At 43.2% G+C, this 127,216-nt stretch overlaps 4 protein-coding genes across 5 annotated transcripts; 3 read left to right on the forward strand and 1 right to left on the reverse strand.

The window, feature by feature from the left end:
• The first annotated feature begins 6,870 nt into the window (after positions 1-6,870).
• LOC115151865 (sphingomyelin phosphodiesterase 3) lies at positions 6,871-59,247 on the forward strand. The gene is made up of 8 exons (XM_029696172.1): positions 6,871-7,064; positions 45,633-47,350; positions 52,939-53,014; positions 54,132-54,290; positions 54,453-54,542; positions 58,171-58,234; positions 58,434-58,593; positions 59,057-59,247. Exons 2-8 carry the CDS (start codon positions 45,974-45,976, stop codon positions 59,156-59,158), a joined length of 2,028 nt encoding a protein of 675 aa, XP_029552032.1. The 5' UTR covers positions 6,871-7,064; positions 45,633-45,973; the 3' UTR covers positions 59,159-59,247.
• Positions 59,248-67,221: 7,974 nt separating this feature from the next.
• Positions 67,222-68,729, forward strand: LOC115151866 (C-C motif chemokine 4-like). Its single transcript, XM_029696173.1, has 3 exons — positions 67,222-67,375; positions 67,475-67,595; positions 68,162-68,729. Exons 1-3 carry the CDS (start codon positions 67,306-67,308, stop codon positions 68,274-68,276), a joined length of 306 nt encoding a protein of 101 aa, XP_029552033.1. The 5' UTR covers positions 67,222-67,305; the 3' UTR covers positions 68,277-68,729.
• A 1,394-nt stretch (positions 68,730-70,123) lies between these two features.
• Positions 70,124-107,515, forward strand: LOC115151867 (septin-7). Of its 2 annotated transcripts, none has more exons than XM_029696174.1 (13): positions 70,124-70,473; positions 79,225-79,324; positions 96,216-96,322; positions 99,449-99,549; positions 99,705-99,839; positions 101,669-101,786; positions 101,903-101,995; positions 102,156-102,252; positions 105,571-105,622; positions 105,744-105,872; positions 106,156-106,291; positions 106,429-106,574; positions 106,711-107,515. In XM_029696174.1, exons 1-13 carry the CDS (start codon positions 70,435-70,437, stop codon positions 106,748-106,750), a joined length of 1,293 nt encoding a protein of 430 aa, XP_029552034.1. In that variant the 5' UTR covers positions 70,124-70,434; the 3' UTR covers positions 106,751-107,515. The 2 variants fall into 2 exon arrangements, with proteins under 2 accessions (XP_029552034.1, XP_029552035.1); XM_029696175.1 differs by having other exon boundaries at positions 79,228-79,324.
• Positions 107,516-110,596: 3,081 nt separating this feature from the next.
• Positions 110,597-111,783, reverse strand: LOC115151869 (C-C motif chemokine 4). The gene is made up of 3 exons (XM_029696176.1): positions 111,456-111,783; positions 111,122-111,242; positions 110,597-110,944 (listed from the first exon to the last, which is right to left on the reverse strand). The coding sequence occupies exons 1-3, from the start codon at positions 111,517-111,519 to the stop codon at positions 110,812-110,814; spliced, it is 318 nt and encodes a 105-aa protein (XP_029552036.1). The 5' UTR covers positions 111,520-111,783; the 3' UTR covers positions 110,597-110,811.
• Positions 111,784-127,216: the final 15,433 nt, after the last annotated feature.

The following is a 127,216-nucleotide window of genomic DNA, read 5'->3' on the forward strand; positions in this document are numbered from 1 at the left end:
GTAGGCTTTGAGGGGACTCCTATGGTAGGTACACCTATAGCTCATCTCTTGGCAGTAGTACTGTAGACTACTTTATCACTGACCTCAACGCAGGGTCTCCCAGAGCATTCACAGTCAGCCCACTGACACCCATTTACATTACATTTACATTTAAGTCATTTAGCAGACGCTCTTATCCAGAGCGACTTACAAATTGGTGCATTCACCTTATGATATCCAGTGGAACAACCACTTTACAATAGTGCATCTAAATATTTTAAGGGGGGGGGTGTTAGAAGGATTACTTTATCCTATCGAAAGGAATTCATTAAAGAGGTGGGGTTTCAGGTGTCTCCGGAAGGTGGTGATTGACTCCCCTATCAGATCACAGCAAAATCACAGTCTACTTGAACAGAGCAATATTCAACCATGAGGCATCAACTCCAAAGGAACTGAGTAATATGAAGAAACGCTATAGATGGAAGGAATGTACCAAAAAACAATTAGGCAACAACAAATTCAATCCCTTTTAGACATCTTCCTGGACAAAACGTTCCACTGTAATAGTGAAGGTGTAAACTTGGCAGTAGAAAATCTCAACAGTATATTTGACCTCTCAGCTTCCCTATCAAATCAAAAAATTCAAACAGAAAACCGAAGAAAATTAACAACAATGACAAATGGTTTAATGAACAATGCAAAAACCTAAGAAAGAAATTGAGAAACCTGTCCAACCAAAAACAGAGACCCAGAAAACCTGAGTCTATGCCTTCACTATGGTGAATTACAAAAACAATACAGAAATACACTATGGAAAAAGAAGGAACAGCACGTAAGAAATCAGCTCAATGTAATTGACGAATCCATAGACTCTAACGACTTTGGGAAAATTGGAAAACACTAAACAAACAACAACACGAAGAGTTATCAATCCAAAATGGAGATGTATGCACTTCTCCAATCTTTTTAGCTCTATAACAAAGAACAAGCAGCAAAACATATACATGATCAAATGCAAATCTTAGAATCACCTATTAAAGACTATCAGAATGCACTGGATTCTCCAATTACCTTGAATGAACTACAGGACAAAATAAAATCCCTCCAACCCAAAAAGGCCTGTGGTGTTGATGGTATCCTCAATGAAATGATAAAATATACAGAGAACAAAATTCAATTGGCTATACTTAAACTCTTTAACAGCATCCTTAGCTCTGGCATCTTCCCCAATATTTGGAACCAAGGACTGATCACCCCAATCCACAAAAGTGGAGATAAATTTGACCCCAATAACTAACGTGGGATATGCGTCAACAGCAACCTTGGGAAAATCCTCTGTATTATTATTATTAAAACCTGTTAGGGCTAGGGGGCAGTATTTACACGGCCGGATAAAAAATGTACCCGATTTAATCTGGTTACTACTCCTGCCCAGTAACTAGAATATGCATATAATTATTGGCTTTGGATAGAAAACACCCTAAAGTTTCTAAAACTGTTTGAATGGTGTCTGTGAGTATAACAGAACTCATATGGCAGGCAAAAACCTGAGAAGATTCTGAACAGGAAGTGGCCTGTCTGACAAGTTCTTGTTAATCTTGGCTCTTTTTATTGAAGACTGAGGATCTTTGCTGTAACGTGACACTTCCTACGGCTCCCATAGGCTCTCAGAACCCGGGAAAAAGCTGAATGATATCGAGGCAGCCCCAGGCTGAAACACATTATCTCGTTTGGAAAGTGGCCGATCAAAGGGCCGTCAGACTAAGGCTCGTGCACGAGGGGATCCCATGCTTTTACTTTCTCTCTCGTTGAATGTAAACAGGCTTTGCCGGTCGGAATATTATCGCTTTTTTACGAGAAAAGTGGCATAAAAATTGATTTTAAACAGCGGTTGACATGCTTCGAAGTACGGTAATGGAATATTTCGAATTTTTTTGTCATGAAATGCGCCATGCTCGTAACCCTTATTTACCCTTTCGGATAGTGTCTTGAACGCACGAACAAAACGCCGCTATTTGGATATAACAATGGATTATTTGGGACCAAACCAACATTTGTTATTGAAGTAGAAGTCCTGGGAGTGCATTCTGACGAAGACAGCAAAGGTAATAACATTTTTCTTATAGTAAATCTGACTTTGGTGAATGCTAAACTTGCTGGGTGTCTAAATAGCTAGCCCTGTGATGCCGGGCTATCTACTTAGAATATTGCAAAATGTGCTTTCACCGAAAAGCTATTTTAAAATCGGACATATCGAGTGCATAGAGGAGTTCTGTATCTATAATTCTTAAAATAATTGTTATGTTTTTTGTGAACGTTTATCGTGAGTAATTTAGTAAATTCACCGGAAGTGTTCAGTGGGAATGCTAGTCACATGCTAGTCACCTGCTAATGTAAAAAGCTGGTTTTTGATATAAATATGAACTTGATTGAACAGACATGCATGTATTGTATAACATAATGTCCTAAGATTGTCATCTGATGAAGATCAAAGATTAGTGCTGCATTTAGCTGTGGTTTGGGTTTATGTGACATTATATGCTAGCTTGAAAAATGGGTGTCTGATTATTTCTGGCTGGGTACTCTGCTGACATAATCTAATGTTTTGCTTTCATTGTAAAGCCTTTTTGAAATCGGACAGTGTGGTTAGATTAACGAGAGTCTTGTCTTTAAAATGCTGTAAAATAGTCATATGTTTGAGAAATTGAAGTAATAGCATTTCTAAGGTATTTGAATAACGCGCCACGGGATTCAACTGGCTGTTGAGTAGGTGGGACGCAAGAGTAGGTGGGACGCAATCCTATTGATGTATAATTTAGGTCACCTGATAAAATCATAGTCCCTGTCTGGATTTGTTCTAAAATAGATTTAATTCTATCTGAAAACATCAGATTTTCCCCTGGTGGGATATACAAGGAAATCAATGTGTATTTTTCACCGTGTAAGGTACAATTCAACATTACAAAATGGCCTTGTTGGTCCATGTGCTGGGATATAAGGGAAAATTGGGTTTTGTTATTTATCAGGATGCCTACACCTCTGCTGCTTCTACATTAGGTGGCAGCAAAGGCCTCAACAACCCAGCTCGTCTTTAAATGTTCAATTTCTCTCTTTTTTTAAATGTAACTCTTGCAAGAAAACCACATCTGCTGACAATCTCTTTAAGTGTTCGAGAACCATATACTTTTTCTCCCATCATGGAGCCAGTGCACATTCCATGTGATAAGTTGGATTTTTGTCTATCATTGAAGAACCAAGTAAAACATTTTAGCAGACATTACATGTTTGGGCGGTGGGCATTCCATAAAATGGGAGGATCATAGTATTAATACATAGTTATTGTATACATTACATATATAGAGTGTGTGTGCATTTGAGCAGACATTTAACAAAAAACACAACAAAAAAACGAAGAAAAGTAAGTCTTTGTACTTGAGGAGCTACGCCTTTTTAGGGCCAACTCCTCTCCTAATGTACCAAACCTGTGGATACATACACCAATTGTACATACATTTGAAGAAAAAAACTGCCACTTAAGTACTGTTTGTTTGTTTTACCTTATAAATTAAAGTATAGTGGCTGGTGGGGGTCTACTTGGGTTTAGTGGGTCCTCCGATAGACTGAAATGGGATGAGTGGAGGACCCACGCACACCTCAGAGAAGTGTCTGATGCTTTCCCAGTCACCCCATCTGTAACGGTTGTCGTCGGGAATGGAGGACCAAAACGCAGCAGGAATGTGGATGCTCATCTTGTATTTATTTTAAATCAAGGGAACACCAAAATAACAACACAGGAACAACAAAACAGTCTTGTCATGCTCACACAGGCAAAACAAGAAACAATCTCCCACAACACTACACCAAACAATTACCCATATATAGGACTCTCAATCAGAGGCAACGAGAAAGCACCTGCCTCCAATTGAGAGTCCAACCCCCCATTAACCTACACATAGAAATACCACAAACCAGAAAGAACATAGAAATACAAAACATAGACCAAAACCCGGAAATAATAAATCAAACACCCTACTACATAAAATCACCACCCCGAACCACATAAACAAAATACCCTCTGCCACGTCCTGACCAAACTACAATAACAAATAACCCCTATACTGGTCAGGACGTGACACCATCCCAATCCCCCGGACATAGACCCTCTCCATTCTTACCAATAACCACCATTAAAATACATATTTTCCAGATGTTGAAATCAGGTTAATTTTCGGTTCTGATTGGACGTTGAAAATACGTAATTTCTGGATGTTTTAAATCAGGTTCATTTTCAGTTCTGAATGAAAGTTGAAAATATGTAATTTATAGACATCTATGTTTGGATCAAATCAAGGCCGGTCCGGACCGCAACATATCTGAACCAAACACAGACGTCTAATATTTGGGCCAAATCAAGACCGGGCCAAATCAAGACTGGTCCAGACCGGACCAAATCTGAAGTAAACATAGACATCTATGACTGGTTCAGATTTGGTCCGGAACAGTCCAGAGAGGACCAAAAAAACTGGGGTGTAGCCTACAGTGTCGACCGAAATGTAATTTTCTGAATGTCCATCTATGTGGTAGGCCTAACGTTTGTAAAACACCAACAACAAAAAAGACAGCCGAAAAGACATTGGCGTCGGTCCGTGCTTACTGGGGTATAGCCTACAGTGTCAGCCACAATGGAATCTTATGAATGCTTTGTAAAACAGGCACTTGCATTGGCTTTTTTAGTCCTGATTCCTGTGATCAATTACTTGGGCTATTTAATCTCTGAATATCAGCTACCCAACTTTACAGGAGTTATCCTGAGCCTATTTGCAATGACAATCAATGTGTTTACACAGTGGGAAATGTAGAAGTATTTTATTTTGGGCTATGATCAGCTCGTTAAAAATGAATGGATACAAACTTCATACCACTGATCATTACATTTTAGCCCATGGGGTGAAACAGCTCCATTCCATATTGTCCATTTTACTTTGACCTGTCTTGTTTTTAGGATGTGTTTGTTAACATGTCAACACATGTTTTATTTGATTGGGCGCCAGGTTAGGCTATTTGGTTGGAGAAATGTGCAGGATGTAAACAGTGTCTGTCTCATTACATTGTCATACATTTAGGCCACAGAAAAGGCCACATACTCTTTTTACCGTAGACATGTTTCATGTTAGATTCTTTTTTTACGGAACATTGGTGGATCGCCGCACCAAGGACAGTTGCACCGGAAAAGCAAAATATTTTGTGCCCCTGCCTTTACAGCGGAAGATAAATTCAGTATGTCTATGAATAGGATGAGTGCAAAACAAAAACAGTAACACATGCACTCGACCCACACACATATGCATAAGAATGCAGACTTGGCTACACAACCATACAGTATCTTCTGATGTGAGAAGGGCAGGTTTTCTATATGTTGCATCTTGGTTGCTCAGCAACACATTCACAGAGCCAGGCATTACTGTCCTGTTTAGTTGTCCCAGAAGAGTAGATGCATTTGGACTATCAATCTATAATGCATCTGATTGCCTGTGACAGGAATTAATCATAGAGTCTGTGGGTATGATGAGACTTCTGTTGTTTCCAGCAGAAGTGGAGTGCTATGGAGGGGAGGGGATGGGTAGAGATACACACAATATCTTCAATGTGATTGAGGTATATGTCTAGAAGGTCGAAGGGTGCAGGGAGTGGATGGGGTTGCTAGTACCTGTGGAACGAGCTCAGGGGCATCACTGGAACCCAGCAGCTCGTGGAAGTCAACTTTGATGGGTTGGGCAGTGAAATCACCCCTGCTGTCATCTATTTGGGCTTGAATTTCACTGTGTGGAGACGGACCACACAACCATCCATATTCACAGGCTCTTCATTTACCCTGCAGGAATACCTGCCATGTTATCATTCAAGTAGAAGCTTAGCTAACAGCTTGCCTGGTCTCCCAGATCTGTTTGTGCTACCTTTCCACTTCTGCCAATGACCATGTGAATTAGCAACTCGTCACAACACAGATCTGTGACCACTGGCTATCATTGTTTCCTACACTGTGTGCTACGAGCTATGTCACTTACCTGCTTGTTGCTGGTAGCCTACAAAAACGTCTCTGTTATGTTATGGTAACTATGGAAACACTGTATTGACCTGTGCCTTCTGGGAATTGAAGTCTTATACATTTTACACAGCAAAAAATATGGTAAAGAATCGTACTAGAATCTCACTGAGACATTACATTTACATTTTAGTCATTTAGTAGACACTCTTATCCAGAGCGACTTACAGTAGTGAATGCATACATTTCATTAAAAAAAAATTCTCCGTACTGGCCCCCCGTGGGAATCGAACCCACAACCCTGGTGTTGCAAACACCATGCTCTACCAACTGAGCCACCCGGGTGACACGTGTCATGCTAGGTTGAAGATGTGATTTTTGAACTTTACATTTTTTACCAGGTTGTCATGGGATCAGATAGTAATAATAGTGTAGTCATGCAACCTCACGTTTGCATTTTTTCTTAATTAAAATAGCAAATGTATAAAAGTATAAATGCAATATATATTGCCTAATTCAAAACAACTGGGAACTGGGCGCTCAGAAATCTCCAACTTCCGACATCAGTGCGTTCACGTCAACTGGGAGAAAATGTTTGGACGGTCATCCAACTCGGAATTCTATGTCGGAAACTCGGGCATCTTTCTAGAGCGCCGACTTTCCGACCAGAAGATCACTGACCTATTTTTTTGGAGTTCGTAGTTTTCTTGAAAGCACCATACCACAAAACCAAATTTCCCCAACAAGCACCAAAGTGATCGTCATGAGAAGTAACAAGGTTTGTCTCTTTGCCTTGCGATTGGCTGTGGTCGTTATGAAAAGGGTGTGGCATCGAGCCTGTGAGCGATGACGTCAATGGAGCTGTTCATGGAGTGGTGGTGCTGGAAGGAATCTCACGTAGTCCAACAGCTTCTGCGGGCAAGAAGTGGACTGTACTGTGGATTTCGGAGCATCAGAGGTTATTACCACGGTTCACATGGGAAGAATACCGAAGAGAAATAGGGTTCCACCTGTTTGAATAAATCTGCGGGATCTGAAAGAAGTGAGTAGCAATGCTAGATCGCATGGTTTGCAAGGGAGCATTAAAGGGTTGGGTTTAATGAAGATATTGCGTTTTTTTAACATCTTGAGAACGTTGCTCATATGAATTATCAACCGTTCACAAACGGTCCTGATTGGTTAGGTTACCTCCAGCCTGTAATAGCTTTATGAGTGCTTTTTGTAGCATATTTATTATGCCGCGTCTTTCACCTCAATGCCTACAACATGGGATGATTTGACTGGTATTTGCATGAGACCCAAAGATCCAATGTTCACACCAGATTGTGTGTGTGTGTGTGTGTGTGTGTGTGTGTGTGTGTGTGTGTGTGTGTGTGTTAGTGAGTAAGTGAGGTTGTTCTTTTACATAGGCTAGTCTAGTAAATCAAACCCATGGAAACAAATCTTTTTTATGCGCGCACCGTTTCGTATAGCCTAGCTTACATCTCTTTCTTCTACATGGTTGAGGGGAGGGCTGCCTCAACATGGCAAAATACGCTATCAGACGCGTTTTGTTTCAGGCGACTAGGAAAAGTCACTTGGACTGAGTTTGAAAAATGTACCCTTTAATAAGACGTCATAATAACAGCTTGCAAGGAATTATTAGGCTGTTTGCACAGAATTGCAGCCTATTGAAATAGGCTAGTTTTGTTGACTGGACATGACTACTGATTTAGCCCCTATGTTGCAGATTCAGTGGAAACACAATCTTTGATTTCGGGATGGTGATTTTATTCCAATGATAGGCGTGGCACAGCTGCTATGCACAGGCTGCTCTCTTGGTCAGCGGCTGACCTGATGAAAAAGCAACGTGGTCTCAGGGCAATTCATAATTTTCTGTAAATGTTTTTACATTTACAATTTTAGTCATTTAGCAGATGCTCTTTTCCAGAGTGACTTACATTTTCATACTTTTTTGTCATACATAAAGCTGTGACACGCCATTTAGTGTGATATATTACGTTCGGTTACATACAATATCAAACGAATTATAGCATGTATACTATCATAGTATCAGCATGGTCGTACAATAGCATTCTTGTTGCACAAAACAACAAAGGGGAATTCTGGGGAGAATTTATGTTGGCGGTTAGAATAACTAATAACAAAGGTTAGGATAATTTATGTAAAAGGTTAGGGGAACTAAAATGACAAAGGTTACGATAATTTATGTAGTTAGGTAAAATGGGTTAATTTTAGAATAAGGGTTAGGGGAAGGGTTAGCTAAAATGCAACAGTTGTCCCCGATGCAACTTAAACACACAACCTTTGGATTCCTAGACGCTACGGAAAGTAACTAGACCATCAGTAGTTATCATACGTCTTGGAGGTGTTCAGAAATACGTAAAGTATGTTTCGTATGGCTCTGAGGGCAGGTTGGAAAAAGAGTCGGGCAATAAAACTCTTGCTCTCTCGCTCTTTCTTTCTCTGCCTCCCTTCTTGAGGATAGACGCTCAAAGCTGAGTCAAAGCTGACGGGACAAGGGAGGGAGCATGATGATGCTGGTAGCTGACAAGTGTGTCCTGTTATTAAAAGACAACCTGCAACTCCTAAATGCTTGGCTACAATAGGAAGGGGTTGTGTGCTGACTGTCATAAGTGTGTGTTTAGCGTAGCCTATTCTCCTTGTGCAAGGTGGAAGTGCCTCAGAAATAGGCTTACATAAGCACCTAACCCCAGAAAGGTAGTCATACTGTACCCAGCCAACATGTGCTCTTAGCCACAAGGGCCCCAAGTTTAAAGCCTACATGGGTTAAAGAATGGTTTTAAGATGTGGGCCCCAAATAGGACCCACAAAGTTTTACCTTCAGTGTCATTGTTGGCTCCACATGTGGTTGCCATGTTGAGCTTTATGTGGGTTCATGTTGGGCTTATTAAGGGACCTCAGTGGGCAAATGTGTAATAACTAGGGTTGCAAAGGTTCGGAAACTTTCCGGTAAATTTTCAGAATTTTTCCAGGAATTTTCCATGGGAAGTTAAGCTCTGGAATATGGGGAATTTAACTTAAATTCATCAAAAAAGTTAGCTTATAACAGAGAACCTTTTTTTGTGGGATACACATAAGGCAATTCTAGGTCTTGTGGCATATTTTGGTTAAACTATCCCCAATTCCATCACATGTGCAGTGCACTCTTCCATCACATGTACAGCTGATTCTCAAGATCTTGCACACTAATGAGATGCTATCGAGCCCACACTACTACACTGTCTGAGCCAAGTACTACATACTTTCTGGTAAGTTTTGATTACAATACCGGGTGGGGTGAATATATTTTATATGACATACATGATTTTTTGTTAACTAGTAAATAGTAGCCTACAGCAAAGTGTATTTTAATCATTTCTAACTTGTTAACAATTTCTGGTCGTTAGTTTTTGCTACCATGTTGGTTAGAGCTTGATTGAGCCTGCTAACTGAGGAGTGTTAATTCACCTGTTTCCATACATGTTTCATTTTAAAACATTTATCTTACAAAGGAGTTGTTTAGTCTAACTGTTTAACTATTTATCTATACATGGTATTGTATTTGTGTTTTTTTTACATTTTCTTTCTAATCTTTAAAAGGAAAATGCCATGGGCACTCTCTGATGTGTGGAGACATTTCACTGCAGCTAATGTAGAAGGAAAAGCTGTGTACATTTGCAAATACTATGCCAAATCATAGGTAAAGAATGCAACAAAGAAGCAGAATCATCTGGCCAAGTGCATAAAGTTCCGTCAGCGCTCACAACAAGTAACCTCTGACAAAAGTCCCTCTACTTCTATTCAAGGTGAAAATGATGAATCAGACACCTTATCGATAGCAACAGCTCATCGTCCTCCTGGAATCAGAAGTTTTTTTGACTCAATGGAGGAACGTAGTCAGAGAAATGCTGATGAATGTCTTGCCCGAGCTGTGTATGCAACTGGTTCACCTTTGATGCTCACAGGCAATGTGTATTGGAAGAGATTTCTGAATGTTCTTCGCCCAGCATACACCCCTCCAGCCATACATGCTTCATCTACTCATTTGCTGGATGCAAAGTTCAACAGAGTTCAAGTGAAGGTCAAGCAAATCATAGAGAAAGCAGACTGTATTGCAATCATCTCTGATGGGTGGTCGAATGTTTGTGGGCAAGGAGTAATTAACTACATCATCTCCACCCCTCAACCAGTATTCTACAAGAGCACAGACACAAGGGACAACAGACACACCGGTATCTACATTGCAGATGAGCTGAAGGCAGTCATCAATGACCTTGGACCACAGAAGGTACTTGCACTGGTGACAGTCAATGCTGTGAACATGAAGGCTGCTTGATATAAAGTGGAGGAGTCCTACCCTCACATCACACCCATTGGCTGTGCTGCTCATGCATTGAATCTGCTCCTCAAGGACATCATGGAACTGAAAACAATGGATACGCTCTACAAGAGAGCCAAGGAAATGATTAGATATGAGAAGGGTCATCAATTTATAGCAGTAATCTACCTCACCAAGCAAAGTGACAAGAGTAAGAGCACCACATTGAAGCTGCCCAGCAACACCCATTGGGATGGTGTTGTCATCATGTTTGACAGTCTCCTGGAGGAGAAGGAGTCTCTCCAAGAAATGGCCATATCATGGTCTGCTGATATGGACAGCCCCATCAAGAGGATCCTCCTGGATGAAGTATTTTGGGAGAGAGTGGTTAGCAGCCTGAAACTCCTGAAACCTACACCAGTAGCCATTGCACATGTAACAGTGTAGGTTCCGTCCAGTGGGGATCATTCAATATTCTCTTTTTTTTTTGTTCAGTGAAATCATCCCATGAGTCAACTCATTTAATTAAAGTTCAATTCATAACTAAATATTTTTATTTATTTAATCATTTGCAATTATGTCTATGATAAGGTAAAATGTTTATGTTTCTGTCTCCATATGATATGGTAAATATATCCAATGCAAATAACATCTATATTTAAATGGTATTAATATTCATTTGCATATATTTATGTTAGTTCCCATATATTCCTGTTAATTCCCACAGAAAGATTCCACCTCTGAATATTCCACAAAATGTGCAACCCTAGTTATAACCCATATGGGCCCTAGGTTTTAGCCCAGGTGTGTTAACGAATGATTAACTCTTAGCCCCACATGTAGGATAACCACAAGGGGCAAACAAGGTTTTGCTCTCAGCATCCACATTTGCCCCACATGTTGTTTTCATGTTGGGCTTGATGTGGTTTAAGGTTGGGCTTCATACGTTGCCCTAGTGGTTTACCTAAAGGGGTTACATCTGGGTAAAGGATGGGTGTATAGTGAGATCTATAAGGACAATAAGTGATTCTCAGTTGGGCTGACCACCTGAAACAAACCTGAGTTTGTTCTCAGTCTCCATGCAGGCCCTAGATGCTGCTGCCAAAGCAAGCTTTCTTAAGAGATTTAAGAGATGACAAAAATGGTTTTCTTTATACAATAAATACATGTTTATTTATAGCACATGGTCAGATCAAATGCAATGCAGGAACTCTGATTAAAGGGATAGTTCACTCAAATTACAAATGTAGACATGGTTTCCACACACTGTAAACAATTTTTTAAAAATGTGCATGCCAGCAGTGAAGTTCTCAAGATAGAGGACTTTCAGTACAGCAGTGTTCTCCAATCCTGGTCCCAAAGGGGTGCATATTTTTGTTTTTGCCCTAGCACTCACATACCTTATTCAATTCAAAGGCTTGATGATGAGTTGCTTAGTGGAATCAAGTGTATGAGCATTAGGAAAAAACAAAACAAGTGGACCACTTTGAATCCCCAGGACCATTATTGGGAAACACTGCAGTGCAGAGAAAAAAATAGTGATGATGATGCAAATTATATGCAATTATCATTTTGCTCATTTGCATATAATTTGCATCATCATCATCATCATCACACGTTTTGCTCTGTACTGAAAGTGCTCTATCTTGAAAACGTGATTGCTAAAAAGCAACATTTTGGGGATTGCATTAACAGTGGACTAATGAAGAAAATTCTACAATACTTTGTTTTTGTAAAACATCCCTTTCAGAGCACCTACCACTCCATTCAGGAAAGCTGTGTTGGTTTACTTTTACTACATCGCCTCCACATCCTGGACAGTATTCATAGGAAAATCAGCCCCATCGGACAGTGCTGCTGTCACTGTGTTTCCACTGTCAGGTCCTGGCTCTTCTTCATCCATTTCTGAGTCCATCTGCACATCAGAAATCTCCTCTGCCCTTTTAAGTTTGATTCGGGCCTGTTCATAGGTAGCTGTGGAAAGAAAACATCATTAAGCATTTAGGCTACTGATCTAGTGCAACATTTCAGTCTTTATCCAAGGACTCTAAATGTTAATCTTCACTTCCCCTGTTGGATTAACCTTTTGGGCCAGACATGGACAAACCCATGTGATCTACAACATGGGTCCATATGTCTGCATTTACCAAGGCAACCCAAGTCTGATTCTTTTTTCCACTAATTGGTCTTTTGAAAAAGCCATATATCAGCCTGGTCAATAAAAATAAAATATTAAGATGGTCCAAAGAACACAGACACTGGATAGAGATATGGCTTTTTCTTTGCAATTCTGCCTAGAAGGCCAGCATTCCGGGGTGGCCTCTTCACTGTAGACGTTGAGACTGGTGTTTTGCCGGTACTATTTAATGAAGCTGCCAGTTGAGGACTTGTGAGGCGTCTGTTTCTCAAACTAGACTATCTAATGTACTTGTCCTCTTGCTCAGTTGTGCGCCGGGGCCTACCCACTCCTCTTTCTATTCTCGTTAGAGCCAGTTTGCACTGCTCTGTGAAGGGAGTAGTACACAGCATTGTACGAGATCTTCAGTTTCTTGGCAATTTCTCACATGGAATAGCCTTCATTTCTCAGAACAAGAATAGACTGATGAGTTTTAGAAGAAAGTGCTTTGTTTCTGGCCATTTTGAGCCTGTAATCGAACCCACAAATGCTGATGCTCCAGATACTCAACTAGCCTAAAGGCCAATTTTATTGCTTCTTCAATCAGGACACAGTTTTCAGCTGTGCTAACATAATTGCAAAGGGGTTTTCTAATGATCAATTAGCCTTTTAAAATGATAAACTTGGATTAGCTAACACAACGTGCCATTGGAACGCAGGAGTGATGGTTGCTGATAATGGGCCTCTGTACGCCTGTGTAGATATTCCATAAAAAATCAGCCGTTTCCAGCTACAATAGTCATTTACAACATTAACAATGTCTACACTGTATTTTGGATCAATTTTATGTTATTTTAATGGACAAAAAATGTGCTTTTCTTTCAAAAACAGGGACATTTCTAAGTAACCCCAAACTTTTGAATGGTAGTGTATTTTATTTCAGTTAGTGTAGGAGGCAACTTTTCTCATTTCAATTTTGTTTTATGTTAGTTTCAGCAAAGACAGTACATTGTGACGATAGGCATTATGAAGATACGCTAACCACTTTAGCGTCTATTGACGATATTATCTTCTGACCGGGGGAGTTTTGTTAAGAGCCCCGATGCATGCTCTAAAAATGAACTCTCATTCCTTGAGGTTCTGCTTTGGAAACATAAAGAATGTATCTTTCATACCAACGAGAAATAAAAAAAATCCAAAACGTAAATTGCTACACACATTTATATGGTTAGTGTCCCCACACGGCCATATCTCCATGTTACAGCACTTGTTTACAGAAGACAGACGGAAGACAAAAACAAGGTTGGAATGTTGTTATACAAATTCAACAAAATACAATTATTAATTAATTTGACCAACAAAAAAAAAACCACTGTGGATATATTTGAATTGAGAATTGCATTGGGGGCATACCTATAAACTCAGCAAAAAAAGAAACGTATCTCTTTCAGGACCTTGTCTTTCAAAGATAATTCGTAAAAATCCAAATAGCTTCACAGATCTTAATTGTAAAGGGTTTAAACCCCTGTTTCCCCCATTTAATGAACATGCACCTGTGGAACGGTCATAAGACACTAACAGCTTACAGACGGTAGGCAATTAAGGTCACAGTTATGAAAACTTAAGACACTGAAGAGGTCTTTCTATTGACTCTGGAAAACACCAATGAAAGATGCCCAGGGTCCCTGCTCATCTGTATGAACGTGCCTTAGGCATGCTGCAAGGAGGCATGAGGACTGCAGATGTGGCCAGGGCAATAAATTGCAATGTCCGTACTGTGAGACGCCTAAGACAGCGCTACAGGGAGACAGGATGGACAGCTGATCGTCCTCGCAGTGGCAGACCACGTGTAACAACACCTGCACAGGATTGGTACATCCGAACCTCACACCTGCGGGACAGGTACAGGATGGCAACAACAACAGCCCGAGTTACACCAGGAACGCACAATTCCTCTATCAGTGCTCAGACTGTCCGCAATAGGCTGAGGGAGGCTGGACTGAGGGCTTGTAGGCCTGTTGTAAGGCAGGTCCTCACCAGACATCACCAGCAACAACGTCGCCTATGTGCACAAACCCACCGTCACTGGACCAGACAGGACTGGCAAAAAGGGCTCTTCACTGACAAGTCGCGGTTTTGTCTCAGCAAGGGTGATGGTCAGATTCGCGTTTATTGTCGAAGGAATGAGCCTTTACTCTGGAGCGGGATTGATTTGGAGGTGGAGGGTCCGTCATGGTCTGGGGCGGTGTGTCACAGCATCATCGGACTGAGCTTGTTGTCATTGCAGGCAATCTCAATGCTGTGCGTTACAGGGAAGACATCCTCCTCCCTCATGTGATACCCTTCCTGCAGGCTCATCCTGACATGACCCTCCAGCATGACAATGCCACTAGTCATACTGCTCGTTCTGTGCGTGAGTTCCTGGAAGACAGGAATGTCAGTGTTCTGCCATGGCCAGCGAAGAGCCCGGATCTCAATCCGATTGAGCATGTCTGAGACCTGTTGGATCGGAGGGTGAGGGCTAGGGCTAGGGTCGTTCCCCCCAGAAATGTCCGGGAATTTGCAGTTGCCTTGGTGGAAGAATGGGGTAACATCTCACAGCAAGAACTGGTAAATCTGGTGCAGTCCATGAGGAGGAGATGCACTGCAGTACTTAATGCAGCTGGTGGCCACACCAGATACTGACTGTTACTTTTGATTTTGACCCCCCCCCCTTTGTTCAGGGACACATTATTCAATTTCTGTTAGTCACATGTCTGTGGAACTTGTTCAGTTTATGTCTCAGTTGTTGAATCTTGTTATGCTCATACAGATATTTACACATGTTAAGCTGAAAATAAACGCAGTTGACAGTGAGAGGACGTTTCTTTTTTTGCTGAGTTTATATGACACCCACACAACCACACAACACAACTATGTAGAGTTTTCTTATTGCAGGACTTTGTCAGTCTAGCTAGCTAGTTAACATTAGCTATAATCACTCTGCAGCCAGACAGCAACATAAAATACCAAAACCAATTAGCTAACAACACAAGCAAATATTAACTTTAGTCAGTACCACTTACCGGTCAAATCACTCTGTAGATTTCCAGCTCGATTTCCAGCTCCTGTTGTCTTGCCTGGACATATAGTTCCTTCAGTAAGTATTCATACCCCTTGACTTATTCAATATTTTGTTGTGTTACAGCCTGAATTCAAAATGGATTAAATATATGTATTTCTCATTCATCTACACACAATACCCCATAATGACAAAGTGAAAATGTGTTTTTAGAAATTTTTACACATTTATTGAAAATGAAATACAGAAATATCTAATTTACATAAGTATTCACACCCCTGATTCAATACTTTGTAGAAGCACCTTTAGCATCGATTACAGCTGTGAGTCTTTCTGGGTAAGTCTCTAACAGCTTTCCACACCTGGATTGTGCAACATTTGCACATTATTCTTTTCAAAATTCTTCAAGCTCTGTCAAATTGGTTGTTGATTATTGCTTGACAACTATTTCAGGTGTTGCTATAGATTTTAAAGTAGATTTAAGTCAAAACTGTAACTCAGCCACTCAAGAACATTCACAGTCTTCTTGGTAAGCGGCAGTGTAGATTTGTCCTTGTGTTTTAGGTTATTGTCCTGCTGAAAGGTGAATTCATCTCCCAGTGTCTGGTGGAAAGCAGACTGAACCTAGTCTTTAATAATTACAAGCATACCCATAACATGATGCAGCCACCACTATGCTTGAAAATATGCAGAGTGATATTCAGTAATGTGTTGTATTGGATTTGCCACAAACCTAACACTTTGTATTCAGGACAAAAAGTTAACTGCTTTTCCACATTGTTTGCAATATTACTTTAGTGCCTTGTAACCACCCTGGTCTTTGTGGTTGAATCTGTTTGAAATTCACTACTCGACTGAGGGACCTTAAAAATAATTGTATGTGTGGGATAGTCATTCAAAATTCATGTTAAACACTATTATTGCACACAGAGTGAGTCCATGCAACTTATTATGTGACTTGTTAAGCACATTTTTACTCCTGAACTTATTTAGGCTTGCCATAACGAAGGTTGACTAATTATTGACTGAATTATTTTGAAAAACATAATTCCACTTCCACAAAAATCTCAATTTAATCAATTTTAATTTCAGGCTGTAACACAACAGAATGGGGGGAAGTCAAGGGGTGTGAATACTTTCTATAGGCACTGTATACAATTCCAACGTTTAGTGCCTGAATTTGAAATTCCGTCATGTGCCCTTCCCTCCTCAAAATATTGAATGCGCATGCGCACGACAAAAGATGTGTGACAGCACCCACTAGCTAGTCTGAGTACCAGTCTCTTTAGCTAACATTCCACTCCTTGCCACTCCTTGTAATGGTCACATTTCTTTGGCACATGACATTGAGATCAGGGAGTGGATTAACTAAAAGACTAGTACCCAGGCTACCCACTGGTTGCTGTTTAGGCAAAAATGATGTTGAATGGATTTGAATCTGCTAGTTCACTCAGCATATTGGCTGTTTAGGTAAAAACGATGTTGAATGGATTTGAATCTGCTAGTTCACTCAGCATATTGGCTGTTTAGGTAAAAACGATGTTGAATGGATTTGAATCTGCTAGTTCACTCAGCATATTGGCTGTTTAGGTAAAAACGATGTTGAATGGATTTGAATCTGCTAGTTCACTCAGCATATTGGCTGTTTAGGTAAAAAAAATTGGTTCTTGAATGGATTTGAATATTCCAGGTCATTCAGCATATTTGCTGAGGAATTTCACAAGCATAATATAATATGGTTTTCTCATGCCTGCCCCAGTTGGTATGCCCAACTGTATCCCATAGACAGTCCCTGACAATATTTACACCAGAAAGCCCACTTACTACCCATTTCAAATAGATTCAGTGCCCATTTTGTACCTACGGGTTTGCCTGTTTGTGACCCAAATGGTTTACCCGATTGAGTCCCAGTCATTATTCCTGAACAAATAACACCAGATTGCTCACTTTCAACCCATAAAACATATTCAGGGCCCATTTAGGGCCCACACTATAACCCCTTATGGGTACCACCTAAGATGACCATTTCGCCCTTGCTCAGTTGAAACCCATGAAGTCCATATAAAACCCAGTTGGGGCCCACCTGGATATGTTGGCTGGGTATAGGACAGGATTTGTCTATTATGTGCTTATGTATTAGTCCTACAGAGGCATTACTACAGCACAGATGGCCAAATGTGATATATGTGTAAAAGAAAATACAGGCCCATATCTATTCAATATTAAAAGTATAAATTGATCAAGCTGAGTGGGTCCGGTGATGACAGAAAAACATGACTATTCAATGTCACTGTCATATTTCTATACAATAGTCTTCAATACATAGGTCTTTTACCTGTTTTTTTTGTCTGTGCTGCTCCGGGTGGGGTGCATGGAGCCCTTAAGCGCTATCAAGTGTGAGGCTGAATACATTGTCCCAATTCGGTACAACTAAATGCTCTATCGTTGGGAGTGAGAAATAAGGTTTGTAGAGAATTGTGTATGCTGCCAAGCAGTTGATTTTCTCAGCAAGAGGCTGCACTCAGTAATCAAAGGCATTGTCTAACGAATGCTTTTAGCAAAAGAGCAGCGATACGACATTGGTCCAAGTGTGAACCTCTACAGTCGTGGCACCAAAGGTTGTGACTGAACACAATGAGAGGGTGGGGCTCTCTGCCATTCTAGACCTACACAGCTTTCACTTTTTATGACACTGAGCAAGTTGACAAGATTCTCTCTCCCTTTTTCTATCTTTCTATCTGTAGGCCTACTTTCTACCTTCTCTCTTTCATCTAGTCCATTCTGAAAATCTGTCTATTTTTTAACATCATCTCTCCCTCCCTTCTCCTCTCTCATACAACCCTGTCCCTCTCTGTCTGCCTCTACCATCTCCCTTTCCTTGCCATCTGTCTGTTTCCATTCATAGTGCCTGGGTTAGGTCATCTGCCAGCATGGCCAGTGGTGTGTAGCCTGGTGGTCCTGTGGGTGTGTTATTATACAAAGTGTGGTGGTCCAAAACACAGCAAAGCTGGCCCAAATTAATCTAACCCATGTCACAGTATTGACATAGCAAACTAAATCACATAAATAGATCATGTAAAAATGCCTGGAAGAAATACTCCTCTCATTGCCTCCACTTTTCAGCAGAAGACATGTTAGCTCGGACAAGCTAATGCAAAAAATATTTTTCAGTTAGATTTGATTGAATACTGAGGTAGAATTCTTCATTGATCCAAGTAGTTACACAATCTCCAAACCTCACTTTAAACACTTACACGGAACCCAAACCGGCTGCGCGCGTGCGCCTTCGTGCGCCATCGTGCATACATTTATTTTGTCCCCCTACACCAAACGTGATCACGACACGCAGGTTAAAATATCAAACAAACTCTGAACCAATTACATTAATTTGGGAACAGGTCAAAAAGCATTAAACATGTATGGCAATTTAGCTAGTTAGCTTTCACTTGCTAGCTAATTTGTCCTATTTAGCTAGCTTGCTATTGCTAGCTAATTTGTCCTGGGATATAAACATTGAGTTGTTATTTTACCTGAAATACACAAGGTCCTCTACTCTGACAATTAATCCACACATAAAACGGTCAACTGAATTGTTTCTAGTCATCTCTCCACCTTCCAGGCTTTTTCATCTTTGAACTTATATGGTGATTGGCATCTAAACTTTCATAGTATTACTACACCGACTGGCAACACAGTTTGTCTTTCAATCACCCACGTGGGTATAACCAATGAGGAGATGTCACATGGGTACCTGCTTCTATAAACCAATGAGGAGATGGGAGAGGCAGGACTTGCAGTGCGATCTGCGTCATAAATAGAAAGGAGTTCTATTTTAGCCCTTGGCAACGCAGACGCTCGATGGCGCGCACGAGCAGTATGGGTGCAATAATTTAATAACATAGATTTCTACATTTATTTTGCAACGCTCGCGCACATGACGCGAGCAGTGTGGTCAGCCTATTAGGCCTAACAAAAGACATAAGATTTACTGAAGTTCTTCTATTAGCTGCACATGACCCCTCTGATTCTATGGCATTTAGAAAAGACTACAGACATCTCAGACGTCATTCAGAGTGAGCGCTCAAAGCACACACAGGGAAGGAACAACAGCTTACACATTGGAGTTCAATTGATGATCACAGACAGTATATAAGATGTGTGCTCTAAAATTCTATTTCTCCAGATTAAGTCAAAAACAATTGTTCATAGCTAAAGGCTTATAGGGATTTGAAATGTAAGGCCTGAGCTCAGAGAGTTGGAACATTGGGCAGAAGTGTAGTGTATGTGTGGAAAATATCCTGTCATGTCGGTAAGGAAGAAGCCATCCATTCAGAAACATTTAGGGGTTTTGGACTTGGGGACGTTAGAGGTCAGTTTCTGTATAACTTGGTTCTTACTGTATTCAGAAGGATTCTTTTTTTTTAATGGTTTTGCTGGAGGATTTTCATTTGCTAAAACTATCACTCAAACTATTCTAGTAGAGTGGCATGGTGGGATTTACTCAGCAGTGATATACTCAGGTTTACTTATACGAATTGACCTCTAGCACTGACGTGTTTAATCCAGTTCAAAGAATGTGTGTTCATAGTATGTGGGAGGGAGGGGCGAGACTTGTCTGGTGTTGGCAGTGTTGTGGGAACAGACTGTGTGAACATGGATAGATTATGTGTCCTCCGCCAGTAGAGGGGAAAATATGACTGACACAATAGGGGGAGGATTTTAGTTTTGTTCACTTCATCTTTTGTGTGTGTGTTTTAGCTATGTGCACATGTGCATGTGTGTGTGACCACCAGCCTTCAACTAGTCCTGTCTGACTTAGCCGTCCACTCGTCCATGCACTCAGCCACCCACACTGCCAGGCTTGACCCATGCCATCCTCCTGCCATCCTCATACCATCCTCTCTTCTACAAAGCCAGAGCAGAGCTGTGTCATTTGGTGCAGTATGCTGCCAGCTGCTGGTCTGTGTGCGTGTGTAGTTATGGTGCTGTATGGTTTCTCTGGGTGGTGCTGTGGGATTGGGAGGCCCCCAGATGTTCTGGTGGGCCAGCTCTGGTGCGGAGAGGTTTCCTCCTCAAGGTCCTGGCTACAGCCTGATCACAGGGGGAGAAGTCAGTGTGGGACCTGGGTCTGGGTGGGGCTCCGTCCATCCCAACACACCTCCACCCTGCCTAACCTATCAGATTGTCTTTCATTACATAGAGGCCACGCTCTGACCTCAAAAAGCAGGGTGGGCATGTCTTCTGTGTTCTGTACATGCGTGTGTGTGGAGCGGTGGGTGTCGGTTTAATTAGCCTACTACACTCTGCTGGCATGTACTGTGATTAGAGATGGGGTTTGCTGGGGTGGTGGGACACGTAGCAGACTGCCTGCTGTCTCAGATACAGAGAGCGGCTGTATGAGGGCTGCTGTATTGCATGTAGGACATAGTAGTGCTCTCTTTGGAGTGTGTTTACGTGGTCCTTGAATGTTTATACATGCTGCTTGATGTACCATAGTGGCAAAGGTACAGACACTAAATGTCTCTCTCTCCATCTATGTCGCTCTTCTATCCTGTCTCTCTCTCCTCTCCTAGGGGGTCTACTCACCTGTGTTTACTGTTGCCTGAACTTTAGGCAGTTTACGTGGCAACCTTCACTTCACACTTCAGTGATTAAGTGAACCTGTGATCTATCTCTGTCTGTTCTTTCTCTTTCTGTGTTTTTCACCTTTTGTCACTCCTCTCTATGTCACTGTAACTGAGTAACTTGTTACCATTTTATCATTTGATGTGCTTATATGGCTATATCCCACTGCTAATGGGATCTTTCATAAAATGGTAGTTCCTTCGAGTGGCAGTTGGTTTAGTTTGGAAAGACCAAAATGGAAAGACGGTCTCTGTGTGCAGCTTTTTTTGTGAAAGTTCTTTACAATGACTTACAGTACATCTACAATGCACTGGTTGAACAACGCCAGAAAATATCACACTCTCTCTCAAGTTCCACACCTACTGTATCTGACATGGGGCATTTTAACTGTATTGCCTTCAAACCTGCAGGAATGGTGCAAACGCCACAACATTTTTATTGGCTGGCTTTCTTTTCGAGGCGTGGCTGGCTGGCTTTTAGTCCAACACTGGCTTGCTTTCCACACAAATACATATTTGCCCTATCGGTATTATGAATAGAAATGTATTTGTTTCACTGTATGCAAGTTCTCAGACAGAAACAAATAGTTTTGACATTTCAGATCAGCTGTTTCTTTGTACATGACAAATATGGAACAAATCAATGCGACAACCAATCGATATATGTTTGTAGAAAACCAGGGCAGGGTTTGAACTAGTGATGGGATCACTCTCTATTTGTTTGTGTGTGTGTGTTGCGTGCAGATTTGCTATGCTACTGTAATGAATGTGAGAATGCATGATGTCTGCCCATATGTCTGCCTGTGAAAGTATTTCAAGGGCAGGGGAGTAGGCTGCATGTTTACAGAAAGAGGAAGCTGGAGTATTTTTCGCGGTACAGTTTTGGCGTGGGGGTTAAAGAATGAGAATGATCAAATCAAATGTTAATTGTCACATGCTTCGTAAACAGCAGGTGTAGACTAACAGTGAAATGCTTACTTACGGGTCCTTCCCAACAATGCAGAATACAATAAAAAATGTAATAATAATCTTATAAAAAAATATGGTAACACAAGGAATCAATACACATTGAGCAATGATAACTTGGCTATATACACGCATTACCAAGTCAATGTGCAGGTGTGTGACGAAATTGAGGTAGATTTAAGCAATAAGGCCCAAGGGGTGTGGTAAATGGCCAATATACCACGGGCTGTTCTTATGCACAACGCAACACGGAGTGCCTGAATACAGCCATTAGCCGTGGTATATTGGTCATACACCACAACCCCCGAGGTGCCTTATTGCTATTATAGACTGGTTACCAACATAAGCAGTAAAAATACATGTTTTGTCACACCCGTGGTATACGGTCTGATGTACCATAGTGTCAGCCAATCAGCATTTATGGCTCGAACCACCTCGTTTGTACATATACGTAGGGGTAAAGTGACTAGGCAACAGGATAGATACTAGACAATAGCAGCAGTGTGTGTGTGTGGTGACAGTGTGCCTGTGTCTATTATGTGTGTTATGTGTGAGTGAGTGTGTGTGTAGGCTCGGGGGTGGGTCCAGCTGTGTGGCTGGGGGAGGGGTCAAAGGTCATGAGTCGGGACAGGGAGAGAGGGGAGGTCAGTGTGCAGTAGAGGCACAGCAGAAGGGCTACGTAGCATGTAGTGTAGTGTATGATGGCACATCAGCTCCTTCTTATTGATCCAGTATGATCTAGATTTGAAAGGATATTTAGGGCAGCTGCCCTATGGCAGTATGAGCCCATATGGGCCACAGCCCAGAGGCATGCTGTGTAATTCTGAATCATCATTGTAATCCCCCATGTGAGTACATGCCAAGCCAAAGAGGCCTCTTTATACATAGGCCAGCTGTAATATTCCACAGACCTACTGTATGATATTCCAGGATTCACTCTCTCTTTTCCTCTCTTTCTCTCAAGCATCACTTTTCTTCTTTGTAACCCTTTGTATGGTACATTTCTACTGTATACCTACTCAGTAACACTAACATTAGTTAACCAATTGTTGCATACTAATTTAGTCATTCTGGTTTATTTTGGATTGGTTGTCTTTCTCACTTGCTAACACAAACATACACAAACATAGACCAAGGAAAACGTGAGGAATGATTGTTCCTTACTAAAAAGCAGGTGGCAGGACGGGCTGATTGAGTTATAGTGATGATTTCATTGTGGTAATAGTGATGGCATTATCCATTTCCTCTAACAGTATTAGATACCAAATTACACCCAGCCCAGAGCACACAGTCCTGTCTGTAATAGAAAGGGGGATGAATGAAAGAAGGGGAGAGAGGGTGGAGAAACTGAAAAAATTAAACAAATGACCCATTCTGACCCAGTCTTCTACCAGCATAAAGCAACAACTAGTGCTGCTGGGTAAAACCCTTGAGACTATTTGTCCAGACACACCTTAATCTGCCAATGGAAAATCCAGCAGTAACAAAACACTAATAGACTGACCCTCATATAATACAATATTCAGAGCATTTGGCAAAATATTCTTATCTGGCCAATACGCTTTCTGGCTTTGGAAAGGCATAATGATGGGTTGTCTAATGAGGCTTTCAAATAACTGGGAGTTATTGTTTTCAGTCCGCTTTTCACATAGGGACTTAGTCAATAGTAGTAGCCAATCTTATGACATTTAAGAATAAGAAATGCTTATTTATACCACACATGAGGACAGACTAGACAAGGGTCTGTTACAGACAGCTGAGTAACTGCATCAGAGTGTACAGTATGTCTGTCTGTTGGTGTGTGGATTTGAATTATACTTGCATGCTCTACAGCTGTGCCTCAGGCTCAGGGTTATTAGATTGTTTGTTTGTTCTCATTTTTAAAGGTAGCTGTATCTGTGACCAGGTGTGTGTGTTTGCCAGTGTGTGTACAATATTTATTGAGCTTTATGTATATTTACAGCAGTGTGTGTGTGTGTGTGTGCGTGCGTGCGTGTGTGTGTGTGTTTGATCCACAGTGCAGTTGTGTTGTGTAAAGATTTAACACAAACGTGTGTGGTAGGAGAATTGGAGGTGGGCAACATTCACCACCAGACGCCGACAGGCAACGCTAGTACAGTTCCTAGGTGCATGTGACTAAGTCACCATGACAACCGAAATCCCTTGAACATGCTCAGAGTGGCGTCACTGGCTGGCTCTGGCAGACACTCCTGGTTTGGCTCAGCAGTGGAGGAAGAACGGGGGGCAACTTTCAAAGCTTGCAGGACAGAGAAAGAGATCCAGAGAAGTTCCTTCGCTCTGAGAAGAGGGAAACAGCAACTCTCTCAGATCCTACTGGTCTATTTTAGTTCTATGCCCTGAACACAGACATTTGTTCAGCATATACAGTGCTGCCGGTGTCTCTGGTCATTACTCACAATGTAGCAGCAGCATACACTCATACACTTTCCACTATTCAGCACCATTAATAATGAAACAGAAGGAATCCACCACAGCCAGCTGGATAGGCTACATTGATCTCTGTGGTCACTGGATACTTAGCAGTACATCACTCATTTGTCCACTCTATCACGTATGGACACAGACAGCCATGCATACACACATGCACACACACACACAGACACATGCACAGACACACACACAGACACACACAAACAAACACATTCAGCCACTCATGGTAGCAGGTGTTTTGACGTTATCAGTATTGATCCAATGGAGAGGGACATTTGGTAAACAGATCCATGGGGAGTGGTTGAGGCAGGCACCCCAGTCGTTTGTCATGTTCATCCCCATTGTCTGGGAAGCAAACTGGTGAATCTCTCTGAGATTGGTTTTGCTTCAGTTGAGTGTGTATTTTTCAGGCAGGAAGGCCCCTTGGGTCCTTTATGAAAGATGGCAAAGATGATTATCAGAGTCATGTTTAACTCCAAAACAAACACATGGTTGGCTACATCTTACACAACATCGCCTCCTGCAAAACGGAAAGATACAGTATATTCCTAGATTCCCTCCAGTAAACAACAGATAAGAGTTGTTAGTCATGTAAAAAGTGAAGAGCAGAGCTGACTGCTGAGCTGGCTACTGGCAATCAGACAGGAGGGCTCTCTCAGTGTCACTACCTAACAGAGGTCAGGGCACTGCTGTGTGTGTGTGTGTGTGTGTGTGTGTGTGTGTGTGTGTGTGTGTGTGTGTGTGTGTGTGTGTGTATTTATTATGGATCCCCATTAGCTGCTGCCAAAGCAGCAGCTACTCTTCCTGGGGTCCAGCAAAATTAAGGCTGTTTATACAATTTTAAAACATTACAATACATTCACAGATTTCACAACACACTGTATGCCCTCAGGCCCCTACCCCACCACATATCTACAGTACTAAATCCATGTGTATGTATAGTGAGTATGTTATCGTGTGTGTGTGTGTGTGTGTGTGTGTGTGTGTGTGTGTGTGTGTGTGTGTGTGTCTGTTGATAGTGCCATGTAGGACCTGCCATGTTGATAGTGTTGTTAAGAAGGCAGAGCATTGCTTTATTATAGACAGACTTCTTCCCATCTTAGCTACTAGTGCATCAATGTTTTGACCATGACAGTTTACAATCTAGTGTTACTCCAAGCAGTTTAGTCATCTCAACATGCTCAATTTCCACATTATTTATTACAAGATTTAGTTGAGGTTTAGGGTTTAGTGAGTGTTTTGTTCCAAATACAATGCTTTTAGTTTTAGAAATTTTTAGGGCTAACTTATTTCTTGCCACCCACTCTGAAACTAACTGCAGCTCTTTGTTGAGTGTGGCAGTCATTTCAGTTGCTGTAGTAGCTGACGTGTATAGTGTTGAGTCATCCACATACATAGAAACTCTGGCTTTACTCAAAGTCAGTGGCATGTTGTTAGTAAAAATTTAAAAAATCAAGGGGCCTAAAGAGCTACCCTGGGGAATTCCTGATTCTAACTGGATTATATTTGATAGGCTTCCATTAAAGAACACCCTCTGTGTTCTGTTAGACAAGGAACTTGTTGTCCACATTATAGCAGGGGGTGTAAAGCCATAACACATACATTTTTCCAGCACTAGACTATGATCGATAATGTCAAAAGCTGCACTGAAGTCTAACAAGACAGCCCCCACAATCATTTTATCATCAATTTCTCTCAGCCAATCATCATTTGTGTCATTTGTGTAAGTGATGTGCTTGCTGAGTGTCCTTCCCTATAAGCATGCTGAAATTCTGTTGTCAATTTGTTTTCTGTAAAATAGCATTGTATCTGGTCAAACACATTTTTTTCCAGAAGTATACTAAGGGTTGGTAACAGGCTGATTGGTCGGCTATTTGAGCCAGTAAAGAGGGCTTTACTATTCTTGGGTAGCGGAATGACTTTAGCTTCCCTCCAGGCTTGAGGGCACACACTTTCTAGTAGGCTTATATTGAAGATGTGGCAAACAGGAGTGGCAATATCGTCTGCTATTATCCTCAGTAGTTTTCCATCTAGATTGTCAGACCCTGGTGGCTTGTCATTGTTGTCATTGTGTGTGTGTGTGTGTGTGTGTGTGTGTGTGTGTGTGTGTGTGTGTGTGTGTGTGTGTGTGTGTGTGTGTGTGTGTGTGTGCACATGCGTATCTCTGTCTGTGTTTGTACGTGTGTGCATGCATGTGCGTTTGCCCACATGAAAAAGTACTCCAGTTTACTATATAATACTAGGGCACTTACTATAGAATTCTATAGAATTATGTAGTAAACTGTAGTATATTGTAGAATATTATACTCCACACTGTAGTATTCCTCAATCATGTTTTGTTCTTACTATAAATTGTGTAGTGTAGAATACTATAGTAAATAGTACAGCATTATCCACCAAAACACTGTGCAGTAAATACTACAGTAATGTCAGCAAAAACACTACAGCTTTTTAACTAAAGTAATACTACAGTATTTAATTTGCATATACCATGCCTATTCCCCTCCTCCTTATCCCAGCTTGTGCCACCCATAAGTGACAAACCTACATGCCAAGTGTTCAGACTCCAGATTTGTTCAGACTCCAGTCCGATCTACCTACAGGTTATGGATAATTTGCTCTTTTAGTATTTGTTCAATAGGTTTCCTCAAGGACAAATACCCTACTTTTATGTCAAAGATAATAAAACAAAAACACTATAGTGAAGTACTACAGTATACTACAGTCATGTCCGCAAAAATACTACAGTAAAGTCTGCAAAACACTACAGTGAATACTATACTATATAAATATTGTAATACTACAGTATTTTTTCATGTGGGTGTGTCTTGGTGTGTGGTCTTAGTGGCTGCAGAAGCATTACTGGCTTGAGAAGTATTACTGTAAGCATTACTGTAAACTGCAGGGTCAGGTAAAGATGTCCATCTCGTACTGTGCTCAATCTCTCTGACTATAGCATACTTCACATTGTGTTCTGCCAAGCACAAGTAGTGTGTTCAGGCAGAGGTCATCACATTCAGTCCTGGTCTGGTCATACTGTAGGTACTGTAGGTGCAGCATCGTGCCATGTAGCACCAGGGATGGGCACAGCGGGCTACAGTGGTGCCCTGTCTTCCCTGTCATCAGCAGCAGTAGACCCAGCAGAGCAAACACATCAATAAAAGACAAGATTGTTTCTGACTGCAAAACTCCTCTCTGTGAGTGTTCTTCTGTGTTTGGTTGTGTCACTGGGAATTTATATCTCTGAGAAAACTACAGATGTAGGATCTTAATTTGAGCCAGTTTGCTACAGCAGGAAAATAATCCAGCAGCAACAGGAAATGTGAATTGTTTATGCGGATTATAATAAATTGACATTTTTCCTTAAGGCAAATCAAGTCTCAAATTTCAATGTGGAAATTACAAACTTTAGAAGCCTTTTTAAAACTCAAATACAGATTTCCTACATCTGTAGTGTATGTATGCTTTATGTTTGTGTATGTGCAAATGTGTCTATTAAACTAAAGGTATGCATAGGATAGGATATTATACCGTTCATACCAGTGGCTGTTGGTGCTGTTTAAGATTAGGGAGGGACAATTTGTTATGAGCATGGCCTTTTTTCTATTACAACAAATTGGATCACTGTCATTCATATTCCATTCACCCAGCTCAACATCAATAGGTTCAGTACCGCCTTGCACACTCTTGCCTGCATCTAGCTGATCTGGGATGTAATCATTAGTCCAAACAGTTGCAAAATGTTCTGTTCTAAAACAAAGGTTTCTATTAGACAAATTTAGGTAGGTCCATCCCTGTTTCATTCCGTTTGCTTCCATTTAAGGAAAATAGAACCAGCGGAATGAATTCACCCATGATCACCCGCACACACAGTTCACTTTCATAGCAGCCACATACAGCATTGTCACTTTGCTCGTTGTATAATTTATTCTCGTATCAACTTTTGTAATGTTTCCCTATTTGAATTGTTATAAAATTCACTGAGTAGGATGGTCCTCCCCTTCCTCCTCTGGTTCATACAGTTTATGCGATGTGGCACTGTGGTTTGCATGTCTGTGTGCCACGTGTATTTGTGAGATAGAGAGGATGATGGTATGTGTCAGCTCTTGCACAATGCAGTGATATTTTTTCTATCATCCACACTGTTGAGGATTATGTTTAGTTGAGTCTGGATAAGACACAGGGTTACTATTTGATAAAACAACTGGTGTTTTACTCTCCACTTGATCCTGCCATCTGTCACCCACCCCTCCGATGCAGAGGTCAGGAGTCAATCTGCTGCTGTGGGGAATGGGCTCTAGGTTGAAGATGACAAGGTTAAGACAACGTAATACTGTAATTCCATGTGGCAGCGTTAGAAAATAAACAAATCCATTGGACCAGTGCTGTAGATAACTACTAGCGCCATTGCTAACTTGCAACTCTGGTCCCATTTTCGCAAAACGTTATGGGATATTAGAATTCCGTTGTCTTAACCTTTGTCATCATCAACCTAGAATGGGCTGGGGAGATGGATGATGATGAGGACTGGAACCGGTTCTGCACTTTCTCTTCCTCTCCATCTTCCTCTGCTTTCTCTCCTTTGCGTTCTCTCCATCTCTATCTCTCCTCTCCTCTGCTCTCTATCTCTCCTCTGCTCTTCTCTCTATTTCTCCTCTGCACATCTCTCTACCTCTCCTGCTTCTGCTTGTGCGTGCAGATTTGCTTTGTCTTATTTCAAAAAAAGGTCCAGTGTTGTTGTACTCTGTTTTGATCATCATGACACAGCATTAACACATCACCCTAAACAGTGAGATGGATTAAGCATATTAGATAAAATATATTACGCTAGCTGATTCAAAGCTGGTAGCCAAAGCACAATCAAAATGATCATTGCTAAAACAGTGCCTATAGAAAGTATTCATGCTTATTCAAAATGTTGTCATGTTACAGACTGAATTCAAAATTGATTAAATATATTTTTCTCACCCATCTACACATAATACCCCAAAATGACAAAGTGAAAACATGTTCTTAGACATTTTGCAAAATTATTGAAAATGAAATACAGAAATATCTCATTTACTGAAGGATTCACACCCCTGAGTCAATACTTTGTAGAAATACCTTAGGCAGCGATTACAGATGTAAGTCTTACAGGGTAAGTCTCTAAGAGCTTTCCACACCTGGATTGTGCAACATTTGTCCACTATTCTTTTCAGAATTCTTCAAGTTCTATCAAATTGGTTATTGATCATTGCTAGACAACCATTTTCAGGTCTTGTCATAGATTTTTAAGTAGATTTAAATCAAAACTGTAACTCAGCCACTCAGGAACATTCACTGTCTTAGTGGTAAGCGACTCCAGTGTAGATTTGGCCTTGTGATTTAGGTTATTGTGCTGCTGAAAGATTAAATAATCTCTCAGTGTCTGGTGGTAAACAGACTGAATCTGCTTTTCTTCTAGGATTTTGCCTGTGCTTAGCTCCATTCCTTTTATTTTTTATCCTGAAAAACTCCCAGTCCTTAACGATTACAAGCATACCCATAACATGATGCAGCCACCACTATGCTTGAAAATATGAAGAGTGTATTCAATCATTTTTATTGGATTTGGCCCAAACATAAAACTTTGTATTCAGGACAAAAATTATATTGCTTTGCCAAGTTTTTTTGCAGTATTACTTTAGTGCCTTGTTGCAAATAGGATGCATGTTTTGGAATATTTGTATTCTGTACAGGTTTCCTTCTTTTCACTCTGTCAAGTAGGTTAGTATTGTGGAGTAACTACAGTGTTGTTGATCCATCCTTAGTTTTCTCCTATCACAGCCAATAAACTCTGTAACTGTTTTAATGTCATCATTGGCCTCATGGTGAAATCTCTGAGTGGTTTCCTTAATCTCCAGCAACTGAGTTAGGAAGGACGCCTGTATCTTTGTAGTGACTGGGTGTATTGATAAACCATCCATGTGTAATTCATAACGTCACCAGGCTCAAAGGGATATTCAATGTCTGCTTTTTGTTTGTTTTACCCATCTACCAATAGGTGCCCTTCTTTGTGAGGCATTGGAAAACCTTCCTTGTCTTTGTGGTTGAATCTTTGTTTGAAATTCACTGCTCGACTGAGGGATCCTACAGATACTATGTGGGGTACAGAGATGAGGTAGTCTTTCAAAAATTGTGTTAAACACTATTATTGCACACATAGTCCATGCAACTTAGTATGTGACCTAAGCATATTTTTACTCCTGAACTTATTTAGGATTGCCATAACAAATGGGTTGAATACATAGACTCAAGACATTTCAGATTTTCATTTTTAATTAATTTGTAAAAGTTTTTGGGAAAAAAAAAACATTTTCACATTACGGGTAGTGGGCACAGGGGCACATGCCCCCTCAGATTTGTCATTTTTTTGTATTATTACTACAATATAAATAAAAGTGTCATTTTTTTTTTACATTTTCGTTTCTCTGTAATATTACTAGACACCTAGCAATTTTATGAATTTGACTTTAGCTAGCCCAGATAGGTTCCCAATTTCACAAACTCATAACTAGCTACCAAGAAGTCATTTCAGGCTATCAATCAAGTTCGAGTAGTTAGCTTGTCTAACTATCTGAGCTGGCATGCCTGCTCGTAAGGTTGTTAGACTTTAGAAAATCAAGCAATAATGAAATGTACTGAATAAGAATCAAATTGCTTTCAGTATTTTACCCAGATTTTACCATCAATGCAGCATTTATAATTTAAAAAAAAAAGAACCACTAGTCAGGAGGATACAGACAACTCAAGAGTTATGCTTAGATTTGCAGACACCTTTTTACATAGAATTAAGCATAATGATTATCTCCAACCCCCTGTCATGATGCCCATGTCAAGACAGCTAAGAAGAGTTCACATTGAAATGATTTGTCATCAGACCAAAACATATTCCCAGTCGTCCCCACTGCCATTTCAGCCCAGAGGAGAAGGTCACAAACAGCCCCTGGTGGGAGCTGCTGCTGCTGCTGCCTGCACTTCACTCCAACATGGTCATGGTCATAGGTCCAGAGACAGATGCAGTTAGTGTTCAGCCAGCCTCATCCTAGGGCATACTCCTTGTCTAGCAGACAGACACAGGGTCTGCATCCAAAATTGAATGCTATTCCCTGTATAGTGCACTATTTTTGACCAGAGCCCTATGGGCCATTTGAGATGCAGACAGGGGCTGCAGTCCAAACACGTTATTTTTACCCCCTCAGCCCCTGAGGTAGCCACTTTCCCTCGGGGGAATCCCCATCGTAACCGGATGCAGTTTGATTGCCATCTTCAGTGGAGGTTCAATTCACTAACGTTGCCCCTTCTGCTCTTGTTTTAGCTCGAGGGAGCGAGTGAACAACTTTGGTCACTTGCGGGGTTGATATGACCCACAATTCAATGCAAACTGTAGTCACAAGTCAAAATCTGGTGGCTGCGAAGTGTAAATTTAATCAACAAGGCTGAATTTTTGGCATGTCAGAAAAAAGTATGAAGCTAGCTTGCTAAAATACAAAAAAATAAAGGGAACACTTAAACAACACAATGTAACTCCAAGTCAATCACACTTCTGTGAAATCAAACTGTCCACTTAGGAAGCAACACTAATTGACAATACATTTCACATGCTGTTGTGCAAATGGAATAGACAACGGGTGTAAATTATAGGCAATTAGCAAGACACCCCCAATAAAGGAGTGGTTCTGCAGGTGGGGACCACAGACCACTTCTCAGTTCCTATGCTTCCTGGCTGATGTTTTGGTCACTTTTGAATGCTGGCAGTGCTTTCACTCCAGTGGTAGCATGAGACGGAGTCTACAACCCACACAAGTGGCTCAGGTAGTGCAGCTCATCCAGGATGGCACATCAATGCGAGCTGTGGCAATAAGGTTTGCTGTGTCTGTCAGCGTAGTGTCCAGAGCATGGAGGCGCTACCAGGAGACAGGCCAGTACATCAGAAGACGTGGAGGAGGCCGTAGGAGGGCAACAACCCAGCAGCAGGACCGCTACCTCCGCCTTTGTGCAAGGAGGAGCAGGAAGAGCACTGCCAGAGCCCTGCAAAATGACCTCCAGCAGGCCACAAATGTGCATGTGTCTGCTCAAACGGTCAGAAACAGACTCCATGAGGGTGGTATGAAGGCCCGACGTCCACAGGTGGGGGTTGTGCTTACAGCCCAACACCGTGCAGGACATTTGGCATTTGCCAGAGAACACCAAGATTGGCAAATTCGCCACTGGCGCCCTGTGCTCTTCACAGATGAAAGCAGGTTCACACTGAGCACATGTGACAGACGTGACAGAGTCTGGAGACGCCGTGGAGAACGTTCTGCTGCCTGCAACATCCTCCAGCATGACCGGTTTGGCGGTGGGTCAGTCATGGTGTGGGGTGGCATTTCTTTGGGGGGCCGCACAGCCCTACAGGTACCGAAATGAGATCCTCAGAGCCCTTGTGAGACCATATGCTGGTGCGGTTGGCCCTGGGTTCCTCCTAATGCAAGACAATGCTAGACCTCATGTAGCTGGAGTGTGTCAGCAGTTCCTGCAAGAGGAAGGCATTGTTGCTATGGACTGGCCCTCCCGTTCCCCAGACCTGAATCCAATTTAGCACATCTGGGACATCATGTATCGCTCCATCCACGAACGCCACGTTGCACCACAGACTGTCCAGGAGTTGGCGGATGCTTTAGTCCAGGTCTGGGAGGAGATCCCTCAGGAGACCATCCGCCACCTCATCAGGAGCATGCCCAGGCGTTGTAGGGAGGTCATACAGGCATGTGGAGGCCACGCACACTACTGAGCCTCATTTTGACTTGTTTTAAGGACATTACATCAAAGTTGGATCAGCCTGTAGTGTGGTTTTCCACTTTAATTTTGAGTGTGACTCCAAATCCAGACCTCCATGGGTTGATAAATTGGATTTCCATTAATTATTTTTGTGTGATTTTGTTGTCAGCACATTCAACTATGTAAAGAAAAAAGTATTTAATAAGATTATTTCATTCAGATCTAGGATGTGTTATTTTAGTGTTCCCTTTATTTTTTGAGCAGTGTATATATATATATATAGACATTGATTTTAGCATTGGCAAATCGGCTTAGTCTCGTAGTGAGGAGCCTATAAAACGTAGCGAGATTCATAAACATATTTTGGGGGAATTCTGACATTTATTGGAATAAATGACCAAACTATAAAACTAGCTAGCCAGCTATGGGTAACTGTAGCTAGCTACCTGACAGGAGTGCTAGCTATATACATTATCTTACTAGGTATATTAATAGCTTTAGGTTGGTTGTTTTTAAGCTCAACATCAAGATTTTCACTAAGGACGTTGCCTCTCCGATCATAACTCTCCCTCGCTTGGGCAAGGGACATTTAAGGCACTTGGATGGGACGATGTAAAACGTAATTCTAGGGCTGAGGGTTTAGGGCCGAGGGCTGTCTACTTTGAGTTTGAAACTCAGCCAGGGTCTATTCTGGTCACTATAGCTGTGTTTACACAGGCAGCCCAATTCTCATATTAATTTCCACTAATTGATCTTTTGACCAATCACATAGATCTTTTCACATCAGATCTTTTTCAGAGCTGATCTGATTGGTCAAAAGACCAATTAGTGAGAAAAAAAGATCAGAATTGGGCTGCTTGTCTAAATGCAGTCCATCTGTCCTTGATGACATAATGCATGACGTTACACAATATGACAGAAAGTATGGCATTAGCCATAGTGACAAACTGTGAGGTCACACATGATGACACAAACAGTGACCTTACACATAATGAGACATCATGTAACAAGAGATGGTTTATAATCTTGTAACAGGCTTTGATGCAACCTAGATGACCTAATTAAGAGAGCTAATAGCATCAATATATCCATTTACAATCTATTGACAGTTTTTCTTGGCGTCAGTACTAAAGGGACTCACTATCTGCTTTGGATGTTAAAGTTGTTATCCTCAAAAATGAATTGACAGGGGCTGCATAATTCATAGGCAGGAGCTGCACAGTGCTTTCTGTTTCTTAACATAATAAAATTTTTACATGATCCTGATTGATTCAGAGATGGGCTTCCGCATTTTTCAGCATGTTTTTACAAAAATATAGATTTTTCCGCAAGGACATATACAATATTCTACCCTCCACAACATAACTTTCACTCAAAATCAAAACTCCAAACCTACAACCTGGTTTTGGACAAAATTACCTGGAAGGATTCCTACTACCAATGATTCTTATTTCCAAGGTCTATACAGCAAATGCTCTGGCAAACCAATGACCAGCAAAAGAAGCACAAGAAACCTGAAAACACCATCCAACCTGGAACTGAGTGAGTAATATTTAGTCTGAAGCTACTTTTAAAGCCAAGAAGAAAAATATATTACAATTATATATTTTACTTTATAAGGACTGAATGCTAAGTTGAGGCTGCCAAGCTTCCTAGGACAGAACAGATCAGATCAATTAGCACTCAGGTGTGAAGTGAGAGGTGTCAAAGCCTCCCAGAGGCCTTTGAATCCCCTCCATCTGTGCAGAGGTCATTACCATACAGCACACCCTGGATTCATCTCTATTTTGAACTGACATGCAGCCAGGACACTTCAATTGTAAATGACCTCAATAAGAAACAGTATTGTTGCTTTGATCACATATCTCCAAAATACAACAGCCACAGGACAACTTTGTTTGGACGTCGTAAAAGACCATTTGCCCAAACTGAAGAGATATAGCTAGCTAGTACCTCCATTTACACGTGGGAAAAAAACGGTGGACAAAGACTTGATAGCTACGTTAGCTAGCTAGCTGGGGTTTTCTACAAGGAATCTGCTTCTCCAAAGTGGGTGTGACACCTACTCCCGTTGCCTGCTCCACTGTTGATTCCACCTGGCGATCTTTTCACCGTCTGCCCTGGCCTGTCTCCCCCTGTCTGGTACAGGTACCCCCGCCACACTCCCCCCTCTCTTCCGAGCTTTCACTCACCTCCAGCACACACGCACTGTTGGGGCGAGTGACTCTGAACTTACAATGGCTAGCCCCAAGTTGTTATATTTGTTTCTTGTGCTTTATGCTATTTGCCTCCTGACTATGAACTTGCTTGTTTACCCAACCATGGGACAGGCTATGTTTGTTCCCACACTCGGGACTCTGACTCTCTATTGGTTGCATCACCACCTGGTATGGCAACTGCTCGGCATCTGACCGTAAGGCGGTACAGAGGGTAGTGCGTACTGCCCAGTACATCACTGTGACCAAGCTTCCTGCCATCCAGGACCTATATAATAGGCGGTGTCAGAGGAAAGCCCATAAAAATGTCAGAGACTCCAGTCACCCAAGTCATAGACTGTTTTCTTTGCTACCGCACGGCAAGCGGTACCGGAGCGCCAAGTCTAGGACCAAAAGGCTCTTTAACAGCTTCTACCGCCAAGCCATGACTGCTAAACAATTAAGCAAATGGCCACCGGACTATTTACATTGACCCTCCCCTCCCTTCCATTTGTTTTGTACACTGCTGCTACTCGCTGTTTATTATCTATGCATAGTCACTTCACCCCTACCTACATGTACAAATTACCTCAACTAACCTGTACCCCCGCACACTGACTCGGTACCAGTACCCCTGTATATAGCCTCATTATTGTTATTTTATTGTGTTACTCTTTATTATTTTTTACTTTAATTTATTTGGTAAATATTTTCTTAACTCTTCTTGAACTGCACTGTTGGTTAAGGGCTTGTAAGTAAGCATTTCACAGTAAGGTCTACACTTGTTGTATTTGACGCATGTGACATATAAAGTTTGATTTGATTTGATTTTGATTTGATTTGACTCTTGGCCTCCCATCCTATTCTAACCACCTCTCGCTGGCTTTGTATTCATGTTACCTGATGAAATTGTCATGCCCTGATTGTATTACTGCTGATGATATCTGGAAATGTGCATGTACACCCTGGCCCATCTACTGTTGATAGCCCCAATTCTGACTTGTGCTCTGATATCTGCTTCAAAGATTTCTGCTCTCGTAATAGCCTGGCTTTTCTGCACGTTAACACTAGAAGCTTATTACCTAAAATGTATCAATTGAAAGTTTGGGTTTACAGCTCCAATCCAGATGTGTTGGTCATTACTGAGACGTGGTTAAGAAAGAGTGTTTTGAACACTGATGTTAACTTTTCTGGTTATAACCTTTTTCGGCAAGACATATCTTCCAAAGGTGGTGGAGTGTCAAACTTTACTAAGGAACACCTTCAGTGCTCAGTTGTCTCCATCAACTCTTTCCCCAAACAATTTGATTAGCTGGTTTTAAGCATTAAACTTTCAAATAGCTCTTTGTTGACTGTTGCTGGATGTTACCTTACTCCATCAGCACTGGCCTGTACCCTACCTGCACTAAGGCCAAAATGTGTTACTTTAACGAGCAGTTCTCTATCTGTCGGTCTAACCCCAAGAAGTTCTGGAAAACGGTTAAAGACCTGGAGAATAAAACCTCCTCCTCACAGCTGCCCATGTACGTTAACTTCTTCTTCTAGGGGGCAGTATTCGGAAGTTTGGATGAATGAGGTGCCCAAAGTAAACTGCCTGTTACTCAGGCCCAGAAGCTAGGATATTCATATAATTGCTACTATTGGATAGAAAACACTCTAGCGTTGTTAAAACTGTTAAAATACTGTCTGTGAGTATAACAGAACTGATATGGCAGGCGAAATCCCGAGGACAATCCATCCAGAATTGTTTTTTTCCCAGCTCACCTCTGATTACAATGGCTGGGAATGGGAATATAAAAGGAAGTCCTCCCAGATTGCAGTTTCTAGGGCTTCCACTAGATGTCAACAGTCTTTAGTAAGAGTTTCAGGCAGCACAGAAAAAAAAAAAGTATGATATGTATGAAATTGTATGAAATGTATGCCTTCACTACTGTAAGTCGCTCTGGATAAGAGCGTCTGCTAAATGACTAAAATGTAAATGTAAAATGTTTTTTGAAAAATGAGCTAGAATTTGTAGTTTTTATAAGTGGCTCCCATTTTGGCTGTAGTGTTTGTTGCGCGTTCCGGTGAGTGCGCGTACTTCGTTATTTATCTCCGGTAATGGTCTCCGGTATTCTCCATCTTAAATTTAATCGTTTATTTACATAATAGGGTACCTGAGGATTGATTAGGAACATTGTTTGACTTGTTTAGAAGAAGTTTATTGGTAACTTACGGGATTCATTTTGTATGCATTTTGAACGAGGGATACCGGTGGATTACTGAGTCAAGCATGCCATTGAAACTTACTTTTTCGGGATATAAAGAAGGACTTTATCGAACAAAAGGACCATTTGTTATGTAGCTGGGACCCTTGTGATTGCAACCAGATGAAGATCTTCAAAGGTAAGGGATTTATTTTATCGCTATTTCTGACTTTTGTGACGCATCTGCTTGGTTTGAAAATGTATTAATGCTTTTGTGTGCGGGGCTCTGTCCTCAGATAATCGCATGGTGTGCTTTCGTCGTAATAACTTTTTGAAATCTGACAACGCGGCTGGATTAACAAGAAGTTAAGCTTTTAAATGATGTATGACACTTGTATTTTCATGAATGTTTAATATTACGATTTCTGTCATTTGAATTTGGCGCTCTGCAATTTCACCGGATGTTGTCAAGGTGGGACGCTAGCATCCCTGTAACGCTCGTTGTTGAAGGGGGACCAAAACGGTACTCCCCAGCCTGCCTCCATGGTCCTTTACCATCCAGGATCTCCTTCCATGTCCAGGACTCCAAATAGCTCTCTTGCTGCTCCTTCCTCCGCTGCTTGGTCCTTCTTGGGTGGGTGGTTCTGTAACGCTCGTCGTTGAAGGGGGACCAAAATGCAGCGGGTAAAGTGCTCATCCTCTTATTTATTAAAGAAAACACTTAATCAATACAAAACAAACAACAAAAACAGTCCAGTAAGGTTCATAGACTATACTAGAAACAACCAACCACAAAACCCAGTGAAAACAAACACAACTAAATATGGCCTCCAATTAGAGGCAACAACAACCAGCTGCCTCTAATTGGAGGTCATTGACAAAACTCACATAGAACTAGAAAAGCTAGATAAACATAGAAACAAGAAAACTAGAACCTAAACCCTACAATGACAAATAACCCCTTTTACTGGCCAGGACGTGACAGTCCCAATGATCTGTAAGAAGTTAATGTTGATGATGTGGTTGTTGCTGACATGAAGCACATGGCTGAGCTCTTTAATCACCACTTCATTAAGTCAGGATTCCTATTTGACTCAGCCATGCCTCCTTGCCCGTCCAACATTTCCTCATCTCCCACCCCTTCTAATGCGACTAGCCCCAATGCTCCTCCTTCTTTTTCCCATGCCCCGCTTCAAAGTTTCTCCCTGCAGGTGGTCACTGAGTCCGAGGTGCTAAAGGAGCTCTTTAAAATTGACCACAAAAAAACATCTGTGTCAGATGGTTTAGACCCTTTCATACATGAAGGACCCATTTCAGCATTTGCTGTATGATCGATGAGAATCTCCATATTGCAAATGTACGGTCCCTTACTAGACGTCCGCAAATGTTTTTTAAATTCACCGACGGTGTCGGGCCGTGCACCAGGGCCAGATCTTCCGGGAAGTCATCAAACGAAGTCTCTGACATTCGGTTTCCGTTTTATAAAAAATTCAAATTATGGTCATTTTCCCGCTGTCCTGGTAAATTCCACCAGATGGCGAATGGATTCTTATTGCAAATGTATAAAACATCACCAATTATGACATGGCCATTTCTCCTAAACGGAAAAGACTTCGAAGACGAAACTTGGTGAGCATAGGTTTGGCCTAATGGGCTGTTAGCCCAGAAACAAGATGGCATCAAGGCCTTAACGCTTTTTGAGTTAAGGCAATTTTTGGGGGATTAACCTGTTGGGGCTAGGGGCTAGTATTTGCACGGCCGGATAAAAAACATACCCGATTTAAACTGGTTACTACTCTTGCCCAGAAACGAGAATATGCATATAATTAGTAGATTTTGATAGAAACACTCTAAAGTTTCTAAAACTGTTTGAATGGTGTCTGTGAGTATAACAGAACTCATATGGCAGGCCAAAACCTGAGAAGATTCCATACAGGAAGTGCCCTGTCTGACAATTTGTTGTCCTTCTGTTGCATCTCTATCGAAAATACAGCATCTGTGCTCTAACGTGACATTTTCTAAGGCTTCCATTGGCTCTCTAAAGCCACCAGAAAGTGGAATGGGGTGTCTGCTGTCTCTGGGCAAAGAACAGCAGGAGAGTTTGGGAGTGGTCAGCCTGGGGACAGTGAGACTGAGATGCGCGGTCACGAGAATTCTCAATTTTTTTCTTTCAGCCTTTGAATGAATACAACGTTGCCCGGTTGGAATATTATCGCTATTTTACGAGAAAAATAGCATAAAAATGTATTTTAAACAGCGTTTGACATGCTTCTAAGTACGGTAATGGAATATTTTGAATTTTTTTGTCACGAAATGCGCTCGCGCGTCACCCTTCGGATAGTGACCTTAACGCACGAACAAAACAGAGCTATTTGAATATAACTATGGATTATTTGGAACAAAAACAACATTTGTTGTTGAAGTAGAAGTCCTGGGAGTGCATTCTGACGAAGAACAACAAAGGTAATCCAATTTTTTCTAATAGTAATTCTGAGTTTAGTGAGCCCCAAACTTGGTGGGTGTCAAAATAGCTAGCCATGATGGCCGAGCTATGTACTCAGAATATTGCAAAATGTGCTTTCGCCGAAAAGCTATTTTAAAATCTGACACCACGATTGCATAAATGAGTTCTGTATCTATAATTCTTAAAATAATTGTTATGTTTTTTGTCAACGTTTATCATGAGTAATTTAGTAAATTCACCGGAAGTTTTCGGTGGGAATGCTAGTTCTGAACACCACATGCTAATGTAAAAAGCTGGTTTTTGATATAAATATGAACTTGATTGAACAAAACATGCATGTATTGTATAACATGATGTCCTAGGAGTGTCATCTGATGAAGATCATCAAAGGTTAGTGCTGCATTTAGCTGTGGTTTTGGTTTTTGTGACATATATGCTAGCTTGAAAAATGGGTGTGTGATTATTTCTGTCTGGGTACTCTCCTGACATAATCTAATGTTTTGCTTTCGTTGTAAAGCCTTTTTGAAATCGGACAATGTGGTTAGATAAAGGAGAGTCTTGTCTTTAAAATAGCGGAACGTCTGTCCCTAACAGGTTTTAACCTGTCTCTCCTCTCTGGGGAGGTTCCCATTGCTTGGAAGGCATCCACGGTTCGTCCTTTATTTAAAGGGGGAGATCAAGCTGATCCTAACTCTTATCCGCCAATTTCAATTTTGTCCTGTTTATCAAAAGTGTTGGAAAAACCTGTCAATATTCAACTAACTGGCTTTCTTGACATCTATAGTATTCTCTCTGGTATGCAATCTGGTTTCCGCTCAGGTTATGGATGTGTCACTGCAACCTTAAAGGTCCTAAATGATGTCCCTATTGCCCTTGATTCCAAGCAATTTTGTGCTTCTATTTTTATTGACTTGGCCAAAGCTTTTGATACGATAGACCATTCCATTCTTATGGGCTGGCTAAGGAGTATTGGTGTCTCTGAGGGGTCTTTGGCCTGGTTTGCTAACTACCTCTCTCAAAGAGTGCAGTGTATAAAGTCAGAAAATCTGCTGTCTCAGGCACTGCCTGTCACCAAGGGAGTACCCCAAGGCTCAATCCTAGGCCCCACGCTCTTCACAATTTACATCAACAACATAGATCAGGCAGTAGGAAGCTCTGTCATCCGTTTATATGCAGATGATACAGTCTTATACTCAGCTGGCCCCTCCACGGATTTTGTGTAAATTGCTCTACAACAAAGCTTTCTTAGTGTCCAACAAGCTTTCTCTACCCTTAACCTTGTTCTGAACACCTCCAAAACAAAGGTCATCAGGTTTGGTAAGAAGAATGCCCCTCTTCCCACAGGTGTTATTACTACCTCTGAGGGTTTAGAGCTTGAGGTAGTCACATCATACAAGTACTTGGGAGTATGGCTAGACGGTGCACTGTCCTTCTCTCAGCACATATCAAAGCTGCAAGCTCAAATAAAAAAAATCCTCTATCGTAATCGCTCCTCTTTCACCCCAGCTGCCAAACTAACCCTGATTCAGATGACCATCCAGGCTAGATTACGGAGATATAATTTATAGATCGGCAGGTAAGAGTGCTCTCGAGCGGCTAGATGTTCTTTACCATTCGGCCATCAGATTTGCCATCAATGCTCCTTATCGGACACATCAATCACTGCACTCAATACTCCTCTGTAAACTGGTCATCTCTGTACAGCCGTCGAAAGATCCACTGGTTGATGCATATTTATAAAACCCTCTTAGGCCTCACTCCCGCCTATCTGAGATATCTACTGCAGCCCTCATCCTCCACATACAACACCCGTTCTGCCAGTCACATTCTGTTAAAGGTCCCCAAAGCACACATATCCCTGGGTCGCTCCTCTTTTCAGTTCGCTGCAGTTAGCGACTGGAACGAGCTGCAACAAACACTCAAACTGGACAGTTTTATCTCAGTCTCTTCATTCAAGGACTCAATCATGGACACTCTTACTGACAGTTGTGGCTTCTTTGTGTGATGTATTGTTGTCTTTACGGCGGACTATGTATTTTTGTAAATAACAGCTGGTGCATGATATCTAAGGAAGTCTCGAGCTTTTGATCGCCTGAGGTGAAGTATCTCATGATAAGCTGTAGACCACATAACCTACCAAGAGAGTTTTCATCTGTATTCTTCGTAGCTGTTTACATACCACCACTGTCAGAGGCTGGCACTAAGACAGCATTGAATGAGCTGTATTCCGCCATAAGCAAACAAGAAAATGCTCACCCAGAGGCGATGCTCCTAGTAGCCTGGCACTTTAATGCAGAGAAACTTACAAAAAAAATTAAAAAATAATGTTAAATGTGCAAACAGAGGAAAAACAACTCTGGACCACCTATACTCCACACACCGAGATGCATACAAAGCTCTCCCTCGCCCTCCATTTGGCAAATCTGACCATAATTCTATCCTCCTAATTCCTGCTTACAAGCAAAAATTAAAGCAGGAAGCACCAGTGACTAAATCAATAAAAACGTGGTCAGATGAAGCAGATGCTAAGCTACAGGACTGTTTTGCTAGCACAGACTGGAAAATGTTCCGGGTTCCTCAGATGACATTGAGGAGTACACCACATCAGTCATTGGCTTCATCAATGAGTGCATCGACGTTGTCGTCCCCACATTGACCGTACGTACATACCCCAACCAGAAGCCATGGATTACAAGCAGAATCCGTACTGAGCTAAATGCTAGAGCTGACGCTTTCAAGGAGGGGGACTCTAACCTGGAAGCATATAAGAAATCCCGCTATGCCCTCCGATGAACTATCATACAGGCAAAGCATCAATACAGGACTAAGATCGAATAGTACTACACCGGCTCTGACGCTCGTCGGATGTGGCAGGGCTTGTAAACCATTACAGACTACAAAGGGAAGCACAGCCGAGAGCTGCCCAGTGGCACAAGCCCACCAGACGAGCTAAATTACTTTTATGCTCGCTTCGAGGAAAATAACACTGAAACATGCATGAGAGCACCAGCTGTTCCGGGAAGATTGTGTGATCACGCTCTCCGCAGCCGACGTGAGTAAGACCTTTAAACAGGTCAATATTCACAAGGCCGCAAGGCCAGACGGATTACCAGGACATGTACTGGGAGCATGGCTGACCAACTGGCAAGTGTCTTCACTGACATTTTCAACCTCTCCCTGTCTGAGTCTGTAATACCAACATGTTTCAAGCAGACCACTATAGTGCCTGTGCCCAAGAACACTAAGATAATCTGCCTAAATGACTACCGACCTGTATCACTCACGTCTGTAGCCAGGAAGTGCTTTGAAAGGCTGGTCATGGCTCACATCAACACCATCATCCCAGAAACCCTAGACCCACTCCAATTTGCATACCGCCCCAACAGATACACAGATGATGCAATCCCTATTGCACTCCACACTGCCCTTTCCAACCTGGACAAAAGGAACACCTATGTGAGAATGCTATTCCCTCAAAGCTCATCACTAAGCTAAGGATCCTGGGACTTAACACCTCCCTCTGCAACTGGATCCTGGACTTCCTGACGGGCCGCCCCCAGGTGGTAAGGATAGGTAACAACACATCCGCCACGCTGATCCTCAACACAGGGGCCCCTCAGGGGTGCGTGCTCAGTCCCCTCCTGTACTCCCTGTTCACTCATGACTGCACAGCCAGGCACGACTCCAACACCATCATTAAATTTGCCGATGACACAACAGTGGTAGGCCTGATCACCGACAATGATGAGCCAGCCTATAGGGAGGAGGTCAGAGACCTGGCCGTGTGGTGCCAGGACAACAACCTCTCCCTCAACGTGATCAAGACTAAGGAGATGATTGTGGACTACAGGAAAAAGAGGACCGAGCATACCCCCATTCTCATTGGCGGGGCTGCAGTGGAGCAGGTTGAGAGCTTCAAGTTCCTTGGTGTCCACATCACCAACAAACATGGTCCAAGCACACCAAGACAGTCCTGAAGAGGGCATGACAAAACCTGTTCCCCCTCAGGAGACTGAAAAGATTTGGTATGGGTTCTCAGATCTTCAAAAGGTTCTACAGCTGCACCATTGAGAGCATCCTGACTGGATGCATCACTGCCTGGTATGGCAACTGCTCGGCCTCTAAGAGCAAAGGCACTACAGAGGGTAGTGCGAACGGCCCAGTTCTGGGGCCAAGCTTCCTGCCATCCAGGACCTCTATACCAGGCGGTGTCAGAGGAAGGCCCTAAAATTGGTCAAAGACTCCAGCCACCCTGGTCATAGACTGTTCTCTCTGCTACCACACAACAAGTGGTACAGGAGCGCCAAGTCTAGGTCCAAGAGGCTTCTAAACAGCTTCTACCCCCAAGCCATACGACTCCTGAACATCTAGTCAAATGGCTACCCAGACTATTTGCATTTCCACCCCCCCCCACCTCCTATTTACACCACTGCTACTTTCTGTTGTCATCTATGCATAGTCACTTTAATAACTCAACCTACATGTACATACTACCTCAACTAACCGGTGCCCCCGCACATTGACTCTGTATCGGTACCCCCCTGTATATAGTCTTGCTAATGTTATTTTACTGCAGCTCTTTAATTACTTGTTACTTTTATCTCTTATTCTTATCCGTATTTTTTTGAAACTGCATTGTTGGGTAGGGGCTTGTAAGTAAGCATGTAAGGTCTACATCGTGATTTTATTTTATTTGTCCCCGCAGGAGGCCTTTTGAATTTTGGTAGGTCGTCATTGTAAATAAGAATTTATTCTTAACTGACTTGCCTAGTTAAATAAAGGTTCAATTAAAAAAAAAAAAAAACATCATAATCATTTATACAGTCTTTGTAGCACAGTCTTGCCCCAGGGCCTCTGCCACACACAGTCCAGGTTGTGCTGAATATGGTTTGGTGGCTCTGGGTTTAGGCTGAGACCAGTGGCCCTCCAGTGTTGTTAAACCCCCAACTGTTTCAATGAATGAATTAACAATTCATGATTTATTTATACAGAGTGGATTGCTTCCCTTTTTCACTCAACCTCTATTCATATAAGGTTACCCCACTGAATGCCTCTTGTGTCTAAAGATCGTTTACAGCAGTGTTATTTGCTATGAATTCTGCTGATTTATAAACCATGTTTTGTCACTAAAACCATTTGGGGTTTTTGTTGTGTTATAATAAAAACATCTCTCATTTTGACTGTTTCAACACACTCTGTTTTGCTGTAGTACATATTATGGCATGCACACAAGCCTATCAGAAACAAGGTATCTGTGAAGCAGTATTTCTAACCATTGGGGGACATTAGTGAAATTAACAAGGCCAATTTTGCTGACCACACATTTTCATCACAGTGAGTCATTGCACAGCTAATTCCCCTTCCATTTATTCTCTCCCTATTTCTCTTATACGTTCTCTCTCTATCTCTCCCTCTATCCTTCTTTCCTCCATCTTCTATCTGCAGGTTCTGATGCTGAGATAGTAGTGAGATCTACTTCTTCATAGATCCGACTCCCTGATGTCCATGGAACCTTTATGACTGCAGCATTTAGTTCCACGTCGTCAAGATGATCTCAACCCAGAGATTATAATTCATCCTTCCTCCATTGGAGGGCCACTGTTAAGAGGGGAGGGGGAGGGTAAAGGAGCCTCCTGTCATCAGAGAAAGATCTTCAGAGCCTGCTGGTGAAAGCGAAGGGAACCATGTAGTGTCTTTTTCTCCACTTAGGGGGGAGGGTAGATTTGAGTTTAGTTTTTTCCCCATTGATTTTAGTGTAAAAGTGTTTTATGTGAGCCAGAGAAGAGATGGTCCTCCACACCTCTCCCTACTCTAGTGCCTTCCTGCGGTGCCTCAGCAGCCTGTCATGGGGCTTCATCTTCCCCTGCTACTGGCTGCTGGACCGCCTGCTGTCCTCCTGCGTGGCAACCTCTCTGGAGAAGCGCCGGCGCTCCCAGGACCCCTGCTCCTTCGTGACGCTGTATGTGCTGGTGTCCACCCCGCTCTACCTGTTGCTCCTCCTGGCCTCGCTGCCCTTCGCTCTGTTGGGCTTCCTGCTGTGGGCTCCCCTGCAGGCGGCCCGCCATCCCTATCTCTACACCCACCGCCGCCCAGACAACCACCAGGCCGAGCAGGGGGGTGTGGCGTCACTGGCCGACTGGAGGCCGCAGGGCCGCAGCTTCTGCTTCGGCAGTTCCAACGTGTGCCTACTGCCAGACTCCCTGGCACGCTTCAACAACCTATCTGAGACCCAGCGCCGTGCCCGCGAGGTGGGCAAGCGCATCCGTAACGGGGCCACCCGGCCGCAGATCAAGATATACATCGACTCCCCCACCAACACCTCCATCAGCGCCACCTCCTTCAGCAGCCTGGTCACAGGGTTCCGACGGACATCCTCCATGGGCCAGCGGCCCGACAACACAGCCGAGGCCGAGACCGAACTGGTAACCAACTGCCCAATACACACTGCAGGTTCAGACTGCCCAATACACACCACAGGACCAAACTGCCCCATACACACTGCAGGTGCTGACTGCCCCATACACTCAACGGGGGACCAGGGCTCCTCAGATTGTACCGTCCATGTAGCCGGTGGAGAGAACACACCAGAGTGCCCCCTTCACACTGCTGGTTCTCAGAACAACTCTGACTGTCCACTGCACACCACAGGGGCCCAGAACTCCCCAGACTGCCCCATGCATGCCTCGGGGGTCCAGATCAGTATCAGTGCCCCAGAGCCAGACCCCCCAGAGGCCGGGACAGGGAATCACCAAGGGGAAGGTGATGCAGAGAGCCTGACAGGGGGGGTGTCTTCTAACAACACCCTGTCCCACCGAACCTCCATGTTCAAGAAGCACACCGGTCGCAAGCGGCGCCAAGGCGACGACGGATTCGACCATGAGATCTCTGCCTTCTTCCCTGCCAACCTGGACTTCCTGTGTCTGCAGGAAGTGTTTGACCACCGGGCCATGTCCAGGCTGAGGCAGCAGCTGCACCACTACTTCCCCTACATCCTGAGTGATGTGGGCCGCTACGCCTGGAAGGGCTGTTGCTCCCGCTTCAAGTTCCTGAACAGCGGCGTCATGCTGGCCAGCCGCTATCCCATACTGGACGCCCACTACGAGTGCTACCCGAACGGGCGAGGGGAAGACGCCCTCGCAGCCAAAGGAGTCCTCTTTATCAAGGTGAGGTGTTTTTTCTCTGTCTACCCTAATGATAGCATTGGCAAGTGCTGTAAATAAATCTCTGTCAGTGTGTAAAAGGCTGAAGGAATGATAATAATTAGACTAGTACTTTTCAACCTCAACGCGGTGAGTTTTACCAATGTGTTACTGCCTCTTATTGGGCCAGACTTTTGGTGAAGGACTTAAATGTCCTCCAGGCTGCTGCATCCTCACTTCTGGCTGCTTTTTGAGGTTGGATCTATTTCCTCTTTTGTTGGACATATATATTCAATCTAACTGTCGCAGAAACTCTGTGAACAAAACAAAGTTGAATTATTTAGGCATAGTTCCCTGTACCCTTGGCTTGGGGGGGATTTTGAAATTGAACATCTCTCTTGAAATCCTGGCAGACACCAGGACAAAATGAATGTATTTATTCCTTTTATTCGGTCTCAAATAAAACTGTAGGCCTTAGTTTTCATTTGAGGGTTGCAGATAGGTGTCTACCCTCTGTTCAAAGGGTGGTGTCATTTCAGCAGTTTTTGCTATTCCCATATTTTTGTATTTGATTATAATTAGGTAGGCTGTCTTTTTATACCATGACAGTATTTCTGAAGTTCTAAAACAAGCGTGGTCTCTTTTTGTATGTTGTAGTGACACTAAAACAGTTTCAAGAACGACGTTTGAATTAGCGCCGGGCAACAGGAGCTTATTGAGCCTATTTGATCTTCATTTTTAAGGATAATCTTCTATTACAGCTGTCTTTGGGCTTTCGAGTTGCTCCAAAACTACAGACCGCAACTTTTCCTAAAACATACATTAAAACATACATTTGGCTAGAATGTTAGTCACTCCCATTCGCAGCAGTGAGCTATGATAGTCTGCTGCCGTAGCAGCGCTGTGCCGTGTGCTGTGGGTGACTGACGAGGCACTGTGTGTTGACTTCATTGGGGAGAGTGATGACAGGCAGATCGGAGCAGAGTTTTAGTTTAGTGATCACTAATCTGCGTGGCTGAGGCTGTGTGGCTGGGGCTGGGACTGTGTGACTGGGGCTGGGGCTGTGTGACTGGGACTGGGGCTGTGTGGCTGGGGCTGTGTGGCTGGGGCTGAGGCTGTGTGACTGGGACTGGGGCTGTGTGACTGGGGCTGGGGCTGTGTGACTGGGACTGGGGCTGTGTGGCTGGGGCTGTGTGGCTGGGGCTGTGACTGTGTGACTGGGGCTGGGGCTGTGTGACTGGGACTGGGGCTGTGTGGCTGGGGCTGTGTGGCTGGGGCTGAGGCTGTGTGACTGGGACTGGGGTTGTGTGACTGGGGCTGGGGCTGTGTGACTGGGACTGGGGCTGTGTGGCTGGGGCTGTGTGGCTGGGGCTGGGACTGTGTGACTGGGGCTGGGACTGTGTGACTGGGACTGGGGCTGTGTGGCTGGGGCTGTGTGGCTGGGGCTGAGGCTGTGTGACTGGGACTGGGGCTGTGTGGCTGGGGCTGTGTGGCTGGGGCTGAGGCTGTGTGGCTGGGGCTGTGTAGCTGGGGCTGAGGCTGTGTGGCTGGGGCTGTGTGGCTGGGGCTGGGGCTGAGGCTGTGTGGCAGGGACTGGGGCTGTGTGGCTGGGGCTGAGGCTGGGGCTGGGGCTGTGTGGCTGGGGCTGAGGCTGTGTGGCTGGGGCTGTGTGGCTGGGGCTGGGGCTGTGTGGCTGGGGCTGAGGCTGTGTGGCTGGGGCTGTGTGGCTGGGGCTGTGTGGCTGAGGCTGTGTGGCTGGGGCTGTGTGGCTGGGGCTGAGGCTGTGTGGCTGGGGCTGTGTGGCTGGGGCTGGGGCTGAGGCTGTGTGGCTGAGAATGGGGCTGTGGCTATAGCGATGGCTATGTAGGGAATAGGGTGCCATTTGGGATGCATCCTTGGTTCTGGCTGGGCTTCAGGTCCTGCTGGGGCAGCTCAGCCTGAAGGTGATGATGAATCTGAAAGACGCTAGGAGGCTGACAGGCCTGCTAGATACTGTTGGCACCAAGTAGTTCTACCACTCTGACACCCAGGTTTGATACCTGCCCCTGCTAGCTATTGCTTCAGATAACAAGCTCACATGGTGTTGCCTCCCTCCCTCCTCCCCAGGGTCATTCTGGGTCACCATCTCACTGTCTCCAGAGCTGTAGTATTGACCCTAGCTGCAGGGTTCTAATACAGCTTGACCCCACGGACTAGCAGGCTTCAGCAGTAGCAGTGTGTGGGTAAAATCACAGAGGAAGCCAAGCCAGTAAAAAAGCCATATTACAACCTCTGTTGTGATAATTGCATTGTTTGCTCTATAACCATTACTTCATACGCCACAGTGATATACAATAAGGCCGTGACAACAAAAATTCAACAGTCACACAGTGGCTGAATAAATTCAACTACACATACATTTGTTTCATCACAAAACCTGAGAGCAACATCTTTCCGCTGAAATCCACAAAGCAAATATTGCATGTAACAAACAGTTATATGACCTTCAGCATGGTCAGGCAAGTTAATGTTTTCGACAGTTTACTAAACAACTAGTGATTTAGAAGCACGGAGTTACCCGATCGTCAGCACAAAGACAACAGGAGCACTGCCTCCGCTATTTCAGCACTTAAACATTTAAACATCATCAAATCAACAAAGCTATTATGCTTAGTTTAATACACTAAAAACAAACTTAAAGATATATTGTGGCCATGGTTACTGATTTGTGTGTGTGTGTGTGTGTGTGTGTGTGTGTGTGTGTGTGTGTGTGTGTGTGTGTGTGTGTGTGTGTGTGTGGGTTTGAGCTTGCGCAAGTAAAAACATTTTTTTACTCACCCTACTTGTAGACTAGTTGAGCGCCAATACCATCCTCCACTCTCTATGGCTCTGTCATACAGCACACTTTTAGTTTTTGTTGTCATAGGCTACCTAGTTAAAATGCTTGCTAACCTAACTTTCTCGCGTGGGCAACAATGAACCAGTTAAGTTAGCTAGCTAGTTAACATGAGCCTAAAAGGGCTAGGCTATATATTGAACTTCAATCGTCTCAGGCCAGTGGCACAACATTTAATTTATGATTAGATCATAATCGTCATCATAATCATTGACCTGTACAGAGGATTAAGTCAAAACCACATCTAAATCTCCATCTCCATCCATGGTTTAGGAAAGGGACGATTTAACAAGCTAGCTACTGCAGGCCAGAAACAAAATTAAGTTTTGCTTAGAATGTGATTTGATTGTTGTGAAGCCAAATCCAAACTGTCTTCCCTTGGGGGAGTTTTGCAGCACCAGGACAACCCACAGTTGAGCTCAGCTCAACACTGATTGGCTAATTAGTTTATACAAATATTTATCAACCGAGGTCAAATGTTTGCTGGCATCAATCAATCAAATGCTACGGCCGCAACATGTCATACTATTTTGGTCCAGACAGCATCAGATACATGGACTACACATACTGAGACAGAGGGGTGCTGTGACAAAATATTTTTTTTATTGGTGAAATATTTGGAGAAGCCTGGCTTCCCTTGGCATCCATGAATACATGCCACTGGGCTTCAGAAATAATTATGTATCCCAGGGATCTTTCTCTCTAAGCTTGGGAGTCTTGTGACTAAATCAATATTACATGGTCATTTCCTCCAACAGTCTATGGTGCAAGCAGACCTACATGAAGTGAAAGTGGCAGATTTCACTTCCAATACAAAGTGACAGACTCAAACATTACAAAGACATGAGCTCTGGAGGCAAAAAGAAAGAGGGAGGAAGGGAGGGAAGGAGGGAGGACGGGAGGGATATGGGGAGAGTGTGCAGAGATATTAACTTAATTAAAAATGTCTCCCTGAAGAGTGAGCAACCCAGTAATTAAATAATTTGAGTCTCAACAATTAGCCCTCTATTTATTATTTAAAACCACAAAGAACAAGGGTGAAGAAGGTGTGTGTGTGTGTGTGTGTGTGTGTGTGTGTGTGTGTGTGTGTGTGTGTGTGTGTGTGTGTGTGTGTGTGTGTGTGTGTGTGTGTGTGTGTGTGTGTGTGTGTGTGTGTGTGTGTGGTTTGAATTACAGAGAAAACCTCAAAACAGGACCAGGCCCACTCAAAGCTCACATCAAATGGAAATCAATTAAATAAATAAACCCATAGCTTCTCCTCTCAGTGCTGAGGTCGACTCCATTTGTTGATTTAAATCACCTTCCCTCCTGGTGGATAAAGGGCTTTGCTTTTACTCTGCATGTGTCAATGTGAAAGTCTATTTAAGCATTGAACACAGTAATGGTGTACAGAAGAGGTATTGGCTCCTCTCTCTAGCCTCCATGATGAGAGAGACAAAGGTCTGGGTGCAGGAGAATTTAAAGTGGGTCACATATCTAGTCCTTTGGAATCACATGGACCTTTTACCCTGCTACTAGTTTAGTCAGTTCCAATTATCATAATCATCATTATAATGTATTTATTTTCTCACACAGCCTACGTAAAACACAAACACACAGCGACACACACACACGTGCACACACATACACATGTAAGCGCGCACACACACACAAGCGGCCCGAGACACATACCCCTGATTCCCTTCAGGCCTGTTGTCAGTTTCAGAGCACACACTTACCCAAGCATGGATAAGCCTCTGAAATATTCATACACAGGAACACAGTCAGGGAAAGAGAGAGAAGATGAAAGAGAGAGACAGAGAGAGAGAGAGACAGAGTGAGAGAGAGAATGGGGAACAGGAACACGGGTGAGAGAGTTGGAGAGGCAGCCGCTCCAGCTCTACAGACGGGTCAGGGTCAGTACAGTGTCGGGTCATGGCTGGACAGAGAGTTTACTGCTTCTTAATTGAGTTAATGCTGAAAATCTCTGTGGGGTGGAAATATCACTGAATTTATTGTGTTTGAGGTCTAAAATGTAAAGCTTGCATTTCATATTAAAGTCTAGCTAAGTGGGTTAATGCTTTATTGGTCCTCAGCATTTACTGTGAGGGCCTTGATGGTGAGACCAAGCCAAGACTGCAATTCAGTGATTGGATGACTGCACAGTGACTGAACAGAGAACTTGAATACACTGTAATCAAATCGAATCCAATTTACAATAGCCCTGATCACAGAGGAGACCTATTCAGAGATCTCCTCATAAAGGTCTTTAAAGAGACCTTTTCTGATTCTGCGCGAGACTTCAGAACACTGCGTGTTTCCAACCCACACAATCAAATACTGTAATCTACCTCTACACCCTACACCCCTCTGTGTAGTCCACCCATCCCTTACACTCAAGAGCACCAGTCCATCCATTCAGTATCCATTTTTGGCCCAGTCTCACAGACCCAGTGTAATCTGCAGTAAAAGCCTCTCCATTCATTCCAGGCTCATCATAGCCAATGCAGGGCTGTAAATCAAGATAGTGACGGACAGACTGTCTCCACTGAGGGGATTTCAAAGAGGGACAATGTCAGAGAAAAGAGTGTTGGAGAGGGGAGACGAGAGGGAGGGAGAGGAGACAGATGGACAATGAGAGTTTGGGGATTGGGCCAATGACAGAGAAGGTGGTATTAAATGTTTTCTAATTCAATATTCGATCAACTTGTTGACAGAGATATTTAACTTCCTCTTTGTCTCTCCCTATTCTCTACAGGTGCAGGTAGGCACCTCCCATCAGGAGCAAAGAGTTGTGGGATATCTCACCTGCACTCATCTGCATGCCATTGAAGGTACGTTGAGATAGAACAATACACATTCACAAAGCAATACATTTTGAGCTGCTTTTTTAATTGGATCCCAGCCGTAACACTTATTCTCCCTAGTGTCTGAATGGGTCTCTTCTGGCTCTGTGGTCTTATGTGAATATCAGAGAGAAATAGGACAAATGTTCTAGAATTAAAAAAAGGGTGGGAGAGTGATTGTACCTGTACAGGTGAGTGTGTGAACATAACAGTCGTAGGCAGATGGTTTAAGGTGGTTAGTGTGTAGTAGACTACTCAGCTTTCTACCTCGGTGTATAAGATAAATGGATGCATCAAACCCGCAAACATCCTCTGTTCCCATGGCGACAAGCTCAAGCTGTTTTAAGTATCAGGCCTATTTAAAGCCTCTGGTCTCTGGGCCTAATGTTTTACCAAGACAGATCTCCCTGCTATTTCTGGAGCATCCCATGCCTCTGAGAGTCTGCTCACTCAGCTAATTATAGAACTACGGCTATTTCTAAAGACAACTTAAACATATGGGAGAGAGAACAAGAAAGGCCTTATTATGTTCTGGGTGATGCTGCACACTACAGTATACATCTTTGCAACGGGGCACATTTTTATTGCTGCTTGTTTTTCATGGCCCATTTTTCCCCTCTTACTGCTTGTTCTGTGTACTGTGTGTGTGTGTGTGTGTGTGTGTGTGTGTGTGTGTGTGTGTGTGTGTGTGTGTGTGTGTGTGTGTGTGTGTGTGTGTGTGTGTGTGTGTGTGTGTGTGTGTGTGTGTGTGTACTTGTGCATTTTACTTCTGTTTATTTTGGTCTTTGCTGCTTGTGCAGAGGCAGCGATTATATTACTGTCTACATTTAGAACACATGTTTGCATTGTCTTGTTGACTCATAATTGATCAGCATTGAATAGATGTCATCCAGGGTTCCTGACCATCCCTGCTCTTCCCCCATACAATATGTTTAGTAGCATGGTCATCCTCGCTGGCTAAGCTAAGCCACTCAATTGTTTTATTTCCATCCCCCCACACCCTCCTCTCTCTCTCTCTCTCTCTATGTCTCTCTCTCTCTGTCTCTCTCTCCCTGTCTCTCTGTCTCTCTCTCCCTGTCTCTCTCCCTCTCTCTCCATCTCTCAGGAGATGCAGCTGTGCGTTGTGAGCAGTTGGATCTGCTCTTGGCGTGGGGGGCGGAGTTCCGCAAGATGACGTCCCGCCCCTCGGAGGAGAAGGGTCTGGAGGACCAGGTGGCCTTTGATGTTGTCCTCGGCGACCTCAATTTCGACAACTGCTCCTCAGGTAGCTAGCTGTCTGACTGTGTGAAAATCGTCTGTTCTCTGACATCCTGCAGAAATTGTACTTGTGGGTGTTGTACATATAATTTGATGTATCTAGACCAATGTCTGGTGGATCTGGACAGACAAGCACCTCTTTGTTTCTCATTGCACCCCTCCATTTCAGAGGATAAACTGGAGCAGCAGCATGCCGTCTTCACCCAGTACAAGGACCCATGTGGCCTGGGGCCAGGGGAGGACAAGCCTTGGGCTCTGGGTGAGTGATAGAAGTTGGGCTGGTACTGGAGGGAGTGGGTGCGCTCGTGTCAGAGAACTAGGCTTTGTCTCTTTAGAAAATCTTGATTTCCTATAGCAGCCAATCTGGGCACACACTGTGCAGACCAAAAATAAGTACAATAGATGCTGGCATAAACCTGGAGAATTATGGTCTGGAACCAAATCTAAAGGAGAGGGAACATTATCTAGGACACAGTGATGTTTGGCAAGTGCTATATGCTGTGAGAGATGGTAGGATGGATGTTGGTGTATATTCAATCAAGCCAAGTTTATTGTGCACTAGAGCCAATGTGTAGATATATAGGAGTTACAGTCCTTCAGAAAGTATTCCTACCCCTTGACTTATTCCACATTTTGCGGTGTTACAGCCTGAATTCAAAATTGATTAAAGCAATGTTTTTTCTTACCCATCTACATACACAATACCAGCTAATGACAAAGTGAAAACATGCTTTTGGAAATTTAGCGCATGTATTGAAAATGAAATACAGAAATGCTTTGGCTGGTCCAGTCAAGGACTTTCACATTCTTGTTCTGAAGCCATTCCAGCATTGCTTTGGCTGTATGCTTGGGGTCATTGTCTTGTTGGAACATAAATCTTTGCCCACAGTCTAAGGTTGTTTGCACCCTGAAGCAGGTTCTCATCAAGGATTTGTCTGTTTGGCTCCCAGTCCCTGCTGATAAAAAGCATCCTAATAGCATGATGCTGTGCCTGGTTTCCTCCAGACATACTGTTTTGCATTCAGGCTAAAGTTACATTTTTGTCTCATCAGACCACAGAGTCTTTCACGTGCCTTTTTGCAAACTCCAGGAGTGTTTTCATGTGCCTTTCTCTCAGAAGTAGCTTCCGTCTGGCCATCTAGTGATGTAGAGACTGTTGTCCTTCTGGCATGTTCTCCAATCTCAGTCAAGGAACTATGTAGGTCTGTCAGAGTGGTCATTGGGTTCTTGGTCACCTCCCTGACCAAGGTCTTTCTTTCCAAGTTGCTCAGTTTGGTTGGACACCCAGCTCTAGGCAGAGTTTGTGGAGTTCCATATTTGTTTTATTTAGCAATGATGGAGACCACTGTGATCTTAGAAACTTTCAACATTCTAGAAATTGTTTTATACCCTTTTATACCCAGATAAACACTACCATTCAAAAGTTTGGGGTCACTTAGAAATGTCCTTGTTTTTGAAAGAAAATCACATTTTTTGTACATTAAAATAACATACAATTGATCAGAAATACAGTGTAGACATTGTTAATGACTGTTGTAGCTGGAAACGGCTGATTTTTTATGGAATATCTACATAGGCGTACAGAGGCCCATTATCAGCAACCATCACTCCTGTGTTCCAATGGCACATTGTGTTAGCTAATCCAAGTTTATCATTTTAAAAGGCTAATTGATCATTAGAAAACCCTTTTGCAATTATGTTAGCACAGCTGAAAATTGTACTTATTAAAGAAGCAATAAAACTGGCCTTCTTTAGACTAGTTGTGTATCTGGAGCATCAGCATTTGTGGGTTCGATTACAGGCTCAAAATGGACAGAAACACTTTCATCTGAAACTCGTCAATCTATTCTTGTTCTGAGAAATGAAGGCTATTCCATGCGAGAAATTGCCAAGAAACTGAAAATCTCGTACAAAGCTGTGTACTACTCCCTTCACAGAACAGTGCTAACTGGTTCTAACCGGAATAGAAAGAGGAGTGGGAGGCCCCGGTGTACAACTGAGCAAGAGGACAAGTACATTAGAGTGTCTAGTTTGACAAACAGATGCCTCACAAGTCCTCAACTGGCAGCTTCATTAAATAGTACCCGCAAAACACCAGACTCAACGTCAACAGTGAAGAGGCGACTCCGGGATGCTGGCCTTCTAGGCAGAGTTCCTCTGTCCAGTGTCTGTGTTCATTTGCCCATCTTAATCTTTTATTTTTATTGGCCAGTCTGAGATATGGCTTTTTCTTTGCAACTCTGCCTAGAAGGCCAGCATCACGGGGTCGCCTCTTCACTGTTGACGTTGAGACTGGTGTTTTGCGGGTACTATTTAATGAAGCTGCCAGTTGGGGACTTGTGAGGCGTCTGTTTCTCAAACTAGACACTCTAATGTACTTGTCCTCTTGCTCAGTTGTGCACCGGGGCCTCCCACTCCTCAGTTTCCTTCCTGTCCAGCAACTGAGTTAGGAAGGACACCTGTATCTTTGTAGTGACTGGGTTTATTGATACACCATCCAAAGCCTAATTAATAACTTTACCTTGCTCAAAGGGATCTTTTTACACATTCACCAACCGGTTTTCTTCTTTGCGAGGCATTGAAAAACTTCCCTTGTCTTTGTGGTTTAATCTGTGCTTGAAATTCACTACTCGATTGAGGGACCTTACAGAAAATTGTTCTGTATGTGTGGGGTACAGAGATAGGGTAGTCATACAAAATTCATGTTAACCACTATTACTGAACACAGAATTAGTCAATGCAACTTATTATGCAATTTGTTAAGCATATTTTTACTCCTGAACGTATTTAGGCTTGCCATAACAAAGGGGTTGAATACTTATTGACTCAAGATATTTCAGCTTTTCATTTTTAATTCATTTCTAAAAAAATTCCACTTTGACATTATCAAATCACATTTTATTTGTTACAGATGTTTTTGCGGGTGTAGTGAAATTGTGTGTATATTCTGTGTAAATCAGTGACACAAAATCTAAATTGAGTCCATTTTTAATTCAGGCTGTAACACAATAACATTTGGCAAAAGTAAAGGGATGTGAATACTTTCTGAAGGCACTATAGACATGTGTATTTCTTTCTTAATAATGTCCAGACAATTAAATGGGCCACAGGTGGACTCAAGTTCTAGGGACATCTCAATGATGATCAAAGTACATTGGATGCACCTGATCTCAACTTGGAGTGTCAAAGCAAAGGGTTGTGAATACTTGAATATTTCTGTATTTAATTTTCAAAAAACTGGCAAAAAGTTTAAAAAACATATTTTGACTTTGTCATTATGGGGTATTGTGCGTAGATGGGTGATAGAAAAATCAATTTAATCCATTTTGAATTCAGGCTGTAACACAACAAAATGTGAAATAAGTCAAGGGGTATGAATACTTTATGAAGGCACTGTATGTTAATCACTGTGAGTCACCATGTTCTCCTTCTCTTCTACTGCTCATTTTAACGTTGTCTCACCCAGACTCCTCCATGTGGAAGACTCCATCAGCCTAAGACTAGTTCCTTAGAGCTCGTCATTACCAATACTGCACATTTGATTGCTGGCCTGAGGACCATTCTCTAAATGAAAATTGTAGCGGTCTGGGGATTTAAGGTTATTAGAGATCTGTTATGTCACAGAGGAGGAAGGTACTGGAGATTTCATTGTTGACTTTTCAAGAAATTATTGAGAAAACAGGCTTCAGGACTATAGATTCTTATGAGCTGCCAACCATTGTCAGATTATGCAATTGGTCAGGTGAACTCATACCTCCCTGTCAGCTGTCCTTTTACCCAGGTGTGTGTGTGTGTGTGTGTGTGTGTGTGTGTGTGTGTGTGTGTGTGTGTGTGTGTGTGTGTGTGTGTGTGTGTGTGTGTGTGTGTGTGTGTGTGTGTGTTAACAGGTACACTACTGGACACCAGTGGGCTTTATGACGAGGAGGTCAGCTCACCAGAGAGTTTACAAAAGTAAGTAAAACAACGAATATCAACACACACACACACACACACACACACACACACACACACACACACACACACACACACACACACACACACACACACACACACACACACACACACAGGCAGACAATACATATACACATATTCATATTTGTTGAAATTGTATGGTATTTTTAAGTTGTTTATTGGTTGTTTTTGTTGACAGAGTGATGGAGAATGAGGAGGGGAGGAAGGAATACTTGGTGTTCCCCACCAATAAAAACCAATGTCCTAATCAGAAGGGCAGAAAAATCCCCCTGAAAGGCAATGGGAGGAGGATTGACTACATCCTTTACAGAGAGGAGGTGCAGCAGGACTGGAAAGTGGTACGTAAACCCTAGCTAAAGACCCTCTAGATACCAAGGAGGTTGTGACATAGAAACATGCAAAGAGAGGAGACTGAGCATCAAGACCAGATCAAACAAACTGGGAAAAGAGAGTTAGGGTTAGGTCAATGTTTTCATCAAAGAGGATTAGAAAACCAAATTACTTTATTTGCATAGATTGCAAATCTGTGCAGGACAACATCTCGTACTACTGCTGTAGTTTTTCTCATTATCAATCGCTGCACTGAACTGCCCCCTTGTGATTAAACTTGGCTATGGCAGGAATTCTGGTCGACATACATTTTCAGATACACACAGTGGTGCAGAATATTATGATTTAAAATACACTGTGTTGTAATCTAGTATTATACTGACTTTATATAATTAATCTGTAATCCCATAATGTTGTATCATGAAATTATTATGGCGATGTCATGAACCTTCTCTCTGTCGCCACCTGCAGGACATTGAAGAGTTCAGCTTCATCACCCAGCTAGCTGGCCTCACTGACCACCTGTCTGTGGCCATGCGTCTGGCTGTGTCCACTGGAGAGGAGGAACCTTAGAATGGGGAGGGAAGAGAGAGAGAGAGAACGAAAGGGACTCAGGCCTGAGAAATACAGAGCTTGACAAAGAAAATAAAGATGGATGTAAAGAGGAAGAAAGAGAAGAGCAGATACAGAGGAATCATGTGATCCAGATGGAACCTGATGGCGAGAGAAAGGAGTGGTTGTTGTGTGTGTCAGAGGTCTGGACTGGGCCTAATGTGGACCTGAGAGACTGAGCCAAAGACTTAAACACACAGACAGTTTCAGTTTGACTCACGCACCTACAGGCCACCGTACTGTATCACCTCTGGTCCTCGTGGACTATCAGCTCCCTGATGATGGAGTCCCAATGATTGATTTACTATAAATAATTTCCTGTATTTAGAGACTATTTTGTTTTTAGGCCTCATTTATGTCTGACCTTTTTATGTTTTTACCTTTTGGGCTCGGAAGTGTCAAATCTTTGTTCTTTATTTCTATGATAAAAAATGGCAACATGAGACTTCTCTTGACTCATGGAATATAGAGTGTAGCCTGGCTTTCTATGGCCCTCTGTGTCTCTCTGTTGATGTTTGTTCCTGTCAATTGAAGGAACCTCAGCAAAATGTATTTTTTTCTAACTCTTTCTAAAGGTTTCTATGGTCACTGCACCATCTTTGTAGGGAGTTTAAACACCTGCATTTAATACTTCACATTTATAATGGAGGAGTTGTTTGAAAACCAACATCTTTGACTGAAAAGGGATGGTTTTGGGGCCACCACTTACAGGCATCTCATGTTTCAGTGGCGGTTGGTTGGTAGGTTGTTTTGCAGAGCTGAGAAGTGAGGAACACCTGATATGATTAGATAAGAGGAACATAGTTAGGAAGGCCTGGGTGGGGAAGTGGCGGAGTTTCTGCATGAAGAGGGGAAGGAGGATTTGAGACTTCAATCCCTCGATAAGAGACTGTTTAGGTTGGAAGCCTGGTCTCCAGGGCAATAAGCATGTTCCCTTGACGATACAACCTCAAATACTGCCAATGCAATGTTTCTGCATGAAATGCCACCCTGCCAATACCCACAAACACACACGTTACAGACACAGACGGCACTCCTGCCTGCCTCGTTTGTGATCACACCTTTTTACTCTCTCACCTATTCTAGCAGTATAGTATTGACTCTGTTGCTATTGCTGGCTGTATCACAGGACGATAAGGGATGTGCCTATGTGTGCAGGGCTGGCTTTGGGATATGTGACGACCCCATGTCCCCCTTTAGCATGGTGCAGTATTTATAAAGCTAATTCCTGGTTGTGGCCACAGCAGAGGCGAATGTTTACACACCTGATTATTCGTTTCTGGTCAGTGAGTAAGCCTGGCCAGTCAGAATATCTCTGTACTTGACTAGCTATGTAAGTATAGTACCAGTCAAAAGTTTGGACATACATACCCATTCAATGGTTTTTCTTTATTTTTTACTATTTTCTACATTGTAGAATAATTTTGATGTTTTCACTAATATTCTATAATGTAGAAAATAGTAAAAATAAAGAAAAACCCTGGAACGAGTAGGTGTGTCCAAACATTTGGCTGGTACTATTTGTATTGTATGTAAGCCCACCTGGCGTTTCTACTCATCTACTAACGTTATCACCTGGTTTCTTTTATACTCTCTAAAGCCTCTTTATTATTATCATTATTATTATTATTATTATTGGTAGGGTTTATATTTTTTATTGATCTGCTTGTTTCTTATTTAGAATGCTGCAGTTCCCTGGTTTAGTGCACAAACTCATAGAGATAAAATCCCTGTTGTGCTTGTCTGATTCTCCAGTGCCTCAGCCTCTCTGGGGTTGGGCCTGTGTGAGTCAGGGATTGGGGGTCAAAGGGCAGGCAGGGAGAACTGCTGTAGCTGCATGCAGTGTGTAATGGCTTCTAGTCTCTCCACAGAAAATGCATCACCTTACTATTGTTTTGATTTTGTTTTCTATAATAACTGTTAATGATGGGTTTTATTTCATTTTACTGGGAATTCTGCTTTGGCATAGCCTTGTTTTCTGAGTGATGTGGCGGGGAATTGTCTTTCTCTTTTTAAGCTTCTTCGACAAACAGCTTATTTTCTTCTGCTTTTAAAAAAAGATTTTCCCCCTTTGAATCGCTGGCTCTTTGTGTGTTTATTTGAGTGTGGAGTATATGTCTAAAGTAGTCTCATTCACCAACTGTCATTCTCTGCCAAACCTCCTGTGGAAAACACCAGAGAAACTGTCTGTCTCGCTCTGCGTCCTCTGGGACTTATAGGGACTGTGTGTGTGTGTGTGTGTGTGTGTGTGTGTGTGTGTGTGTGTGTGTGTGTGTGTGTGTGTGTGTGTGTGTGTGTGTGTGTGTGTGTGTGTGTGTGTGTGTGTGTGTGTGTGTGTGTGTGTGTGTGTGTTTATTTATTTTTACAACCCCAAGTTGTGTAAATATCTCTGAATAACAAACAATACACTGTTATAGAAAATTCATGGCAGTATCGCATTGGAAAATCCAGCATATCACAGCATACCACAGCTCACATCGACCTAGACATTACATGGAACTTCCGCCAATCAATCTTTCTCTCAGAGCCAGGATGGAAACAAAATGGCTGTCTGCAGATTCAAGTAATTTCTATGACTGTGTGGGTACACACTGAGTGTATAAAATATTAGGACCACCTGCTCTTTCCATGACATCAACTGACCAGGTGAATTCAGGTGAATGCTTTGATCCCTTAGTGATGTCACTTGTTAAATCCACTTCAATCAGTGTAGATGAAGGGGAGGAGACAGGTTAAATAAGGATTTTTAAGCCTTGAGACAACTGAGACATGGGTTGTGTATGTGTGCCATTCAGAGGGTGAATGGGAAAGACAAAATATTGAAGTGCCTTTGAATGGGGTATGTTAGTAGGTGGCAGGCGAACCAGTTTGAGAACTGCACCACTGCTGGGTTTTTCATGCTCAACAGTTTCCTGTGTGTATCAAGAATGGTCCATTACCTAAAGGACATCCAGCCAATTTGAAACAACTGTGGGAAGCATTGGAGTCAACAAGGGCCAGCATCCCTGTGGAACGCTTTTGACACCTTGGGAAAACCATGCCCCGACAAATTGAGGCTGTTCTGAGGAAAAAATGGGTGCACTCAATATTAGGAAAATGTTCCTAATGTTTCTTATACTCAGAGTATATTCAATGATATTTAATGAACCTCACTGTCTTTGAAAGCTTGGCGTTACAAAGGGTAATTGTGGTTAGCTCTACAGTATATAGGACTATGTAGGACTATCATGAACTTTACTCAGTACCAGGATATTCACCTGGGCGGCAGGTAGCCTAGCGGTTAGTAACGGAAAGGTTGCTAGTTCAAATCCCCAAACTGACAAGGTGAAGAATCTGTTGATGTGTCCTTCAGCGAGGCAGTTAACCCTAATTGCGGCAGGGTCACCGTTGATAATGGTGACTTCCCCACCCAGGCCTTCCTAAATATGTTCCCCCTGGCAGTGACCCACTCTCCGAGGGTGTCTCAGGGGGGAGTTGGGATATGCAGGTATACAGTACCAGTCAAAAAGTTTGGACAAACCTACCTTTTCTTTATTTGTACTGTTTTCTACAATGTAGAATAATAGTGAAGACATCAACACTATAAAATAACACATACAGAATCATGTAGTAACCAAAAAAGTGTTAAACAAATCAAAATATATTTCACATTTCAGTTTCTTCAAAGTAGCCACCCTTTGCCTTGATGACAGCTTTGCACACTCTTGGCATTCTCTCAACCAGCTTCACCTGGAATACTTTTCCACTAGTCTTGAAGGAGTTCCCACATACTCTGAGCACTTGTTGGCTGGTTTTCCTTCACTCTGTGGTCCAGCTCATCCCAAACCATCTCAATTGGGTTGAGGTCGGGGGATTGTGGAGGCCCGGTCATCTGATGCAGCACTCCATCACTCGCCTTCTTGGTCAAATAGCTCTTACACAGCCTGTAGGTGTGTTGGGTCATTGTCCTGTTGAAAAACAAATGATAGTCCCACAAAGCGCAAACCAGATGGGATGGCATATCACTGCAGAATGCTGTAGTAGCCTTGCTGGATAAGTGTGCCTTGATTTCTAAATAAATAACATACTGTACAGTGTCACCAGCAAAGCACCCCCACGCCATCACACCTCCTTCGCCATGCTTCACGTTGAGAACCACAGAAGCAAAGATCATCCGTTCACCTACTCTGCGTCTCATAAAGACATGGCGGTTGGAACCAAAAATGTCAAATTTGGACTCATCAGACCAATGGACAGATTTCCACCGGTCTAATGTTCATTGCTCGTGTTTCTTGGCCCAAGCAAGTCTCTTCTTTTTATTGGTGCCGTTAGAAGTGGTTTCTTTGAAGCAATTTGACCATGAAGCCCTCATTCATGCAGTCTAATCTGAACAGTTGATGTTGAGATGTGTCTGTTACTTGAACTATGTGAAGCATTTATTTGGGCTGCAATTTCTAAGGCTGGTAACTCTAATGAACTTATCCTCTGCATCAGAGGTAACTCTTGGTCTTTCTTTCCTGTGGAGGTCCTCATGAGAGCTAGTTTCATCAAAGTGCTTGATGGTTTTTGCGACTGCATTTGAAGAAACGTTCAAAGTTCTTGACATTTTCCACATTGACTGACCTTCATGTCTTAAGTTAAGGATGGACTGTCATTTCTCTTTTCTTATTTGAGCTGTTCTTGCCATAATATGGACTTGGTCTTATACCAAATAGGGCTATCTTCTGTATATCACCTCTACCTTGTCACAAAACAACTGATTGGCTCAAGCTCAGTAAGAAGGAAAGAAATTCCACAAATTAACTTTTACAAGGCACACCTGTTAACTGAAATGGATTCCAGGTGACCTTCTCATGAAGCTGGTTGAGAGAATGCCAAGAGTGTGCAAAGCTGTCATCAAGGCAAAGGGTGGATACTTTGAAAAATCTAAAATCTAAAATATATTATATATAAAAAAAAATGTAATACTACATGATTCCATATGTGTTATTTCATAGTTTTGATGTCTTCACTATTATTCTACAATGTATAAAAATAGTCAAAATAAAGAAAAACCCTTGAATGAGTAGGTGTGTCCAAACTTTTGACTGTTACTGTATATTTGATGATATTTAATAAGCTTCACTTTCTATGAAAGCTTTGCGTTACGTAAGGTTATTGTGGTTAGTTACACAGTATAGCAAAGATCATCCAGTATCCAGGATCACACAGTATCTTAAAAAGGAGCGAAACCACTTGTGTACCAAAGAAAGAAAAGTGACAAGGAAGTTAAACCTTGTGGGTATTTTCCTCGTATGACATATACTTCTGCTTTTTAATATCAGGGGAGAGGAGAGTTCAATGTTACACTTGAACACTTTGTGAAGAACCACAAATAACTCTTCAGTGGTACAGCACTCAATTGTATGAGCTTTTTTGAAAACTCCAATGAGGGGACTCCCTATAAACATAAAGCAAAAGAATATAAACATGAAGACACAAGACCAAATGTGAGATTAACATTTTGGCATCTTTTCATTTTGGCATCTTTTACCAATCAAGGGTCGATATCCCCATATAACATTCCTCCAAACTAGTCAATTACACATGCCTTGTAAATTGTAACTAATTTTGAGGTCTAGATTGTTTATTTGAGCTTGATGATATGTCTGATATGCTGATGAGTTAAGCAAATTGCTTGTCCAGTCAACCATAAACAGCAACTCACATTCATAATGGCAATATTAATTTCACGCACTGACCATAGAGAGCCTGTTTTTTCTCTATGTTGGTTAGGTCGGGGTGTGACTAGGGTGGGTATCTAGGTTGTTCTGTTTCTATGTTGGCCTGGTATGGTTCCCAATCAGAGGCAGCTGTTTATAGTTGTCTCTGATTGGGGATCATATTTAGGCAGCCATTTCCCCACTGTGTTTTGTGGGATCTTGCTTCTGTGTAGTTGCCTATGAGCACTGCTTGAGCGTCACGTATCGTCTATTCTTTGTTGTTTTGTGCGTTTCACTTAAATAAAATATGTGGAACCCAGATCACGCTCCACGTTGGTCCGAGTAGGCTTCCAGTTCGTATGACGTTTGTGACAATTCAATCATAAATACAGTGAATTTGTGCCAACGGCCATGATGCATTCTATACTAAAGATGTTGACATGCATGACTAGAAACACAGTTTAAAAAAAACTGTAATAGTATGACTTTTAATAAAGAGGGGAAATCACCTGCTTGGGTAAAACTTTACATACCAGAATATACTGTATGTCACAGAGCTACATGTATACAGTGCATTTGCAAAGTATTCAGGCCCCTTGACTTTTTCAAAAAAAAATTACATTACAGCCTTATACTAAAATGTATCCATATACACACAATAACCCATTATGACAAAGCAAAAACTGATTTTTAAACATTTTTGCAAATGTATTAAGAACAAAAAGTAGTAATACCTTATTTACATAAGTATTCAGACCCTTTGCTATGAGACTCGAAATGATGCTCAGGTGAATCCTGTTTCCATTGATCATCCTTGAGATGTTTCTACAACTTGATTGGAGTCCACCTGTGGTAAATTCAATTGATTGGACATGATTTGGAAAGGCACACACCTGTCTATATAAGGTCCAACAGTTGACAGTGCATGCCAGAGCAAAAACAAAGCCACGAGGTCGAAAGAATTGTCCATAGAGCTCAAAGACAGGATTGTGTCGAGGCACAGATCTGGGGAAGGGTACCAAATAAATTCTGTAGCATTGAAGGTCCCCAAGAACACAGTGGCCTCTGTCATTCTTAAATGGAAGAAGTTTGGAACCACCAAAGACTCTTCCTAGAGCTGGCCGCCAGGCCAAACTGAGCAATCAGGGGAGAAGAGCCTTGGTCAGGGAGGTGACCAGGAAACCAATGGTCACTGACAGAGCTCAGTAAAAGGCACATGATAGCCCACTTCGAGTTTGCCAAAAGGCACCTAAAGGACCTTCAAATTACAAAGGTCCTTGATGAAAACCTGCTCCAGAGCACTCACGACCTCAGACTGGGGCGAAGGTTCACCTTCCGACAAGACAACGACCCTAAGCACACAGCCAAGACAATGCAGGAGTGGCTTTGGGACAAGTCTCTGAATGTCCTTGAGTGGCCCAACCAGAGCCCGGACTTGAACCCGATCGAGCATCCCTGGAGAGACCTGAAAATAGCTGTGCAGCGACGCTCCCCATCCAACCTGACAGAGCTTGAGAGGATCTGCAGAGAACAATGGGAGAAACTCCCCAAATACAGGTGTGCCAAGCTTGTAGCGTCATACCCAAGAAGTCTCGAGGCTGTAATCGCTCCCAAATGTGCTTCAACAAAGTACTGAGTAAAGGGTCTGAATACTTTATTTATTTTTATAAATTTGCAAAACATTCTAAACCTGTTTTTGCTTTGTCATTATGGGATGTTGTGTTTAGATTGAGGGGGAAAAAACGACTAAATCAATTTTAGAATAAGGCTGTAACGTAACATAATGTGGAAAAAGTCAAAGGGTCTGAATGCTTTCTGAATGCACTGTATGTACAGTTGCACCCAAAATTATTGACACCCTTGATAAAGATTAACAAAAATTACTGTAGAAAATAAATAACAAAATACTGAGCTATTGTACGTCACACAGTTATATGTACAGTATATTATAGACTACGTCCAGTATATCAATCTCATGTACTAAGTCACTAAGTACAAACTCTCCTTCTCTAAGTTTCAATAACTCTAAGAATATTTTTGTTGATGAATAGAACCTAAAAATCCCACATGGGCTTTTCTTCATTATGAATTCATAATCATATGTATACTTCTGATGTAAAACCCAACACTGAAAAAGAGAAGTGAAATACTGCCACGTCATAGAAAAATCATGACACTGTCTGATGCATGGGACGACACACTAAAATGCACACGACTTAAATGTTTAACAATTAGATGGGAAAAACCTGACCGAGACAATTATTAGGGGGAGACCCTTGTCTGGGTCTCCCCCTAGCTCCACCTTTATAGTATAAAGACTGGTCCTCTGTACACCACAACAACGCAGAGAATAAAGCTTGACACCTGAAGTCACAACACTTTACTCCTCATTCACTCTCCACCCCACCTGACCAACTCTAAGCCAGCATGTTCACCCCTCGTCTTGCTATGCTGTCTGCGCTTGTTCTGGTACTCAGTGCCATCACTTTTACCGAAGGTAAGAGACAACTGTAATGTTTGTATTTTTGTTCGTATTTTTGAGTGTGTGTGTGTGTCCCAAACTGACCTATAAGTGTGTGTTCTGTGTGTTGTCTAGGCCTGCGTATGGCAAGCGGACCGAAGAAATGTTGTTTTACCTTTGCTGATCGTCAGATACCCAGAGGTAGAGTGGTGGGTTACACCAAGACCAGCCAGCAGTGCTCCAACCCAGCCATTCTGTGAGTAACCGTACTGTTATTTAGCTGTTACTGTGTGAGAGTGGATATGTGGCGATTAGTGCTTGAGAGGGATTTCTAAGTTAGTGTGATCCAAACACTCAAGGTACTGATGTCAAAGAAAAGTGTTATGTTGTAATATTACAGGTGTCAGACAGAGAGCCATTGATTCAATCATGCTGTGACTGAGATAGTTATAGGACTGACAGGGAATGATTGGTATTCATGGTCCAAATCCTCAAAGAAATCAGTGTAAGAGACCGTTCCACAAAGAGAGAGCGAGCTTCTTCTTCTTTTTGGTGACTTTCCCTCTGTTGTATAACCCAGAATGTGTTCCTCTTTCCTGTGATGAACTTTCATTACCTCACTTTCACGTCGTCACGCATTTTCCTTTAAAAATGAGAACAAAAGTCCTCTGACATCATCTAAAACTAGGTTAAAAATCTAACATATATCTAAAACAGGATGTCAATAGTCATGAGTGAGCCTTGGATGTCTTGCATGTGATTGTCCCTATGCGGTGTTGCTGCTGTTATGCTGTGCTAATAACCCTGTTTTTCTATGTCCAGGTTTAAGACTCAGGCGGGGCGACAGGTGTGTGCCAGGTCCTCAGACAGATGGGTGAAGGACTACATCAACTTCCTGGACAGCAAGAAGTCTGGGGAGCAGACACCACTCCTGTAACCATGGTGATCGGACCGTCAGCTGTGTCAACATCAAAGCAAATCCTTCAGAACCTCTTTTGTACCACTATTTCACAAGGACATGGCCAGTGATCTGCCTCAGAGAGAGCAGTCATGGTCCTGAGCCAAAACACCACCTGGGTCTGGGGAAATAGATAAGCTAGATGATTTCTATATAACTGTAACACTGTGAGCAGCCTGTATGCCTGTGATCAAATGACAGAGAATGATTTGACAGAGAACGATTGTCAATATTTATTTTTTAAATTAAATTCGATACACAATTTTGTAGAATGTGTTGTGCATAGCGATGATTAGATTAAATTAGAGTGTAGTTCCATAGAATGACCTAGGTTATGTTACATTTAAGTATTCTTGATTACTGAATTGCAGGATATAGGCCTATATTCTGTTTTATTGCCTTCAATTCATTAAAATGCATGTAGACAAATCATTTGTTGGTTTCAATGCCTCGCTCTCTGTTTTAATACTTACCTGATTAAACAGGACTGTAAAATATCTCTAAACCACACTGAATATTCAGATGCACTCAATTGTGTAAGTGTGTCTAACTGTCTCAGCGTGAAGGACATGACAGTTTCACTGGCCAGCTCATTCTTGAGCTGATATGTTACATGTAAATGAACTGTAGTGGTGGATTTCTAACTATTGTATCAGTCATAGGCTCATAGTGTGTGTGTGTCATTGCCTCATCCGCACAGCAAGTGGTACTGGGGCGCCAAGTCTAGGTCCAAGAAGCTTCTTAACAGCTTCTACTCCCAAGCCATAAGACCGTAGAACAGCTAATCAAATGGCTACCCGGACTATTTGCATTGACCCCCTCCTAGATATACATACTACGTAAATTACATGAGACAAAGGAATGTGTAGCATTGGGGAAATCAAATCAAAGTTTATTTGTCACGTGGGCCGAATACAACAGGTGTAGACCTTACAGTGAAATGCTTACTGACAGGCTCTAACCAATAGTGCAAATAGTCCGGGTAGCCATTTGATTACCTGCTCAGGAGTCTTATGTCTTGGGGGTAAAAACTGTTGAGAAGCCTTTTTGTCCCAGACTTGGCACTAGTGGTATGTGGTATTTGTTAATTGTAGGTTTGCCCATGGAGCTGGGGATCAGAAATGTCCCGTGCGAGAGAGGCAGGTACAGATTTCCAGGGTTAGAGTAGTGCAGAAGTTGTCATATGCTGAAGCAGTGAAGAAAGTAGAGGAAGATGGGTTAAGGGGGAGGGATCCTGAGAGGAGTGGTTGGTGTGAGTAGTACATCTGTATCAGTACAGAGGGCTAGGCAAACAACTGATATATGTTTCAGTAAGATTGAATTTTTAGCATTTATAGCAATGGTTATCAACTGTACTGCAGGGATGGAATGTAAGTGTCCGAAAATGGAGGTTGTGGTGGCAGCTGCAGAGAGGTATTTGGGTGTGAGACTTGACATCAGAAGAGTTACAAGGTGTATTAAGTGGTGGTGTCCCATCCTTTCAGGTTGTTGGCATGAGGTAGGACTAAATAGATTTAAATAGTGGAGTAGGGTGGTGTTATTTTTAATTATAAACACAATTATATTGTGAGTGTAGTGTTAGATGGTAGGGTATTTGTTTATTTACTTATTTATTTTTTCAAGCGAAGTATAAGGGAGTTGTACTCCAGTCTAGTAGGTGGCAGTAACGCAACATATATTGGATGCCAACCGCCGTTAAACCTCATCGAATAAGAATGCAGTTCGTATTTAGAACCAATAGAATTCGGTAGTCTGTCGAATCTGATGTGACATCACAATTTCAGATGTCTCTAGCCAATAGGCATATACAGTAGTTCCAAAGGAGGAGACACTCGCCTTTCGAGATTGCAACACGAATATTTTCCCACTTGTGCGTTTTGTAAACGGTTTATTCTACTAGTCGTCGTAACCTATGTTGATAGTCTACCACCAACCCAATGTCATTCATTTGGGCCCGTTGAGAGGCACAAGGGTTCTGTTGCTACTAGTAGGCTACATACAAACGTTGCGTTGCAGGAAGAGGACGGCTCTTTTTTTAAAGCAGTGTCTCTTAACGCTTTTGTTCCGTGTTTTTATAAAACATTTTTATGTCTGATCTATTCGTCTCTAGGGTGGGTGGTGTCACAGTAGTACTACAATGATCGAACGACCAGAATCTGCAGTTCCCAGCATTGCAGTAAGTGTTATTCTTATCACATCAAATCAATGATATTTTCTATCGTGTAAACTGGACACACATTTTCATTAATTAATTGAAAGCAATACTATGAATGCATCCCATGTTGTCAATATCCAACGTTAAAACCCCATGATCGTCCGAGGCAATAGGAGAAAGAGGAATGTAACCGAAAATGAGGATTTCTTTCATAGCTCTTGGCCTGAGTGGGTTTATTCCACTCCATTCTCCCTTATAATTCACTAGAAAACCAGCCTCTGGCAACGGAAGACTACGCATGAACGTTCTATTATAGGCCTTGCCTTAGGTTGGAGCATCTCGACTGCTACTCCGCTTTGTTGTACCCAGTTACGTTGTGTTATTACGCGTTGTATCATTCTATTGCGCTGCATACATTGTGTAGATATGTTGTCTTTATTATAAAGGTAACAATTGTAACCTGCTCTTGCCAAGTGCACCCATCGCTTTAAAACCGGCTCACGCACCGACCGATCAAATTGAATAGTACCAATGACATCCCACGTCAAATCGTGGAAAGGAATGGACATGCATGCATATTAATGCGCGCTTTGGAGAGACTCACCCTAACATTGCGAATGCACTATGGCATTTCTGAGAAAAGGCTTATGTTTCCAATAATGCTTTTGTTTCCATGGAAATATCTGAAACATCCATAGGCTATATGAATAGGGCAATTTTGTATTTGCCCACGTGATGAAGGTTATTGGATGTAGTTGAGTCTTTGATGATTTCCTTCTATAGAGCTCACCAGCTTAGAATGCTTAACAAAACGAAATGAGTTACCTCTGGTTCATTTAGCCATTCCTAATGGGGAAATAATGTGGTTTTGGGATACATGCTGAAAATAAGGTCTGATGTTAACACAGGCTTAGGAGCTCTTATAGGTTTTGTTCTGAGATAAGTCAGATAACGTGACCTTAATGAATTATGAAGCCTTTATGTGGGGGTGGGGGGTTTATTACATAAATGTTTCAAAATTCACAAAAAGTGATGTTAGCTGATGAAGAGTATCTCATTAAACAAAACATATAAGATCTCCTACGCCTGTGTTTACCACAAACCTTATTTTCGGCATATATACAAAAACTCAATTAAATTTCCCTATAGGATTTGTCCAACGAACCATGGTGTAGTTAGTGCCTACAAAAAGACGCCAGTACTATTTCTCTCTGTAGGCTGTAAGTGGGTCTTGTTCAATCAAAATTTGACTAGGCCTATGTTCAATATGCAGAAAAACATAATAATTTGACAAATTTGCATTGGCAAACAACAGAGAATCAAATGCAGATGTCATCCAGAGGGGGTTAAGAAATTATACTTGTGCCTTTAAACAGCTTGGGAAATTCCCGAAAATGATTTCATGGCTTTAGAAGCTTCTAATAGGCTAATTGACATCATTTGAGTCAATTGGAGGTGTACCTGTGGATGTATTTCAAGGCCTACATTCAAACTCAGTGCCTCTTTTCAAAAGAAATCAGCCAAGACCTCAGAAAACAAATCTCCACAAGTCTGGTTCAGCCTTGGGAGCAATTTCGAAACGCCTGAAGGTACCACGTTCATCTGTACAAACAATAGTACGCAAGTATAAACACCATGGGAACACCACGAACGTACTTTGGTGCGAAAAGTGCAAATCAATCCCAGAACAACAGCAAAGGACCTTGTGAAGATGCTGGAGGAAACAGGTACAAAAGTATCTATATCCACAGTAAAATGAGTCCTATATCGACATAACCTGAAAGGCCACTCAGCAAGGAAGAAGCCAATGCTCCAAAACTGCCATACAAAAGCCAGACTACGGTTTGCAACTGCACATGGGGACAAAGATTGTACTTTTTGTGTCCTCTGGTCTGATGAAACAAAAATAGAACTGTTTGGCCATAATGACCATTTATGTTTGGAGGTAAAAGGGGGAGGTTTGCAAGCCGAAGAACACCATCCCAACCGTGAAGCACAGGGGTGGCAGCATCATGTTGTGGGGGTGCTTTGCTGCAGGAGGGACTGGTGCACTTCACAAAATAGATGGCATGATGTGGATATATTGAAGCAATATCTTAAGACATCAGTCAGGAAGTTAAAGCTTGGTCGCAAACGGGTCTTCCAAATGGACAATGACCCCAAGCATACTTCCAAAGTTGTTGCAAAATGGCTTAAGGACAACAAAGTCAAGCTATTGGAGTGGCCATCACAAAGCCCTGACCTCAATCCTATAGAAACTTTGTGGGCAGAACTGAAAAAGCGTGTGCGAGCAAGGAGACCTACAAACCTGACTCAGTTACACCAGCTCTGTCAGGAGGAATGGGCCAAAATTCACCCAACTTATTGTGGGAAGCTTGTGGAAGGCTACCTAAAACATTTGACCCAAGTTAAACAATTTAAAGGCAATGCAACCAAATACTAATTGAGTGTATGTAAACTTCTGACCCACTGGGAATGTGATGAAAGAAATAAAAGCTGAAATAAATCATTCTCTACTATTATTCTGACATTTCACATTGTTAAAATAAAGTGCTGATCCTAACTGACCTAAGACAGGCAATTTTTACTAGGATTAAATGTCAGGAATTGTGAAAAACTGAGTTGAAATGTATTTGGCTAAGGTGTATGTAAACCTCCGACTTCAACTGTATATAATTAATATTTTCAGTTTAACTGATTCATCAACCTTTTATTATTATTTGTGGTGTGGTTTTCATGTAAGCCCTTTTGGGCTTCCATCCTCACCTGCACACCATTTTTACAATTATAAAAAAAAAAATAATAATATTTATCATTCATTTTTCTTTGGCGCGAATAAATAAAACCTAAAGCTACATCACCTTGCTTGCAAGGAGCACCAAAATCTCATCACGTTGTTAAATCAAATCTAATTTTATATGTCACAATGGCCGAATACAACATGTGTAGACCTTACAGTGAAATGCTTACTTACGAGCCCCTAACCAACAGTGCAGTTTCAAAAAAAATACAGATAAGAATAAGAGATGAAAGTAACAAGTAATTAAAGAGCAGCAGTAAAAAATAACAATGTATAGAGGGGGGTGCCGGTACAGAGTCATGTGCGGGGTCACCGGTTATTTGAGGTAGTATGTACATGTATGTAGAATTAATTAAAGTGACTATGCATAGATGACAACAGAGAGTGGCAGTGGGGTGGGGGGGGGGGGGGGGGCAAATGCAAATAGTCTGGGTAGCCATTTGACTAGATGTTCAGGAGTCTTATGGCTTGTAGGTAGAAGCTCTTTAGAAGCCTCATGGACCTAGACTTGGGGCTCCAGTACCGCTTGCTGTGTGGTAGCAGAGAGAACAGTCTATGACTAGGGTGGCTGGAGTCTTTGACAATTGTTAGGGCCTTCCTCTGACACCGCCTGGTATAGAGGTCCTGGATGGCAGAAAGCTTGGCCCCAGTGATGTACTGGGCCGTACGCACTACCCTCTGCAGTGCCTTGTGGTCGGAGGCCGAGCAGTTGCCATACCAGGCAGTGATGCAACCAGTCAGGATGCTCTCGATGATACAGCTGTAGAACCTTTTGAGGATCTGAGGACCCATGCCAAATATTTTCAGTCTCCTGATGGGGAATAGGTTTTGTCGTGCCCTCTTCACGACCTTCTTGGTGTGTTTGGACTATGATGTGGACACCAAGGAACTTGAAGCTCTCAACCTGCTCCACTGCAGCCCCGTCGATGAGAATGGGGGCGTCCTTTGTCTTGATCACGTTGAGGCAGAGGTTGTTGTCCTGGCACCACACGGCCAGGTCTCTGACCTTCTCCCTATAGGCTGTCTCGTTGTTGTCAGTGATCAGGACTACCACTGTTGTCATCGGCAAATTTAATGATGGTGATGGAGTCGTGCCTGGCTGTGCAGTCATGAGTGAACAGGGAGTACAGGAGGGGACTGAGCACGCACCCCTGAGGGGCCCCTGTGTTGAGGATCAGCGTGGCGGATGTGTTGTTACCTACCCTTAACCCCTGGGGGGGCCGTCAGGAAGTCCAGGATCCAGTTGCAGAGGGAGGTGTTTAGTCCCAGGGTCCTTAGCTTATTGATGAGCTTTGAGGGCACAATGTTAATAGAGCTAGGCGTCCCGCTAGCGGGACAACTTCCGGTGAAACTGGAGGGTGCGTAATTCAAATAAATAATCATAAAAATTATGGATATTAAACATTTAGGTACATACAAGTGTCTTATATCGGTTGAAAGCTTAAATTCTTGTTAATCTAACTGCACTCTCCGATTTACAGTAGCCATTACAGCGAAAGCAGGCCATGCGATTGTTTGAGGGCGGCGCCCCACATCAAAATGTTTTTCCACCGGCACAGGATTCATACATTCACATATAACAATAAAATATTCACAGACTTTTTGAAAATCTTCCTCTGATTTGTCATCCAAAGGGTCCCCGCTATAACATGTAGTGTCGTTTTGTTAGATAAAATCCTTCTTTATATCCCAAAAAGTCAGTTTAGTTGGCGCCATCGATTTGACTAATCCACTTGTTCAACATACAGAGAAAGGAATCCGAAAATCTACCCCTCAACTTTGTTTCAACAAGTCAAAATATGTTTCTATTTACTCCTCAGATACCTTAAAATATAATCAAACTTTAATTTTTCTTACGGAAAGAACTATGTTCAATAGGAAACCGATTTTTAGCAGGTGCGATCTGTCTTCATCGTGTGCGCATACACACATTTCCAAGACTGTGTCCCTGTACTAAAACAGATATTTATTATTTGTTTTGGAAGTTGCAAGCCTGAAACCTTGAACATAGACTGCTGACACCCTGTGGAAGCCATAAAAATTGCATCCTGGGTGCTAGAATTCAGTATGCCCCTATACTTTCCATTGTAAGAGCATGGGCTCTCCAAAAAAAACATATTCTGGTTGCTTTTGCTTTGGATTTTCTCCTACCATATCTATTGTGTTATATTCTCCTGCATTATTTTAACATTTCTACAAAATTCAAAGTGTGTTCTTTCCAATGGTACCAATTTTATTCTTATCCTGGCTTCAGGGCCTGAGCAACAGGCAGTTTACTTTGGGCACGTCATTCATGTGGAAATTGAGAAAAAGGGGCCTAGCCCTAAGAAGTTTTAAGAGTCCATGTTACCGCAGACATGGACTCAACCGCACAAATACCTGGCTGTTCCGTCTTTAGTGCAGGGTTCCGGTCTAGCTCACTGTGGTCAGAGGCCACTTTCGGTATTGCAGTTTAGTTGACGGCGAGCCCAAAAAGACAATTCCCGTAGACAGCCCTGTAGAGAAGTCCAATTTGAAATCCCCCCCCCCCCCCCCCGTTGTTATCGTTATCACCTTTGTACCAAAAATATCCTTTGAATTATTTAAGTAGAGTTATTGGCTCTGTAAAGCAGATGGCAACCGCCATGAAACGGCTTATGCGGACGGGAGTAGATTACGTTGACAACAACGGTCAGCCATCTTGGATGCTGTCTCCAGTTATTATATACCTCAGTGCTTCAGTGAGCTGTTCGTTCCACACAACAAATAAAAGGTTATGATGTTTGTTTTATTTTCATGACGGTCTTCCTCCATAATCATCGGTTACATGATTATACATGAATTGTGCCAGCCCTAGAATTTACATGTTACCCCCAGGTGATGAGAACGCTTAGATGGCATCACAACAACATTATGTAACCCAGCATGGGCAGGGAGCGAGTATGTAAATTGATTTAGGGCCATTTAAAATCACTTACTTGCCCGCCTGTACACATACTGACCTGTAAACAACAGCAAGATATCCATTTCGGAGAGATTCACACGAACGTTTTATGTATGTTCCCTTTTGCTTAGGCATGTTATTTTCCACCAATGACGTGAGTAAATTGCAAAACTTTTGATTGATACAGATCAATTGGGGGCTGTGGGTGATTATGTCACATGCTGATGCACAGACCTGATTACATGAATGTCACATTTGACCTATCTGGGAAACTGAACTACACATACCGGTACTATATTGCAGAGATAGATATGGGCTTTGCTATAGGGCCTATGTGATGGACAGAAAAGCCTAGGGGGTTTTGTCTCTGCTATTACTGGTTGTCTGGTTTTATATGCCATTTCTCTTTGACATGATGTGCCCTGATTTTCTCCATTGATAATATTTTTGTAGCTGTCAGTTACTTGCACTGAGTGCCAGTTCAGAAACTGAAGGAAATATTGAGAAATATTTCTAATCTGCCCCTTGGTTTTGTTGTCAAGTGGTATCAAAATCAGTATGGGGGGGAAATAGTATTGGATCTCGGTTTGTCACTACATGTAATAACACATTAGTTACTACATATTAGTTTAGGCCTCAATCCCCTCAAATCTACGAGACACAGTGCTGGGTTAATGAAGGGTAATATGCGGAATATGATACACACAGATTAATGATACACACACACACACACACACAGATTAATGATACACACACAGATTAAGGCAAATTCAGCACACACACAGTGTATCATAGAGCTTAAAACTCCAACTCCTTTCCTCAAAGGGAAATTACCTGTACTCAGACACATCAGACAAATTAAATCAAATACAATTGTATTTGTCACATGCTTTGTAAATAACAGGTGTAGACTAACAGTGAAATGCTTACTTACGGGCCCTTCTCAACAATGCAGAAAAAAAGCGAAATAGCAGAAACATTTAAAAATAATAACACAAGGAATAAATCCACAATGAGTAATGATAACATGGATGTATACACAGGGTACCAGTACTGGGTTGATGAGCAGGGATACGAGATAATTGAGGTAGATATGTACAGTACCAGTCAAAAGTTTGGACACACCTACTCATTCCAGCGTTTTTCTTTATTTTTAATATTTTCTACATTGTAGAATAATAGTGAAGACATGAAAAATATGAAATAACACATATGGAATCATGTAGTAGTAGCCAAAAAAGTGTTAAACGAATCAAAATATATTTCAGTTTCTTCAAAGTAGCCACCCTTTGCCTTTTGTTCCTTCGAATTATCAGCCTCAGAAATTGCAGCCCAAATAAATGCTTCACAGAGTTCAAGTAACAGACACTTCTCAACATCAACTGTTCAGAGGAGACTGCATGAATCAGGCCTTCATGGTCAAATTGCTGCAAAGAAACCACTACTGAAGGACACCAATAAGAAGAAGAGACTTGCTTGGGCCAAGAAACACAAGCAATGGACATTAGACCGGTGGAAATCTGTCCTTTGATCTGATGAGTCCAAATTTGAGATTTTTGGTTCCAACCCCCGTGTTTTTGTGAGACGCAGAGTAGGTGAACGGATGATCTCTGCATGTGTGGTTCCCACCATGAAGCATGGAGGAGGAGGTGTGATGGTGTGGGGGTGCTTTGCTGGTGACACGGTCTGTGATTTATTTAGAATTCAAGGCACAGCATGGCTACCGCAGCAATATGCCATCCCATCTGGTTTGTGCTTCGTGGGACTATCATTTGTTTTCCAACAGGGCAATGACCCAACATACCTCCAGGCTGTGTAAGGGCTATTTGACCAAGAAGGAGAGTGATGGAGTGCTGCATCAGTGGACCTGGCCTCCACAATCACCCCGACCTCAACCCAATTGAGATTGTTTGGGATGAGTTGGACCGCAGAGTGAAGGAAAAGCATGATTGTTGGAAAAGCATTCCAGGTGAAGCTGGTTGAGAGAATGCCATGAGTGTGCAAAGGGTGGCTACTTTGAAAATGTTTTAATATAAAATATATTTTGATTTGTTGAATACTTCTTTTGGTTACTACATGATTCCATATGTGTTATTTCATCGTTTTGATGTCTTCAATATTATTCTACAATGTAGAAAATAGTAAAAATAAAGAACCCCTCGAATGAGCAGGTGTGTCCAAACTTTTGATTGGTACTGTACATTTAACTAGGAATAAAGTGACTAGGCAACAGGATAGATAATACACTTTAACAGCAGCGTATGTGATGAGTCAAAAGAGTAAGTACAAACAGGGTCAATGCAGATAGTCCGCGTATATGACTTGGGGGTAGAAGCTATTCAGGGTCCTGTTGGTTCTAGACTTGGTGCATCGGCACCGCTTGCCATGCAGTAGCAGAGAGAACAGACTATGACTTGGGTGGCTGGACATACCACAAAGTGTTTGCTCTCTTAGCAGCCATATTGTTTCCTGGTTCTATAGGATACATGTTTTCAGGGTGGTAGACAGTGGCCCACTGGGTTGCTGTGTAGGAGTGACTAGTGTGGCCCATCTCTCTCTCTACCCCTGAGTTTTCCATTGGGACACACACAAGGGCCGTTAGCAGGGGTGAGCAGCAATCGATTGCATTTGCCTTGTGTAGCGTGCATGACAACGAGCTGGGAGAGGATGAGATTTACAGCAGGGAGAGGGAGGAATGGAGAAATACAGTACTAGAGAGGAGGAGAACACACAACTTGGGAACGCCTTGGCTGTCATCTGGTGTGAAATCCATGGTCTCCATGATGACGTCTCTCAGATGATGGATATGATACAACTGGTAAATAAACGGGGAGCAGTTAGACTACCTTACCCATTTTACTCACCTCACCCCCAAAACCCTGTTTACCCCTCTCCTTCAATGGTGCTTTGTCACTCCCGGCCAGAGAAATCTGAATCTAAAACCAACTCTTTGTCTCCGTGTGAGTGTGTACGCAAATGCCGTGTACACAATCGCAAGGTGTTTGTCCCCCCGGAAGATTCCGGAGTAACTCGGTGTGTTTTCTTCCAGCAGAGGAATCTGGAGGGGTATGTGGGGTTCGCCAACCTCCCCAACCAGGTGTACAGGAAGTCAGTGAAGAGGGGCTTTGAGTTCACGCTAATGGTTGTTGGTGAGTCACTTTGCTTATTTTTTGTCTGTGTGTGAAAAAGAAATGTAAACCATGCCATTTGAGGTTTAATATTTAGTTTGAATGGATTGTGTGGATCGGTGTGTTTTTCCTATGTCTCTGCATGGAGTTGAAGTTGAAATGTCATTGGACATTTTGAGTTATGACTGAATGTGTTCATTATTTGTACATCTCTAGATCTCTATACTGGAAAACTTGTGGATTGAAGAATTAGCAAACCACAGAATGTATGAATGAACTTGTTGGAATCTGGTGTCTAAGAAGATAAGATGGGTAGAGAATGTAGGCTTGATGGGTTATACATATTCACAGACACACAATCACATGTTTATTGAATCATCACTCTGCATGAGGCAATTGATGTCAGGATATACAGTATTCAAATCAAATTTTATTGGTCACATACACATATATTTAGAAAATGTTATTGCTGGTGTAGTGAAAGGCTTGTGTTCCTAGCTCCAACAGTGCAGTAGTATCTAAAAAAAGATTCACAACAATACACACATCTAAAATAATGGAATTAAGAAATGTATAAATATTAGATTGAGCAATGTCGGAGTGGCATTGACTAAAATACAGTAGAATAGAATACACTATATACATATTAGATGAGTAAAGCAGTATGTAAACATTATTAAAGTGACAAGTGTTCCATTATTAAAGTGGCCAGTGACTCTATGTATACAGGGCAACAGCCACTAAGGTGCAGAGTTGGGTAACCGGGTGGAAGCCGGCTAGTGATGGCTATTTTAAGTCTGATGGCCTTGAGATAGAAGCTGTTTTTCAGTCTCATGGTCCCAGCTTTGATGCACCTGTACTGACCTCGTCTTTTGGATGATAGCGGGGTGAACAGGCAGTTGATGTCCTTGATTTATCTTTTCGGCCTTCCTGTGACATATGGTGCTGAAGGTGTCCTGGAGGGCAGGTAGTTTGCCCCCGGTGGTGCGTTGTGCAGACCGCACCACCCTCTGGAGAGCCCTGCGGTTGCGAGAGGTGCAGTTGCCGTACCAGGCGGTGATGCAGCCTAACAGGATGCTCTCCATGGTGCATCTGTAAAAGTTTTAGGGGCCAAGCCAAATTTCTTCAGCCTCCTGAGGTTGAAGAGGCGCTGTTGCACCTTCTTCACCACACTGTCTGTGTGGGTGGACCATTTCATATCGTCAGTGACGTGATGTGCCGAGGAAATTGAAGCTTTCCACCTTCTCCGCTGCGGTCCCGTCGATGTGGATGGTGGCGTGCTCTCTCTGCTCTTTCCTGAAGTCCACAATCCGCTCCTTTGTTTTGTTGACGTTGAGGGAGATGTTATTTTCCTGGCACCACTCTCCCAGGGCCCTCATCTCCTCCCTGTAGGCTGTCTCGTCATTGTTGGTAATCAGGCCTACTACTGTTGTCTAGAGGTCGACCGATTTATGATTTTAACGCCAATACCGATTATTGGAGGACCAAAAAAATAATGCAAAAACACAGTGTTGGAGAAGAAAGTAAAAGTGCAATATGTGCCATGTAAAAAAGCTAATGTTTAAGTTCCTTGCTCAGAACATGAGAACATATGAAAGCTGGTGGTTCCTTTTTAACATGAGTCTTCAATATTCCCAGCTAAGAAGTTTTAGGTTGTAGTTATTATAGGAATTATAGGACTATTTCTCTCTATACCATTTGTATTTCATATACCTTTGACTATTGGATGTTCTTATAGGCACTTTAGTATTGCCAGCCTAATCTCGGGAGTTGATAGGCTTGAAGTCATAAACAGCGCAATGCTTGAAGCACAGCGAAGAGCTGCTGGCAAACGCAGTAAAGTGTTGTTTGAATGAATGCTTACGAGCCTGCTGGTGCCTACCACCGCTCAGTCAGACTGCTATATCAAATCATAGACTTAATTAGAATATAATAAACACACAGAAATACGAGCCTTAGGTCATTAATATGTTCAAATCCGGAAACTATCATTTCGAAAACAAAATGTTTATTCTTTTAGTGAGATATGGAACCGTTCCGTATTTTATCGAACGGGCGGCAACCCTAAGTCTAAATATTGCTATTACATTGCACAACCTTCAATGTTATAATTATGTAAAATTCTGGCAAATACATTACGGTCTTTGTTAGGAAGAAATGGTCTTCACACAGTTTGCAATGAGCCAGGTGACCCAAACTGCTGCATATACCCTGACTTGGTATATTCACAGAACGCAAGAGAAGTGACACAATTTCCCTAGTTAATATTGCCCGCTAACATGAATTTCTTAACTAAATATGCAGGTTTAAAAATATATATATACTTGTGTATTGATTTTAAGAAAGGCATTGATGTTATCATCAACCATGTACACATTGGTGCAACGACAGGGCTTTTTCGCCAATGCGCTTGTTAAATCATCACCCGTTTGGTGAAGTAGGCTGTGATTCGATGATAAATTAACAGGCACCGCATTGATTATGTGCAACGCAGGACAAGCTAGATAACTACACATGGTTGATGATATTACTAGTTTAACTAGTGACTATGTTAAGATTGATTGTTTTTTATAAGATAAGTTTAATGCTAGCTAGCACCTTACCTTGGCTCCTTGCTGCACTCGCGTAACAGGTGGTCAGCCTGCCATGCAGTCTCCTTGTGGAGTGCAATGTAATCGGCCATAATCGGCGTCCAAAAATGTCGATTACCGATTATGAAAACTTGAAATCGTCCCTAATTAATCGTCCATTCCGATTAATCGGTCGACCTCAAGTTGTGTCGTCTGCAAACATGATTGAGTTGGAGGCATGCGTGGCCACGCAGTCATGGGTGAATAGGGAGTACATGAGGGGGCTGATCATACTTCTCTGATGTAAGGACTGCTTTCCATGGGAATCAAGACTGGGTATGTTGGTTTTTGTCTTTTTCATGTATGCCAACTGTTCTCTCTCTCTCTCTCTCTCTCTCTCTCTCTCTCTCTCTCCTCTCTCTCCTCTCTCTCCTCTCTCTCCTCTCTCTCCTCTCTCTCCTCTCTCTCCTCTCTCTCCTCTCTCTCTCCTCTCTCTCTCCTCTCTCTCTCTCTCTCTCTCTCTCTCTCTCTCTCTCTCTCTCTCTCTCTCTCTCTCTCTCTCTCTCTCTCTCTCTCTCTCTCTCTCTCTCTCTCTCTCTCTCTCTCTCTCTCTCTCTCTCTCTCTCTCTCTCTCTCTCTCTCTCTCTCTCTCTCTCTCTCTCTCTCTCTCTCTCTCTCTCTCTCTCTCTCTCTCTCTCTCTCTCTCTCTCTCTCTCTCTCTCTCTCTCTCTCTCTCTCTCTCTCTCTCTCTCTCTCTCTCTCTCTTATTTATATATATATATTCATTCATTCTCTCTCACAGCCAACCAGCATGACATGTCCCACATATATCTCCCTCTGGTTTGGGTTTCCTGTTTGACACTGGGAAAGGGCTGCATGTGCCAGAGGGAGAGTGGCAGCATTCAATATCAACAGGATTGGCTTTCAGTTAGGGATGTGCATCTCTCCTTACAGCACAAATCGATACGCATGTAGATACAGTACAAGTCAAAAGTTTGGGATTCTACAATGTAGAAAATAGTCAAAATAAAGAAACCCTGGAATGAGTAGGTGTGTCCAAGCTTTTCACTGGGGCTGTATACGGACTCCGATATGATACAGGAATGATACTTTTAGTTTTAAACGATTTGGTGCGATTCTGTTTGATTAGTGGAACAAATCGATACAATTCGGTTCTATATGATTCGATTCACTAACAATTGTCTTATGAACACTTTCATTTTTACCTTCTAAATTCATATCTGGTAGTTATGGCACTCAGGAGCTGAGCTGAGCTGTGTGTGTGTGTGTGTGTTATAGTGTGTGTTAGTTGTGAGTTGAGCCATAGGGCAGACTGAGCATCTACCAATATCAAATTACGGGGAAATGTATGTTTTTGTCCCCCACTTTTTATCTGAAATCCTAATCACCACTAATTAACTTTTCATATAGCAGATTCATGTTTTGAGGTAGTAATATCAATACTTGCCTTTAGAAATGAGCTACGACATTTGCTTTTTCACTCAATCTCAAAAGCTAATGGTTTTGACCATTTGGAACTTCATGCCTTGATCACATCGACAGTGTTATTTCACAAATGGTACGCAGCGTCATCTGGATATGTGTGCAACAAAAGTTCAATATTCACCTTCTGCTTCCATTTCTGTCAAGCCGTCTACGCAGACAGTTTGACGCATGTGTTCGATAAATCCAACGTATGCACCACACAGAACGCACTGAGACTGCCTCTCCAACGCAATGTGTTTGAAATGAATGTAAACTCAGCAAAAAAAGAAACGGCCCTTTTTCAGGACCCTGTCTTTCAAAGATAATTCGTAAAAATCCAAATAACTTCACAGATCTTCATTGTAAAGGGTTTGAACACTGTTTCCCATGCTTGTTCAATGAACCATAAACAATTAATGAACATGCACCTCTGGAACGGTCGTTTAGACACGAACAGCTTACAGACGGTAGGCAATTAAGGTCACAGTTATGAAAACTTAGGACACTGAAGAGGCCTTTCTACTGACTCTGAAAAACACCAAAAGAAAGATGCCCAAGGTCCCTGCTCATCTGTGTGAACGTGCCTTAGGCATGCTGCAAGGAGGCATGAGGACTGCAGATGTGGCCAGTGCAATAAATTGCAATGTCCGTACTGTGAGACACCTAAGACAGCGCTACAGGGAGACAGGATGGACAGCTGATCGTCCTCGCAGTGGCAGACCACGTGTAACAACATCTGCACAGGATCGGTACATCCGAACCTCACACCTGCAGGACAGGTACAGGATGGCAACAACAACAGCCCAAGTTACACCAGGAACGCACAATCCCTCCATCAGTGCTCAAACTGTCCGCAATAGGCTGAGAGCGGCTGGACTGAGGGCTTGTAGGCCTGTTGTAAGGCAGGTCCACACCAGACATCACTGGCAACAATGTCGCCTATGGGCACAAACCCACCATTGCTGGACCAGACAGGACTGGCAAAAAGTGCTCTTCACTGACGAATCGCGGTTTTGTCTCACCAGGGGTGATGGTCAGATTCGTGTTTATCGTCGAAGGAATGAGCGTTACACCGAGGCCTGTACTCTGGAGCGGGATCGATTTGGAGATGGAGGGTCCGTCATGGTCTGGGGCGGTGCGTCACAGCATCATTGGACTGAGCTTGTTGTCAATGCAGGCAATCTCAACGCTATGTGTTACAAGGAAGACATCCTCCTCCCTCATGTGGTACCCTTCCTGCAGGCTCATCCTGACATGACCCTCCAGCATGACAATGCCACCAGCCATACTGCTCGTTCTGTGCGTGAGTTCCTGCAAGACAGGAATGTCAGTGTTCTGTCATGGCCAGTGAAGAGCCCGGATCTCAATCCCATTGAGCACGTCTGGGACCTGTTGGATCGGAGGGTGAGGGCTAGGGCCATTTCCCCCCCCCCCCCCCCCAGAAATGTCTGGGCACTTACAGGTGCCTTGGTGGAAGAGTGGGGTAACGTCTCACAACAAGAACTGGCAAATCTGGTGCAGTCCATGAGGAGGAGATGCACTGCAGTACTTAATGCAGCTGGTGGACACACCAGATACCAACTGCTACTTTTGACCCCCCCCCCCCCTCCCCTTTGTTCAGGGACACGTTATTCCATTTCTGTTAGTCACATGTCTGTGGAACTTGTTCAGTTTTATGTCTCAGTTGTTGAATCTTGTTATGTTCATACAAATGTTTACACATGTTAAGTTTGCTGAAAATAAACACAGTTGACAGTGAGAGGACATTTATTTTTTTGCTGAGTTTACGCCTGGTGTACCATAACACGACACTGTCGGTGTGATCAAGGCGTAACATCCTTTGCAATGCAAACACAGAGTTCCATTGGTGTGATCGAGGCGTTACGGAGGAGAGTTGCTCTCTTCTCCCGACCAGTGCGGCTCGCAGAAATGATTGCTGTCCTTGTTATTAAATAACACCTTTACCATGTTAATGTAAAAATGACCAAAAGCACTGACCGTTGTCATTTAGTGTGGTGAACCTGGCAATCAAAGTCCCAATCAGTAGTTAATGTGCAATCAGCAAGATGTGGACTGTGACCCCTCCTGTATCCTACACAGCTCTTCTGGTAAAAAATGCATTTAGAACAATGGCCCAGCAAATTACATTAGTTGTCTCAATTAATGAAGCCTATGATTTGAATATTTTGTGAAAGCCATTTTACAAACATCTGAATGCTGAAGGTGCTGTGTAGTTGTAGCCTACAAATATTAGAACATGGATTGGGTAGGCCTACCTGCTGCGTCTAATGCAATGTGTACACAGTTATCTGACTTGTAGATCAACGTCATACTCCGTTACAGTGGGGGGGGAAAGTATTTGATCCCCTGCTGATTTTGTATGTTTGCCCACTGATAAAGAAAGGATCAGTCTATAATTTTAATGGTAGGTTTATTTGAATAGTGAGAGACAGAATAACAACAAAAATATCCAGAAAAACGAATGTCAAAAATCTTATAAATTGATTTGCATTTTAATGAGGGTAATAAGTATTTGACCCCCTCAATCAGAAAGATTTCTGGCTCCCAGGTGACTTTTTATACAGGTAATGAGCTGAGATTAGGAGCACACTCTTAAAAGGAGTGCTCCTAACTGTAGCTTGTTACCTGTAAAAAAGACACCTGTCCACAGAACATTTACATTTTAGTCATTTAGCAGACGCTCTTATTTACATTTACATTTTAGTCATTTAGCAGACGCCCTTATCCAGAGCGACTAACAGTAGTGAATGCATACATTTCATTTCATGCATATTTTTTGTCTTTTTTTTTTTTGTACTTGCCCCCCGTGGGAATCGAACCCACAACCCTGGCGTTGCACACACCATGCTCTACCAACTGAGCCACAGGGAAGAAGCAATCAATCAATCAGATTCCAAACTCTCCACCATGGCCAAGACCAAAGAGCTCTCGAAGGATGTCAGGGACAAGATTGTAGACCTACACAAGGCTGGAATGGGCTACAAGACCATCGCCAAGCAGCTTGGTGAGAAGGTGACAACATTTGGTGCGATTATTCGCAAATGGATGAAACACAAAAGAACTGTCAATACCCCTCGGCCTGGGGCTCCATGCAAGATCTCACCTTGTGGGGTTGCAATGATCATGAGAACGGTGAGGAATCAGCCCAGAACTACACGGGAGGATCTTGTCAATGATCTCAAGGCAGCTGGGACCATAGTCACCAAGAAAACAATTGGTAACGCACTACGCCGTGAAGGACTGAAATCCTGCAGTGCCCGCAAGGTCCCCCTGCTCAAGAAAGCACATATACATGCTCGTCTGAAGTTTGCCAATGAACATCTGAATGGCTCAGAGGACAACTGGTGAAAGTGTTGTGGTCAGATCAGACCAAAATGGAGCTCTTTGGCATCAACTCAACTCGCAGTGTTTGGAGGAGGAGGAATGCTGCCTATGACCCCAAGAACACCATCTCTACCGTCAAACATGGAGGTGGAAACATTATGCTTTGGGGGTGTTTTTCTGCTAAGGGGACAGGAGAACTTCACCGCATCAAAGGGACGATGGACGGGGCCATGTACCGTCAAATCTTGGGTGAGAACATCCTTCCCTCAGCCAGGGCATTGAAAATGGGTCGTGGATGGGTATTCCAGCATGACAATGACCCAAAACACACGGCCAAGGCAACAAAGGAGAGGCTCAAGAAGAAGCACTTTAAGGTCCTGGAGTGGCCTAGCCAGTCTCCAGATCTTAATCCCATAGAAAATCTGTGGAGGGAGCTGAAGGTTCGAGTTGCCAAACGTCAGTTTTGAAACCTTTAATGACTTGGAGAAGATCTGCAAAGAGGAGTGGGACAAAATCCCTCCTGAGATGTGTGCAAACCTGATGGCCAACTACAAGAAACGTCTGACCTCTGATTGCCAACAAGGGTTTTGTCACCAAGTACTAAGTCATGTTTTGCAGAGGGGTCAAATACTTATTTCCCTCATTAAAATGCAAATCATTTTATAACATTTTTGACATGTGTTTTTCTGGATTTTTTTTGTTGTTATTCTGTCTCTCACTGTTCAAATAAACCTACCATTAAAATTATAGACTGATCATTTTTTTGTAAGTGGGCAAACGTACAAAATCAGCAGGGGATCAAATACTTTTTTACCCCACTGTACATGCATAAAATGTTGATAGGCTGAAGAAGAGGATGCATCAATTCAGTCACAACAGATTAGATGTATTTTCAGAATGAGGCAGAAATGAATGAGAATCATTTTTGGTAAACTGGCATTTTTCGTAACGTTTGAATTGGTTTTCTTACCGATGCATGCTTCATTTGGATCTGTTTGGGCTCCCGCGGACCGATGCACTCGCATGTTATGCATCGGTCCCCGGCTCAAATGTTTATCTGTGAATCATTACATTCCTACTTTCAGCCTTGTTACATATGGGCCTCTATTTCTTTCTTTCTTTCTTTCTTTCTGGCTCTAACCACTGCAGACCCCAGCTGGGCCAAACGTTACACATACAAAATGTGAAGTGTGGAAGAGAGAACAAGCACAACGGTGTTTGGAACAAAAGGGATGAGAAGCACTGAGTATACAAAACATTAAGAACACCTGCTCTTTCCATGACATAGACTGACCAGGTGAAAGTTACGATCCCTTATTGATGTCACTTGTGTCAGTGTAGATGAAGGGGAGGAGACAGGTTAAAGAATGATTTTTAAGCCATGAGACAGTTGACACATGGATTGTTTGTGTGCCATTCAGAGGGTGAATGGGCAAGACAAAATATTGAAGTGCCTTTTGAATGGGGTATGGTAGTAGGAGCCAGGGGCACCAGTTTGTGTCAAGATCTGCAATGTGGCTTGGTTTTTCACGCTCAACAGTTTCCCGTGTGTATCAAGAACGGTCCACCACCCAAAGCACATGCAGCCAACTTGACACAGCTGTGGGAAGCATTGGAGTGAACATGGGCCAGCATCCCTGTGGAATGCTTTTGACACCTTGTAGAGTCCCTGCCCTAACGAATTGAGGCTGTTCTGAGGCCAAAAGGGGTGTAACTCAATATAACACATTTAGACACACACTATTGCAAAACTCTACCTCTATCACTGTGAGAGTGTTAGAGTGCACTTTCAGGCAAGTAGAGTGAGCTGTGGCTGTGTGAAGATTGTAATGGAAGCCAGCTGGGTTCACTGTTTTGACAGGCTGGGGCTCTGTTTGGGTCTTGACTGAAAGTGAATCCACTCGCTTGTTAGAGCCCGGTCACTTGGAAGTGTCTCCACTGTCACTCTGAGACTGATGCCACAGGACTTTGGCTCGGGACAATTTTTTCCCCTCCAAAAATCTGGGACGGATTTAAACCTGTTTCCTGGCTTTTTGGCCTGCTGGCAGTTTCTGTAGCGAATTTTGGAAAGATTGGAGAGATCCCTGCTGCTGTACAAAGCAGGTTGTCCAAATCCATGATATACTGTAGGAACAAAGTGGAGTCTAAACAGCCTACTATAACAACTCACCTCACAAGACCTAAGAATGTACAACCCTGCACAACACTTGGAAGTGGAGCTTCTCTTTACTCGCAGTCAGTGCCTTGCAGTGGATCCCAGTCTGTGTTATCTCCTGTCAGCCATTATGTCTGCCTGCCTGTCTGCCTGCCTGCCTGCCTGCCTGCCTGCCTGCCTGCCTGCCTGCCTGCCTCCTGGTTGTGTGTAAGCTCTCTGTGTCCGTTCTGATAAGACGGTCTGACAGGCTTAGCTCTGACTGGCTTGCTTGCTGACCTGGCAGGGGACCCAGGCTTTGGTTGAGTAATCTATGGGATTAACTGTAGTTTTCTTTGTGTAGTTCACTCACCAGTGTTTGTACTGAGGCCTTGGCTTGGCCCACATCTCCTCTACTACCCATTCATCTTCCCCTAGCCTATACCACAGTCCTCCACCATCCCATATTCTATGCCAGTCTATTTTCACTTATTGGTTTCATCCAACTCATCTTTTTACTGTCATCTGCTAACCCTTGTTTACTGTTCACTGACCAAAAGGATAGCATTACCTTAGAAGCATAGAACCATGAAAATAAAGGATGTTTTCAGAAATTGATGTTCCAGGTGAATCGTAAAGGAAATCTCATCACATTGCAAGATGACAGAGCCACTAAGAAAATCTTTGAGAAATGTATTTCTCAAGGATTTATTATGGTAAGACACAGCAGGATAATGTGTGTGCTCAGTGGGACTGCTGCTGGGTGTGTGAGTGACTGTGTGTGGGAGGCGCTGCTGCTGCAGAGTGTGCACATGTCCTGTATGACCTCACACGTGCTGTTTCTGTTTAGACTCAGAGGTTCAAAGTTGAACTTTTATACATTACTCACTCTCTCTCAAATCTCTGGAAACTGGCTCACATTGTCTATTTTAAGATCAGGTCTTTATAGTCAGTGGAGTGTAGCCAATCTATCTGTAAGGCTACCAGAGTATTTCCTATTGGACCCAATACACTTGCTAATCATTTATAACAGTTTGAGGTTATAAAGATTGTGTTCTGTGTCCATCCTTGTGAGTTGCAGATCTTTATCACAATAAGATGACCTTTGACCCTACTGCAGCCATCCCTTTTGTCCTGAACAATAGAGTTTATCACTACTGAAGTCAGTCCCACTGAAACATCCTTACTCACATTTCTCTCTCTTCCCTTCCCCCTTTTACCCTTTATTTCCTCTCCCTTCCCCCTCTTTCTCGCTTCTCTTTTTAGTGTGTGTCGGCCAGATGTCTCATTTGACTCCGATTCAAGCCCACATGTCTGTTAGTTAGGGGAGGAGAGCTCTGTGTTTGTCAGTGGTAAAGAGCTACAGGCATACCGACTATAAGCACCAGGAGCCCCTTTATGTGGGGCGAGGAGAGGAGCGAGGGGTCTGGCCGGGCACGGGAGGGGCACTGGGGAAAGGGGCCTGTCAGGATATCTAGGGCCAGCTGCTGCCCCATGGGTAATTTTTGGTTGGCCATTAGTATGTTGACAGAAAGAAAGTAGAGATAAAAAGCCAAGAATGTTAATAATCTCCTGGGAAACGTACCCTGTGTGTCCATCTGTATGTTAATAATCTCCTGGGAAACGTACCCTGTGTGTCCATCTGTATGTCTGTTACCTCCCTATCTGCATTTTCTCTTCACCTGACTCTTAGTCGCTCCCTCTGTCCCCCTCACACTGCTCAGTTAATGTTCTCGTAATGAAAGAAAGAGGGGGGTGAGAGGGGGTTCACCCAGCCATCCATCCATGCAGCTCTGGGTCGTCAGGGACAGGGTCTATTTATGGAGAGTGCGTTTCCAGAGATCATGCGGACCAGTATTTAATTAACTGAAGAAGGCTAATTCATTTGGACTTGCCCTCCGGGGGGGTAAGTGAGACTATCATTGGTCAAAGCTGTCAGCTAGTTTGGACCACAGAACAGCCGCTGTCACAACTAACTGTATGTCAACTGTTGTTGTACCATGATTTTGACCCCCGTGAGTTACCATGAGGCTGGTGGGAGGCGCTATAGGAGGACAGGCTCATTGTAATGGCTGAAATGGAATAAATGTTTTTGATACCATTCCATTTATTCCATTCCAGCCTCTGCATTAGGTTAACGCCGATATTTGGCAAACCAAACTAGTGTGTTCGCTTGAAAAATGAGAAAAAAGCACAATAGTACTGTTTGAGACACCATAGCAGTATACACTTCCTCAAAATAGTCAGAATTAATCTAAGATAACTCAATAAATCTGTCATTAATTTTGACGTTTTTGCCGAGGAGATTTTAGTCGTGCAATTCTACATCCAACTAAAATGTTTGGTGCAGTAGTTTTCATTTAAAAAAATTGCATGAAACAAGTTGTTTCTTATTCAATGACAACAGACTTTATTGAAGAATCCCTACTGTTGACCAATCATCGATGAAGAGGTGTAGACTTCGGCCCCGAACTACGGCTTGCCTCCAGAAAAGATATTGTGTGCCCGAACAGCCCCAAAAAAACTCACCGAAGTCCAAAATGTCATCATAATATATGCACGAACTCTACCAAACGGTTGCGGAAGCCTTTATAAGTGGAGTACACTGCAGAGGACATTGGTTGTAATTTGGAATGCGTCCTCTTTGAAGCAGTTCTATTCGGTGTTTGGTTAGTGTCCTGTGTTGTGGCTGGGCTGTTGTGGCTCTTGCTGCTTTTCCACTGAATCAGTGTTACGTTAGTGTATTCACCATTATGTTATAGGGAAGTTGTTTCCATAGCTAGGGCTGACAGTGAGCAGAATCAACAACCTCTGCATAATCAAAACAGTTGCTTTGTGAGAAGGCATTCAAGTTCCCAGTTAGCCATTGTTATGTAAATTCAAGCTGAAAAGTACCAGTGGTCTGGCTTTGGCCCTAACTGAGAGCAGGTTCGCCAGAGCCATGGCCCAGAGAGAGACTGGTGCCGGCCTGCGATATAGAAACAGAAAAGTCTGAGCCTTTTGGGTAAAACACCATGGTAAATCCTGAATGGAAATGCACCATTTAAATGAGGCTCTTCCATACAGTTGAGGTGAAGTGTTTGGGGGGAGATGGGGGGCCAGAGGGGTGTAATTGATCTGGGACAGCAGCATGAGGGGGGTGGAGGGAAGATGAAGTAGGGTTGGTTTTTAGAGGGTAGGAAATGGTTCAAGTTCTTTTTGGTAATAATAGGCCTACAGAGGCAAGAAAAAGTATGTGAACCCTTTGGAATTTCCTGGATTTCTGCATAAATTGGTCATCAAATTTGATCTGCTCTTCATCTAAGTCCACAAGAATAGACAAACATAGTGTGCTTAAATTAATAACACACAAATTATCGTATTTTTCTTGTCTATATTGAATACATCATTTAAACATTCACAGTGTAGGTTGGAAAAAGTATCTGAACCCTTAGGCTAATGACTTCTCCAAAAACTAATTGGAGTCAGGAGTCAGCTAACCTGGAGTCTAGTCAATGAGATGAGATTGGAGATGTTGGTTAGAGCTGCCTGGCTCACAAAATGTGAGTTTTCTATTCACAAGAAGCATTGCCTGATGTGAACCATGCCTTCAACAGAAGAGATCTCAGAAGACTTAATCTTAAGAATTGTTGACTGGAAAGTGTTACAAAAGTATCTCTAAAAGCCTTGATGTTCATCAGTCCACGCTAAGACAAATTGTCTATAAATTGAGAAAGTTCAGCACTGTTGCTACTCTCCCTAGGAGTGGCCGTCCTGCAAAGATGACTGCAAGAGCACAGCACAGAATGCTCAATGAGGTTAAGAAGAATCCTAGTGTCAGCTAAAGACTTACAGAAATCTCTGGAACATGCTAACATCTCTGTTGACGAGTCTACAATGCATAAAACACTAAACAAGAATGGTTTTCATGGGAGGACACCACGGAAGAAGCCACTGCCGTCCCAAAGAAATATTGCCGCAAGTCTGAAGTTTGTGAAAGTGCACCTGGATGTTCCACAGCGCCTCTGGCAAAATATTCTGTGGACAGATGAAACTACAGTTGGGTTGTTTGGAAGGAGCACACTGTGTGGAGAAAAAAAGGCACAGCACACCAACATCAAAACCTCATTCCAACTGTAAAGTATGGTGGAGGGAGCATCATGGTTTGGGGTTGCTTTGCTGCCTCAGGGCCTGGACAGCTTGCTATCATCGACAGAAAAATGAATTCCCAAGTTTATCAAGACATTTTGCAGGAGAATGTTAGGCTGTCTGTCCGCCAATTGAAGCTCAACATAAGTTGGGTGACGCAACAGGACAACGACCCAAAACACAGAAGTAAATCAACAACAGAATGGCTTCAACAGAAGATGATACGCCTTCTGGAGTGGCCCAGTCAGAGTCCTGACCTCAACCTGATTTTGAGATACTGTGGCATGACCTCGAGCAGTTCACACCAGACATCCCAAGAATATTGCTGAACTGAAACAGTTTTGTAAGGAGGAAAATTCCTCCTGATCGTTGTGCAGGTCTGATCCGCAACTACAGAAAACGTTTGGTTGAGGTTATTGCTTCCAAAGGAGGGTCAACCAGTTATTAAATCCAAGGGTTCACATACTTTTTCCACCCTGCACTGTGAATGGTTACACGGTGTGTTCAATAAAGACATGAAAACATATAATTGTTTGTGTTATTAGTTTAAGCAGACTGTTTGTCTATTGTTGTGACCTAGATGAAGAATTGTATGACTAATTTATGCAGAAATACAGGTATTTCCAATTTCACATACATACTTTTTCTTGCCACTGTATAAAGGATAATAGATATATTATTTCTCCATGTATCAGTGTTTGGTTATTCATTTGCTTTTCTAACCAACATCAGCAAGCGGTCACACTCACCCTCAAACAAAGGACAAAGGATGAGGAGGCTCTAGGCTAGTGACCAGAGCTGAAAGGATGAGGAGGCTCTAGGCTAGTGACCAGAGCTGAAAGGATGAGGAGGCTCTAGGCTAGTGACCAGAGCTGAAAGGATGAGGAGGCTCTAGGCTAGTGACCAGAGCTGAAAGCTCTTCAGCTGCATTTTTATGCCAGGATTCCAATAGAGTTAATATTGCATTTCTGAAAGAGTTTTTTTTGAAGTATCCTGTATTTTTATATATTTTTTTTCTAATCCAGTGAACTCTGATCCTAATTCTGTTCTCCGCAGTGTCTAATTAAACCCAAAACGCAGATGAGTGTCCCAGGACCCAGACCCAGAACAGGGTCTCTCTCTCTCTGGGTGTTATAGATCCATGCTGCATGTATGAGAGGCAGAGAGAAACAGATGATCCCCAATACCAGATTTCAAGGCCACGGAGAGGGGAGGGTGACTGGCTGTGTGTGACTGGCTTTCATTAGAATGCCTTTGTAACTGCTATCAGGCTCCAGGGCATGTCATCTGCAGGCACTCTGTCTTCTCTGCTTTAGCTGCACACTCCTGACCCTCTGTGGCCCCCTCCATTCCCCTCAGAGAGATGTAGGAGATGCACTTACGTCCCACTCCCCTTCTGGTTTGGGAGGGTGACCACCTCCAGCATGGGCCAGAGGCTGGGATGTGTCAATTTACCCAGCAGTGACAGTATGTCTGTTACCTCCTGGTTAAACAGTGTGTGTAAAGAGCCAGAGATCCTGTAATCTCGTGCTGTTTGTCAGCCAGCGGTGAGCTGAGTAGTGTCTTGGTGTGGAGGAACCGCCCAGAGTCTGCACCTCCAAAGAGCGGGTCTGTGTGAAGGTTAAGAGAAACACTGGAATCTGAGGATTTCACAACTGTTCAGGACAACCTGACAATTATCCGGGATTCAGTCATCATAATTTGTGGTGGCAGATGATTTGGTTGTAAATGTAATGTAGTATTGTATGCAGAGATGAACACATACAACCCCACTCATCTAAACAGTCAGGCATTATCAGGCAGTATTGATGGAAGAGAGAGGGCCCCATGAACCTCCACTCATTATCAGGCAGTATTGATGGAAGAGAGAGGGCCCCATGAACCTCCACTCATTATCAGGCAGTATTGATGGAAGAGAAAGGGCCCCATGAACCTCCCCTCATTATCAGGCAGTATTGATGGAAGAGAGAGGGCCCCATGAACCTCCCCTCATATTGATGGAAGAGAGAGGGCCCCATGAACCTCCCCTCATTATCAGGCAGTATTGATGGAAGAGAGAGGGCCCCATGAACCTCCACTCATTATCAGGCAGTATTGATGGAAGAGAAAGGGCCCCATGAACCTCCCCTCATTATCAGGCAGTATTGATGGAAGAGAGAGGGCCCCATGAACCTCCCCTCATATTGATGGAAGAGAGAGGGCCCCATGAACCTCCCCTCATTATCAGGCAGTATTGATGGAAGAGAGAGGGCCCCATGAACCTCCACTCATTATCAGGCAGTATTGATGGAAGAGAGAGGGCCCCATGAACCTCCCCTCATATTGATGGAAGAGAGAGGGCCCCATGAACCTCCCCTCATTATCAGGCAGTATTGATGGAAGAGAGAGGGCCCCATGAACCTCCCCTCATATTGATGGAAGAGAGAGGGCCCCATGAACCTCCCCTCATATTGATGGAAGAGAGAGGGCCCCATGAACCTCCCCTCATATTGATGGAAGAGAGAGGGCCCCATGAACCTCCCCTCAAGTTTGTTTTATGTTGTGCGGTTACGATTTCCAATAAGTGATCCCCTTAACCCCAAGAACATGTCTTGGAGAAGTAGTATGGGTTGATGTGTGATGGGGGGTGGTGGGGTGCCCCCTGCTGGAACAATGGTGGTAGTGCTGCTGTTGCTCAGCTGCTAGTGGGTTGGTCCTGCTGGAGTATGCCAGGCAACCTTCCCTTTACCCTCCCCTACCCCCTGAGCACCGCAGCAGTCACTCCCCAGCACAGTTTGCCTGATGCCCACTCATTAATCACTGTAACATGTAAGTGGGAGATGTGTGTGTGATCTGTGAACTAATGGGTCATATAGTCAAACCGACAACATGCTGAATGATTCTAATGTCAGGGTGGGAAGGAACATTGGGAAGAGGGAAAGGGAGAGAGGATATGTTTTATTCCCTCGGACTACAAGCCTACTCTCTGGCAGATGCACTTTTGACCTTTCTCAGTGAGACATGGAATCAGTTTTGTATATCCTGTGCTGCAGTTCTTTGGGACAGAGATTACCTTCAAACCTTAGACTGTGACTGTGTCACTACAGGGTGTGTATGATGTTAGTAAGTGTGTGGAAGTGTTTGCATAGGCAAATGAAGGCTAACTGTATGCTGAAACATGTTGGTTTTACCTATGTTATTTTAGCTATGGTGTTGGTGAATTACATGGATTGACAATGTAACTGATGTCTGATCTCCTTAACTCCTCCCATAGGTGAGTCTGGATTGGGGAAATCCACACTCATCAACTCCCTCTTCCTGACTGACCTGTACTCCAAGGATTACCCAGGGCCATCCCTACGGATCAAGAAGACTGTTCAGGTAGCCCACATCCCTCTCTCCTCGACCTCTCACCCCTGACCTAACCTACCTCTCATCCATGTTTGTCTCTCTTCAGGACTGGGACTACTCCCAAAAACCCTCCATTCTCTCTCTAGCTGGTTCCAACCCTCCCCCCTCACCTCTCTAACCATCGCCCATCTCCAAACACATGTGGAAGTTCAACACAACCAAAGGCCAGAGATCACACAGCAAACAAACCCAATTACCACTAGATGGTTATGGTGGCCAGGCCAGAGGCAACGCACCCAGAGAACCAGCAGCCTTATATGGCCTTGAGAAAAAGGAGATGGACAGGTGAAGAGGCTGCATCTGGAGGACCAGGGGAGGGGAGGGAGGGGTGTAGGCTAGTTAATGGTGTTTGGGGAGGTTTGTGTGGCCTCGATTTAGAATGGGGACAAGGAGGGGAGGGGAGGGGGGAGGGGAGAGGAGAGGGGGATAAGTTGGACTCAGGCGTGCTGGTTCCTCTTGGGGCCTGAAGGGGTCAGTAGGAGGTTAGGAATGTTCCCATGAAACTCAACACCCAGTGGTGACTTTTCCACCCAACTCTAGACTGCCATCTCTGAGGCATCCTGTAATAACCTTCTGTCTTTAGGACACACATGCTTCCCCACCCAACTCTAGACTGCCATCTCTGAGGCATCCTGTAATAACCTCCTGTCTTTAGGACACATATGCAAAGGCACAAACACACACAGAGGTGGTGCTTGATATTTGGGTTCATACTGAGAGCACTGATGTGTTGGAGTTAGTAACCATGGCAGGCACGTGCACAGATCGGGGTCTACCTGTTCAGAGCACCTACCCCTTTGCCCTACCACTCGCCAAGTGCCCTTTTGTGGGTGGTGATTATATATTTTTTCCGTTGTTCTGAACCCAAGGCAAGTCGCCTTGACGTCGTCAAGTTCGCCACCCCCCGACCGTTGGTTGGTTGCGCCTGTTGGTCTGCCCTGTATGGAGCTCGCACGCCCCCGGTATCCAAACACTCATGGCTTGAGATGCAGTCACCAGTCGAGTGTGTGTTGTTAGCTACCTAGTTTAAAGATCTGAGTTAGAAGATTATTAATAACATATTATGAAGCTATTTAAGAGCATTGAAGATAAATCTCAATCAGAAAGAAAAAGCCAGGGGCTCCCGAGTGGCACATCGGTCTAAGCGGTCTAAGGCACTGCATCTCAGTGAAAGGGGTGTCACTACAGTACCTGGTTCGAATCCAGGCTGTATCACATCCGGCCGTGATTGGGAGTCCTATAGGGTGGCGCACAATTGGCCCAGTGTCGTCCGGTGTTGGCCCAGGGTAGGCCGTCATTTTAAATAAGAATTTGTTCTTAACTGACTTGCCTACATAAATTTTAAAAAAGTATTTAAAAAAAACAATTAGCAGATCAATGATCAGCTGATAGACCACCCTTTATTACCCATGTCTTTAGGAGGCACCACCCTTTATTACCCATGTCAATCATGTCTTTAGGAGGCACCACCCTCTATTACCCATGTCAATCATGTCTTTAGGAGGCACCACCCTCTATTACCCATGTCAATCATGTCTTTAGGAGTCACCACCCTCTATTACCCATGTCAATCATGTCTTTAGGAGGCACCACCCTTTATTACCCATGTCAAACATGGCTTTAGGAGGCACCACCCTCTATTACCCATGTCAATCATGTCTTTAGGAGGCACCACCCTCTATTACCCATGTCAATCATGTCTTTAGGAGGCACCACCCTTTATTACCCATGTCAATCATGGCTTTAGGAGGCACCACCCTTTATTACCCATGTCAATCATGTCTTTAGGAGGCACCACCCTCTATTACCCATGTCAATCATGTCTTTAGGAGGCACCACCCTCTATTACCCATGTCAATCATGTCTTTAGGAGGCACCACCCTTTATTACCCATGTCAATCATGTCTTTAGGAGGCACCACCCTTTATTACCCATGTCAATCATGGCTTTAGGAGGCACCACCCTTTATTACCCATGTCAATCATGTCTTTAGGAGGCACCACCCTTTATTACCCATGTCAATCATGTCTTTAGGAGTCACCACCCTCTATTACCCATGTCAATCATGTCTTTAGGAGGCACCACCCTCTATTACCCATGTCTTTAGGAGGCACCACCCTCTATTACCCATGTCTTTAGGAGGCACTAACTAGCTTGCTTACAATTTGAGATCAGTGAGTGTTGCCCTTTTTCAGAGCCCCTACCCCTGAATGATCTGCGTGGTCACAATCTCCTGAAATCACAACCGCAGTCATATAAAGCTGCTCCAAAAAATGTGTTTGTTTGTGAGCGCATGTTTGACTTCACTTTTGAATGTAGACAGAAATAAGCTGTTTTGCACATTTGTTGAGGCTTGAGATTCCTGGTTGTGTCTCAGGGGTCCCTGTGGTTCCTGCTGATGTGTTTGATTCTCCATTGAGTGTGTCCAATGTTTAGGAATGGAGCTGTTTGGGTCGGCCAGAGTCACAGTGTAAATGTGGAGGGGTAGACTTGGGGCCAGTGAGCTGTGATGTGGCTGCTGAGGGGTAGAAACGGGAAGAGTATTTACATTCCAATCAATCTCTTAACAATCTCTTATGTTTGTCAAATGGTCACATTCTGTCTACTCAGATTTCACTGAACTGATGGGTGTGTATTTTGGGAGTTTTCTTCATTTGTTTTTCATTCACTGAAGTTGATTTTTAAGCAGATATGCAGACACACACACACACAGTCAAACACTTACAAAAGTTTTTTGAGTGCTTGATATATGCCCAGCGTGAAAAAAAAAATGGTATGTGTTTTTGAGTGTTTAGAGAGACTGAAAGGGATCAACCCAAAATAACTACCCTTGTGAAACGAAAGTATGCAGCCAAACAGAGATCCGCTGAAACTAACAGCAGCAGGGAGAGAATGATATATTAGTCTCCTAAACTGTGAGAGAGAAAAAATCAACCAACACCATATCACTGAGTCCCAGCTGCGACTCTGATCCAGAACCACCCCCCTGGGGACAACGTGATAACGCTATTGATGAACTGTAGTGTGTGGAGGCGCTGAGGGATAACATGGGAACTATGGAGTGCTGTTTTAGAGGAACTGTGTTGTGTTTTACAGGTGGAGCAGTCCAAGGTTCTGGTGAAGGAAGGGGGCGTCCAACTCACTCTCACCATCGTCGATACACCAGGGTTCGGAGATGCAGTGGATAATAGTAACTGGTGAGTATTGGCAGTAATTGTGAGCATGTATGAATGACAGTTTGTATGTTGTGTAGGAGTGTGAATATATGCTCTCTGAGTCAATGAGCGCCTGCATGTGGAGTAAACAACATTTTCCTATATTCTCTCTCTGTCCTTAATCATCCCCCTCTCAGCTGGCAGCCTGTCATTAACTACATTGACAGTAAGTGTGAGGACTTCCTGAATGCGGAGTCCAGGGTGAACCGAAGACTGATGCCAGATAACAGGGTTCACTGCTGCCTGTACTTCATCGCCCCCTCTGGCCACGGGTGAGTACGGACACTGACAGGCCTTGTAGGGACAGGCCCTTTGTCATGGACCAGTACTACAATGATGCCATAGAACATACAGTATGTATGATGCCTATGCTACCCACCTGATCCACTTCCCTTGGCTCATAAAGAGACTCGTATGAGCTGAAGCACACTTGTTATACAGTATGTGTACTGGATAACATGGATCATAGAAATTATACATTTAAAAACATTCCCTCTATATAATAAAATATACCATTTAGCAGACGCTTTTATCCGAAGTGACTTAGCCACGGGTGCATCCATTTTACTTATGGGTGGTCCTGGGAATCGAACCCACTATTCTGGCATTGTAAGCGCCAAAGCCATGCTCTACCAACTGAGCTACAGAGGACCATTTCCCTGTGCTGCTTCTGAGTTGGAGTACCCACGTATTTGTATGTGTATTACACTCATTGTTATATAAGCCATGACGTTATTGCTTCTATATGCTTTTGATCGTGTGCCTTTGCCTTTATCTATGTGTCTCTGCCTGCCTATGTATGTGAGGCTGAACGTGAACATGAGTGGATTGGAGTGTAGGCGTAGCCATGAGTTCACATATGTGAGTGGGAAGCGAGAGAGAGATGTAGGCTGCCAACGTTGTGACCCACAAGGTTGCGTAACAGCCACCAGACTGAGCGTGCTCGGTGGAAGATGTGATGGGAGCGTTCTCACCATCACTGAGCCAGCTAATCAGGAGGCAGCCGCTCCCTGAGGAGCCCATGAGCTCAGAATCCCTGGGAATGGGAGGCTTTAGTTTCAGCCTAGAAGAACACCTCAATAGCAACTCAGCTAGGCCCACAATTTGTATCATAGCACACCCTATCCAACCGCACACTTTTAACAAACCATGGTTGCTGTAATTATATGCAGCCATAAGGAGTAGGGACACATGGTTGCTGTAATTATATAAGATCCTAAAATTCTTAGAGAAAATGTCAGTTGTTAGACCCACACAACGTGATGTATTAAGAGATCAGAGGTCATGTCAGCCCTTGCCTCTGACCCCCCTGCTCCTGATAATGTGGAGACAAATTCAGAAGATGAAATGTAATCTCTGTCAGGTCTGTCTGTCTCTCGCCCCACACTTCATAATCCTCCTTTACTCCTGTGACCTGTAAACAGCTGGTCTGTTGCTCTGTATCTCTACATTCATGGAATACTCAGCACCCCCCCACCCACCCTTACTGCTCTGCCCCCTCCAGGCCTTCCCTCCGGTCCCTGGACAGAACTCACTCTCTCAGGCCACAGAGAAGAATAGCCCCTTTGTCCACCTACTCCCAGAGTGAGAACAAAGAGAATCCCTCATGAGCCCACCATGACATAATTATTAGTGGTCGCTGACTGTAAAAAAGAAAAGACAGAAAAATAAGTCAGTCACTGTTTCTTTGATTCCTTTGTACCCCACTGTGTTTTCATGCCAGTGACCCTCTACCGGTGCCATAATGAACTGCATCAGTTTGAGCATAAAGTGTACTTATGGTGTTCATGATATGTCGGAAACTCTGACATTTCCGACTTGCTAACCTAGGCGGAAGAGTCGGATCCTGAGTTTCCCAATTGGGAGGTATCAAAATGAAGCTCTACGCAAATAACCTGCGTTCACTTTAACTCTGAGGTCCTGAGTTTCCGACATGGCATGAATGCGGCATAACTGCAGAGAATTATTCAGGACTATGTCACATCAAAGCATAGATCAGCCTTCCCTGCCTGCCTGTATTTGTCTGACTGGATGACTGTGTATGATTGTGCAACAACAGAAACGCAGAATATATTTTTTCTATGTGTGACTTCCCCTTTAGGCTGAAGCCCCTGGACATTGAGTTTATGAAGCGTCTCCATGACAAGGTCAACGTGATCCCCCTCATCGCCAAGGCAGACACCCTGACACCTGAGGAATGCCAGCTATTCAAGAAACAGGTGTGGGTGTGTGGTGTGGGTGTGTAGTAATTATTTGTGTTAGCACAAACACATTGTGTGTACCGGTATGTGTGTGGCAATAACTCATGTCATGTTTACATTCAACTCATCCTCAGATCATGAAGGAAATCCAAGAACACAAGATCCAGATCTACGAGTTTCCTGACACAGAGGACGATGAGGACAGCAAGCTCATCCGGAAGATCAAGGTAGTGTGCAAAGAGAGTGAGAGAGAGTCAACCTGTATCAGTCCACACTAGTCCCTATCTGCCCTTGTTTATCCCGGTCAGTTTGGTTATCTAATATATTGTGGATACTGTACAGGCTTACTGATTAACTGACGCTGGTCCCTCTGTCCCTGTGTGGCAGGAGCGGATGCCTCTGGCAGTGGTTGGCAGCAACGTGGTGATCGAAGTAAACGGCAAGAAGGTCAGAGGTCGTCAGTACCCCTGGGGCGTGGCAGAAGGTAGGTTCAGCATGTTCCGGGCTGGGTTCTCTGGCTCAGATGAGACGAGATATTGGCATGAAGTTGTTGAGAGTTGTACTGAAGAATGCTCTTTATTAATGTCACTCACTGTGCCATGCTTGAGGATGGAGTACAGGAGTGTGGAGATCCAGTGTAGGGAAGCTGCATGGTCTTCCAGGACCCCCCCCCCCCCCCCCCAGATAGTGTGTCTGACAGGGATTCTGGAAAAGGGGGACAGGGATCTAATAGGGTATCATGGTCCCCCTGACAGTAAACACTGTACTGTACCACCCACTGACATCAGAGAGAGAGACTGTCACCCTGTTTTTTTCATCATTGGCCACAATGGATCGTTGTTGTTGTTCTCCACTTGATTTTCTTTTGTTTTTAGTCCCCTGAAAGACTATTTTTTTCATTTTCAAGTGTTGCTCTGTGGTTGACCGTTTATCACTCTTTGACTTTTTCATTCTTTCTTTTCTCTTTTTCCTTTCCATCTATTCTTTTCCATGACTGACAGAGGGCATTTTTGGTAAACAAAACCATCTCTCACTTTCTCTACTACTCTCCCTCAGGCCTTCCTCCCCTCTCCGCCTTTATGTTGCTATGACATTAGGTTGATGGTCATGGAGAAAACTAAAGACTGTTTGTTCAGTGCTGACGCTACTCCTAGAATAAAGCAAAATCACCCTCTAACTTATGTTTTATAGGTGCCTAATTATCTTAACATAAAAAGTCATACATTTTCCAAAACTGCATGAGCCACCTTTATCTGTTTTAGTCATCATTTGGCCACTCATGAACACTCATACAATTATAGACATGTTAAGAGATAAAGGCGCATTTGCACAAACTTACTGTATACATAATGTCAATGTATACACATTTTGCATGCATGCTCACGTATATAGCTACACACTCTTGCTCTAAATCCTGGTGCCATGATGCTGTTTGCTGGCACTCCATACATGTAGTTGCACTCTGTGTCCACAGGGGGTCGATCACTAGTATACTGAACAAAAATAAAAACCCAGCATGCAACAAGTTCAAGGATTTTACTGAGTTACAGTTCATAGAAGGAAATCAGTCAATTGAAATAAATAAATTAGGCCCTAATCTATGCATTTCACATGACTGGGCAGGGGAGCAGCCATGGGTGGGCCTGGGAGGGCGTAGGCCCACCCGCTTGGGAGCCAGGCCCAGCCAATCACAATTTGTTTTTTCTCCACAAGGGCTTTATTACAGACAGAAATACTACTCAGCACCCCTATCCCCCTCCTCAGACGATCCGGCAGGTGAAGATGACTCCCGAGTGGCGCAGCGGTCTAAGGCACTGCATCTCAGTGCAAGAGGCGTCACTACAGTCTCTGGTTTGAATCCTGGCTGTTTCACATCTGGCCGTGATTGGGAGTCCCACAGGGCGGCGCACAATTGGCCCAGCGTCGTCCGTGTTTTGCCGGGGTAGGCCGTCATTGTAAATAAGAATTTGTTCTTAACTGACTTGCCTAGTTAAATAAAGGTACAAAAAATAAATTAAAATATGCCAGATGTGGAGGTCCTGTGCTGACATGGTTACAAGTGGTTTGCAGTGTGAGGCCGGTTGGATGTACTGCCAAATTCTCTAAAACGACATTGGAGGTGGCTTATGGTAGAGAAATGAACATTTTAAATTATCTGGCAACAGCTCTGGTGGACATTCCTGCAGTCAGCATGCCAATTGCACACTCCCTCAACTTAAGACATCTGTGGTGTTGTGTGACAAAACTGCACATTATAGTGGCATTTTATTGTCCCCAGCACAAGGTGCATCTATGTAATGATCATGATGTTTAATCAGCTTCTTGATATGCCACACCTTTCAGGTGGATGGAACATCTTGGCAAAGGAGAAATTCTCACTAACAGGGATAAGTTTAGAGAAATAAGCTTTTTGTGTGTATGAAACATTTCTGGGAACTTTTATTTCAGCTCATGAAACATGGGTCCAACACTTTACATGTTGCGTTCATATTTTTGTTCAGTATACATTGTATATTGATGCATAGAGCATTTTACAATAAGTACCTGGTCATGAGCGAAGACATTTTTCACTGCTCTTGGCTCATTCAATGGAAACATCCATGCATGTATCATAACCTACCAAACATTCGTAGCTAAAGCTTAAAACTCCAGATGGGCAGCTGACCTCTTGCTCGCGATATTTCTGTTGTTTTAACGTCAGAGCACTGAACAGTGAGGGAGCAACAACCATTCAGTCCAGCATACATCAGGAGTTTTCAGGGTGTATCTTTCCATCAGAGCTACAACCCTTCTTTGTTGTGTCCCTATCACCCTGTGAACCCAACCCTCCTCCACTCCCGTCCCATCACTGAGGCTGGCCTGCCCTGCCAGCCATCATATACCCCCTCATGTAACCCCTGGTTCAGTAGACAGTCAGGGTGGACAGACACGGGTTATGGGGATCACCTGGGCAGGACCTGGGCTCCTGTGTGCCCTTCCCTCCCTCCGTCAGAAGTCACTCAGGTAGGTGACATCCGGGGATTGGTTGGCAGGCGGGGCTCTATGCATGCACCTCATCATGGTAAGGTGTCCTCCTCCTGAGATCCAGCGGGATGCATATTAGGTTTAGCCCTAGAGGAGGTGGGGCCTGGGGAGAGGAGCCATGTTTTGATCAGGAAAGAGGAGGAATCCACATCCTCAGCAGCAGCATAGCATCTCTGCAGTCCTTTTCCAGAATCCCATCTTCTAACCGTGTGTTTGTCTGAGCAGAGAGACTGTATGGCCATCTAATCAGCTGAAATGAATGGCTTAGGGCAGTAGTCTGTCTGATCGGTGAGATGTTTGTCTGTCTGACTGTTGTTGTTTACTCCATGTATACTACTGAATGTCTGTCTGAACGGTGGTCCAGTGAGATGTCCGGTCTCTGTGTTAGCAAGCAGTGATAGGTTTGACTGTGTCTGTGTGTAAACTAAACAATGTGTCTGCTCAGTGAACAGTCTGACTGACTGAGCATGGTTCCTTTTGGCTCATGAATTTGTGTGTTGATTGTGTCTGTCTGTGTTTGACTACCTAACTGTCTCATCAGCTAATAGGCTGTGATTTAGATTGTACACTTGACTAGCTGAGTGACCCAGTGCTTTTTGGCTTCAGAAGTGGATATTGTCCCGTTTGATCTGAGAGCCTTTGTGATGTCGTTAGACACAAATGATTATTGGGAACTCTGGGAAGTGGTGTGTGTATTCTACCAGTAGACACAGTAATGATGGCTGGCCGTGTGATGAGATTCATCTCAAAAGGTCTCTGACATCTCTTCCTGTTTCAGTGGAGAACGGGGAGCACTGTGACTTTACTGTCTTACGGAACATGCTGATCAGGTGAGAGACAGAGGATGCATGTCAAAGTGATATATACCGCAGCATTTACAGTATGTACAGTGATATCGTTATAATTTGTGATATCGTTATTTGAGATAACATTACCAATTCCCTCCTGTAGGACCCATATGCAAGATCTGAAGGATGTGACCAACAACGTCCACTATGAGAACTACCGCAGCAGGAAGCTTGCTGCCGTCACCTGCAATGGAGGAGTGGACACCAGCAAGACCAAGAACCAAATGACCAGGTAGGAGAGAGACCTTAATCATCAGAGGAAATACCACAGATCTGATATGTTGAATAGGATTCAGACAGTAATAATCTAAATGACGTTAAGAGAACAAATAGCAATATCATTAATTTGCTAGGAAGCTTATTTCATAGATGAACCTTTTGGTTTGATACTTTAAGTAAGGTATTGTCATACTGTCGTTAAGTGACAGTTGACAAGACTATATTAGATGTGATTCATTAATCACTGGTCACTGTTAGTGATGCTTGTTGTCTGGTCTCTCACCTTTGACCTGTAGGAGTCCCCTGGCCCAGATGGAGGAGGAGCGGAGGGAACATGTCATGAAGATGAAGAAGATGGAGACTGAGATGGAGCAGGTGTTCGAGATGAAGGTCAAGGAGAAGAAACAGAAACTGAAGGACTCTGAGGCCGAGGTGTGTGTGTGTGTGTGTGTGTGTGTGTGTGTGTGTGTGTGTGTGAACCAATGGGGACAGGAGAGGTAGAGAGAGTGTTTGTCCGTGTGGGGGTGTATTTGTGTCTCAGTAAGTTTTTGCCACCCTTCCCTTCTCAGCTGGAGCGACGCCACGAGCAGATGAAAAAGAACTTGGAGGCTCAGTATAAGGAACTGGAGGAGAAGAAGCGCCACCATGAGGAAGAGAAGTCAAACTGGGAGGCACAGCAACGTATACTGGAGCAGCAGAAACTTGACGCTTCTAAGTAAGTGGCTGACACATTTACTCATCCTTGCTCTTTTTTTCTCTCAGACAAACATATAGTAGGTTTTATCTATTTCTCTCAATGTAATGCAATGCTGAAATGTGAAATCTCCCTTTCCCTTCTTCTCTTTTTACAGGACCATGGAAAAGAACAAAAAGAAAGGAAAAATCTTTTAAGAGTTGAACCTATTCCTCCAATGAAATATTACAAACTTGTTTTTACATCCTTTTAGATTGTCACACGATCTGTAACCCGCAAACCACACCACACACACACACACATTGTACTATAGTAGACATTCCATACCAACATTCCAAATGTATGTTTCTCTTGCAGTACATGTCAGACATGGACCTCACACATCACTAACTCACTCTCATACAGTACATACAACAACACACCCCAATTACACACTCGTACACCACTACACACACACACACACACACACACACACACACACACACACACACACACACACACACACAGCCACATCACACACACACACAGCCACATCGCTCTCTTGGAGTCTCTGCCAAAACCTTAACCTTTTATGTGGGAATGCATGTGAATGTGAAAGTCAATGCCTATTCTTGACATGGAGGAAATGATGTCCCTCTGATCTTTGTAGTTTTACACATGGCAGGCACCATGCATAGTCATCCTTTACACAAGTGTACTACAGACTGTTTTCTAGATGCTGCTCTGGCCACTTAACTCGCCTGTTTCTTCCAGCAGAGGCAGCTCATGTCTTAGACTATTCACAAGCACACTCCATTGTGACATGTGTAAACACATAATCATATACAGTCTGAAATTCCCCGAACACCTGGTACATGTGCATGTTAAACACCTCACTTGGGAGTGTGTGTACAGGGGGGGGGACAATGTAGGTGGTCATTAAGGGTTTGAGTCAGGTCTGAGAGTACAAGAAAAAAGGAAAATAATTGTGTGGAATGATGACAGTGAAAAGCCAAGTCAAGATGAATAACCCAGGTTCAGGAAAAGGGATGACTTTTCTCAAATGTGTGTGTGCGCGCGCGCATCTGCCTGTGTGTGCGCGCGTCTGCCTGTGTGTGTATTAGAGGTCGACCGATTATGATTTTTTTTCATCGCCGATACTGATTATTGGAGGACCAAAAAACCCGATGCCGATTTTTATTTATTTATTTCTAATAATGACAATTACAACAATACTGAATTAACACTTATTTTAACTTAATATAATACATCAATAAAATCAATTTAGCCTCAAATAAATAATGAAACATGTTCAATTTGGTTTAAATAATGCAAAAACAAAGTGTTGGAGAAGAAAGTAAAAGTGCATTATGTGCCTTGTAAGAAAGCTAACGTTTAAGTTCCTGGCTCAGAACATGAGAACATATGAAAGCTGGTGTTTCCTTTTAACATGAGTCTTCAATATTCCCAGGTAAGAGGTTTTAGGTTGTAGTTATTATAGGAATTATAGGACTATTTCTCTCTATACGATTTGTATTTCATATACCTTTTGCTATTGGATGTTCTTATAGGCACTTTAGTATTGCCAGTGTAATAGTATAGCTTCCGTCCCTCTCCTCGCTCCTACCTGGGCTCGAACCAGGAACACATCGACAACAGCCACCCTCGAAGCAGCGTTACCCATGCAGAGCAAGGGAAACAACCATTCCAAGTCTCAGAGCGAGTGACGTTTGAAACGCTATTAGCGCGCACCCGCTAACTAGCTAGCCATTTCACATCGGTTACACCAGCCTAATCTCGGGAGTTGATAGGCTTGAAGTCATAAACAGCGCAATGCTTGAAGCACAGCGAAGAGCTGCTGGCAAAACGCAGTAAAGTGCTGTTTGAATGAATGCTTACGAGCCTGCTGCTGCCTACCACCGCTCAGTCAGACTGCTCTATCAAATCATAGACTTGATTATAACATAATAACACACAGAAATACGAGCCTTAGGTCATTAATATGGTCGAATCCGGAAACTATCACGTTTATTCTTTCAGTGAAATACGGAACCGTTCCGTATTTTATCTAACGGGTGGCATCCCTAAATCTAAATATTCCTATTACATTGCACAACCTTCAATGTTATGTCATAATTACGTAACATTCTGGCAAATTAGTTCACAACGAGCCAGGCGTCCCAAACTGTTGCATATACCCTGACTCTGCGTGCAATGAACGGAAGAGAAGTGACACAATTTCACCTTGTTAATATTGCCTGCTAACCTGGATTTCTTTTAGCTAAATATGCAGGTTTAAAAATATATACTTCTGTGTATTGATTTTAAGAAAGGCATTGATGTTAATGGTTAGGTACAAGTTGGAGCAACAAGTCCTTTTTCGCGAATGCGCACCGCATCGATTATATGCAACGCAGGACAGGCTAGATAAACTAGTAATATCATCAACCATGTGTAGTTAACTAGTGATTATGATTGATTGATTGATTTTTTTTACAAGATAAGTTTAATGCTAGCTAGCAACTTACCTTGGCTTCTTACTGCATTCGCGAAACAGGCAGGCTCCTTGTGGAGTGCAATGTAAAGCAGGTGGTTAGAGCGTTGGACTAGTTAACCCTAAGGTTGCAAGATTCAATCCCCAAGCTGACAAGGTAAAAATCTGTCGTTCTGCCCCTGAACAAGGCAGTTAACCCCGTTCCTAGGCCGTCATTGAAAATAAGAATGTGTTCTTAACTGACTTGCCTGGTTAAAAAATATTTATATATAAAAAAAAATCGGTGGCCAAAAATACCAATTCCCGATTTGTTATGAAAACTTGAAATCGGCCCTAATTAATCGGCCATTTCGTTTAATCGGTCGACCTCTAGTGTGTATAGTGTGTATAACTGTAAACTATGTGTTTGAGGTCCTAGCTAATGCCTGATAATGCAATCAGAACCATGCCTCCGATTTTTACTAATAGAACACACATGTAACGTTAACAGGAACATTGTAAGTTTCATAGCAACATTATCTGGATACTGAAGTAGATAATCATGTCCCTATTATATAGATGATATTACACAAATTGCATGGGTGTCTAAAAGAATGATAATCGTGATGATGTTTTATATGTGAAGTGATGGATTTTGTGGAAGCCCTGAACCTAAAGCCCTATATATCCCTTGTCCTCTCTCCCCGTCGCGTCCTCTCTCTCCCCGTCGCGTCCTCTCTCTCCCCGTCGCGTCCTCTCTCTCCCCGTCGCGTCCTCTCTCTCCCCGTCGCGTCCTCTCTCTCCCCGTCGCGTCCTCTCTCTCCCCGTCGCGTCCTCTCTCCCCCCGTCGCGTCCTCTCTCCCCCCGTCGCGTCCTCTCTCCCCCCGTCGCGTCCTCTCTCCCCCCGTCGCGTCCTCTCTCTCCCCGTCGCGTCCTCTGTTATAAAGACTGTGCTGAAAGCTCTATATGCATGGGTTTGTCCCAAACGCATAGTGAGACTAACACTAAGCCACACTGTGTGACACCTCAAAACCCTTACCTCTCTGAGGATCGTCAAGTTTTATTTTAATATATAATGTATGGTTGGAGAACTAAGATTTCTTAAACCCAGTAGGATCATTACAGTAAGTGGTTCATAAGCTAATATTTTAGCCTAGTCTTGATTTTACAAACCTGTAGAATCTTAACAGATGCATCGAAGACATGCAAAAGGGACAGACGCTTACAAAACACATCTAATATCTAACCCCTGTACTTCTTCTCTGGTTCACATTCATAATGGAAATGACTAAATTGTTATATAATTCACAACTGAACACAAACTCAAAATCCCTGTGAATTAACAGAAGACAACCTTTGACCCAACCTACACTGGTCAGTAAAAGTTCTGAAACAAACTTTTTCTAAATAGTACTTTAACCAATCCCTTATCCTAGAAACCCCTGTTAAAAGGTAGTCATAACTTTAGGAGTTGTTTTTTGGTTTATATTATTTTTTTATATGTACACTGTTTTCAGCTTTATTCGGTTCTTCCTTTTATCATCTGTTCTCTATCTAACTGTACATTATTATATTAAAGATGAGACTTATGTTTAAGTCAAATGTTTTCTCATTTTATTTAAGCAGTGGATTCTCACATACAGTATTCACATACACAAAAACATGTTTGTACATCCTAACACTCCTTTCCCAATTCCATATATTGCAAAATAATAATTTCTGCATTCTAAGTGATAAACATGTCTCTTAGAATGCATTGCTTGCATGTTGATGACAGAATAGTCTTGAGTCATGATGAGGAGGCTATCAAGGATGACTAGAACCCTCAATGCCACTACTTGTGGCCACAGCTGCTGGCTGCTTGACCCGGTTGAAGGCTTTCTGTACCCACAGCACACTCGACTGGTAGCAAATCCCTCTGCCCTCAACAGTTTTGACCCTGTTGTAGAGGGATAATGGTACAAAAGAGAAACATCAGGCGGGTTCTATTGCTTGTATGATTGTTGCAAGTCAGTGAGAGTCTTCAGTCTTCCATAACTGAGACAATGCTAGGGCATCAAACTAAGCAGTTGTCCTTTTGGACTGTGGCATCAGAAGAAGGGGAACAAACACTTACACAAATGCTGGTTGGGGGCATCCACTGTGAGTCTTCTGAATGGAGTCGATCTTCTTGGTGGGCACTCTCATTTTGGAGAAGCTGAAACAGCAGCTGTCAGGTGAGGACTCCAGTCCAAGAGCTGTGGGGGAATAAGTTGTGTCAATTAGAACGTCCTTTGATTACTATTTCCTAGCATAAGCCATAAGGCAACTGACCCAAGAAAAGTATGACAAGCTCTTTACAGGTATATAATCAAAATCATGGAGTCACCTAGCCAAGTTATAAAAGGGCATATAAGCACACATTGGTTACAAACTTCTGCACAATCCTCATGAAAACTTAATGAACTTACGGATAGCATAGGACTGGGATACTGTCAGCAGCAATAACCCAAGAGCCAAGCAGGTAGTCTTCATGATGATTTGAGATGTGTCGAAAGTCTGGCTTTTGACCTGTCTTTGTCTTGGTTCCTCTGTAGTCTGAGTCCATAAGGGTTACATCTCCTCATATAAATACTGTCAAGATGTATGATGGAACTTCCAGAGTTATATTAATATTTCCTAGAAGAGAATGCCATTACGATGTCCAATTTCCATACACCCCCATAGCCTGCCAACCACTACAATATCTATCATCTTTATATTCTACTGCCTTGTCACTTCCTTTTTGAGAGGCAGGGGACTATACACGAGGCAAGGAAGATAAGATTAAATGCAGTGCTACCACAGTGCTTGCAAATGATCTCTAGCAACCCTTTGTCACCGGAAAGCGAATGACGAATCATCACAAAAAGTCAAAGCAGTAATGGGTCACACTGTATCAGCTATTTGAAGCTATGGCATCATCAAACAACATTCATTTAACAGTCTTAGAAGAAGCTGCACATTCTGTTGTCCTCTTGCATTATTTAGTTGTAATAAGTAAAAATTGACTACAATTATGATCACCACAAGCCTTAATAACAAACAATATTGAGATGTACAGTGCATTCGGAAAGTATTCAGATCCCTTGACAACTTCCACATTTTGTTACGTTACAACCTTATTCTAAAATGGATTCAATTGTTTTTTTCCATCATCAATCTACACACAATACCCCATAATTACAAAGCAAAAGCAGTTTTGCAACAAACAAAATAAATTACTGAAATATCACATTTACATAAGTATTCAGACCCTTTACTCAGTACTTTGTTGAAGCACCTTTGGCAGCAATTACAGCCTTCGAGTCTTCGTGGGTATGATACTACAAGGTTGGCACACCTGCATTTGGAGGGATTCTCGCATTCTTCTCTGTAGATCCTCTCAAGCTCTGTCAGGTTGGATGGGGAGTGTCGCTGCACAGCAATTTTCAGGTCTCTCCAGAGATGTTCGATCGGGTTCATGTCCGGGCTCTGGCTGGGCCATTCAAGGACTTTCAGATACTTGTCGAAGCCACTCCTGTGTTGTCTTGACTGTGTGCTTAGGGTTGTTGTCCTGTTGGAAGGTGAACCTTTGCCCCAGTCTAAGATCCTGAGCGCTCAGAAGCGGGTTTTCATCAAGGATCTCTCTGTACTTTGCTCCGTTCTTCTTTCCCTCAATCCTGACTAGTCTCCCACTCCCTGCTGCTGAAAAACATCCCCACAGCATGACGCTGCCACCACCATGCTTCACCGTAGGGATGGTACCAGGTTTCCTCCAGAAGTGACGCTTGGAATTCAGGCCAAAGTCTTGGTTTCATCAGACCAGAGAATCTTGTTTCTCATGGTCTGAGAGTCCTTTAGATGCCTTTTGGCAAACTCCAAGCGGGCTGTCGTGCCTTTTACTGAGGAGTGGCTTCCGTCTGGCCACACTACCATAAAGGCTTGATTGGTGGAGTGCTGCAGAGATGGCTGTCCTTCTGGAATGTTCTCCCATTTCCACAGAGGAACTCTGGAGCTATGTCAGAGTGACCATCGGGTTCTTGGTCACCTCCCTGACCAAGGCTCTTCTCCCCCGATTGCTCAGTTTGGCCTGGTGGCCAGCTCTAGGAAGAGTCTTGGTGGTTCCAAACTTCAACCATTTAAGAATGATGGAGGCCACTGTGTTGTTGGCGACGTTCAATGCTGCAGAAATGTTTTCATACCCTTTCCCAGATCTGTGCCTCGACACAATCCTGTCTCGGAGCTCTACGGAGAATTCCTTCGACCTCATGATCTGGTATTTGGTCTGACGTGCACTGTCAACTGTGTGACCTTATATAGCCAGGTGTGTGCCTTTCCAAATTATGTCCAATCAATTGAATTTACCATAGGTGGACTCCAATCAAGTTGTAGAAATATCTCAAGGATGATCAATGGAAACAGGATGCACCAGAGCTCAATTTTGAGTCTCAAAGCAAAGGGTCTAAATACTTATGTAAATAAGGTATTTCTGTTTTTTATTTGTAATAAAGTGCAACAAAAATCTAAACTGTTTTTGCTTTATCATTATGGGGTATTGTGTGTAGATTGAGAAAATATATATTTAATCTATTTTAGATTAAGACTAACGTAACAAAATGTGTAGAAAGTAAAGGGGTTTGAATACTTTCCGAATGCACTGTATATATGCATGCTAGGTCTACTGTACAACCATTTGGTCAAATGATACCCATGACATCAGGAAACCCCAAGCATTTTCTATTTAAGGTATTTGTTTTTCAAATGGGTGTGAAAAGGAAGTGTTGGGGAAGCTACTCTGAAAATATAGTTATATACAGTGCATTCGGAAAGTACTCAGACTCCTGACTTTTTCCACATTTTGTTATGTTCCAGCCTTATTCTAAAATGTATTAAATCATATTTTTTTCTTATCCATATACACACAATACCTACCCCATAATGACAAAGGGAAAACAGGTTTTTAGAAATGTTTGCAAATTTATGAAAAAATAAAACAAATACCTTATTTACATATGTATTCAGACCTTTTGCTATGAAACTCAAAATTGAGCTCAGGTGCATTCTGTTTCCATTGATCATCCTTTAGATGTTTCTACAACTTGATTGGCGTCCACCTGTGGTAAATTCAATTGATTGGACATGATTTGGAAAGGCACACGCCTGTCTATATAAGGTCTCACAGTTGACAGGGCATGTCAGACCAAAAACCACGCCATGAGGTCGAAGGAATTGTCCTTAGAGCTTAGAGACAGGATTGTGTCGAGGCACAGATCTGGGGAAGGGTACCAAAAACAATTATGCAGCATTAAAGGTCCACATGAAGACAGTGCCCTCCATCATTCTTAAATGGTTGAAGTTTGGAACCACCAAGACTCTTCCTAGAGCTGGCCGCCAGGCCAAACTGAGCAATCGGGGGAGAAGGGCCTTGGTCAGGGAGGTGACCAAGAACCCGATGGTCACTCTGACAGAGCTCCAGAGTTCCAGAAGGACAACCATCTCTGCAGCACTCCACCAATCAGGCCTTTATGGTAGAGTGGCCAGACAGAAGCCACTCCTCAGTAAAAGGCATGTCAGCCCACTTGGAGTTTTCTATGAGAAACAAGATTCTCTGGTCTGATGAAACCAAGATTGAACTCTTTGGCCTGAATGCCAAGCATCACGTTTGGAGGAAAACTGGCACCATCCCTAAGGTGAAGCATGGTTATGGCAGCATGATGCTGTGGGGATAAATTTTCAGCGGCAGGGACTGGGCGACTAGTCATGGTTGAAGGTAAGATGACCGGAGCAAAGTACAGAGAGATCCTTGATGAAAACCTGCTCAGGACCTCGGACTGGGGCGAGCTGAGAGAGCTGAAAATAGCTGTGCACCGAAGCACCCCATCTAACCTGACAGAGCTTGAGAGGATCTACAGAGAAGAATGGAATAAATTCCCCAAATACAGGTGTGCTAAGCTTGTAGCGTCATACCCAAGAAGGCACAAGGCTGTAATCACTGCCAAAGGTGCTTCAACAAAGTACTGAGTAGTACTTTCTGAATGCACTATATATATAGCTACCAATTACTTCACACTGGAAGAAGTTAAGCTACACTTAAGCTAGCCCTACAAAAATATAGTTTACTCAACTAAAGTTACTTTGAAAAAGTAGTTCACTACCTCCAAACTATTTCGTGAAAAATTATCATATGTAAATCTGAAATGTAAAAGACTATAAAATGTAGTTACAGGACACTTTGGGGTCATATAATAACAGAATGTGTAATTTATCCTATTAAACACAAAAACAATGTTTCAAGTGATAATTAGTAAGGTGTGTAGTTCCAGTAGTTAGCTACACCGCTACATGGCAAAAAAGTAATTAACTACTGAAAACACTATCTATATTTGAATTTAGTTAAACTACCACCAAGCTACTGCAAAATGTTGTTCAATTACTAGTTGAACTACATATAGTTCACTACTCCCCAACACTGAAAATGTCAGTGTAGGCCGCTGTTGCAGAAGTCTGTGGTGTGGAGCTGTCTGTGACAAGTGGAGATTGTACAGACAACAGATCTTATCAGATATTTTTTTACACACATACATACAGTAGCATTTTCATATCAGGCTGACTCCCACACACTTGCAACCCATCATTTTCAACCCTGAACAATTTCCACAGACAGTTAATCATTGGTATTCTGCAATAATGCTAATGAGATTACTTCAGACCTCGCATGTATGTTCAATCAATGTTAAATGAATGTAGAATGTGTTTGGGATTTGTTGTCCCCCACAATTAAATCAGGGAGGGGACTGTGGATCTGTCTCCGTCCATACACGTTCTCATTATTATTTTAGTCAAATGTGATATCTCAGCCAGCACTGGCCCGATTTTGACGACACTTGTGTGAATGATGGTCTTGCCATAGAGATCCGGCATTTACTAAATTACACTGATTGGTCAGATGGTGAAGGTATAACAAGAGATTGAAAAAGCTAACTTTGAAAGGTCACACCCCTCACCCCGTTTGACCTATAGTATGAATCAGTCAAGGATGTTCGTATTGTAACGCATTTTGGTACACGTTGCAAACACTGTCAAGACTCAACATATGCAAGAACATTCATATCGACCACACGGTGGCGCTATAACGGGCACATGTTTACATCTTGATTTGTATTTATTATGAATCCCCATTAGCTGCTGCCAATGCATCAGCTACTCTTCCTGGGGTCCAGCAAAATTAAGGCAGTTTATACAATTTTTTAAATATTACAATACATTCACAACACACTGTGTGCCCACAGGCCCCTACTCCACCACTACCACATATATACAATACAAAATCCATGTGTACGTGTGTGTATAGTGTGTATGCTATCGTGTGTATGCATGTGTCGTGGCAATGTTTGTGTAGCTTCACAGTCCCCGCTGTTCCATAAGGTGTTTTTTTATCTGTTTTTTAAATAAAATGTTACTGCTTGCATGAGTTACTTGATGTGGAATAGAGTTCCCTGTAGTCATGGCTCTATGTAGTACTGTGCGCCTTCCATAGTCTGTTTTGGACTTGGGGACTGTGAAGAGATCTCTTCTGGCATGTCTTGTGGGGTATGCATGGGTGTCCGAGCTATGCCCCAGTAGTTCAAATAGACAGCTCGGTGCATTCAGCATGTCAATACCTCTCATAAATACAAGCAGTGATGAAGTCAATCTCTCCTCCACTTTGAGCCAGGAGAGCTTGACATGCATATTATTAATATTAGCTCTCTGTGTACATCTAAGGGCCAGCCATGCTGCCCTGTTCTGAACCAATTACAATTTTCCTAAGTCCTTCTTTGTGGCACCTGACCACACGACTGAACAGTAGTCCAGCTGTGACAAAACTAGGGCCTGTAGGACCAGCCTTGTTGACAGTATTGTCAAGAAGGCAGAGCAGTACTGTCATGGACAAACTCCCCATCTTAGCTACTGTTGTATCAATATGTTTTCACCATGACAGTTTACAATCCAGGGTAACTCCAAGCAGTTTAGTCACCTCAACTTGCTCAATTTCCACATTATTTATTACAAGATTTAGTTTAAGTTTAGGGTTTAGTGAATGATTTGTCCCAAATACAATGCTTTTAGTTGTAGAAATATTTAGGATGAACCTATTCCTTGCCACCCACTCTGAAACTAACTGCAACTCTTTGTTAAGTGTTGCAGTCATTTCAGTCGCTGTCATAGCTGACATGTATAGTGTTGCGTTATCAACATACATAGACACACTGGCTTTCCTCAAAGCCAGTAGCAATTCATTAGTAAAGATTGAAAAAGTAATGGGCCTAGACAGCTGCCTTGGGGAATTCCTGATTCTACCTGGGTTGTGTTGGAAAGGCTTCCATTAAAGAACACCCTCTGTGTTCTGTTAGACAGGTAACTCTTTATCCACAATATAGCAGGCGGTGTAAAGCCATAACACATACGTTTTGCCAGCAGCAGACTATGATTGATAATGTCAAAAGCCGCACTGAAGTCTAACAAAACAGCCGCCACAATATTTTTATCATCAATTTCTCTCAGCCAATCATCAGTCATTTGTGTAAGTGCTGTGCTTGTTGAATGTCCTCTATAAGCATGCTGAACATTTGTTTACTGTAAAATAGCATTGTGTCTAGTCAAACACAATTTTTTCCAAAAGTTTACTAAGGGTCAGTAACAGGCTGATTGGTCGGCTATTTGAGCCTGTAAAGGGGGCTTTACTATTCTTGGGTAGCGAAATGACTTTAGCTCCCCTCCAAGCCTGGGGGCACACACATTCTAGTAGGCTTAAATTGAAAATATGGCAAATAGGAGTGGCAATATCGGCCTCTATTATCCTCCATAATTTTCCATCCAAGTTGTCAGACCCCGGTGGCTTGTCATTGTTGATAGACAACAATAATTGTTTTGCCTCTTCCACACTAACTTTACAGAATTGAAAATGACAATGCTTGTCTTTCATAATTTGGTCAGATATACTTGGATGTGTAGTGTCAGCATTTGTTGCTGGCATATCATGCCTAAGTTTGCTAATCTTGCCAATGAAAAAATCATTAAAGTAGTTAGCAATATCAGTTGGTTTTGTGATGAATGAGCCATCTGATTCAATGAATGATGAGCTGAGTTTGCCTTTTTTCCCAGAATTTAATTTAAGGTGCTCCAAAGGTTTTCACTATCATTCTTCATTTCATTTATCTTTGTTTCATAGTGTAGTTTCTTCTTTTTTTATTCAGTTTAGTCATATGATTTCTCAATTTTCAATAAGTTTGCCAATTGGTTGTGCAGCCAGACTTATTTGCCATTCCTTTTGCCCCATCACTCTCAACCATACAACTGTTTAATTCCTCATCAATCCATAGGGATCTAACCGTTTTTACAGTCATTTTCTTAATGGGTGCATGCTTATTAGCAACTGGAATAAGCAATTTCATAAATGTGTCAAGTGCAGTGTCTGTTTGCTCCTCATTACACACCACGGACCAACAAATATTCTTTACATCAATAACATAGGAATCACTACAAAACTTCTTGTATGACCTCTTATACACTATATTAGGCCCAGCCTTTGGAACTTTGGTTTTCCTTGATATGGCTACTATATTGTGATCACAACATCCAATGGATCTGGATACTGCTTTCAAGTTAATTTCTGCAGCATTAGTAAAGATGTGATCAATACATGTTGATGATTTCATTCCTGTGCTGTTTGTAACTACCCTAGGTTGACTGATAAACTGAACCAGGTTGCAGGCACTGGTTACAGTTTGAAGCTTTTTCTTGAGTGGGCAGCTTGATGAAAGACAGTCAATATTTAAATCACCCAGAATATACACCTCTCTGTTGATATCACATATATTATCAAGCATTTCACACATGTTATCCAGATACAGACTGTTAGCCCTTGGTGGTCTATAGCAGCTTCCCACCAGAATGGGCTTTAGGTGAGGCAGATGAACCTGTAGCCATATTACTTCAATAGTATTTTACATGAGATCGTCTCTAATCTTTACAAGAATATGGTTCTGAATATAAACAGCAACACCTCCACCATTGGCATTTCTATATTTTCTGTAAATGTTATTACCTTGTATTGCTACCACTGTATCATCAAAGGTATGATCTAAGTGAGTTTCAGAGATAGAATATGAATGCCATCTGTTACTAGCAAATTATTGATTTCATGAACCTTGTTTCTTAAGATACATAAGTTAACATGGGCTATTTTGAGCACTTTTCTTCTGAGAAGTTTACTTACTTTTATTGCTTTACTGGGAAGCTTAGCAGCAGTAGACGTGCTCATGTTCTTCATGTTAGCGCAGGGTGAGCGGCACACCAGTGGACTTCCTCCTAGGGCACACCGGCTTGGTGCTAACAGTATAAATCTGGTTCATAGGCACATGATTACTGCATACAATAGCTGTAGGATCAGTAGAGGCATTCAGGTCAGTTAAATTGACATAAATTAGGTTACTTATATTGTGTCTACTGATGCCCGTGGTGTAATGTACATTTGCTGAAGCATTATGACAACTCTGCATCACAATGGTAGGGATTAGCTGAGCTGGGCTTGGGTCATTGATAAGTCATTGTCTCAATGCAGCCTTATAGTGCTGTGAAAGGATCCAGGATCCCATATGATTTGGGTGGATCCCATCCTCCTTATAAAATGTGTTTTGTTTCCAAAAGGTATCGAATTTGTCAACAAAAGTTATACCCATTGACCTGTAATAATCACGTAGCCAGTTGTGAAGCGAAAGAATCCTCGCAAAGCGTTCAAAGAACTCAAGTCCTTTTCTTCACCTGACCTAGAATTCCTTACAATCAAATGCCGACCGCATTATCTACCAAGAGAATTCTCTTCGATTATAATCACAGTCGTGTACATCCCCCCCAAGCAGACACCTCGACAGCCCTGAAAGAACTTCATTGGACTCTATGTAAACTGGAAACCACATATCCTGAGGCTATTTTAACAAGGCTAATCTGAAAACAAGGCTCCCTAAATTTTATAAGCATATCGAATGCGCGACCCGGGCTGGAAAAATTCTGGATCATTGTTACTCTAACTTCCGCGACGCGTACAAAGCCCTCCCTCGCCCTCCTTTTGGCAAATCTGACCACGACTCCATTTTGTTGCTCCCAGCCTATAGACAGAAACTAAAACAGGAAACGCCAGTGCTCAGGTCTGTTCGCCAGTGCTCAGGTCTGTTCAACACTAGTCCGACCAATCTGATTCCACGCTTCAAGATTGCTTCGATCACGTGGACTGGGATATGTTCCGGATAGCATCGAACAACAACATTGATGTATATACTGATTCGGTAAGCGAGTTTATTAGCAAGTGCATCGGTGATGTTGTACCCACGGCGACAATTAAAACCTTCCCCAACTAGAAACCGTCTATTGATGGCAGCATTCGCTCAAAACTGAAAGCGCGAACCACTGCTTTTAATCAGTGCAAGGCGACTGGAAACATGACCGAATACAAACAGTGTAGCTATTCCCTCCGCAAGGCAATCAAACAAGCTAAGCGTCAGTATAGAGACAAAGTAGAGTCGCAATTCAATGGCTCAGACATGAGAGGTATGTGGTAGGGTCTACAGTCAATCACGGACTACAAAAAGAAAACCAGTCCCGTCGCAGACCCCGATGTCTTGTTCCCAGACAAAGTAAACAACTTCTTTGCTCGATTTGAGGACAATACAGTGCCACCGACATGGCCCGCTACCAAAACCTGTGGACTCTCCTTCACCGCAGCCAACGTGAGTAAAACATTTAAATGTGTTAACCCTCGCAAGGCTGCCGGCCCAGACGGCATCCCTAGGTGCGTCCTCAGAGCATGGGCAGACCAGCTGGCTGGTGTGTTTACGGACATAATCAATCCCTATCCCAGTCTGCTGTTACCACATGCTTCAAGAGGGCCACCATTGTTCCTGTTCCCAAGAAAGCTAAGGTAACTGAACTAAATGACTATCGCCCCGTAGCACTCGCTTCCGTCATCATGAAGTGCTTTGAGAGACTAGTCAAGGATCATATCACCTCCACCCTACCTGACACCCTAGACCCACTCCAATTTGCTTACCGCCCCAATATGTTCACAGACGACGCAATCACAATCACACTGCATACTGCCCTAACCCATCTGGACAAGAGGAATACCTATGTAAGAATGATGTTCATCGACTACAGCTCAGCATTTAACACCATAGTACCCTCCAAGCACATCATTAAGCTCGAGACCCTGGGTCTCAACCCTGCCCTGTGCAACTGGGTCCTGGACTTTGACGGGCCGCCCCCAGGTGGTGAGGGTAGGAAACAACATCTCCACCCCGCTGATCCTCAACACTGGGGCCCCACAAGGGTGTGTTCTCAGCCCTCTCCTGTACTCCCTGTTCACCCATGACTGCATGGCCATGCACGCCTCCAACTCAATCATCAAGTTTGCAGACGACACTACAGTGGTAGGTTTGATTACCAACAACGACGAGACGGCCTACAGGGAGGAGGAGAAGGCCCTCAGAGTGTGGTGTCAGGAAAATAACCTCACACTCAACGTCAACAAAACAAAGGAGATGATCGTGGACTTCAGGAAACAGCAGAGGGAGCACCTCCTATCCACATCGATGGGACAGTAGTGGAGAAGGTGGAAAATTTTAAGTTCCTCGGCGTACACATCACGGACATGCTGAAATGGTCCACCCACACAGACAGTGTGATGAAGAAGGCGCAACAGCGCCTCTTCAACCTCAGGAGGCTGAAGAAATTTGGCTTGTCACCAAAAACACACAAACTTTTACAGATGCACAAACGAGAGCATCCTGTCAGGCTGTATTACCGCCTGATTCGGCAACTGCTCCACCCACAACCGCAAGGCTCTCCAAAGGGTAGTGAGGTCTGTACAACACATCACCGGGGGCAAACTACCTGCCCTCCAGGACACCTACACCACCCGATGTCACAGGAAGGCCAAAAAAATCATCAAGGACAACAACCACCCGAGCCACTGCCTGTTCACCCCGCTATCATCCAGAAGGCGAGGTCAGTACAGGTGCATCAAAGCTGGGACCGAGAGACTGAAAAACAGCTTCTATCTCAAGGCCATCAGACTGTTAAACAGCCATCACTAACATTGAGTGGCTGCTGCCAACATACTGACTGTCACAGCTGTTAGAAGGAGCGGACCAATATGCAGCGTTTTCGTAGTTCCACATATTTATTTAACCAGTGAAACCGAATGCAACAATTAAACACTTCAAAATATACACAAAACAACAAACTGTGATGCAGGAGGATCAAATACACTCACAACGAATAATCACCTACAAACACGTGAAACAAACATCAACTTAAATAGGACCTCCAATTAGAGACAACGACAACCTGCTGCCTCTAATTGGAGGTCATGCCAAACAACACCAACATAGAAATGCAAAACTAGAAACTGAACATAGACATACAAAAACAGACAAACCCCCCCTGTCACGCCCTGACCTACTCCACCATAGAAAATAACCACTCACTATGGTCAGGACATGACAGTACCCCCCCCCCCAAAGGTGAGGACTCCGATCGCGCCTAAAAAACAACACAACACAAAGGGAGGGTAGGGTGGGTGACAACTGTCTATGGCGGCGGCTTTGGTTCCGGGCATGGTACCCCCACTGCCCGCTGATCCCCCCGCTTCTGTATGTCCGGAGGAACCAGACCATGGATCCTCGCCGGATGCTTCGGACCACCAACCGCCGCTGAAAACTTTGGGCTAAAGACCACAGGATCCTCGCCGCTGATGACTCTGGGCTGCATGCCGTCGCTGATGACTCGGGGCTGCATGCCGCCGCTGATGAGTCTGGGCTGCAGACCGTCGCTGGGGGCTCGGGGCTGCAGACCGTTGCTGGAGGCTCCGGCTGGGAGGCGTCGCTGCAGACCGTTGCTGGAGGCTCCGGATTGGGAGGCGTCACTGGAGGCTCCGGACTGGGGAGGGAACACTGGGCCTTGGAGACGCACTGGAGGTCTGCTACGTGGGACTGGCATAGGAGGCGCCAGGCTAGTAACACGCACCTTCGGGCTAGTGCGGGGAGCAGGAACAGGACGTCCTGGGCTATAGTGGCGCACTGGAGGAAGAGTGCGCGGAGCAGGCACAGGGTACACTGGGTTTTGGAGGCGCACTGGAGGTCTGGAGTGCACGGCCTGCACAACCCGCCCTGGCTGGATGCTCAACTCCGCTCGATAACTGCGGGGTGCGGGCACAGTTCGCACCGGCCTTTGAATGCGCCCTGACGACACAGTGTGCTTCACCGCAAAATACAGTGTCTGCTCCATCACTTGCTCCCCACAGTAAGCATGGGAGTTTGTCTCAGGACTCCATCCTGACTCTGCCCAACTCCCCTTGTGCCCCCCACAAAAATGTTTTTGGGGCTGCCTCTCAGCCTTGCCTTTCGGTGCATATAGAGCCTCCATGGTCCTTTACCATCCAAAATCTCCTCCCAAGTCCATTCCTCCAATGTCACGATCTTTACCTTCATCTGAAGATATCTCAAAATCACTGTCAGAAAATGTGGACCAATACGCAGCGGATTGCGTGCTCAACATCATTTTTATTAAATATGATGTACACGGAAAACAATAAACACGAAATGACAGAGTGACAGTTTCACAGGCTATACAAATACTTACAGCAGTGCGAAATAAAACAACCCACAACCCCAAGAGAAAAACACACACCTAATATATGACTCCCAATCAGGAACAACTATATCCAGCTGTTCCTGATCGGGAGTCACAAGACTAACACAGAAACATAACAACTAGAAACTACATACAACACACAACTTCTGCCACGTCCTGACCAAATACTAAACAACTACTCCCTCTGCTGGTCAGGACGTGACAGTACCCCCCCCCCCAAAAGGTGCAGACCCCGGAATGCACCTTAAAAGAAAACACAAAAAATCCCCCCAATACTACAAAAAATAAATAAATTAAATTAAAAAATTAAAAAATACCCCCTAAACAAAAAGGGGAGGGAAGGGAGGGTGGCTGCCGTCAACGACGGCACATGTGCTACACCCCCCCTCCCCAACCCACCTATATTGGAGGCGGCTCAGGTGCGGGACGTGGACCCCGCTCCACCCTCGGCGTCGCCCACTTAGGTGGCGCCCCTGGCCGCGTCGGAGGACTGGTGGGCGACCCTGGCTGCGCCCGGATGGCGGGCGACTCTTGCTGCGCTTGTCTGGCTGATGACCCTGGCGGCTCCGGCCTGGCTGATGACCCTGGCGGCTCCGGCCTGGCTGATGACCCTGGCGGCTCCAGACTGGCGGGCGGCTCTGGCGGCTCCAGACTGGCGGGCGGCTCTGGCGGCTCCAGACTGGCGGGCGGCTCTGGCGGCTCCAGACTGGCTAGGCTGGGCTGACGCACTAGAAGCCTGATGCGTGGGGCTGGTACTGGACATGCCAGCCTGGAGACACGCACCTCAAGGCTAGTGCGTGTAGCGGGAAACACTGGACCGTAGAGGCGCACTGGCGGTCTCGAGCGCAGGGCTGGCAACTCCAAACTGGCGGGCGGCTCTGGCGGCTCCAGACTGGCGAGGCTGGGCTGACGCACTAGAAGCCTGATGCGTGGGGCTGGTACTGGACGTGCCAGCCTGGAGACACGCACCTCAAGGCTAGTGCGTGTAGCGGGAAGCACTGGCGGTCTCGAGCGCAGGACTGGCATCACCCCTACTGGCTGGATGCCCACTTTCCCCTGGCACATGCGGGGTGCTGGTACTGCGCGTACCGGCCTGAAAATACCCGGCCTCGCCACAGCACCCATCACCCCAAAGCATAGGACCTGTCCAGTATGTCTCTGCCCAAAAAGGGTACGGGAAGCTGGCCTGGGGCTCCATCCACGCCCAGCCAAACTACCCTTGTGCCCCCCCAAAAACAATTATTGGGGCTACCTCTCGGGCTCCCTTACCAGCCGTGTTCCCCGGTCCTCACCAGATTTTCTCCGCTGCTTGGTCCTTTTAAGGTGGGTTGTTCTGTCACGATCTTCACCTTCATCTGAAGATATCTCAAAATCACTGTCAGAAAATGTGGACCAATACGCAGCGGATTGCGTGCTCAACATAATTTTTATTAACTATGATGTACACGGAAAACAATAAACACGAAATGACAGAGTGACAGTTTCGCAGGCTATACAAATACTTACAGCAGTGCGAAATAAAACAACCCACAACCCCAAGAGAAAAACACACACCTAATATATGACTCCCAATCAGGAACAACGATATCCAGCTGTTCCTGATCGGGAGTCACAAGACTAACACAGAAACAGAACAACTAGAAACTACATACAACACACAACTTCTGCCACGTCCTGACCAAATACTAAACAACTACTCCCTCTGCTGGTCAGGACGTGACATCCAGATACTTCTGCTGCTCCTTACCACGCTGCTTGGTCCTTCTTTGGTGGGGGATTCTGTCACAGCTGTTAGAAGGAGCGGACCAAGATGCAGCGTTTTCGTAGTTCCACATATTTATTTAACCAGTGAAACTGAATGCAACAATTAAACACTTCAAAATATACACAAAACAACAAACTGTGACGCAGGAGGATCAACTACACTCACAACGAATAATCACCCACAAACACATCTGAAACAAACACCAACTTAAATAGGACCTCCAATTAGAGACAACGACAACCTGCTGCCTCTAATTGGAGGTCATGCCAAACAACACCAACATAGAAATGCAAAACTAGAAACTGAACATAGACATACAAAAACAGACAAACCCCCCCTGTCACGCCCTGACCTACTCCACCATAGAAAATAACCACTCACTATGGTCAGGACGTGACACTGACTCAAATCTATAGCCAGTTTAATAATAAAAAATTGGATGTAATAAATGTATCACTAGTCACTTTAAACAATGCCACATTATATAATGTTTACATACCCTACATTACTCATCTCATATGTATATACTGTACTCTATACCATCTACTGCATCTTACCTATGCCGTTCGGCCATCGCTCATCCATATGTGTATGTGACCAATAAAATTTGATTTGATTTCATCAATGCCGCGATTCAGAGATGGCAGAGGGCCAGATATGATGGGACTTTTGTTAGTGTCTAGCAGAGAGTCAATCAACTCTTTCAAATCCAGTTTAAACTTTTCAGAGCTGCCCTTCATAATGTCATTAAAACCCACATGGACAACGATAGAATCGATGTCCATGTCCTGGTGTAATACATTCGGGAGCAGCTTAGTAATGTGATTTACTCGAGCTCCGGGATAAGACATTGTTTTTGCACCAGGAATGGTCACATTTCTTACCATGGAGCTTCCCAGAATCACGGCTGGCGAGAAGGACGAGGAAATCCGCCCACTCCAACGCTTCTCAGGATTCGGAGAACTCTTTATGGACTGGCGAGACGCAGGATATGTTTGACTCAGAGAGCTGAAATTTAGCACACATGCTCAGGGATATGAGTCTAGCTAACCCACGCGATATCTCAGACACCACTGGCCTGATTTTGACAAAAAGTATGTGAATGATGCATCTTGCCATAGAGATCAGGCATTTACAAAATCACACTGATTGGCCCAAGGGGGACACTATTGTAATCAACTGTATGTACGTTAGTCACACACAATATCTCAGACACCACTGGCCCGATTTTGACGAAACTTGGGTAGATGATGTGTCTTGCCATAGAGATCCATAATTTACTCAATTACACTGACTGGCCCAAGGGAGGCGCTGCATCAGTCGTGAAGGACGATATGTTTAGGCTATTGCCTTTTTTTTAACATGGTTAATGATCAGTGTTGCCATGTTCGCGGGTTTGGGCTACTTTGAAAACTATGTTGCGGGTTTTTGGGCCACTTTTAAATTGCACCGCGCCAGCCATGGCATGTATCTTTAAAAAAATCTATATTTCACTGTGATCTGCTGCTGCTGACTATCCGGCAGTGAGCAGGCTGTTACTGAGTGAGTGAGTGGTGGAGGGATGTGTGTGCTTTGAGAGGCAGCTGAGTCACGGAGACAGAACATCACGCCCCCATGTTGTGACAACTTTTTACAAGTTGTGTGTAGGCTATTTAGATTGGTCATTATGAAGACACCCTTTCTCCATAAAACATATTCACGAGCTAAACCTGATATAACGGCGACAAAGCATTGGAAAACGACTTTAGGCGCACTAGA

The sequence above is a fragment of the Salmo trutta genome, chromosome 17 (genome assembly GCF_901001165.1).
Source record: "Salmo trutta chromosome 17, fSalTru1.1, whole genome shotgun sequence".
Taxonomy (NCBI): domain Eukaryota; kingdom Metazoa; phylum Chordata; class Actinopteri; order Salmoniformes; family Salmonidae; genus Salmo; species Salmo trutta.

Coding starts and splice junctions, on each gene's coding strand:
- LOC115151867 (XM_029696174.1), top strand. CDS start 70,435: ATGATCGAACGACCAGAATCTGCAGTTCCCAGCATTGCA. Junction 99,550..99,704: donor GCAGTGGATAATAGTAACTG/GTGAGTATTGGC, acceptor TCCCCCTCTCAG/CTGGCAGCCTGTCATTAACT. Junction 106,575..106,710: donor CAGAAACTTGACGCTTCTAA/GTAAGTGGCTGA, acceptor CTCTTTTTACAG/GACCATGGAAAAGAACAAAA.
- LOC115151865 (XM_029696172.1), top strand. CDS start 45,974: ATGGTCCTCCACACCTCTCCCTACTCTAGTGCCTTCCTGCGGTGCCTC. Junction 58,235..58,433: donor TCACCAGAGAGTTTACAAAA/GTAAGTAAAACA, acceptor TTTTGTTGACAG/AGTGATGGAGAATGAGGAGG. Junction 58,594..59,056: donor TGCAGCAGGACTGGAAAGTG/GTACGTAAACCC, acceptor CGCCACCTGCAG/GACATTGAAGAGTTCAGCTT.
- LOC115151869 (XM_029696176.1), bottom strand. CDS start 111,519: ATGAAGACTACCTGCTTGGCTCTTGGGTTATTGCTGCTGACAGTATCC. Junction 111,243..111,455: donor ATCCCAGTCCTATGCTATCC/GTAAGTTCATTA, acceptor ATTCCCCCACAG/CTCTTGGACTGGAGTCCTCA. Junction 110,945..111,121: donor TGCCCCCAACCAGCATTTGT/GTAAGTGTTTGT, acceptor CCTCTACAACAG/GGTCAAAACTGTTGAGGGCA.
- LOC115151866 (XM_029696173.1), top strand. CDS start 67,306: ATGTTCACCCCTCGTCTTGCTATGCTGTCTGCGCTTGTTCTGGTACTC. Junction 67,376..67,474: donor TGCCATCACTTTTACCGAAG/GTAAGAGACAAC, acceptor TGTGTTGTCTAG/GCCTGCGTATGGCAAGCGGA. Junction 67,596..68,161: donor TGCTCCAACCCAGCCATTCT/GTGAGTAACCGT, acceptor TTCTATGTCCAG/GTTTAAGACTCAGGCGGGGC.